We start from the raw sequence: 144,179 nt of genomic DNA, 5'->3' as shown, positions 1-144,179 counted from the left end.
GAGGACACCCACTCATATTAGGAAGACCTTGGCTGGCCACAACTGATGCTTTTATTAGTTGTAGATCTGGTGACATGTATATTTCTGATGGTAATTCAACAAAGAAATTTACTTTGTATCCTCCAGCAAAAGAAATAACAGAAATAGATGACAAGGAATGGATTAGTGATGAAGATGATATTCAGCCTCTCTTTACTATATCTGAAATTAGTGAAGATAGTCAAATTTTGAACACATTGGAAAATTTTGAAACATCTTCAGAATATGATCATGCACAATTTCAAGAAATATCTAATATTGAATACTTGTCATCTAGGCAGATGTCTCTCTATTCTATGGAAGAGTTTGGTAGCTCTACAATTGAAATTTTTCCAGGTAGGACATTGAACATAAACAAAAACTTGGAGAAACTACAACAAGAAGAGCTAACCAAAATATTACAAAAACATTCTGCTGCATTTGCATGGGAGTATACCGACATGAAAGGTATTGATCCTAAGACTTGTATCCATCATATCTATATTGAGGAAAACAATAGACCAATCAGACAACCTCAAAGAAGAATGAATTCAAATCTTAGGGAAATTGTGAAAGAAGAGCTCCAAAAATTACTCAATGTAAACTTCATTTACCCAATTTCAGATAGCCAATGGGTTTCTTTTTTGGTAATTGGGCCTAAAAAGAATGGTAAATGGAGGGTGTGCATTGATTACCGAGAATTGAATAAAGCAACCTTGAAATATCACTTTCCTTTGCCCTTTATAGATCAAGTGTTAGATACATTAGCAGGTAAAAATTATTTCTCATTGTTGGATGGTTTTAGTGGTTATAATCGAATTTAGGTAGCACCTGAGGATCAGGATAAAACCACATTTACTTGTCCATGGGGAACTTTTGCCTACCAAGTGCTTCCTTTTGGGTTATGTAATGCACCTGCAAAGAGCAGTACTAGGAATTTTTTATGATCTAATACATGATTGTGTAGAGGTATATATGGATGATTTTACAATTTATGGTAACACATTTGAAGAAGCTTTGGAGAATTTGGAAAAAGTCCTTAAAAGATGTAAAGAAACAAATCTTTCACTAAGCCATGAAAAATGCTTTATGATTTTTACAGAAGGTATTGTTTTAGGACATCACATTTTAGAAGAAGGGATTAAATTTGACAAGTCTAAAGTTGAAGTTATCTCTAAGTTGTCAATTCCAAATTGCCAAAAGGATGTTAGAAGTTTTCTAGGATTTACTGGATATTATAGAAGATTTATAGAAAACTTCACTAAAATAGCATCTCCACTCTTGAAATTTCTTAAAAAAGATTGTGAATTCAAGTGGAATCCTGATTGCCAACTAGCATTTGAAACCTTGAAAGCAAAAATATCTGAAGCACCTATCTTAAGAGGACCAAATTGGAAACTTCCTTTCCATATTTCTACAGATGCTTCAGATACAGCCCTGGGAGCTGTATTGGGACAAAAAGGTTTGATTCCTTATGCCATTTACTATACAAGTAAAAAGTTGACTCCCACTGAGTTGCATTATATTGTAACTGAAAAAGAATTCTTAGCTGTTGTTCACGCAATTAACAAGTTCAGACACTATATAACAGACTATGAAACCTTTATTCATATAGATCACTCTGCAATTAGATATTTGATGAATAAACCTATTACTAATGGCAGAGTTACAAGATGGCTTTTACTTTTGCAAGAATTCAACATTACTGTGCTAGATAGACCTGGAAAACAAAACACAGTTGCTGATTTCTTGTCCAGGATTCAGAATATCAAAGAAGACTCTCCAGTTGAAGATAAGTTTCCTGATGAATATCTCTTTGCAGTAACTACTCAAACTCCTTGGTTTGCAGATGTTGCTAATTACTTTCTTACAGGGAAGTTCCCTTCACATTTATTTCCTAGAGAGAAAAGAAAGATTATTCAAGATAGTGCAAGATATTCATGGATCACTAATGAATTGTATAAAACAGGACCAGATCTTATGATCAGAAGGTGTGTCAGGGAAGATGAGATGCCTAATATTCTCAAGGCATGTCATGATGAGCCGTGTGGTGGACACTTTGCTGATAAGAGGACAACTTATAAAATCATTTCCTTAGGATATTATTGGCCATCCATCTTCAAAGATGCTAAAGAATATGTCAGAAGGTGCGACAACTGCCAAAGGGTAGGGAAACTTGCTCCCTCAAATGAAATGCCATTACAACCTTAGGTACTTATGGAACCCTTTGAAAAATGGGCTTTGGACTTTATTGAACCTATTAATCCTCCATCCAAGCAGAAAAAGTATATATTGGTATGCACTGATTATGTCACCAAATGGGTAGAAGCCAAAGCATTACTTTTTGCTAACCAAATATCTGTAGTTAGTTTTCTTTTTGGGGATATTTTTACTCACTTTGGTGTTCCAAGAGAAATTTCGACAGATCAGGGACCTCAATTCACATCCAACATGATAGAGAAGTTTATGGGGGAGTACAAAATCAAGCATAGAAATCCACTCCCTATCATCCACAAGCAAATGGTCAAGTGGAGTCTACAAATAAAGTGATTGAAAGTGTTATCACTTAAGAATACTAATGCCAAAATTTCTCAATTTAGTTTGATGCATTACACAGGGATTCATACAATTGCAGACAGCAACATAGTGGCAATGGTTATTATCAATCCAAGCAACCCATGCGGCACTACTTTTACCCATGATCATTTGGCTAAGATTGCAGAGACGGCTAAAAGTAATTACTCTTGGGAGCATATCAAAGAAAAGGATGGTTCCTGATTGGCACAACAGATATTCTTGATTGGTGTTTTGTGGAGGCATATGGAAAGAATGGGAAAAATGTTCACACTGAAGCACCTTCAATAGAAAATACCGCCCTTGACCGCATTCTGCCTTATGTAGATGTGGCAACAGCTGAACAATCTTTAAATCAGAGCAAAATAGTGAACATTTAGTAGACCTTATGAGGAGGATGTTGTCTTCATTGCCAATGATTGGCATACATCTCTTCTTCCTTGTTATTTGAAGATTCTTTCACAAATGCCAAGGTTACATATTACATACATACCTTGAAGAATGGGGTCTATATATATATATATTCAGTTTGAAAAGCTTCAAGGCACATGAAAAGAGACATTTGAAGATAGCAAAAGGCTCAAAATGAAAATTTTTGGTTCAAAGTTGTGTTTTTGTAATTACACAGCAGTTTCGTAGCGTGCTACGAAACTGCTGTAAGTGATGCCTAATGATCAGCAGTTTCGTAGCACGCTACGAAACTGCTGTGGGAGCATATTATGAATTAGTGGACCAATTTTGAGAGACAAAGGGAAATATTTTCAAAGGGGAATCTCTGCAAAAGATCAATTACAAAGTGTCAACATTCAGCAAGGGCAAAACAAGTAGAAGGAGGACATTTTTGTTGAATTCTAAGCTACATGTTATAAAAGTGGAAATTGTTTCATAGCTAGATGATGCTTCAGGCAGCATTAAAGGAGCTATTTGTCTTAATTCAAGTGTGGGATCAGATTTCATGGTTGATTTAATGCATTTCATATGATTAAAGAGACAACATGGTCAGCAGAAGGATTCGAAGAGGAGCATAAGAATGAAACTCTAAAAAGGAGGAGTTTTGTTTCCCTGTTTTTACTAGTCAACTTCTAGAAGCGTTTCTGAGCATTTGAAAGCTTATCTATAAAATGTGAAAGAGGTTTTCATTCATAAGATACTGAAATACAAAAACCTTTTCCACTTTCTTCAAATCCATTATGATTTGAGAGAAATGAATGATCAAACTTGCGCTACGAAACTGCTGTAGGTGCAAGTTTTTCACAGGCATATTTCTCTGTTTGACACCTGTTTTTCAAAGAAATATTATGGACGGTAGCAAAGGTGTTTCAAAAAACTAAGAGAGGTTTTTGTTAAGCATGTATTGGTTCACAAAAGCCTCCTTCAGTTTTTCCAAATACATTGTTTATGAGAAGTTATGAGCTCTGTCCCAAGACCTATTTTTCAGCCAGAACAGAGCAAGGGACAGTTTCCTAGTTTCTAGGAACAACAAAAGGATGAGTCATCAAGGGCCAACTGGAAGGTTATGGGCTTCATCAAATTCGACTTCATGGAGTTTTGTGTGTAAAAAGGAGTGTTTAATGCTTAGATAAGGTTGTTGTAATCATGATAAGGAGTTACACTCCTAGTTGTATTAGGTCTCTACGAATGCTAGTTAGGTGTCATTTGCATTTAATAGTTAGTTTTGAGTGTCATTAGGTGTCAGGTCAGGTAGAATTCGAATTTTCCTCATCCTAGAAGAGGAATCTAAGTTGTGTAAAGAGCTCTATATATAGCAGAAGAGCTGATGTACAAGAGGTTGGAAAATTTTATGGAAAAGCTTGTATTTGGCCTATGTAAGACTCATTTTCAATAATACATGCTTGACTTTACTTCTCAGGATTCATGAAGGATTTTTTATGTTCAGAATATGTGATGTTGTCCTTTTCTTAATTCTTACAGTGGTATGGATGTATAATCACTCAGAATTCACTGAATGTGCTCTGACTTCCTGTATACATTTATAAACTGTGTGGTCCCATATGAGTTTATGTTCTGAATGTTTAAATGCTGAATGCCCTGACTTCCATGTAGGGTTGAGTTCATTGTTATATTGAGGTGTTGTTGACTCCATAAGCCCAATGGATAGTTTTGTTTAATGTGTTTCCACCATTCATATTTTTCACAGTTGTTCTATAAGAGTTAGCCATCTTATCTTTAATCAAAATCATTAATCCATCAAGAGAGAGCCCTCTCAGGTTGAGGAGGCTAAGCCTCAGCCTAAAGTAGGTTGAAATAGTTACTTAGAGTCAACCTGACCAGCAGCCTATCAGGATCTGATTTTGAGATAACATTTTGGTGCGTCTGCCGGGAGCCTGAAGTCTATTCATTCCCGAAATTAAGAGGTTGAACTTCTGAAGGTAGCAGGAGCTCAGACATCTATTTGAGGCTGCAAAACTACCTTGGCGACTCCACACATCGAATAAGAAATTGGAAGGTGACTCCACTGCTAGAAGATCAGTAGATTGATGAAGTTTCAAGATGAATTCCATTGCAAGAATGAATGCCAGGTATGCTCCTATGAATCGGTCTCATATCCCTGGTTTTCCAAATCCTATGCCAAAGGTTGATTGGTTAGAGGATCTTCCGATATTCAAAAATGAAAAGAAAGACAATGCTGCTCTTCATTTGGTTAGGTTTCATATGCATGTACGCAATCTTAAGGTTCACTTTCCTGAGGATTGTCTCATGAGGATGTTTATGACCACTTTAGAAGGAAAAGCATGGTCTTGGTATAAAAGTTTGGAAAATGGTTCATTATATTCTCTTGCTGATTTCCATGATGTGTTCTATGACATGTATAAAGAGTGTCATCCCTCCTTATTGTTGGTCAAAGATTGTTGTAAACATTCTACGAGTTTTATTCAATATTTGGAGGATTGTTATGATGATGATGAATTTATGGATGAAGAAATTTTAGAGGCTCTTCATAACAATGCATTTCAACACCAAGAAGAAAGTATAACATCTCATGAAACGCAGCATGAAGATCAGCAGGGGTTTACTTGTGAATCCATGTTTCATCCTTTGATATGAATGAAAAGATGCAGCAGATTTGTCATTCTTTTGATCATAAAGAATATGAAATTGATTGCAAACACCAAGAAGAAATACTGGAAGAAATTTTTTATAATCCTCAGGTAGAAGAAAAGGTTGTTCATTTTTGTGATTCCTTGCAACAGCTTACATCAAAGAATGATCACAATAGTGAGGAAAATTACATTGTCTATGGGAATCATGCAGAAAGGCAGTTGGATAGCACATCAAAGGAATTTTGTGTGGCTAAGGATCAGTTGTCTAAAGAGATAGAATGTTATGATGATTATCAAAATAACCATGTTTTCTTTGAGCCTATAAATGAATACATGGCAAAGTTTTGCACATCAGTATTTCAATTTCATTTGCATTATGAAGATCATATACATTATAGGTTGATTTGGTCATCTCACTACCATGGTTATTTTGAGGTTGAATGCAGTTAAGAGCCTCCAATATCAGAGAGGAAAATTGATTGGCTTTATTGGAAATATCATGTTGCTTGAGCTACAAGTGGAGCTTGCAGCTGATAGGGTAGGTAGGTAGGAAAATGCAAATAAGCTCAAGGTTGACTGAGCATTTTTTTCAGTAGTGGTAGATTTCTTTCTCTCACAATGATCATCAAGTTTAAGCCCGAGGTGAAGGCCCAAGAAGTTGGAAAGGAATGCTCGTCAAGCAAATCTATGTTTTTCATAAAATGGACAAAGCACTGGACCTACGAGTCCTTAGTGTACTACAAGAGCACACTATCCCAAGTGGAGCCACTGTTAGAATACTAATGCCAAAATTTCTCAATTTAGTTTGATGCATTACACAGGGATTCATACAATTGCAGACAGCAACACAGTGGCAATGGTTATTATCAATCCAAGCAACCCATGCGGCACTACTTTTACCCATGATCATTTGGCTAAGATTGCAGAGACAGCTAAAAGTAATTACTCTTGGGAGCATATCAAAGAAAAGGATGGTTCCTGATTGGCACAACAGATATTCCTGATTGGTGTTTTGTGGAGGCATATGGAAAGAATGGGAAAAATGTTCACACTGAAGCACCTTCAATAGAAAATACCGCCCTTGACCGCATTCTGCCTTATGTAGATGTGGCAACAACTGAACAATCTTTAAATCAGAGCAAAATAGTGAATATTTAGTAGACCTTATGAGGAGGATGTTGTCTTCATTGCCAATGATTGGCATACATCTCTTCTTCCTTGTTACTTGAAGATTCTTTCACAAATGCCAAGGTTACATATTACATACATACCTTGAAGAATGGGGTCTATATATATATATATTCAGTTTGAAAAGCTTCAAGGCACATGAAAAGAGACATTTGAAGATAGCAAAAGGCTCAAAATGAAAAATTTTGGTTCAAAGCTGTGTTTTTGTAATTACACAACAGTTTCGTAGCGTGCTACGAAACTGCTGTAAGTGATGCCTAATGATCAGCAGTTTCGTAGCGCGCTACGAAACTGCTGTAGGAGCATATTATGAATTAGTGGACCAATTTTGAGAGACAAAGGGAAATATTTTCAAAGGGGAATCTCTGCAAAAGATCAATTACAAAGTGTCAACATTCAGCAAGGGCAAAACAAGTAGAAGGAGGACATTTTTGTTGAATTCTAAGCTACATGTTATAAAAGTGGAAATTGTTTCATAGCTAGATGATGCTTCAGGCAGCATTAAAGGAGCTATTTGTCTTAATTCAAGTGTGGGATCAGATTTCATGGTTGATTTAATGCATTTCATATGATTAAAGAGACAGCATGGTCAGCAGAAGGATTCGAAGAGGAGTATAAGAATGAAACTCTAAAAAGGAGGAGTTTTGTTTCCCTGTTTTTACTAGTCAATTTCTAGAAGTGTTTCTGAGCATTTGAAAGCTTATCTCTAAAATGTGAAAGAGGTTTTCATTCATAAGATACTGAAATACAAAAACCTCTTCCACTTTCTTCAAATCCATTATGATTTGAGAGAAATGAATGATCAAACTTGCGCTACGAAACTGCTGTAGGTGCAAGTTTTTCACAGGCATAATTCTCTGTTTGACACCTGTTTTTCAAAGAAATATTTTGGACGGTAGCAAAGGTGTTTCAAAAAACTAAGAGAGGTTTTTGTTAAGCATGTATTGGTTCACAAAAGCCTCCTTCAGTTTTTCCAAATACATTGTTTATGAGAAGTTATGAGCTTTGTCCCAAGACCTATTTTTCAGCCAGAACAGAGCAAGGGACAGTTTGCTAGTTTCTAGGAACAACAAAAGGATGAGTCATCAAGGGCCAACTGGAAGGTTATGGGCTTCATCAAATTTGACTTCATGGAGTTTTGTGTGTCAAAAGGAGTGTTTAATGTTTAGATAAGGTTGTTGTAATCATGATAATGAGTTACACTCCTAGTTGTATTAGGTCTCTACGACTGCTAGTTAGGTGTCATTTGCATTTAATAGTTAGTTTTGAGTGTCATTAGGTGTCAGGTCAGGTAGAATTCGAATTTTCCTCATCCTATAAGAGGAATATAAGTTGTGTAAAGAGCTCTATATATAGCAGAAGAGCTGATGTACAAGAGGTTGGAAAATTTTATGGAAAAGCTTGTATTTGGCCTATGTAAGACTCATTTTCAGTAATACATGCTTGAATTTACTTCTCAGGATTCATGAAGGATTTTTTATGTTCAGAATATGTGATGTTGTCCTTTTCTTAATTCTTACAGTGGTATGGATGTATAATCACTCAGAATTCACTGAATGTGCTCTGACTTCCTGTATACATTTATAAATTGTGTGGTCCCATATGAGTTTATGTTCTGAATGTTTAAATGCTGAATGCCCTGACTTCCATGTAGGGTTGAGTTCATTGTTATATTGAGGTGTTGTTGACTCCATAAGCCCAATGGATAGTTTTGTTTAATGTGTTTCCACCATTCATATTTTTCACAGTTGTTCTATAAGAGTTAACCATCTTATCTTTAATCAAAATCATTAATCCATCAAGAGAGAGCCCTCTCAGGTTGAGGAGGCTAAGCCTCAGCCTAAAGTAGGTTGAAATAGTTACTTAGAGTCAACCTGACCAGCAGCCTATCAGGATCTGATTTTGAGATAACAGAAAGAATCCTCACCAAGAATGTGCTTCTACATAGAAGAGATTGGGTAGAAAGGCTTCCTGAAGCCTTATGGGCCTATAGAACTACATGGAGGAATACAACGGGACATACACCCTATGAACTTGTTTATGTGAAGCAAGTCCTGTTCCCTATAGAGTTTCAAGTCAAAACTTTCAAGATGGCAGTCCAGTTGGGGATGGATTTATTAGAAGCTCAAAAGCATAGACTAGAGCAATTGAATGAACTTGATGAAATCAGATAAGAGGCTGTTCAAAGGACTGGTTTAGTTCAGCAATAGAGAGCTAAATGGCATGACAAATATATTAAGGACAAGAAGTTTCAAGAGGGAGATTGAGCACTGTTATTTGATTCAAAGTTTAAATATTTTCAAGGGAAGTTTCAAACTCATTGGCTTGGGCCATATGAGATTGAAAAAGTTTTCAGTGATGGAGTGGTAAGGACCAGAACAATAGATGAAAGTCAAACTCCTCTCCTTATGAACGGTCATAGATTGAAAATTGATCAAAAACCAATCTCAAAGGAGGAGTTCATCAAGATCTTTCAGAACAATTCTGAAATGAAGTTGGTGAAGAAGAATCCTTCTTCTCCACCAACTTAGTCTTTGTTCTTTTTTCCTATCTAAAAAAAATAAAAATAAATAAATAATAAATAATTTGTATAAGGTTGAAAACCAATCACTGATTGGCATGCTTATACAGAAAATACAGGGTGAAAATCAGAAGCTTGTGACACCCTATATTTCCATTTCCTTTGTTGAAAAAAAATAAAATGTGGTGACTGACTTTGCATTCTGCAAAATTCATTGTTTTATCTCATTTTCACTCTATTTTACTTTTGCAAAGTTTCACTTCACTCCACTACCATATTCCACCAATAAATTTTTCCTCTCCAACATTTCTTCCATCTCCATTTTTCATTTATCATCTTGTCATATTTTCACTCACACAACCATCTCCATTTCATTCATTCATAAAGTCATATTTTATTCTCTGTTTTACATTCTGTCGCTGTTTCCGTTCCGTAGCTAATCCTGTTCTGCAACCAATCTGATTCTGCAGCAACAGTTTGATCATCAGTCCAAGCATAAAGAGGCTAGTTCATAATAAAATTTCATATGCAGGTAATTGAGGAGAGAACAACTTTTGAAGACCAATCACATCTAAGCACCTATGGAAGCAAACAACAAGAGATTAGCAAGCGGAAGGTATGGTTCTAAAAGGTAAAAAAACAAAAACTTATTTCAAAAAGCAATACAAAACATAAGTTTGTATAACTCGTATAATCACATGACTCCTTGATTTATCATTATGAGATTTGACTGCCATGATGATTCCACCACACCTTCTGTATTTAATACCTAACGGTCTAATGATGCAATCTCCGTTTTAAACTCAATGACTCATACTTAACCGGACTTCTCCAGCACACCTGTTAAATGGTTAGATTCATGACATAACCTATTTGAATACGACTCCTCAAAATCTTGATTGTTCATTTATTACACCAAGTTTTTCTCTTACACTTCCGCAGCCTTTTCATGCATACAAACACTCTGTTACCTTGTACACACAGTCACTCTGTTACCTTGTACACACAGTCACTCTGTTTTCGTATTCTCTGTGTATAACAGTCACTCTGTTTTTCACATAGTTTACGTGTACAGCCACTCCGTTTCATATACCTTGAGCACACTCTGTTTCCACACATTTTATGCATACAACTACTCTGTTTTCGTATACCCTGTATGTACAGTCGTTTTATCCCATACTCATAGTCGTTTTACTTCCATATATTCTGTCATTCCGTCCCCATATCCATAGTTATTTTTGTTTCTATATACCAGTTGTTCCACTGCCGTATACACAGTCCTCTCTACACAGTCACTCCATTTCTCAAACAGTGAAGGGAATTTTGAAGAATAGCAGAGAACAGAGGTGATGGGGCTCATTGATAGAACTGAACCCATAGGGGTTAAGTACATGGAAGGTTATCCTCAGCTGAAAGGAATGTTGCAGAAGGCTGGTTGGTTGAGTTTCATTGAAAAATTCAATGGTTACCATAAAGAAATTACCAAATCTTTTGCCAGAACGTTTGATGGAATGGACGTGGAAATAGGTGACATAAAATTTGCAGTGACCGAGTCTTTTATTGTTGAAGCAACCGAGCTACCAAGGCTAGGAGAGAGGTGGTTCAAGAACAAAGAATTTCATGATGAAACCTGGAAGGTCATTCTCAAAAATCCAGGTATGGACACTTCAGTTTTTAGGAAAGGGATTCCAATCTCTGCACTTAAGGGCAAATGGAGTAGCATGTTATTAATTTTGCAAAAGTTTATTACATGCGAGGGAAGATTTGGTTCCATGTATGTATATCACATAAGACTGTTAATGAATTTTCTTGAAGATGGAACCCTCAATCTCCCATTTTTCCTATTGAATAGTTTGAGAAGAATGGCCACTAATGTTCAGAAGAAAATTGAAGCAATAGAAACCACTCTTTATCATCATGGACTAGTAAAAATTTTAGTTGAACATCACTTAAAGAGTGTAGGGGACACATGGGAGGACTTTTTGGTCAGAAACTTCTTCCAAGATGCTCCAAAATTGCCTGAGGGAAGTCCTGTAAAAAGAAGTAGGAGAAGGAAGACCAGTCTCACCATTCAAAACACTCCTGAAACTTCAGCACAGAAAAACAATGAAGAAGAGCCCATCTCTGAAACATTAATAGAGATCAGAAAGCAGACAAAGCAGAGAAGAAAAATGAAAGAAAAGGTTGAGGAAATCCACAAGAATATTCTTGAACCTTCATCATCTAAGGAGGATGAACAACTGCTTTTAGAGAGATTATTCAAAATTAGAGATCAGCTCAAGAAAGAGAAGAAGAAGGGAAGAGGAAACAGGTTATAGAGGAAGAAATCATAGGCTCCTAAATTTTGAGGAGAAGTTCTAGACTTAGGTTCAAAGTGGAGAAAGCAAAATCAAAAGAGACCCAGTTCATAGATTTGGGGGAAGAAACTCCAACTCAGTCCCATGACAATATTCCATATGAGAAAAGCCCACAGAACTCTCCTCAACAAAACTTTGAAAGCAACCCAAGAAGAGCCTCTCCAAGCATTGATCCAATCCAATAACAGATTTATGAATACATAGAGTCATTGGAGAAAAAGAGTACATCAGTGGACCTAGGGACTTCATCTAATCCTGAGTACCCTGCCACATCACAAGAGACTTTAACTAGCTCACTTAAACATGAAATCTATGAGCTAAAAGTTCTAAATAGGCACATCCAAAGAGAAAATGAACCTTTAAAAGAGAAAAACAAGTTGGATAAGATTATCCATGATAACGCTATGCTTCTCTTTGGTTTATGGCACAAGAAGAATAGAAAACTAAAAATGAAGAATAAGAAGTTAAACAGGGCACTTATTAACCTCAAGTACAGATTTCTCATGAGGAAGCCTAAGATGGCAGTTGGTGCAAATAAAAGCAAGAAGAGGTTGGATGTTTTGGATGAAGTCTTAGAACAAATTCAATAGGAGGATGGAGTTCACGATTTTGATTGCATGGGGACATGCAATAGTCTAGCAGTGGGGTTATGTTGAGCTCCAAAACTGCCCTTTCCTTAGAACCTTTTCTCATCCATTCTTCTTTGCTTTTCCATGAAAAATGCATCCTTATCATCAAAAACCATTACACCTTGCCTCAAGGAGTATATTTCAATGATTTACAGGTTATACTTTTATGTTTGCTATTAGAATAAGTTTTTGTCTTTTAGCTACGGAACGTAGCCACATTCTACAGCTAATCGGCTGTTCTGCAGCTACTTCCACGCTTTTGCAGGTTCCAGGTGTCAAGAGGGGAAAAAGACTACATGGGCAGCTTGGAAAACATCAGAGCATGGATCGTATGCTATTCATCTGGCCTAGATCGACGAGGAAGACTCCGATCAAAGGGAAGTCAAACATGGAAACCTATGGCAAACAGGACTCTGTTTTGCACACATTTCTCAGTGATGGGATCCAAATCAGTGTCCTGAGGCCACAGACTTCACATGCGCAAACGGAATCCAACAACCATTACCATAAGATTTATGTTTCCAAGCAACCAAGGACAAGAATTCCGCATACTTGCCTGCCTACGTGTTTTGCTGTAGCTTATTTCTCTCTTTAAAACAGTTGTATAATTTCCTTATAAATACCTATGTGAAGAACGCAGAAGAAGTTCAGTTTTTTTGGCTTATGTGTTAAGTTCAGATTTCCGCTCTGTAGTTTGAAGAACTCATTCTCTATTTTTAATATAAAGACTGTGTTTCATGGATACCTGAAGCGTTGTTGGAGTGTTGATTAAGTGCTTATAATCCGAGACCTTTGCAGAGGGCCCCTGCGTTGGTCAAGGTTACATTTTATTTCTGTTTTGTCTTTCATAGTTAACTGTAAATTCACTGTGTTTTTTCCATGATGTTTATAACCATTTTCTAACTCTGTTCATAATGCAGCTTGTGTCATCTTCTTATTAGCACATAATAGCTCTTTTGTTTCACTACTTTCTAGTTTCTTATCAGTAGCTTGAAGTTGATGTCAGTAGCATAGAGTAATTTAGATTTGCTGATCATTAGTCTAGTTTCTTTCATTTACTGTTCATTAGTCTTTAGATTTTGAATTTAACTGATCAATGCCATTTTGTTGTTAGTTTAATAACTCATGTTGTAAGTGAATGTTTTCGAAAGCCCTTTCAGTTGATGGTTCATCTTAAAACTAAGTGGTGAAATATTTCATTTATGAATGAGTCTTTCTCTGCATTTTTATGTTTATTTTTTCTTAGAACAATGAAGTATGGAGTCCCTCAAAATGCTATCACAAGGAGGTAGTTCTCCCAAAATTGTGTAGCAGAGTGATAAAGCACTTCATTTAGCTGTTATAGTAGATTAGTTGCAATTTCACTTTCAGTCTTAGTTTTTCATTTTGTTGCAATTTCATTTTCAGTTTTAGAACAATGAAGTATTGAATCCCTCAAAATGCTATCACAAGGAGGTCGTTCTCCCAAAATTGTGTAGCAGAGTGACAAAACACTTCATTTAGTTTTTATTATAGATTAGTTGCAATTTCATTTTCAATTATAGTTTTTCATTTAGTTGCAATTCCATTTTTAGTTGTTCATTAAGTTTTGATTCGACAATTAGACAATAGTTGTAATCTTATTTTCAGTATTTCATTTTTCGTTCATCATAGATAGCCGCAATCTCATTTTTAGCTTTAATATCTCATTTAAGCTTTGGTTTTGTAATTGATTAGATAGTAGTTGCAATTTCACTCTTCAGTCCTTTTAGTTCATGTTTTGGGAACAATCATAATAACAAGAAGAGAAACTCTGTTTCCATTTTCTTGGTTAAAACTTTACTTGCAAATCTAGCTTAAATCACTTTTAGCTCTTATTTCATTTTCTCTATATTCTTAGTAGCAGTAGATTTAATATTTTGTTAGGAATTAAAAGATCAAAACCCCAAAACAACTTAAAACTCAAAAACATTGAAAAAGGAAGGGCCATCTAGCACATATAGTGCACTACACTTCATCAGTTTACGATACCCGGATTGATAATTTATGTAGGGCAGTTTAGGACACTAAATTGACCAAACATTTTGGTGTTGTTGCCGAGGAAGTGTAACTAGGTAGCATTAAAAAACAAAAAAAGCCAAAAACAAACAAACAAACAAACAAACAAACAAACAAACAAAAACAAACAAACAAACAAACAAACAACAACAACAACAACAACAACAAAATAATGACATGCATAGAGAACGAAACTCTAGGGGTAGATTTATAGCTAGGGGCAGAAGTTTGATTCCTACAACTCCACCTACTCCACTAAGGGTTAGAAAAGACACACCTCCATGCCAAACTCATACACCCAGCCATAGGATTCCTAGAATTCAAGGGGCAGAAATTCAACCAGAAGATTCTCTTACATCATCCACCAAAACAGACCTAGGAGAGAAGACCTTTTTCACCTCTACAGGGGAGCCTGTTGTAGTTGAAGAATTAGGAATACCTAGTGATGAAAAAAAAGTAGAAACTCTCTCTCATAGTCCATTAATAGAAGAACCAGAGGAAGAGGTAATAACCTTGCAGGTTGAGCCCTATACTAACTCTGAAGAAACTATAATGGCAGAAGAAGAACAAGATGGAGAATTCACACTGTTTGGAGGAGGGGGTTAGAGGGAGAGGTAGATGAAACAATGGAGGAGGTAGAGGTAATAATGGAAGAGGCAGAGGAAATAGGGAAGTAGATAACTCATTTGGATTCCCTATAGTGGATGAGGAAACACATACCACAATGAAAAATATTTCACCATCTGTACTCCCAAACTTTTATCGGTTGAGAAGTGAGGATCCTGAGACATTTTTGTTTGAGTTTGAAATCTTGTGCAGAACCTATGACTATCTAGAAGACTCTCAAAAACTCAAATTGTTCCCTTCAACACTAAAAGGGGCTGCTTTGAAATGGTTTATGGGTTTAGTCACTCAATCTATTAGAACTTGGAATGACATGAAATAGGCATTTTTGGATAGATACTTGGATTATTGTATGCCTACCAATCATAAAGATGAGGTGTTCAAAATGATGCAAAAAGAAGATGAAAACTTAGAGGATTTGCTTGAGAGATTCAACTATAATTTGAAAAGAGCAAAGATGAACAATTTAGATGAAGAAACTTTGAAAGCTCTTTTGTTAAAGGCCATTAGAGATGAATGGATAGATATCCTTAACATGATGGGGAAGGGAGATATCTCTCAACTTCCATTGAGTGACATAGCAGAACTATGTGTTCATCTCTCAAGAGGGAAATCTAAAACCGGGAAAGGGCCGAGAGATCCTTCTCTTGTTAGAGCAAACAAATATGCAACAGGATCTGTAAGTAGGGCAGAAATTGGCAATATGCTTGATGAGTTTAAAACTGACATTTTAGGGAGCCTTAGTGAGCAACTAGACACCCTTAAAATTCAAAACAAGCAGAAAACAGAGGCTGATGCTTTAGCCATCTTTTGTCCAAAATGCAGAAAGAAACATGCTCTAAGGGAATGCCCTTTAGATGCAAAAATTGTAGAAACTTGTATCATTTGTTCAAAAAGTCATGAGACCAAGGATTGTCCTTCAATCCCAGGTCTTAAGGCTGTCTTTCAAGAGGAAACAGTCCCAGATCCTGTAGAATCTCTTTGTTTTGTTGTAAGAAGACCTTGGCAGGGGCCACAAAATCAAGGATTAAACAATCCAATGTATCTTTAATCCCCACCAAATTGGAATTCTTGGCAGCAACCTTGGCCTCAAACTCAATCTCAGTATCAATCTCAACCGTGGACACAAGGGGTACAAAATCCTTATGGAAGATTTGCCCAATATTACCAATATCCTAGATCTTATCAGAATTATCCTCCCTCACAAAATCAGACACAAAATCAGTAGCAAATTCCAAATCAAAACCCTCAACTTTCATTGCCATTTCCACAACAACCTCCACAACAAGGTCAAAATCCTCAACTCTTACTTCCATTTCAACAAAAATGAAATCAGCTACCTGCCCAACCATTACCAAACCCCAATAATAAAAACCCTCAGATTGCTTACATGGTAGAAGGACAACAATTTCCAACTTACATGATTACTCTTCTAAATCTTAATGATGTTCAACTTAGATCTGGTAGGATATTATAAAAGGAAAAATGTTCTATAGTTATTCAAGAGCAAGACACTTCTGAGGAGGATTCTTTGAAAGTCAATAAAGGTTTTGAGGGAACATCCCTCCAAAACCAAAACATTGAAAAAGAAAAACAAAAAGAATCAATAAACACAACTCCTAAAATTGAGCAACCAACATCTACTTCTACACCTACTTTTCCTGAGAGATTACAAATTGATAGAGGGTAGAAAAATAGATCTTGTTGCCCAATTATGATTTTCTAGATGAATTGAAGAATGTTTGCATCAAAATTCCTTTGCTGCAAGCCATTAGAGAAATTCCTATTCTAGCCAAGACGATAAAGGAGTTGAGCATCAAAAGACCAGGAAGAAAACGAAGAGAAACAAAAAGAATTCACCTGGTAGGAAAGGTAGCAGACATCATGATGGGAAAGATTGCCATGCAGAAATATGTGGATCCAGGAAGTCCAATTGTCAAGACACATATAAATGGGATTGAAATTCCAAATACATTGATTTACTTAGGGGCAACAATAAACATTATGAGTAGACAAATTGTGGAGCAACTTAAACTTCCTAACCTTCCTTACAAGCCTACCTTACTGCAACTTGCAGATAGATCAGTAATTAAACCAAATGGTGTGCTAGAAGATATTTCAGTCTCTTTAGATTCTTGAGAATATCATGTTGATTTCATGATTTTAACTCCCAAGAATAATTTAGGAGGACACCCACTCATATTAGGAAGACATTGGCTGGCCACAACTGATGTTTTTATTAGTTGTAGATCTGGTGACATGTATATTTCTGATGGTAATTCGACAAAGAATTTTAATTTGCATCCTCCAGCAAAAGCAATAACAGAAATAGATGACAAGGAATGGATTAGTGATGAAGATGATATTCAGCCTCTCTTTACTATATCTGAAATTAGTGAAGATAGTCAAATTTTGAACACATTGGAAAATTTTGAAACATCTTTAGAATATGATCATGCACAATTTCAAGAAATATCTAATATTGAATACTTGTCATCTAGGCAGATGTCTCTCTATTCTATGGAAGAGTTTGGTAGCTCTACAATTGAAATTTTTCCAGGTAGGACATTGAACATAAACAAAAACTTGGAGAAACTACAACAAGAAGAGCTAACCAAAATATTACAAAAACATTCTGTTGCATTTGCATGGGAGTATACCGACATGAAAGGTATTGATCCTAAGACTTGTATCCATCATATCTATATTGAGGAAAACAGTAGACCAATCAGACAACCTCAAAGAAGAATGAATCCAAATCTTAGGGAAATTGTGAAAGAAGAGCTCCAAAAATTACTCAATGTAAACTTCATTTACCAAATTTCAGATAGCCAATGGGTTTCTCCTTTGGTAATTGTGCCTAAAAAGAATGGTAAATGGAGGGTGTGCATTGATTACTGAGAATTGAATAAAGCAACCTTGAAAGATCACTTTCCTTTTCCCTTTATAAATCAAGTGTTAGATACATTAGCAGGTAAAAAGTATTTCTCATTCTTGGATGGTTTTAATGGTTATAATCAAATTCAACTAGCACTTGAGGATCAGGATAAAACCACATTTACTTGTCCATGGGGAACTTTTTCCTACCGAGTGCTTCCTTTTGGGTTATGTAATGCACCTGCAACATTCCAAAGAGCAGTACTAGGAATTTTTTATGATCTAATACATGATTGTGTAGAGGTATATATGGATGATTCTACAGTTTATGGTAACACATTTGAAGAATCTTTGGAGAATTTGGAAAAAGTCCTTAAAAGAAGTAAAGAAACAAACCTTTCACTAAGCCATGAAAAATGCTTTATGATGTTTACAGAAGGTATTGTTTTAGGACATCACATTTTGGAAGAAGGGATTAAAGTTGACAAGTCTAAAGTTGAAGTTATCTCTAAGTTGTCAATTCCAAATTGCCAAAAGGATGTTAGAAGTTTTCTAGGATTTACTGGATATTATAGAAGATTTATACAAAACTTCACTAAAATAACATCTTCACTCTTGAAATTGCTTACAAAATATTGTGAATTCAAGTGGAATCCTGATTGCCAACTAGCATTTGAAACATTGAAAGCAAAAAATATCTGAAGCACCTATCTTAAGAGGACCAAATTGGAAACTTCCTTTCCATATTTCTACAGATGCTTCAGATACAACCCTGGGAGCTGTATTGTGACAAAAATATTTGATTCCTTATGCCATTTACTATACAAGTAAAATCTTGACTCCAACTGAGTTGAATTATACTGTAACTGAAAAAGAATTCTTAGCTGTTGTTCATGCAATTAACAAGTTCAGACACTATATAACAGGCTATGAAACCTTTGTTCATACAGATCACTCTGCAGTTAGATATTTGATTAATAAACCTATTACTAATGGCATAGTTACAAGATGGATTTTACTTTTGCAAGAATTCAACATTACTGTGCTAGATAGACCTGGAAAACAAAACACAGTTGTTGATTTCTTGTCCAGGATTCAGAATATCAAAGAAGACTCTCTGGTTGAAGATAAGTTTCCTGATGAATATCTCTTTGCAGTAACTACTCAAACTCCTTGGTTTGCAGATGTTGCTAATTACTTGGTTACAAGGAAGTTACCTTCACATTTATTTCCTAGAGAGAAAAGAAAGATTATTCAAGATAGTGCAAGATATTCATGGATCACTAACAAATTGTATAAAACAGGGCCAGATCTTATGATCAGAAGGTGTGTCAGGGAAGATGAGATGCCTGATATTCTCAAAGCATGTCATGATGAGCCGTGTGGTGGACACTTTGCTAACAAGAGGACAACTTATAAAATCCTTTCCTTAGGATATTATTGGCCATCCATCTTCAAAGATGCTAAAGAATATGTCAGAAGGTGCGACAACTGCCAAAGGGTAGGGAAACCTGCTTCTTCAAATGATATGCCATTACAACCTCAAGTACTTATCGAACCCTTTGAAAAATGGGCTTTAGACTTTATTGGACCTATTAATCCCCCATCTAAGCAGAAAAAGTATATATTGGTATGCACTGATTATGTCACCAAATGGGTAGAAGCCAAAGCATTAATTTTTGCTATTGAAAAATCTATACTTAGTTTTCTTTTTGAGGATATTTTTACTCACGGTGATGCAGGAAAGTGTTCCCTCTGGGGACAGAGGCAACCCCTCTAGCCCTAGAGTGGGTCTAATCACAAACAAGGACAAATCAACAATAGCTTTCATTAAATAGTTCAAGTTGGAGGCCTACCTCAACCGGTGGTCGATGGAGTTCCGTTGCGCTGCTCCAGCTTCCGCTTCCTTCTCCTAGTGAGTAATCAACCCGAAACAATGCAAAGGAAACACAACAAAGCACGTAACCGGAACAACAATGATCAAGAAATCATGAGCTATCTAGTACATTACATACAAGACATTAGAAAACATCATTGATTGCATTAATTACGAAATAAAGTAAGCTTACAACCAAGGTCTTGATGTCACAAGTCTTCTCAGAGGGATCCAGCCAGCATGTTCTTCAAGCATTCACTCTATGAAGATGGATCTCCCAACATCAAAGTCTCTCTCACTCACAAGTTTTACACAAGATCAAAGGCACTTCACAACCTTCCTCAAACTATCAACAAACCCACACTTGTCACACTCACACCAGCTATCTAGCAAACTCACAGTACTATCAGCAACACTCCAAAGACTAAGAATTCCAAACTAGCAGCACATAGCAATGGTGAGAGTTTAAATAGGAGAAGGAGTCTCCATGAAAGGTGGGAGGATGAGCTTATCTCCAAGGAAGGTAGCACAAATGATGGAACAACCACGCCAGAGAAAGGAGGGTGACATAAACAAGGCCAACAACCAGGTCTGGAGTCATCTGGAAGGCCGACTGTTGGAACAAATTCGCCCAAACTGGATCATCGCAGGAACATAACTGGTCTGCCGCGCTGACATCGCTACTGATTAACATAGCTAGTCATGTCATCGCGGGAAACTACAAACGACAGTTGCGCTGGCACATGAAATTCGACCATCGCAGGAATCACGTGTACTTCCGCGATGGCAGCACTTATGGACTGTTTTGGAGCGCCCTTCAGTGCATTTATTTGGTAAACAGACGCGATGAGGCAGAAACCTTTGGCAAAGTGGGTCATTTGGCAACATTAGGGAGCATGAGCATGAATGATTTTGACACATGACACAGTAGGAAGACTGGAGTGAAGACAATGACAAATTACTGTGTAACAGATGCCCCCTAAAGTATGAAGCCCGAGAGAGAGGGAGGGGTGAAATGCTTTACGAAACTGACTGGACTGGAACGCCATCTGGAAGAACCTGCACGCAAGTACAACTGATATCTCTGATGATGAAATACATGTAGTCTAGGCATGGGCGCAGCCATCCAAAAGACATACAAAATAGGTCTGTGGTATGGACGCAGCCATCCAGCTAATGAGACCACGATGATGATAAAGGTATGCTCGCAGCCATCCATGAGGACTCAGGCATGGTCGCAGCCATCCATAAATGAGTCATGTAATCATAAAATCAATCCACGCAGCCCGAACATGTGTAATCTGAGTTCGGGGTCGTGAACCCATCCGATCATAGTACAAATTCTAACATGCGAATAGATGTGCTGAGGTCGAGCATGATAGAACATCGCTTGATTACCGGTCAATGATGAAAACTGTTAACAAGCGCGAGAGAAACCACCGATAATGCTAATGGTTCTCAAGGTACTGTCCAGCACAATCCACGAAGCGTGAAAAAGGAGCTAAAGTCGAACACTCGTGGAATCACCCAATCGACGACCAATGATGAAAGTCGACCGTCAGGTGCGAAGAACTTGCCATTGAGGCATGCAAACTCTAAGGTACCAAAGGGGATCTCTAGATCAATCTCCTGGATAATGAGCTGAAGTTGACAGGAGACGACCCGTCGCAGGAGGGCCATAATGTTTCCCTCATCAGCGACACGAGATAAGGAACAAGAGACAGATGGCGAAACAAAGTATCAAAGGAGAAGACGAGGGTGTAAACCGCTGAAGGATTATACTCTTGAACATGTCGGCGACATGACTCCGGAGGGTGGTGTGGCAGCATTCAGGCATCAATGGATCAGAGGCTCGAAGGAGTCGGCATGAATCGAATGAAATGAGGCTAAATGACAACCCAAGCCTGCGGAAGGCCAAATGACGATGTATGGATGTCCCAACCCGACAAGAAGTAGAAGTGTCGATGTTCAAGTGTGACTAGCTGCCATAGACAATCAATGATAAACCTGTTATGGAGTCCAACCTAGTAATAGTTTAACGAGCCATGGGAAGGAGAAGCTCGAGTCTCGTCATGGTGATGAGTCTAATGTCGTCAAGGTTTAACGAGTCCGACATAGGCAAAACTCGGAGTCTTTTTCATGTTTAGAGAGTTTGAAAAAGACACGGAAAAGAAAACTCCAAGGGGGTCCTTTTTCGTAGAGTTGTGTCTCTCGAGCCCGAAAAAGTATAAAACAAAACTTGAAAGAACTGCCCGACCATTACGATCGAGGAGTACTTTTCGTAACTAGTGACTTCGACCCGAAAAAGTAGAAAAGCGGTCGGAAGCACGTCGTTTCGTAACCAGTAACGAGCCTGAAACGACAAAAACCCGGCAATCTTTTTGCGTTTAAACGGTCGAAAAAGAGTTCTTTTTAATGAGCCAAGAGGAAAACTTGGCTATCTTTTCATGTTTCAAGTCGGAAAAGAGCTTAAAGACGACTTTCCAGGATCAAGTGTATATGAAACGGCCGCAATTCCACTACCTGAAGCTCTGCACAAGAAAAACACGTCACACGTAAACCCGTTCGAGATAATATGAACAATACATATAAAAAACATAGTTAAAAAGCATATTTTGACTATCCATATGGTAAAACAATGAGAAAAACCCACATTGATAAAATGTAATTTTTTAATTTGCAAAAATCAATATAAAAAGGGATTAACCCATTCATTTTTACCATAGCACTGTTCAATTTACCGTGGAGCAACTTGGAGCACTGAAGTTGGCGAGCGAAATTCGGCCCCGTCTGTGCATCATTCGTCCCGAAACTGGTTCCAGGTAGACACACGTTACCCTGCACTTCATTTTGATACTTTTTTCATGCGTTTTGATCGTTCCAAGTGCTAGTTTAGGCGGGTTTTCAAACCGCGTTCCGCCGCTCGGTCATCGTGGGTTTACCCTATCGGGTCCGCGATGGCTGATAATTTTTTACACTAGGCACGCTCCGATCATCGTGAAAAAGTGGTGTACTTCCGCGATGACCGCGGAAAAAATGAACTAGAGACCTCGCGTCATCGCGTCTGTTTTTAAAACAGACGCGATGACGACGCAAACTCATGTTTTTTGCAAATTACGCGTTAAAATTTTCAAACGAAGTACTAATCCAATTTTCCTCATCTTGTAGGGTATAATGGCATTCGTCTGGCAAGAACGCGCGCATGATAACAACGATATAGAAGCTTTTTCCAATGCGGGGTGCCGAAATGCATTCGAGCATCCGGATTGCTCAAATTCTTCCTAACTCCACTCCTGCGGTCACAACCTGACTTGCTGGAGCTACTGATCAGGGCTTGGAATCCCACAGATGGGAAATTTATCATCCGAGGCCGGGATATTGAGTTTGACTCTATAGACATATATTTTTTGACTAGGCTGTCCCGTCGAGGTGAGAGGCCCATTCTGGAGGGGCAGCGACCCGGGGGTGATTCCTTAGATATGCTGATGGCTTAAGTGTGCCCGCGGGCACGCAAGACAAGGAGTGGGTAGGTGGGAATCCCAATAGTGGACGATGTAATCCTTCATGTTATGCTTTTCATGGTGACACTGGCAGCGGGCTCCCAAGCCCAACATGAGGCTTCGAAGACCTAGCTTCGGCTGGCTCTCGAGTGTCTCAATCCCACCATGTTTAACTAGGCAGAGACGGTGACGATGAACATAAAGAGGAAACTCACCAACTATTGTCGTGGAGAGACGAAGCAGTTTGGTTATGGATCCATCTTAGTCCCGCTCATGCTGGAGCGGGTGCCGACACTGCAGTTGCAAGACATGGATTTGGACTTACCCAGGCCACGTGAGACGAGGGCCACGCGATGTGCTCACATCATGCCACGAGGAGGTGGCGGACGACTAGTGGCGTGGGGGACATTTTTCTGAGAGTGGCTGGAGCGACAGATGATCTTCGTGGAGGATTGGCCATATGCCGGCATGTACTTCCATAGAGATCCTGACATGCAGCTGCCCACTGGAGAGCAGTGGGATGACGGTGGTAAGACACTTGATCACATTTTTTATTTTTATTTTTATGATGTTTTTTTATTTTTTCATGTACATGTCTTAATGGCGAACGCTATGGTATGCAGATGTAGGACCAGTGAGACCCCTTGGACTGGCTCCAGAGGCGCGGAGGGACGCGCAGGGCATTGGAGCACTAGCCCTGGCTCCTCCAGAAGATGATACGATGGAGACAGTGATCCAGAACCTTGAGGGCCTGCTAGCAGGGATTCCAGATTATATGGGGATCAAGGAGGTCCACAGAGCATCCCAGATCCACACAGTAGGAGTGGAACCCAGCATGCATCGCCTGTTAAGGCGGGTGACATGAGCGACGGTGTACTATAGGGAGCACAACCCACCGTAGTAGGCACCTAGGTTTTTTATTTCTCGCTAGTGATTTTTTGAGAGACATGTGTCTCAGATGTACGGAGAACACAGACTCTATTTGGACATGTACACTTATTTTTGAGCGCCTCGGTGCGCCACAGATATATATTTATACATATTCCTATGGTCTATTATTGTGCTTTATATGCTTTCTTGTATGATGTTTTGATTACATGTTATGAAAATGTCTGTCTAATACATGATTAGCCAATGCATCAGTTAACGTGTTCAACCGTCGTGGAATATGCTGATATGTAATGAAATCAAAATTCCTCTCTAACAATTTAACACGTAAATACAAGCTTAAAATGCGATGGTCTCTGACGGAATATCGCCCATTGAGCTGGTGGATGACAAGTTGAGAGTCCAGGTTCACAACCAATGCACGAATACCGAGATTAATCGCCTTGGCCAGTAACACAATCACAACACTATATTCAACGACATTGTTTGTGGTACAACCTAAACACACACCTTGAAGATCTATCAGCTCACCATGAGGATCGTAGATCATCCACGCCATAGAGGACAAGTTGCGGGTACTGCAATAGGCACCATCGGCGAAACCAACGTAAAGTGCACCAGACATATGCACAACAAGAAAAAGACAAAATAAGCAGTAATCACCCCTTCACACCAAGCCAAAAACATGAAAACACACAACACACAACACACCTGCTAAAACACATGTATATACAAACCAAAGTGCATGGAATTCACGCATAGTACTTTTTCAAGTACAACCCGTTTCGGGGCTTGTCGAGAGGATTCCCTTCATAATCAATTAGCTCGTAGGCCCCTTTCTACAAAACTATCTTTACAATATAAGGCCCCAGCCACATGGGCTCGAGTTTGCCTTCCCCCAGCTTATCATTCGCTTGATTGTAGAGCAGGACTAAATCTCCCTCAACAAAAGAACGAGGATGGACAGTATGATCGAAGTGAGTTTTCACTCTCTTCTTCTGTGCTTTGATAGCTAGAGAGGCTATCCGACGGGTCTCATCCAGCCGTTCTAGGTAAAGAAGGCGTTCTTCTATCGGAGTAGTGTTGGGAAGTAGTTCGATGGCCAACTTCAAAGAAGGGATCTCGCACTTGATGGGAAGGGTAGCCTCCAGTCCGTAAACTAATTGAAATGGAGTGAAACTGGTGGCATCCTTCACAGAGGTTCGGTAGGCCCACAAGGCGGAGAACAACATCAAGTGCCAGTTAGACTTGTGCATGCCAACGGTACGTTGAAGCATTGTAACTAGAACCTTGTTGACGGCTTCTACTTGGCCATTGGCTTAAGGATAGTATGGAGTTGAACTATCATGCCGTAAGCCTAGCTGGGTTGTTAGCTCGGTCATCATGTGATTACGAAAATGCTTCCCGTGATCAGTGACGATAGCCTGGGGGACTCCGAACCGCGAAATAACATGGTTAAACAAAAATTGCGCCGTTGTGTGACCGTCTTCAGATAATGTGGGCATTGCCTCGGCCCATTTTGTGAAGTAATCAATGGCAACAATAATATACCCATGCCCCCCGGCCGAGCGAGGGTTATAGGTCATATAATCAATGCCCCATTTTGTAAAAGGGTCGACGGTAACAACAGGGTGCAATGGAGCGGGAGGCGCACACAACCTCCGCTGGTAGATCTGGCACTCGTGACAGGAGGAAACGACAAGAATAAAATCCTTAAAGATGGTGGGCCAGAAATAACTGGCGCGGAGGATCTTTTGAGCAGTATCATATCCGGACATGTGACCACCACAGGCGCCAGAATGGCAGTCATTCAAAACTCGCTCAGCTTCCTCAAATGTTAGACATCGGCGGAGAATGGAATCGGCGCCGAGACGGTACAGGGTGTCCCCAATGATACGATAGGGCTGAGACTGATGACGAATCCATCGCCGAGCATCCTTAGACACATCGGGACGAAAAGAGGATGTTTTCAGATATACAATGATATCCTCGTACCAGGGATCGAGGGTGCTAATTAGGAACAGAGTTTCGTCCGGGATATGGTCCTCTGACCGAGAGGGCGCGGTAGGAGATGGCAAAGAGCAAAGTAACTCAGCAAAGACAAGGGATTTCTTAGACTTGGCGGTGGTAAATTCCAAGTCGAACTCTTGGAGGATGACGATCCACTTCGAGTACTTTCTCCCCAGCAACTGACGTGACAGAATGTACGTCAACGGGTTGCAATCAAAAACCACGGTCGTAGTACGCATCAAGATATAATGGTGGAAACGTTGGATGGCACAAACGGCAGCCAATGCCAACTTCTCGACATAAGCGTATCGAGTTTCCATATCTAGAAGATTGCGGCTAAGATAATATATGACATGCTCAGTGTCATCATCGTCATCTTGAACAAGAACCATGCCAATAGTGGTATCGGCAGCGGCCAAATACAGAGTATAGTCGCGATGATAATTCGGAGGACGCAACAATGGAGTAGAAACAAGGAGACCCTTGAGACGCTCGAAGGACTCTTGAGCAGCGACATCCCAATGAAACAGGGTATCTCGCTTCAGTAACCGCGTGAAACCTTTAGCCACTTCGGCATAGTTCATAATGAATCGTCTTAGAAAATTTACTTTGCACTGCAAGCTCTGCAGTTGCTGCAAAGAAGCAGGGGGAGGAAGATTCAGAATAGCCTCGTCTTTAAGGGGATCCAAGCGGATGCCCTCTCGGGAGACAATAAACCCGAGTAGTCTGCCTGACTCAACGTAGAAGACACACTTATGAGGATTAAGCCTGATGCGGTAGTGTCGACAGCGAAGAAAGATTTCGCGAAGATGAGCAGGATGGTCTTGGCGTTTTGCTGAATGAGATGGTAGATCATCCAGGTACGGTTGTACAATGTGAAGAATGTCATGGAATGCATAGGACATTGCTCGTTGGAGGGTAGCGCCGGCATTCTTCAAACCGAAAGGGAGCTTTTTGTAGGCGAAAGTGCCCCATGGACAAATAAAGGCAGTCTTGTGCTGATCTAGGGGCGCAATATTGATCTGATTATACCCAGAAAAACCGTCCATAAACGAATACATTTCGCTCCTAGCACACTCATCAATGAGCTAGTCAATGAAGGGTGTGGAGAAGTTATCTTTGGGATAGGCCCGGTTAATATCACGATAATCAACAAAGACTCGAATGGTACCCTATTTTTTAGTCACAGGGACGATATTGGAGACCCAATCTGTAAGTGGGATGGGGTAAATAAAACCAGCCTTAAGAAGCTTTTCAACTTCCGCTTTAATGGCTGCAACCTTTTGGGGGTGCACGGGGCGTAGACGTTGGAAAACAGGCTTAGCACCCGGATACGTAGGTATCTCATGCACCACTATGCTAGGATCAATGCCGGGCATTTCTTCGTAGGAACAAGCAAAGACATCACGAAATTCGTGAAAAAGATCAGCATAAAGCTGAATTTCCTCCGGAGTACAAGATACTCCGATATGGATATGCTCGACAATCCCTGGTTTCACAGAGATGTCGATGGGCTGGGTCTGCGTGATGTTTCCCATATTTCCTTCAGAAGACACTTGATAAACTTGAATGGGTGTCTAAAGGGGTTGAGATGGGAGACAAGGAGCAAACCGCTCGAGACAGGTAAGCATTTCCCGGTGGGCAGTGAGGAACGAGGAATGATGGCGATGATCGGACCAAGGGGGTTCCTCGAGAGACATGGTCTCGATAATGGCTGCATCAGAAGGAAATGTTTCCTTTAAAGGATCCAAAGAAGCGTCATCTCCAAGCCAAGGGGAATAAGCGTACGAGTCGGGAGCCCTGCTCGAAGGAGCAGGTTCAGAAGGTGGAGTCGATGCAAAAACAATTTCGACGTAGTTGAGCTCGGTAGGACTCAATGGCATCTCATCGCCCCAAGATTCTACCTGATCAGCGGGGGGAAGAACCCACGGATCAGAGCGAACAGAAATCATATTGATAGGAGTGATGTTAGGAGGTGGGAGTGAAAAAACACCCATCAGGGCAGGATCTTTAAAAAGTCCGGCTCTGACGCTCTCATATGGGATGGAGGTATGCTCCACAAAGGGCACATTGCCTTCGGAAGAGGAAGCAAAGAAGGACAACTGGTCTACCGTGACGATCTTCCCCTGATAAGGGAAACGAATGACACGGAATAGAGATGAAGCCACGGCTCGCATGGCGTATGTCCAGCTACATCCAAGAAGGAGGTTGTAGGTAAGATTAGCATCAACAACTTCAACTTCCACTTCGACCGTCTTCCCTTCCAAAGAAATGGGCAAACGTTGGAGTATACCATAAGGGCGAGATTCTCTCCCATCAAAGGCTTCCAAGGTCGTAGGAGACTGGCTCAGAGTCAGAGAACCAATAGCCTTCCAACAGGCAACAAACATGATGCAAGTTGAAGCGCCTTCATCAATGACTGTACGATGAATCGTTTTGGAATTAATAATGACCTGTATGAGGAAGGAAATTTGGTGAGGCAGTCTCGGTATATGGCTTTCAAGGTCAAAAGTAATCAGATCCGAGTCAGCCGGGTCTATGCCACCGATGGCCGATAGCAAGGACTTCCTCTGAGAGGGGCAGCTCTAGAGTACTTCTAAGGCGGACATAGCTGACGGAGCTTGGGCTAAGTCCTCAATGATGCTGTAGTGCTGGGCAGCACGAGCATTAGGGTTGTAAGAAGATTTCCGGAGTACACCTTTCGGAGGGGGTCGGACGAGCGTCTCTGTGCTCGGTCTCTCGATATGGAGCGGACCAGAACTAGACGGAGGAGCACTAGAGGGGACCTCAGGCTCTTTCCTGGCAGGCGACATATACTCTTTTGCCCGAGTATTAAGATGGACGGGAATCGTCCCAGCCATAAATACTTGAAAACCAAAGTGAGAAGAGGATTGAGATGGATCAGCCACCATTTGCGTTTGTTGTGAGGGAAATGGTTCTTTAAGCACAGCAGGAGTCCCAGGAGCGCCTTTCAACAAACGACTAACTTCGGACTGCCTTGGGCAGTCTTTGGTATAGTGATCCTTGTCACAGATAAGACAAGGGTACTCGGGCTTGCGTTTGGTGCCTTCCTCGGGTGGAGGTTTAGGGGAATCCTGCTTAGGTTGATCTACTTTATCCTTTCCTTTTCCCTTCTTCTTTCCTTTCGAGGCTTTGTCCGCCGTGGTGGATTGGACGGCGTTAACCTCGGAAGTACTACCAGAATTAGATACAGCTTGAGAAGTATTTTCATTCGGAGCATGTGACTTTTGCTTCCCAGGGTTCGCGTAAGTTTTCTTTGAGGGCGGATTAACGGAACCGATGATACCGTCAACAGATGGTGTTGGGAGGGCTTTGGAAGTTCCTGGTCTCGGGGCGTCAAACAAATAATCATATGACGTACCGGACTGGGAGTAAACCAAGTCAAGGTACTGAGCGCACAATAGCTTGCTCTTTAGTTACACATGCCCCCATAGCAATGTCCTATGCTATCGGACCGACGAATGAAGTCGTGAATCAGTTGGTAAGAAGTTGATCGGGAATCCAAAACTTAAGCAAAGGACGACGCCGTCTCCATTCATGGATATGATCAGAGATATGCGTAGCCGTTGTCTGTTTTAAGGATGTCAGGAGGTGTGTGCCTGTTTCATATCAAATGGGCAACTGAAAATGAGTTAAAAATGCCATAGCCAACGAGTTAAAATCCTGAAAAGATCCGCGAGATAACTCAATATACCATTTAGCAGCAGAGCCAGTAAGAGTCCTTTGAAAAAGTCGGAGCCGGATTGAATCATCAAGCCACGAATTCGATGAACACCATAGATGATAAGTCATGACGTGAGCTTGGGGATCTTCTCCAGCCTTACCATCGAATTTGGGACAATCACCAGGAATCTTAGTTGGAACCGGGGGCCAATACAGGTTATGAAGAATAAGATCATTGGTCAGTTTGGACACATTTGGTAATTCCAACGTTGCTAAAAAGGGTAATTGAGGGTTAAAGGACATCTGGGGTTGCGGATAGGAAGGGGTACCAAAGTTCCAGCCAGCTGGCGGTTGCCCCCACTGATTTTGTCCAGACGGATTTGGCCTAGGAGGGTTTTGTCGGTAGGGATTTTGTCCATAGGGGTTATAAGAGGGCTGACCCTGGATTTGCCCCCGAGCATTCCATTGATTACCAACTTGGCCTGCAGGAGCAACATAAGGTTGCTGGTAATTCTGATAAGGACTTACCTGCAGTTGTTGATAATTTTGATACGGGGCAAATTGAGTTTTCCCTTGGGATTGCTGGAAACCATAAGGCGGCTGGGCTCCAAACTGAGCTTGAGAGGGCGGTCGCATTTGATAGGCTGGTTGGGATTGAGGTCCAACCTGCATTTGAAAACCGGATTGAGTCTGGGGCCCAACCTGGGGCTGAAAACCGGGTTGAGCTTAAGAAGCAACAATCATTTGAGTGCCCGGTTGAGCAGGCCCAGAAGGATGTCCTTGAGAGAACTGAGGCTGAGCCATTTGGCTAGAAGGTTGACCTAGTTGAAATTGAGATTTACCCATCTGCCCAGAAGGTTGAGCTTGCTGGGTGTTGGGCTGTCCTTGCACAAATGAGGGTTGTCCTGATAGATCGGATGGCTGAGAGGACTGGGCAGTTGGTTGGCCTTGCTGAACGTAATGTTGACCGACTTGCCTAGAAGGATAGCCTTGCTGGACACTAAGTTGACCTTGTTGCATGTAAGGTTGTCCCGGATTACCAGAAGGTTGTGCAAAATAGGTAAAAGACGGACCACCAGAGGCCAAAGGTTGTCCCTGAAAGTGTTGTCCTTGTGGGCCTCCAGGTTGCCCTGGATAAGACTGCCCGTAATACTGCTGTCCATGAGAGGTTTGCATGTAAGACGGTTGGCCTTGATGAGGCGGTCCTTGGAGATGTGCAGGCGATACTTGGCCACTGTCGTAACCAGTGGGGGTCCAAGCAACGGATAACGGGACCGTGACCTCAAACGCAAATTGAGGTGGCAGAGGTCTACGGTAATAGATATCAGCTCCTCTAGAATCATAATAATGAAAAGGATTTTGAGGATCCGCATTCTGAAGAGCATGAAAATATTGATCGTATGCCCCCCTGCTGGGATAGAACCAGAAGAAGGTGGGGCACCTAGTGTAGGGTCAACAACTCTGGGTATGGATGCCGATGGGCCACTATAAGCTGACCCTGAAGAAGGTCCAACAGTAGCGGTCACAACTGAGGATGCAGTAACGGCACCGACAACGGGGGTTGAAGAAGCCACACAGACAGTTGGAATAGTCGGGACAGAAGTGACAGGCATATTGTGAATTTGAGATATAAAGGACTCCAAGGTCGGAGTGATGGTGTGTGACCACATAGAACTCGTAGGGGGAGTCCTAGAAGACATAACATCCCTCAACGTCTTATAGCGTAAAGGCAATGTAACACCAAGAGGGGTGATACGAAAAGGTGGAGTTTCCGCTGAGGTGGGAATTTCACCGCTTGTCTCAACGGACTCTTCACTTGTGATGGGGGATGTGTTCTCCATATCCGAAGAAGACATTGGGACTGAAACACTAGGAGGAGTACTGGGAATATCTTCTTCGGAAGGCTCCCAAACGGGGTTCCAGTGAATCTCGTAAGTCTCGCCCTTTGGAGTGGGAGAGTTAATCGGTTGGATACTTGGAATAACAGGGAGAGTATCACTCACAACCGGTACCTCGGGAGCAACAGAAGAAGGAGACCCTTGGTCACTTAGAACGGGGGACGGGATCAGTGATTCCGCTGGGATGATGACTTCAAAAGATCCTAGGCAAACTAACGAGAAAGGACCCTACTCAAGCTAACGCAAACAAAATCTAACCGGGTAAATGTGAATTGTGGCCAAATAAATTTTAAGACACAGGAACAAAACTTGACCTTTTCATTTTTAAAGAGTCGAGAAAAGGACAAAAGATGACTCTAGTCACCTTCAAATATTTAATGAGCCTGAAGTGACAAGTGCTCAGATGGACCTTTTCTTTTAGGGAGTCCGAAAAGGAACGAAAGTGACTACTCTGGAGAACTAGGCAAAAGGGTTTACCAGACAAATCCGTAAAACTGCATATACACCTTGGCAGTCATATCAAAACCAAGGACTTTCCGCACAGTAGTCAATCTTCTCGAATGCTGTGTTCAGTGCATTGCGGCTTGTAAGGCGGCAGACACGGCTTCCTATGGATAAAGGATGATAACCTATTGGGGTCTCCCCATATACTTGACGATACTTGGGAGCACAATTCCGTACTAGACCACTATTGAGTCACAGAAGGAGGAATCACCCAACCTTGAGTGGAAACAAAAGTGACTAGGTTTAACGACGTCGGATCACGTCTCTAGCCTAGACCTCTAAATGTGTGCGTTATGTTCCAATGTGTTGTTAGATTTATTCAGTTCATTTTAAAGTTGATCTTGGATTATGTTTCAGTTTTCAGGCCTTACCGTATGTATATAATAGAACCTAGGATGCAGCTAAAATGAATGAAATATCATTTTTCTTCGATGAACACCTACCTATGGGAGGGTAGAGAGATCATTCCCAAACCAAGAAAACCAAGGCAACAAAACAGTCACTCGATGCAAGTAGACATCAATTCCTAAAGTGCACAGATACTACTAATGAGAGATTTAATCATTCGCTTTTCAATATGCAACTTGAAATGCAAATTCACTTTCACTTTCGAATGCTACATGAAATGCAATCTTTTGATTTTGATGCCTTAAATTTAAAAGAAACCAATAAGCAACAAACAAATGTGGAAAAACGGTTGATCCAAACAATTGTAATCTATGTCCGGGTAGTGAAGAGAAATCGAATCAATGCCGAGATTGGTCCAATAACAATCACTAAACAATCAACCAAAAATAGGCAAAGGGAAAGGCTCAATCAAACCAACAGCAAGCAGCAAACGAATCTTTGCAAACAGGCAACCAAGCGAAATTGATCCAAAAGACTTGAAACAATGAAACTAGGTCACAAAGCAAGGAAAACAAGATTCATTCAACAAAGCTCACAAGAGAGTGCCTCAACCTCTAAACAGTGAAAAACAAGTCATCAACCATGTGAGAACAACAAGGGCTAGCAAGACTGACGGATTTAGGAGGCAGAATTGAAAAATTTCAATTCTACAGCAATCAGCGCAGGCAATATACTAGCAATAAAGCACTGATAAGGAACAATACGCAGCAACAAAGCGATGTCGGCGCGGAAGTACATGACTTTTCCACGATGGTCCGATTTACAGAACCGTCGCGACTGTTAAGTGTAATAACGCGATGGATAGGATATTACAAAAAGGGTGACGCAATGACAACGCGACTGTTAAATTAAAAACCGCAATGATGTTCAAAACAACAACAGGCGAACCAAAAACTCCCAAATCAAAAACAATCAATCTTTAAGCAAATAAGGACATTTCCCAGATCAGGCCAGGAAACTCAGAAAACAGGTAACTAATCCCCACAATTTCAAAAGAGACCAAAACAAAAACCAAGACAAGAGTAAACAAGAAAAGAACAAAGGCCAGCTCCCCAGCGGAGTCGCCAATTTGTGATGCAGGAAAGTGTTCCCTCTGCAGACAGAGGCAACCCCTCTAGCCCTAGAGTGGGTCTAGTCACAAACAAGGACAAATCAACAATAACTTTCCTTAAATAGTTCAAGTTGGAGGCCTACCTCAACCGGTGGTCGATGGAGTTCCGTTGCGCTGCTCCAACTTCCGCTTCCTTCTCCTAGTGAGTAATCAACCTGAAACAATGCAAAGGAAATACAACAAAGCACGTAACCAGAACAACAATGATCTATTTACTCATAAAGTCAAGAAATCATGAGCTATCTAGTACATTACATACAAGACATAGGAAAACATCATTGATTGCATTAATTATGAAATAGAGTAAGCTTACAACCAAGGTCTTGACGTCACAAGCCTTCTCAGAGGGATCCAACCAGCATGTTCTTCAAGCATTCACTCTATGAAGATGTATCTCCCAACATCAAAGTGTCTCTCACTCACAAGTTTTACACAAGATCAAAGGCACTTCACAACCTTCCTCAAACTATCAACAAACCCACACTTGTCACACTCACACCAGCTATCTAGCAAACTCACAGTACTATCAGCAACACTCCAAAGACTAAGAATTCCAAACTAGCAGCACATAGCAATGGTGAGAGTTTAAATAGGAGAAGGAGTCTCCATGAAAGGTGGGAGGATGAGATTATCTCCAAGGAAGGTAGCACAAATGACGGAACAACCACGCTAGAGAAAGGAGGGCGACATAAACAAGGCCAACAACCAGGTCTGGAGTCATCTGGAAGGCCGAATGTTGGAACAAATTCGCCCAAACTGGATCATCGCGGGAACATAACTGGTCTGCCGCGCTGACATCGCTACTGATTAACATAGCTAGTCATGTCATCGCGGGAAACTACAAACGACAGTTGCGCTGGCACATGAAATTCGACCATCGCGGGAATCACGTGTACTTCCGCGATGGCAGCGCTTATGGACTGTTTTGGAGCGCCCTTCAGCGCGTTTATTTGGCAAACAGACGCGATGAGGCAGAAACCTTTGGAAAAGTGGGTCATTTGGAAACATTAGAGAGCATGAGCATGAATGGTTTTGACACATGACACAGTAGGAAGACTGGAGTGAAGAAAGTGACAAATTACTGTGTAACACTCACTTTGCTGTTCCAAGAGAAATTGTGACAGATCAGGGACCTAAATTCACATCCAACATGATGGAGAAGCTTATGGATGTGTACAAAATCAAGCACAGGAAATCCACTCCCTATCATCCACAAGCAAATGGTCAAGTGGAGTCTACAAATAAAGTGATTGAAAGAATCCTCACCAAGACTGTGCATCTACAAAGAAGAGATTGGGCATAAAGGCTTCGTGAAGCCTTATGGGTCTATAGAACTACATGGAGGAATACAACAAGACATACACCCTATGAACTTGTTTATAGGAAGCAAGTCCTGTTCCCTATAGAGTTCCAAGTCAAAACTTTCAAGATGGCAGTCCAGTTGGGGATGGATTTATCAGAAGCTCAAAAGCATTGACTAGAGCAATTGAATGAACTCGATGAAATCAGACAAGAGGTTGTTCAAAGGACTGGTCTAGTTCAACAATATAGGGCTAAATGGCATGACAAATATATCAAGGACAGGAAGTTTCAAGAGGGAGATTGGGAAGTGTTATTTGATTCAAAGTTTAAATATTTTCAGGGGAAGTTTCAAACTCATTGGCTTGGACCATATGAGATTGAAAAAGTTTCAAAAGCTAGTTTCTCGACATAAGAGTACTTACTTTTTGTATCATTGAGATTTCGGCTCAAATAATAAATCGGATGTTCAATCCCATTTTCTTCCAGGAGTAAAACCATGCCAATGGTTGTATTTGCAACGACGAGATACAAGTAATAGTCGTTTTGATAATATGGAAAATACATTAAGGAAGCTCTTATCAAGGTATCTTTAAGAGCATCAAAGGAAGCTTGTGCAACCTGATCCCAATGGAAGGGTATCTCCTTTTTCAAAAGAGGCGTAAAACCTTTAGCCATCTCAACGTAATTAGGAATGAACCTCCTCAGAAAGTTAGCCTTCCCTTGGAGTCTTTGTAACTGTAAAAGATTTGAAGGTGGAGGCAAATCAAGGATTGCCTAAACCTTTAATGGATCGAGTCGAATCCCCTCTCTAGACACTACAAATCCAAGCAATCGACCAGAACCAACACAAAACACAAATTTGTGTGGATTGAGTCATATCTTATAATGTCAGCAGTGTAAAAATATCGCTCTCAAATGTTGCGGGTGATCAGTCCACTTTCGTGAATGAGCAGGTAAATCGTCAAGGTAAGGTTGAACAACGTGCTTGATGTCATGGAAGGCATAGTTAATTGCCCTCTGAAATGTGTCCCCTGCATTCTTCAAACCAAATGGGAGTTTCCTATATGCGAATGTGCCCCATGGACAAATAAAAGTTGTTTTAGATTGGTCCTGTGGGCGGATATTGATTTGATTATAGCCGGAAAAACCATCCATAAATGAGAATATTTCTGATCCAGCACCTTCGTCAATAATCTGATCGATAAAAGGAGTAGGATAATTGTCCTTTGGACATGCTTGATTTACATCCCTATAATCGACGCACACTCGAATTGTTCCTTATTTTTTCAATACAGGAACAATGTTGGAAACCTAGTCAGTAAGAGGTACAGGGTAAATGAAACCAACACGCAAAAGTTTTTCAACTTTTGCTTTAGTTGCAACGAATTTCTTTGGATGAACAGGTCGAAGACGCTGTCGAACTCGCTTGAGATCAGGGTACATTTTGATTTCGTTTTCAACAATACTAGAGTTAATGCCTGGCATCTCCTAGTAAGACCATGCAAATATATCTCTTAATTCACGAAAGAGAGTACGGTAATTATCGAGTTCTGATGGAGAACAAGATTTGCCGACATGAATGTTCTCTACAACATTAGGCTTGGTCGAAATATTAATAGAAATTGTTTCTTCAATATTTGACAAGTTTCGCTCAGATTCTACTGTGTCTATGAAAACTGAATTCGAAAGGAAATCAACAACTGAAGGGTGGTTTAGTTTGTTTGAATAATCTTTGATGTCATCTGGAAGATGGGAACGATGATGATAATCTTCCCAAGGTTCTTCTCCTATCATCATTGATTGGACGATTCCTTCATCTGTAGAATGTATACGTGAGAAAGGATCCGAAGAAGTACCATATTCTAACGAACAATCTACCCATACAATTGGTGAATGCGGATTTGGGTTTGTCGCACAAGCCTGAAAAATTGATTGCTATGCTAGTTCAATGGGGCTTAGCGGCATGACCTCAATATTACTATCAACTTCAAAATTGTTGGTAATCCTCCTTAAATCATATGAGGTAGAGGAAATCATGTTGCAAGTCTCTACTCTTGCCACTTCCACCAAATCAGATGGTGACGGTAGTGTAAAAGTACCCATTAGGGAAGGATCTTTAAAGAGACCTACTCCAACACTTTGAAGTGACAGCGGGGGTCCGTGTACCAACGAAATGCTTCCCGTAGCCTGTGAACTATTGGCAAAGAAGGCAAGCTGATCGATAACTGTGATTCCACCCTTATGAGGGAATGCAATAGTATGAAAGTACGTGGAAACCATAATAGCCATAACATATACCCATGGCCTTCCTAGTAAAATGTTGTAATCGAGGGGTTCGTCAACTACCTCAACTTCAACAGTAATTGTTTTTCCCCCTAGTTCGATTTGCACGTTACTCAAAATCCCATAAGGAGTATATGTTTGTCTGTCAAAAGCTTTTAACGTAGTTGGTGATCATGACAACGGCGGTGAACCAAGTGTTTTCCAACAGCTCATTGACATAATGCAAGTAGATGCCCCCTCATTAAAAATAGTTCGGTGAACATTCTTATTGAAAGCTTTTACTTGAATTAGGAAATCTAACTGCGCTGGTAACCGTGGTGTATATCCCGCATGGTTAAAAACACAAGATTGGAATCCGTAGGGTCTATTCCGCCAATTGCTGATAGTAAAGCCTTCTTCTGGGAGGGACAATTTTGTAACACCTCGAGTGTCAACATAGCAGAAGGTGATTGAGCAAGATCTTCCACTATGTTATAGTTCTGAGCTACTCGAGCCCGAGGGTTAAATGTCGATTTATGCATAACTCCCTTTGGTGGTTTTATTGTCAATTATGGTGAAATAGGTGGTGGAATATTTTCATGTGAAGTCAAAGTCGAAGGATTAGGTTGATCAGTGGCCTGGTTATTCGATGACGATGGTGGATTTCCATAATATTTGTTTCTTGTTGACACCAAAACTTCATTTTTTGGCTTTCTGATGGATAACATGAGTACTTGGGATGTGGAAGCATGTTCTGTCGCAACCAAATTTGTCTTCAGGTTTGGAAATGGATCGGTCAACACTGTAGATGTGTTAGAAGTCTTTAGAAGTTTAGAGACCTTTGAGCAGTGTGGACAATCTCTTGTAAAATGCTCGTCATTACAGATTAGACATGGATAATGAGGTTTGCCAAAGTAGAGGAATCATATGATTTATCTTAAGGGGAGTTATCTTGTTTCTTCTTGTTTTTCCCCTTTTCTTGCCTCCTGGTTGCTTTTGATTTTTGCCCTTGTCAGATGACACGGCATTAACTTCGGAAGCAAGAGTGTTTTCTGATGCATTGGTAGTTTGATTGGTAATGGCAAGAGTTTGACCAGATGGTATTCCTTCCGTTTGTGTGCTCGAAGAACCGATCACACCATCGCCGACATGAGAGTCCTTACTTGATTGTGGAGGAGGAGGAACAATGAAAGATGGTCGGGGTGCATTGGGAATTTTGTTGTAGAGTGTGCCAGATTGTGTGTAAATCAAATCCAAGTATTGGGCACAAGCAATTACTTTCTCTTCTGTGACAACTCCACCTTTTGCCACATCCTCGGTGATTGATGGAAACAAGGATTTTATGAACCACTTAGCCAAAAGCTGATTGGGAATATATATCTTAACCATTCGACGACGACACCGCCACTCATGAATATGATCTGATATATGGGTAGCAGTAGTCTATTTAAAGTTGGTTAGGAGTTTTGTTCCAATCTCGTATTTGATAGGTAACTAGAAGTGGGTCAGAAATGTGGTGGCTAAAGTCGTAAAATTGTCGAAAGAAGCTCTTGATAACTCAATGTACCATTTAGCAGCCGGACTAGTAAGTGTTCTTTGGAAAAGACAGAGTCTAACCGATTAATCATTTAAGGAGTTTGATGAACACCAAAAATGAAAGGTCATGACATGATTTGATGGGTCTTCTCTGGGATTTCCATTGAATTTCAGAATGTGAGAAGGTAACTTATGCAGAATCACTGGCCACCAAGGTGCATATAAAATTGGATCATTAGTGAGCCGATTTAAATCTGGTAATTCTAAAGTTGCTACAAATGGAAACTGTCGATTCAGGTCAGGTTGAGCATACCTAGGATATGATGGAATTGCCTAAGCAATAGGTCTTTGCATACCAACATAGGGCATCTGCATTTGGTAACCTTGATAAGGTTGTTGTTGAACAAATCCAGCATAAGGTGGTTGTTGATAACCAGGTTGAATTTGTGGTTGTCCATAACCTGCAAAGCCTTGTTGACCAAGACCTTGGTAAGCTTGATACTGTCCAAAACCAGGTTGAGCCTGTTGGGTAGGTCCATATTGGGGTTGGAATTGAGGATGTTGAAATTGGGGCTACCACGGTTGTTGAATCAAATGTTGTTGTTGTTGGTACAACTGTTGTTGATTTGACGGTTGTTGTTGCCAAGTAATCAAAGGTTGGCCAGGTTGTGAATAAACTATACCAGTGTAAGCTTGGGTCAGTCCAGATAAGGGTATACTAACCTGAGGTTGTTGTTGAACCTTGGAGACAAGTGGTTGTTGTCCAAAAACCTAAGAAACTTGAGCTTCTTGACCCGAAACTTGTGGTTGTGAGGTAGAAGGACTAGTTTGTACCGGTTGAGATACAACAGTTTGAACTTGTGACTATGATACAATAGTAACAACAGGTGTAGTAGGAATATTTGACACAGTTTGCATTGGTTGTGTTGGATACACAAACCTTGGTTGAACTGGCATTATTGGTTGCCATTCCAGGTTGACCTGAATACTGCGGGATACTTCCATATGACGGTCCTCCATAGGGAGGATAAGGTGAATAAGCATATTGCTCTCCATATGGTGGCAATCCAGTATTTAATGGATACATAGGTCTTTGTTGACCAGATTGCCCAACTTGATATTGATATGCAGGATCAAACTATTGAGTTCCTGTTAAAGAAGAACCAGGTAGAATTCCGGTTGAGGACATGGGTGATGACCATGGTGCAGAAGCAACCCCTGAGTGGGTTCCAGATAAATATTGGTAACCAACTGGGACAGACGATTCACCATATAGGTGCGACTTAGGTGTGGTAGAAAACATCAAAGAGGTTGCAACAGAAGATTCTGCTGTAGCTGCATCAGATGATACAGTCTGGGATGTTGACGGTTGTTCAGCCATAGTTAACTAACCCAAAAGTTGTCCTAAAGAATTGACGAGTCCTTGAAATAAGCAGGATCAAACGAAGCAGTAAAATGAGGAGTATGAGGGTAAAGATAAAGCCCAATTCCAAAGCGGAATGGGGTTCCATCTGTAGAATCTTCTTCCAATTCTTCCTCGACAGTAACTCAACCAAGTGGAAGAACTTCACGGTCTGGTCCGTAAAAAAATTCTGGTGTTGATAAAGTGGAAGTTTCAGTAGTTATTGATGTCTGAGGGGTAGTCAGTTGATCCTCTTCGGGTAAAGTAACAACTTTTGAATGTTCAAATTTGAAGTTCGGATGTTCGGGTAAAAGAACAACAGTTTCAGCAAGAGGTTCCTGAACAACTTCAGGTTCAGACGTAACTTTTGTTTGAACTGTGATAGGTTATGGATTAACTTATGATCGAACTGATTCAAGTTCAGAAGTAATTTCTTGTTGAGAAACTTCCAGTTGAAGATCAACTTGTTGTTGAACAACTTCGGTTACTGTTTCACTAGGATCAGTGCTAATGTCCTCAAGTAATTGTGAAACTTCTTGTTTAGAAACGGATGTACCAGAAATGGTTGGAGTAACTGGAGTCATAGTACTTACCGAAATAGATGTTTCATGTAATTCAGATGAAGAACTCGGAGTCCTTGATGTACTCGACTCAGTTAAGCGAGACTGATTTGACCGAATGGGTGTAGCTTCAGGCAGCAAAGGCGGTTTACTCGTTGTTCTCCATGAATGACGGGGTAAGGGTTAATGCTCCTCCACAATTGCGGATTAATTTTATTATCAAAAAAGAAATAAACAAAAAGGGGTAAGCTAGGCAAAAGGTTTACCAAGCAATTGTGAACTGCATAATACCTCCTGGCGAACCAAGAAGTACAGTCAGGCAATCTCCCCGAATGTTATGTTCGGTGTATCACAGTGTAAAAGGCGGCCGACTCGGTTACCTAAGGATGGATAGCAATCTAGTGTTGTCCTCCCATATATACCCGAAGGAACGTGGAGGCCCAGTCCGTATAAGCGTTGTCTAATGCAAAACTGCATAGTGAGAGCATTCCCATATACTTTACGTACTGTAACACCACCCTATATACCTGAAGGTACGTGGACGAGCTACGATATACTCATGTACGTGGAATGAGGTATCACACTCGGGATGTATTGCAGACAAGTTAGCGACAACTGCTTTGTTTTACAACGTCGGAACACGTCTCTAGCCTAGAACCACTAAATGTTCTTATTAATGACAATGCTCCATTAGGTAAATTGATGTTAATTTTAAGTTTATCTTGCTTAGGAATTTGCCTTTCAAGTTCACCACGTGATGTATTCTAAAATTCCTAGGAATGCAACTATCATGATAAGCATTCTTTCCATTCAATTTAACGATGAAAATCCTAGCTACTTAGGGATAGAGCAATTAGATTTCTTTCGATCAAAGAGCAAAGAGCTCAATCTAATGCAATTTCCCTATACTATTCCTATGAGCACACACAAAATTTTTCAATGCAACATGCATGTATTTATTTTCAATTTCCTTAATGTGAATATGAACAAAAGGAAATATGCACATACAATCAATCAATCTTTCATAAGAACGAAGACTTTTACGACAATTCTATTTCGAAGGAAAAGAAGACTTTATGACAGTTTCTTTCGAACGAAGATTAATCAACTATATTCTAACTTTAATAATAGATCAATAATGACAAAGAAAACATTAAAGAAACATTAATCAATCAAATCAAAGTAGGGCTAGACAAGGAGATAGAAACTTGTTTTCTGAGACATAACATTCATTGATCAATCAACAAACAAACAAATAGAGAAAAGTTGGCAAAAACACTTTCCAAAGGTGGGAAACTGATCCTAGGAGGATCAGCGCAACCCTGAATGGGAGACAGTGCACTTCAGAGCACTGTCCCTAAGCCAGGGGTGCTCTGCAGTGCACTGTGTCCCTCACAAGCCTGCGCTGGTGACAATGAGCCATTTCAAGAGGCAATTTGACACAGTTTTGACCAATTTTTCAATGCAAAGAGCTGAATTACAATCTATGAACACAAATAAGGTCTGCAAGGATGTCCTAGGAGGTGGATAAGCTACTAGGAAAGAGGATCTTCCCCAACGGAGTCGCCAATTTGTTTTGGAGAATTTGGTATCTACGGATAAATACTAATTCCCTAGATAAGTAGCCATATCTAGAACAACAGTTTAAAGTGTTTTAGTCTTTTCCTATAAGCAATAGATAAGATGAGAAGATGAGAAGACCTACTTGTAGTTCCGCTTTCCTCTCATCTCCCTTGTATCGATCCTATCGCTCCTTCCCATACTTAATACGCTTGAGAAGTACCTGTAAACACAACAGAAAACAAAGAATCGATCAAAGAAAAAGATCTATTGAATATAAGTGAAAGGAATCAGATACAATTCACACATATAAGCATTATAAAACAATACAAACATATGGGAGAAAGATTCAAACACTTTATTGAATAGAAGAAAGAAATACAACCATTGGTGTCTGATTTAAAGCCATTCCTCTAGCTTGGATCCCATCCACATCATATCAAAAGCATGAGAAACTTGTAGCATTACAATACTTGCTTCAAAGCCAAATCTCATAGCAACATTATCTCCTTACAATTCAACATAATCCAGCCCCTAATCACTTAGATGAGTGGTCAATTTATAGGAAAAAGAAGGAGGTTTTGTCATAAATGGTGGCATTAAATGGCCTTCCATACTTAGAATTAGTTCCATGGAGGAAGGGATGAGAGGATAGGATGCACCTTAACTCATTCCTCATCCACTTTCGAGCTCATAGGAGTTATTAAGTGAGGGAACCTTCTAGATGACTCCAAAAGATAACAATATTCCCCAAACCCTATGTGAATTTCGCTCAATCTCGCCCAGTGCAGGTGAAAGGAAGCCTAAGTGCTTTGCAAAGCACCCTGGCATGGACTTAACTGCTCTGTAGTGCACCCTTACATGGGCCTACCTGCGCTGGTCCCTCTAGAGGCTATTTCTGGATGTCTTCAAGTCATGAAATTGTCTGGGAAAGAGGCATTTGAAGGGGTGACTTATTTAGGGCATGTAGCAACTGAAATTAGGGTTTGATGAGCCCTAAAAACATTAATCTAGATGATGGGATTGATGTGCCCAAATGAATCTGTAAGAAAATCCCTTTCTTGCTAAGAGCGAGTGTTAGAAGGTGTAGCAAGAAAGGCTCAATTTGACTTTAGTCTTAGTCAAATTGAGTAAATCAAATTTCCACATTAGTAGGACAACTTGGAGGCAGTTAACTAGTGTGACATGGGTCTTATCACTTAGTTAGCTAAGTAAATTCAAGATAGTGGGCTTGGAGTTCAGTCATGCATGTGTTGATTGTTAAATTTTAGCAATCTAGTTCATTATTTTCATTTGTACTTAGTTAACTGACCTCTAACTATTGATAGAGTTAGTTGAAGGTCAATTGTGTAGTGAGACATCAGTCTAACTCATAGATTTGTCAGTTAATTGATTGATTAGCCCAAAGTAGCTCATCGATGCATGGAATTTGAATTCCTCAGCCAGAGTGGGAGAGTTAAGGCCAGTGTAAAATTATTTGTATGCTAGTGGAGCGTAAAGAATTTTGCATGCAAGCAGTTGATCAATCCTTGGGAATTGTGAAAGGAAATAAGGACTTCCCTATTGTTTAAGAGATTAAATTAGCTCAGATCTATGCAAGGAAATAGGAGGTTGGAGGAGGGAGAAATTGGCTAAGTGTTGGCTAACGATTGTCATTTAGCAGAGGTAGCAGGTTTGCTTTTGCAAGTTGTGCTCAGAGCTGGAGCAAGCAATCGTAATAGTTTCTTTATTCAACTGATTAATGCAAAGAGGCTTGAGGGTTTTTCCCTAGTTGGGTTCCCCTATAAATAACTATGTACTTGTGGTTTTTCTTGTTGCATGGCTATGCATGTTGCTTTAAATTGTGATTTCCATTTCGTGGATTAATATAGCAGAATATGAGTCTCTTGTTTTCAGTTCGAAATCTTGAGGAGTTGCAATTTCTATCTATTACACCGGAAAATCCGTCTTGCGGACAAGAGCGATCTCCCTAGATCCTAAATGGAAACTAGGAACAATCATGAGAAATGAACTAAATTTTTCCCTAAGTTGACCTTGTTCGAATTATAATCAGTATAGCTAATGGATAGACCTCTTACTGGTTTCACGAAATGCCTGATGAAGATCCCTTATTATGACTCGATGCAACTCTTCAATGCTTGATAGGACCTGCAAACATAAACCATAAAAGGATGAAAAACACATGTGATATAATAATTCAAACAACTTAGCCTAATTATCAAGCAAATTAGGGATTAAATTTTCCTTAATAAATATAATAAACAATTGTAAACTATTCACCATTCACAAAAGACAAAATCAATGGGAAAAAGTGCTCATTTGTATTAATCAGAAGATAAGAGGAGCCTTACAACCTTCGCCTTGATGCCATGAGGCCCCTCCCAAATGCCTTCAATCTCCTCCTCAGATGACAAGCTTTCCAATCTAAAACCAACGACAAAAGTTTGTATTCTTTGAATTTTGACTTCCTTCATCCCTCAACGCTCTAGTCCTTTTATAGATCAAAGAGGGGGAAGTTTTAGATCCCTAAGAAGAGGATGAACCTCCTTTAATGAAGGATTAGATTACCATCATAAAAGGGATGGAGATGCATCTTATGAGGGTTAAAGTTCGAATAGTCATCACCTGGAATCATTCAGTTGGGAAATATTCGACCAACTAGATTTCTAGAATGTACTTTTTATTTTTACTTTCTAGAATTCAGGTGCGCGGGTTTATAGTTGCATACAGAGCGCAACTCAATGCTGTTCTCAGAGTCAATTTCAGCACATGCATGGGAAACTCTAGAGAAATCGGTGCAGGTGGAACTTAACAAGGTGTAAGGGCTATTTGACCTAAATTTCTCATGTACTTTAACATATTTTGAGTTGCCTGACTTCTAGGGGATTTGTTTTCAACATGTTCACAGATGGTAAAAATATCCATAAATTCATCAAGTGTCATGGCGACAAATTGATGTGTGATAGATTGCCCCCTAAAGTGCGAAGTCTGAAAAATAAGTTTAAAGATTGAAGTGCTTTATCATTCCAAGGATCGGATCAGAGGCAATGGTCGAAAACCTGCAAGGAACATTCAAAGGGAACACAATGCAAAATATATATCAAAAATCATCTTTGAGGTAGGCATTCCCATACTCAGAGTAAAGTGAACTTAATGAACAAGCATGGAAAAACTAAGATTACATAGATGATAGACACAGCATGGACATAGCCATCTGTCTACATAATCATGAATATAAAATCTCCTCACAACCTCGATTGATGAAACTAGATCCAGGGTCTTGATCTCCATCTCTCGATCCACAGTACGATTCTAACCATGCGAGTGAATGTATCGAAGTCGAACATGGAAAAAACTACTTTATTACCGGTCAATGATGTGAATCATTAACAAGTGCGAGAGAAACCACCAATAATGACAATGGTTCTCAAGGTACTCCCAGTATAATCTATGAAGTGCGAATATGTGATATGAATTCGAACACTCATAGAATCGTTTGATCGAAGACCAATGATGAGAACCTGTCGTCAAAAGCGAAAAAATTGCCATTAAGGCATGCAAGCTTCAAGGTACTGAAGGTATCTAAATCAACTTCCTAGATAATGAGCTGAAGTCGATAGGAAGAGATCCATTATAGGAAAGCCTACGACACGAAACATGATATCAAGTTTTGAAAATAGTTTGCAAGGACTAACTCAAGGATGGGCGATGCAAATGAAGGTAAATATTTTGCAAAGGGATTTGAACCAAGGTTGAACTTCTCTTGAACACATAATGACACTATAATGATTCGACAACATTTGACTCAACGATAATACCCAAAACCATGAAGATTTTCAATGAGGTTTGATTAACTGTAAGGCAAATGGATTTCCCAACTTGGAAATGAATGCGATAGAGTGCTGTGTTCAAGAGCGACATGCTACCTTTTAATTGATGATGTAAAATGGACACCTTCCCAATTCCCCCCCACCATTGTTGGCAAGTACCTCTTTATTTTTTACAAGCTTGAGGAGGATAACATATGCTTGTACTGTAAGCTCATCCTTCAGATGAGTCCATCAAAGTATTTTTAACGAACCCTAAGAAGGAATGGTTCGGTCTCGTCATGCTTAACGAGTCCTATACTGTTTAATTTTTTACGAGTCCAATAAACGGGTAACTCGATGTCGTTTTATTTTAAGAGTTTGAAAAAGACACAAAAAGAAAACTCATCGAGCTCTTTAACTGTAAAATTTTAACGAGCTCGGAGAAAGTAAAGCTCGACGTTTTTCATTTTTAGAGAGTCAGAAGAAAAACATAAGTAGACTCCAAGTTATTTTTCATTTATTTAGTCTCTCACGTCCGAAAAAAAGGATAAAATAATATAGGAGAGAACTCTATTGAGCATGTTTGATCAACATATACCTTTTTCGTAAATTGTCTTGGCTTAGTTCGTAAAAGGGGTAAACTTATATTAAGGGGACAGTTGTTCATTTACTTTTACGAGTTCGAAAAAGCAAGTACTCAGTAATCTTTTTGTTTTTTAAAGAGTCTGAAAAGGGATTAAAAGATGACTCTATGATTTTCACTTTTCATAAATTTTTAAGAGCATAAAAAGTGATAAAAGTTTGTTAAAATGTCAAAAATGATTTATCTTTACCCCCTAAACGATCCTGCATATTTAAACTCAATAACCCATCATAACTACTCAAAAGGGTGTTCCCCCCTTCAAAAAGATTCAAAACATAAAAAATAATAATTTTTAAGCTCAAAAAACTTATAAAAGTGGGAAAATGTAATTTTATTTTTAGCATTTGCATTTTCACGAGTTCAGAGCAAAGAGAGGAGTTTTAACTATCAAACTTCCACGACTGATTTCGAGCCAACCGGTGGACGAAATCACGTACTATTTCTTCTACGTAGAATACCTCTCCATAACTTAGCTTTCTATCCATTTAGTTTTTCATTTTAAGCTTCCATTTGGTTTTCTGGGACAAAGATTTGTTCAAAAATGCGCCCTCGACTCTGCGCGGGTTTCGTTCAATCAGGGCCGCGTAGGCCGATAAAATTTTCCATACGGAAAATCTCTGTCTGTGCGGAATTCTACTGGAAAATTCTGCGCAGCTGTGCCCTCTCCATAAAAGGGCGATCGCGTAAGCGCTGAGGTTATTTTTAAAACAAGTTTTTAACCCCAAAAAACATGAAATGTGTTTCAAAATTTCTTCTAATTGCTTTTAAAAGGTCATTTTAGGTCATTTGATTGCTCGAAAATGGAGTGGAGGGAAAGAGAGAATGAGGCCAATGATTTGGCTGCTTTAGCGGATCCAACCACTTTGCAGGCTCTTCAGACTTGTGGCCTCCTGAAACACTGGCTTATCCCTGGGATGAAAGCCCAGGTAGATCTGATGATGTGGTTGGTGAGGACTTGGAATGTCCGAGAATAGTGCTTTGTGATCACTGATCATCGCCTCACCATTGATGCCTATGACATCTATTTTATAACTGGGTTGTCTCATATGGGAGCTGATATTTTTCTATTTGGATCGAGAGCAGGGGGAGATACTATTGATGGATACCTACGACACTTTTGGAGGGGTGCACTGCCTAAAGATGGATGGATTGACATTCAGTCCATCAAACTTTTACCCTTGAGGACCATTGCTTTCACTGTTTGCAAACTATGTGGCAGTTTTTCCCTTCATCTAACAACACATTCACAAATGCAGACAACCGTGGAATGCTGGGAATCCATGGTATAAAACTAGTGCGAGGCAGTAGTGGTAAACATGAAGGGCCATTTGACTAGGTGCAAGAATCGTAAACTAAAAAATTTCGGTTATGGTGCCATTCTTGTTGATTTTTCCCTAGAGAGGGTTCCTATTCTTTGGCCACAACAGATTCTCACAGATTAGGGGGGTTCGAGGGATCCACGCTTGATGAGGTGGGTTGCACTGATGGCACACCATCGAGGTGATGGGCGTGTAGTGAGATATATGACAAAGTTTTTTCACTGGATGAGACAAAAAATTGTTCCGATCGAGGACTTTCTATATGTCGGGAAGGATTACAAAGGTGATCTTAATATCCCACTTCGAGACAGAGCTCAGTGGCGTGATCTAGGCAAGAATTTTCTCATTTTGACATGTTTTCAAAATTTTCAATTTTTAAGTGTTTTTTGTCTTCAGAGGTTAATTATCCGAAATGCATGTGCAGATGTGGGTCCAACCCGACTAGCCGGGATGAGATGGTACGATAGACGAGGTGAGCAACCTATAGTAGCTGCGAGAACGAACCCAGAGGCAGATGACATCGTGATAGATTTGGAGCACAACCTTGAGAGGTTGACTGCCAACATCCTAGAGACTGGAGTTGATGACATTCCACGTGCCTATCAAAGGCACGTAGTTGGGGTTCCAGGGCCTCTCAGACGTTTGTTGCGTTGAGTTTCTCGTGCTATCATGTGTTATCATGAGCATCATCATGCCTAGATGTTCTATTTTCTAGGACCATTTTTGACTTTTTGGTGTCAGCATATTCGAAAATAAAAGGCCACGGGGCCTTATGTCCTCAGATGACATATTTTGTAGACACACCCAAACTCTATTTTAATGAAAATTCTACTACTTTTTATCTATGTTTATCTCGATCAATGTATGAATGAATATTGTTTTTAATTTATAAATGTTGCAAATGTCTATTTAACACATGATTTGCCAATGCATTTGTCAATGTGTTTAAATATCTCAGAATGTGTTGATATTCGATATAATCAAATTGCCTTTCCAAGAGACAGACTCGTAAAACACCCTTAACATGGTTGGACTCCTTACTGAATAGACACCGTTTAAATGTAATATTACGAGCTGCGAATCCAACCTAATAATCAAATATTGGATACCAAATGTAATGGCATCAGCTAATAGCTCAATGATTGCGCTATATTCCGCTATATTGTTTGTTGCTTGACCGAGACATATTCTGTGAATAGAGACTAGCTCGTCACTAGGTGAATAGATAACCCAGGTTGCGGAAGATAAATTCTGAGTACTATAACTAGCGCCATCAACAAAACCAATGTAAGTCGGAGAAAACGTCGACATCTGCAAATCAAGTGTAAAAACGAGATAAGCAGGAGAAGTAGTAAAAAATGTAAAAAAACACTAATTATCACACATACCTAAAAACAGTAAATAATGTACAGATCTTCACCAAAATTTTATGCAAAATATTTCTTTAGGTAAATACCATTTTTGGGCTTTCCCAAAGGAACACCATTGTAATCAACCAGCTCATAGGCACCTTTAGCTAATATGCATTTTATGATGTAAGGGCCATGGCACATGGGCTCGAATTTCCTTGCATCTAGCTTGTCATGAGCTTGATCATAGACCAAGACTAGGTCACCTTCTAAATATGTACGAGGATTAAAGTTTTGATCATATTGGGCTTTGACATGTTTCTGGTGAGCTTCGCTAGCCAATATGGCATTACGGCAATTTTCATCTAGATGACCTAAATGTACAAAGCATTCTTCATCTACAGAGGTAGCATGTAACAATTCGATAGCTAATTTAAGAGATGGAATTTCACATTCAATAGGTAATACAGCTTCCAAACCATAAATGAGTTGAAAAGGGGTAAAACCAGTCGATGCTTTTACAGTAGTGCAGTAAGCCCACAGTGCTGAAAATAGAATTGAGTGCTAGTTTCCTTTATGCATACCAACTATCCATTTAATCATATTGGTTAAAACTTCATTGAAAACTTTGACCTGACCATTAGCTTATGGATAATACAAAGTAGAGCTATCATGGCGCAGATCGAGTTGTGCGGATAGTTCAACCATCATAAAGTTATGAAAATGACTACCGTTGTCTGTAACAATAGCTTGTGGGACGCTGACCCGAGCAATCACATGATTGAAAATGAAAATAGTTGCAATTTCATCGTCGTCTCTATATGTAGGCATCGCCTCAACCCATTTTGTAAAGTAATCGACTGCAAGGATGATATATCCATGCCCCCCGGTCGAGTGAGGGTTACAAGTGACGAAGTCGATGCCCCATTTGGAAAAAGGACCGACAACTACGATTGGGTGAAGAGGAGTGGGAGGTGCTCGCATTTTGCGATCATAAATTTGGCAATTATGGCATTTGTAGACTGTAGTGATGCAGTCTTTAAACATTGACGACCAAAAATAGCCAACACATAATATCTTTTGGGTAGTAGCATACCCATACATGTGGCCTCCGCATGCTCTAGAGTGGTAGTCATTTAAAGTTTTTTCAGCTTCTTGAAAAGTTAAACAATGTTGGAATACAAAATCGGCACCATGACGATAAAGAGTGTCACCAATAATATTGTATTGTTGGATTGGTATCAGATTCACCGACGATCAATTTTGGATAACTTGGGCCTAAAAGTTTGTGTTTGGAGATATACAATGATGTCTCCATACCACGGATCTAACGTACTAATAAGAAAGAGAGATTCGTCTACAAAAGAATCTTCTGCTATAGTTTCTATACCAGTATGGGGAAAGTCACACAATAGTTCAGCGAAAATCAAGGATTTATTTGATTTGTATCTTTCAAATTCCAAATCAAACTCTTGTAGAATGACTATCCACTTCGAGTATTTTTCCACTATTAGTTGTTTCGTGAGAATGCACATCATAGGGTCGCAATATGAAATGACAGTCGTTTTTCGGAAAAGTGTATAGTGATGGAATCGTTGAATAACTTGCACAGCTGCCAAGGCTGGCTTCTCCACATGTGCGTATTTAATCTTAGTATTAGTGAGACTCCTACTCAAATAGTAAACCACATGTTCACTGCCAGAATCATCCTCTTGGACTAGCACCATGCCAATGGTGGCATCAGATGCAACGAATTACAAAAAGTGGTCTCTATGATAATTGGGTGGATGTAGTGAGGGTGCATTAGTCAGTGCATGATTTATTGCATCAAAAGCTTTATCAACAAGCTCATCCCAGAAAAATAGAATACCCTTTTTCAACAGTCGAGTAAAAACCTGTGTTAGTTCAACATAATTGTGGATGAATCTATGCAAAAAGTTTGCCTTCCCTTGCAAATTTTGGAGTTGAGTAAGGTTAGAAGGAGCAGGCAAAGTCAAAATTGCCTCTACCTTGAGGGGATCGACACGAATGCCTTCCCTTGAAACAATGAAACCTATAAGCCGACCGAACTACACATAAAAAACACATTTGTGAGGATTCAAGCGAATATTATAATGCCTACACCTAATGAAAATTTATTTTAAGTGCAATGGGTGATCCTGTCGTTTTATGGAATGAGCTAGTAGGTCATCTAATAAGGTTGAACAATACGCTTGATATCGTGGAATGCATAAGACATTGATCATTGAAAAGTTGCGCCAACATTTTTTAGGCCAAATGGGAGTTTGCGATAAGCAAAAGTTCCCCATGGGCATATAAATGCAGTTTTATACTGATCAACAACGAGTATGTTTATCTGATTTTAGCTAGAATATCCGTCCATGAAGGAAAAAAATTCATTCCCAACACAGTCATCGACAATTTTGTCGATATATGGAGTTGGATAATTGTCCTTGGGACAATCTTGTTGATATCTCGGTAATTGAAACACACTCTAATAGTTCCTTGCTTTTTATTAACAGCAGAACATTGGATACCCAATCGGTTAAAGGAACATGGTAAATGAATCCTGCTTTCAGCAGTTTTTTAACCTCAGTTTTGATAGCAGCGGCTTTTCCGGATGTATCGGACGTAATAATTCTCTAATTGGCTTAACATCCGGATAAGATTTTATTTCATGTACAACAATGATAGGGTCGATTCTTGGCATCTCTTCGTAGGACTAGGCAAAAATGTCATGAAATTCCTAAAATAGGGCTTTGTATGTTGAAATATATTCTAACAAACAAGAGGCTCCTATATGAATATTTTCAATTATTCTGGGTTTCACTGAGATATGTATAGGTATCGTTGCCGATATGTTCCCTAAATTCTGTTCAGAACTAGAAGAAAGGGTAGATATTGGATTTTAAGGATCGCTAAGGGTATAAGATGAAAATAGTGATGAGAAATTATTCTCGATTTTGTCAAAGGATGGTAAGAAAGTTGAATGATGATGAGTATCATTCCATATAATTTCATCCAAGGTCATTACTTCCATAATCACTTCATCATTTAAAAAATTCTGTGTTAAAAGGATTACACATAGAGATTGGTTCCAAGTGTGACAAATGAGAATATTCATCCATGGTTGTATTCATTCAATCATCATCAGATGTTGATGGGTTGGAAAAGGACTTAATGGACTCATAGGCTGACTCAAAAGGCGTATGAGGCATTTCATCGCCATATAAGATCATTTCTAATTCTGACGGTACTTTCCATGGATCTCCCATTTCGAAAGTACTTGATGTATTCATGTTAATCTGTGCTTCATTATGAAGAAGAATGGGTGGAGGGAAGGCGAAATTTCCCATCAAAGATGAGTATTTGAGTAGGCCAACACCAACTTCTTCACATGGAGTGGTGGATTTTCCAATAAATGGGATACTTCCAGTGGAATTAGGGTCAGAGGTATATTAGGACAATTGATCCACTTTCACAATTATTCCTTTGTGAAGAAATATAATCACCCTAAAATACGATAAGACTACTACTACCATGGAATAAGTCTAGCTCCTACCAAGCAAAAGGTTATAGTAAAGTTGAGAATCAACAACCTCAACGTCTATTGCAACTATTTTTCCCTCTAACTCTATTAGCAAATCATTTAAAATTCCATACAGACGAAAACCTCTTCCATCGAAGGATTTCAAAGTTGTGGGAGATTGATTGATTGTTGGAGAACCCAAGGCTCTCCAATAGGCAATGGACATAATACATGTTGATGCTCCTTCGTCAATCATTGTTCAAAAAAATCATCGAGTTTTTGACGTGAATTGGTATCTGAAAAGCCAGTTGATGTGGGAGACGTGGGACATGATTCTCAAGATCGAAAGAAATCAAATGGGAGTCTTGAGGATCTACAACTCCTATGGCTGATAATAATAATTTCCTTTGTGTTGGACAAGTTTGCAACACTTCAAGGGCAGACATGGTTGAAGGTGACATAGCCAGATCTTCGACGATGTTATAATTTTGGGCAGCCCTCGCATGAGGATTAAAGGCTCACATACGAAGCATAAATTTAGGAGGCGGACGAATTATCATATCAGGATTTGGTTTTTCAATATGTCATGGTTCAGAAGAAGGAGGAGTAGATGCGGAAGTTTGACCAAGTGAATTGGAGTCATCTCCATTTTCAACAGGACTCTTTAACGCGTAATCTTTGGATCTCATTGCTACCATAACTATGGAAGACATCATCATGATATATGTCGATGGGGATGAGGAGGATTGGTCACGAGAGACAATTTTATTGTATTAAGGAGGAAAAGGATCCTTCAAAACAATGGGTGTGGGCAAACTTTTGACAAATTTGGAAACTTCGGCCTGATGAGGGCACTCCTTAATGTAATGATCTTCCTCACAAATTAAGCAAGGATAACGAGGTTTCCTATTTTCATCAGATGGTTCGTTCTTGGTTGATTTCTCCTTAGAGCGGTTGTCTTGTTTAGTTTTTCCTTTTCCATTTTTCTTATTTCCGGATGACTTACCTTTTCCAATAGATGAATCTACGACGTTAATTTCAGAAGTAATTTTGGGAGAAGGATCTTCATCAGGTGAATTAGATAGAGCCAAAACCTAAACATTCTTAGAATTTTTCTTTTTGTTCTTAGATTTCTGGATCACGTAACCAATCATGCCATCTGTGACATGTGATCTTGGAAGAGGTTTAGAGTAGATCAGGGTAAATCTGGGATCTTTTCATACAAAGTATCACACTGAGTATAAACAAGATCGAGATATTGAGCGTAGGCAATCACCTGCACTTCAGTTACAACACCCTCTTTGGCCACATCTTCAGTTATTACTGGTAAAAATGACTTTATGAACCATTTAGCCAAAATATGTTATGGAATGTAAACTTTAACTAGGCAACATCTTTGTCTCCATTCGTGAATGTGATCTGAGATATGGGTTGACGTTGATTGCTTCAAAGAAGTCAAAGTTCAGTTCCATTGTCATACCGAACGGGTAACAAAAAATGGGTCAAAAAGGTTGTAGCAAAGGCATTAAAGGAAGTGCGCGGCAATTCTACATACCATTTGGCTATTGAACCTGTTAAGGTTCATTAAAAAAAGTCGTAATCTAATAGAATCGTCATTTAGTGGGTTGGACGCACACCAAAGATGGTAGGTCATGACATGGTTGGACGAATCTTCACTCGACTTACCTTCGAACTTAGGAATATCACTGGGAAACTTAGTAGGAATAGTCAGCCAATAGGGTAAATAAAGAAGTGGATCATTAGTTAACTGAGAGAGGTTAGGCAAATCCAAAGTTGCAATGAAGGGAAACTAGCGATTAGCGTCCTGTGATGGATATTGATAACCCCGAGGGGCGAGTCCCATACCGGGAGGAGGATTTCCAGGGATAGCCTGAGTAGTTGGAATCTGCATACCTCCTGGGTATCCAGGATGAGCCATACCGTATTGCGGTTGAATAGGTTGTTGAAACGTATGACCTGGGTACGGTTGATTCTGGAAGGGGAGACTCTGGCCCATTTGACCTTAAACAAACTGTCCTTGAAAGAGTTGACTTTGTAAGGGTTGACCTTGGATAAATTGAGTTTGAAAAGTTGTACCTTGAACACACTGACTCTGGTGTAAACCTTGGAAAGGTAGCCCTTCAAAAGGTACTTGCATATATGGGATGCTAGGCTAAACAACAGGGATGGGAGTTTGAGGCGAACCAGAACATGGGTTCTGAACATTCGTTGGCATACCAGACTACTCGACGGTTTGATGAGTACTTGTTGTTGGGAAAAGTATCCAATACGGAATGACCCTATCCCACTCTAAGGGTGATAGTACCTCAGCAACAACCGAATGCAAAGCTATTCAAGATTACTTCTTTATGAGATGTAAGAGAGGGGAGAAAGAGATCCACTAACCGTTGTCTTCCGCTAATGTTTGATCCAATCTTCTCTCCTTGCTGCTTGCTCCCAGCTCCTTGCTCTTTCACTGGCCCAACTACACAAAGATCCTGCAAAAGCACAAGAAAGGGAAACTACAAGAAGCATACATCCATAATTGATTCAAGGATTAGAATAAATCAAATATACAAGCATCAATACGCCACAAAGACACATGCATATAGAAGAACCTCAAATGCTTTATTAATGGAAGAAGTAAAGTTCCGAGAGTGTTACAACCATAAGAGGCCCGATCCAGCAACACCTCCCAGCAGAAAGAAATCTCCTCTTCACCTCCTTCAAAGCAATCACCCAATAGTTCTATGCACAAACCAACAACACTTCCTTACATTCACAAAATTCCAGCCTCCCTAGACCTCATAAGAGAGATCTATATATAGGATATTTGGAGAGAGGATGAGTCAGCTTGAGCTTGGCATGGAGCTGACTAGTGTCCTCTCCCACTTCAGTTATTCTTCAGTTCTTGAGTCCACTTGGAGGTTCTTGCTTCCACTTGGAGATCTAGACCCTCTTACTCATCACTAGGCGAATTCCCTGATCCAAGTGTCATTTTGGAAGCTTCCTGGGCATTGACACCTTGAGGAATGACTGTGCCACTTGGCCAAACTCGCCCAGCGCAGGTAGCCTTCATTGCAGTTGACATTCAGCGCAGGTACAGAGTGGAGCAGTTGACATTCAGCGCAGATGCTCAGTGGAGCAGTTGACATGATCCAGAATTAGCTTGTTTTTGAGTGTTTTCAGGTGGAGAACTGATATTTAGTGCTGTGGTTTGCTGACCTTGTTCCTCTAGGGGTAGGAACAACATGTTTAGGGACTTTGGATCCCTTAGATTATTGACATTTCATGCTTCATGCTGTAAGGCACAAAAATGTCTATAACAGTACTTGGGGTGGGCTGCCGAAGCGATTGATGGGCAAGTGTCGATGGGTTAGACTGGACGGTTGGTTGGACTTGAAAAGGAATACCTTGAAAAGGCAGTTGCTGCATAGGTTGTCCAAGAGGCTGGCCAGGTTGATATAAAGGCACTTGAGAAGCAACAACAATTCACCGTTGAGAATGGTTCCATATTGTATTCAATCTAGGGTAAGGCATTCCAACGATAGGTTGAGGCATAACAGGCTAACCAAAACCAGTTTGAGGCATATGAACATAATTAAAGTGGTTTCTAGTGGGGGGTTGCCCCCAATTGCAGGGTAAGGTCCACCAAAAGGTTGTACTCCAGGCGGAGGATATGACGATTGTCCCCCAGGCGATAATAACCACCTGTTGGGTTAGCTTGTGGATTACCAACATTACTATAAATCATATTAATGACTTGTTCAGATGCTAAACCTTTATTGGTAGGGTTAATTACACTATTTGACATGTTTGAAGATGAGTTCGGGGAAGAAGCTCCTGAATAAGCTCCTGCGAGAGAGTGATATCCAGGTGGTAATAACCCACCATATAATGTGGACTTCGAAGAAGTGGAAAACATGGATGTATCTGACACGACACTTCTAGGAATCGTTGTGGACTAGTCAAAACTTGGTACGGTAGAATAAGGAGTCATGTAACGCAGAATCCATTGTCCTAAAAAGTTCAAGGGTGTAAAATACCAAGGGTCAGGGTGAAGAGATCGAAACAAAAGTTCAATAACAATAAGACCAGGAGGGAGACTATCAGTAATGATAAGTTTCACACACGGCGAAAGTGGAGGATCCAAAATATGTGCTGTAGCAGACGTATGAATTTCAGGCTCAGAAATATCAGACTCAGGTTCATCAATATCTAGTTCGGAAATGGGGTTTCTATCAGGACATTCTCCAGTATCTTATTCAGTTTGAACGAGTTCAGTAATTTGTAAATGAGTTGCTGCTGAGTGTGATGTTAAATTCTGAGTTTGATCATATCCAGTTTTTGTCACTTCAACACCTAAAATAATAGACGTTATAGGTTGATTAACTTCAGTTCCTCTTACATTAGAATCTAAAATAGTAGAAGTTTCAGTTTCTGTTGTAGTTCGAGTTTCATATGATTTAGACTTTTCTGCTTTAATCTTTTCTAACTGACTCAGTGTACACTTAGGGGGATCCCCGATTATCCTACGTGATTGTCTTGGTAGTTCCGCCATAATGAAAAGTTTTCAATTTATTAATCACACAATATCTAAAGTACACCTAAAGTCTCTAAAAAAGTAAAAAACAACACATAAAGTAACACACGCTAAAAATCTAGGGGTTCAAACCATACAAAATTACTCTTCATAGAGATCAATATTTACTAGTTGTTGATGAAATCCAACATCAAAGAGATCAAGGTGAAAAGTTTTATAGAAAATGAGCGTTTGGAATCAGTTACCCTGACAACCTGCTTAATGAAACAGTTTGGTGCAAGTAACTCTACCATAAGCCATCTCGAGCAAAGATTACCTTCCAGAGAGTCCAAGTGAGTCTAGCCAACATCTGTTCCAAGTACAACAAGACCTCGCCTCTACCGCCAAATTAGGTAGAGCCCTAAGATTATAGTCACTAAGTTCACCAAATACAATAATTTTACCTATGGGGACAGCTGTAGATCGGACGTACACGCATGGGCAGAGTAACAAGCTCAATCCCCTTAAAGACTTCTCCACATGATCAATTGGAGGTTTACTTTCAAGTGATCCCAAGTACCTTTCGATAACGTTTTAATACATGCAAATCACTGTATCTAGGCTAATGAAGTGGGTCATATCACTTCACCAGAGTCGACACAACCTCGTGCTTAACTCATGTATATGAAGAGCTTCCCAGAGCAAAATGAAGATAATTGGATTTTCTCTCCCTAACTCAAGATTCTATTATTCATTTATAGCTTTGGAAAGTTTACTTCCTTCCCTATTCCAAAGCCCTACACTTAAGCTACTGTAGGTGAAAAGAGCCCTAAAAAAATATAAAATTCTAGGTGAATTTTAATTAACGTTGTATTATTAAGTTGTTCTTTTACTCAATGGGTGATGAAGGTGAAACTTATGATGTTGTGACACGACTCGAAATCTTAATGCACTCTAAAATGCAAAAGCAACTTTCAATTTCGATGAAATTCTATTTAGAGAAAAGAAAGAGTTTCTTTGATTTTTTGAGAAATGAAATACAAAAATTCACAACTTTTCAAATTTCCTGTAGCAATCAATTTCACCATTTTGTAATGAAAACGCAGTCAACAATCTAATTTCCAGATTTCCCTAATCATCAAAATAAACTTAAACACTCTTTTCTTCTAATCACTCAAAACTTCCATGTACACAAAAATCAATCAGGAAGGTTGGAGAAAAGACATATTCTCTTATGAATGGTTTGATTTAAAGACAATAACAGTGCAAATGCAAAAAAATTCCCAAGATGAAAGCAACAACTTCTTTTATCAAGCAAAAATAACTACAATTCTTTCACAAAAGCACAAGGTCTTCAGAAACCCTAATTTGCAATTCAAAGCGATTTTGACCAATAAATAATATTTAAGTCTTAACCAATGTATTTGATGGAACAAAATAAGAATATCACTTACAAAAAGACATTCAAACTTGTTTTGATCAATCAACAAATCAACCAGGCAAAACCCTAAGGTATTCTTTCAAAAACACCTCATCTTAAAAAATCATCAACAAATCAATCAACTGAGTTCAGAAGAGAGAATACACAGTCTAAACAAATAGCAATCAACTGAGTTCAGAAGAGACAACACATAGTCTAAACAAATAGAATGACACTTTTAGAGTGACAAATTAAGGTTTGGGTTGAAGCTAGTATGAAATTTTAAAAAATAATCAAGGCTTGCGCAGGTTTTTAGTAGGAAACAGAGCACATGTGCTTAGTTTCTACGGCAAAAAAGGAGCAAATATGTGCTCTGTTTACAAATGGACACAACGCAGGGAGGAAAACTTAAAGAAAAAATAAAAAAATTCAAGAATCAACCACTCAGATCTAAAAGGCCATTAATTTAAGAAGACTCGAGTCTAGATAAATCAGAAAATTAGAAAGCAATGCTAAGGAAAAAGATGAGAACAAAGACGCTCCCCAGTATGGTCGCCAATTTGGCGATCTCCCTAGATCCTAAATGGAAACTAGAAACAATCATGACAAATGAACTGACTCTTTCCCTAAGTTGAACTTGTTCGAATTATAAGCAATATAGCTAATGGATAGACCTCTTACGAGTTTCACGAAATGCCTGATGAATATCCTTTTTTTTTGACTTGATGCAGCTCTTCAATTCTTGACAGGACCTGCAAACATAAACCATAAAAAAAATAAAAAACACATGTGATACAATAATTTAAACAACTTAGCCTAATGATCAAGGAAATTAGGGATTGAATTTGCCTTAATAAATATAATAAACAATTGTAAACTATTCACAATTCACAAAAGACAAATTCAATGGGAGAAAGTGCTCATTTGTATTAATTAGAAGATAAAAGGAGCCTTACAACCTTCAACTTGATGTCGTGAGGTCCCTCCCAAACGCCTTCAATCTCCTCCTCAAATGACAAGCTTTCCCATCTCAAACCAACATCATAAGTTTGTAATCGCTGAATTCTGACTTCCTTCATCCCTCAATCCTCTAGTCCTTTTATAGATCAAAGAGGGGGAAGTTTCAGATCTCGAAGAAGAGGATGAACCTCTTTTAATGAAGGATTAGGTTACCATGAGAAAAGGGATGGAGATGCATCTTATGAGGGTTATAGTTCGAATAGTCATCACCTGGAAGCATTCAACTGGGAAATGTTAGACCAACTATGTTTATAGAATGTACTTTTTTTTTTTTTTACTTGCTAGAATTCACATGCGTGGGTTTATAGTTGCAGACAGAGCACAACTCTGTGTTGTTCTAAGAGTCAATTTCAGCGCATGCGCGGGAAACTCTAGAGAAATCGGCGCAGGTGGAACTTAACAAGGTGTAAGGGTTGTTTGACCCAAATTTCTCATATACTTTAACATATTTTGAGTTGCTTGACTTCTAAGGGAGTTGGTTTCAACATATTCATTGATGGTAAAAATATCCATAAACTGATCAAGTGTCATGGCGACAAATTGACATGTAACACTATCAAATATCTACAAATTGGTCGCTTATATTGGGGCATCAATAGTCAATGGCGCATCCGTAAATTACCTTGTGAAGGAACCACATATATCTCCGAATCCATGCACTTTTTTGATGAAATTCTAATAAGTAATTGAATTAGGAATGTTCTGAACAAAAGCCATGTTTTAGTTTTTTTCCAAATTCTACCCCATTAGCCCAAAAATGGCTTCCTAAATTGATGATTAAATTATGCCCATTGTGATTTTTCTATTATGTTGATCATTACCTAGAGCCTTCTAAAATTGAATTGGGTGTAATGTGAATAACATAAAACCATTTTGTTTATACTATAATCAAAACCCATGTCTTAGTTTGTACTGACTTGGCCGGGAGATATCTCAACCAACAATTGTGCCATTGGTAATCACTTACAAGAACTGTGTAACTAAAAACAAATACAAACACTTGTGTAACTAGTAGAATACTGACTTCCAATAACTCGACAATTATGCACTTCTGGTGGTTAGATTGTTTTGTGCTTCTAGTAGTTAGACTATCTTATGCTTCTAGTAACTAGAGTGACACGTGATAAACTTGAACGCTGCATAGAAGCGACATGAACCAAGCTAGTAAAACCATCATTAGTATTAAATCAAGCATTATCCTCTTTTATTTGTTAAAAATAAAGTAAAATGACAATAATTAACTACTTAAAAATCTTAGGTTCTTTATGACACATTTATGTGAAAACCTAGTAAAAAGGACAACAAATGGATGATAGTAGGCGATGAAATGTGCAAGAAACATTGTTTCAAATGGTTGGAAAAATGACAAATTGATGACCCAACAACCTGCATGATGGAGGTGAATCTATTGGAAGGAAAAAAGAGGAACTTATTACTATAAAAATAGAAAGAGGGAATGATTAAGATCAGAGACAATTGGCTTCAAGTATGCAATGAAAATACAAGCTATTTCATAGATATGTAAATAGAAGGAAACATATTAACTCTTTACGGAAGATTGACAAATGATAAACATTTAGACAAAAAATATGGAGGATATTACAAAAGGAGGAGTTAACTACTTCTCAAATATTTTCGAGGACTCTCAAGGTATTATTATTGAAGTTATCAAGTTATCCAACTTATTCCCCCATTTTATCAATCATGGGAGCAACCGGGAATTGATGAAAGAGGAAATGTTACAAACTTTACAAAAATTCCAAAGAGATAAAATTCTATGACTAAATAGCCTTCACATGGAATTCTTTTTGGGATGTTATGAATCCATAGAAGATGATCCAAGAAGAATGGTGGAAGCCACTAGAACTACTTGAAAAATTATAGGATCCTTCAACAACACCTTTATAGCTCTAATTCCTAAAGAGGATAACCCAACCTCTTTAGAAAAATTTAGGACAATATCCTTGTGTGATTATATCTACAAAATTATCTCCAAAGTTATTGTTAGGGGACTTAAAAGAGTACTATCAAAACAAATCTTTAGACAATAGTTTGGATTCTTAGAGGAATACAAATTCATGAGGCAATTGAGATAGCATGGGAAAGCCTACATTTCATCAAGGTCAAAAGTCAAGGAACATTGATCATCAAAGTGGATCTCCCTAAATCTTATGATCAAATAAATTGGATTTACCTTATGATAATCATTCATTTGGTCTTCTAACATGAATTTGTGGTATGGGCTATGAATTACATTTTTTTGTAATTTAAAAGCCATTATGAATTAGAATAAGCTACATATTATCTAGCTCATTGTGTGCCTTTCGTCTGCCATTGTGGAAGCTATATTCTTAGTAGAACAAGAGGGTATTTGTCCAAAACATATATAGATGTCGTAACCACCATAAGTATTCAAAAAGATTGCGAAACCATGTCTTATTAGCCACAAAACAAACAACCATAACAAGCTTAAACAAACTAAAGAAACAAACATAAAAAAGAGACACCATCATGAAAAAATTAAGAGAAAGTGGAAACATTCACCTTAACAAGCACTAGATCACCTGGATCGTATTGAAGAGCTGGTCCCTTGACATGGATGATGACCGCCTCAATCCTAGTCAAACATTTTTCCATAGCTTTAAACTCCACTAAAGCCCATCCATCATCAAGAGTATTTCATCCTTTGTGTCATTTCTATCAAGAATAACTCCACCCAAGAGTGTATTTAGCTAGCAGTAGAGATCCATTATATGCATGTATTGATTGTAACAACCCCCTGAATGGCCGATATTTGGCACCCAATCAGCCATCGTTATAATAACATTAGAGTCATAGTGACAATCAAACTATGTAATAATTTATTACTTAGCTCCATGTAATTCCTACTGAATTTAGGGTGGAGTTTGCATGCAAAAGGTCCAAGCAGAGGACAAAACTCAGGCTCTTACACATGAGATCCCATGAGATCTAGACCAACACCCTTTAACAACTTACCTTGTTGATAAGGCATGGGAATTGACCAATATCTAGAGACCAGGACCAACGTGGACTCAAATTGTGAACATAAGCACAAACCCAAACCAAAAGACCTAGAATAGCTCCACACACTATATCCAATCACCATTTGAAATTGTTCCAAGACATTACAACATACAATGTCAACTACTATATGCTCTAAATCTATTCTAGAAGAACCATGATACCTCCACACAATGTGGCCACTTATCATTAGAAAGTGTGCCAAGACACTATAATTTATACTATTGTTCGATGTGTGCTTTGAATTTGTTCCAAACACCCACGATGACCCCACACACAACAACCAGCCCTCAATGGAAATTGTTCCAAGGAAATAATATTTACATTATTGGCTAGTGCTCACTCTGAAGTATACCTTGTAACTAGGGGAAGAAATAACAAGAACTTGATTTGAAATCAATGTTGGGCACGTGGACATAGGTCATGAGAGATTGGTCCATCATACAAGATACCCCCAAGTATATCATGGTGCAATCAGAAGACCCACTCATAGATGAAGAGCCTTATAGTTAAAATAGTAGTAAAGAAAAGTGAAAAATGCATGAGACCCAACATGAGTGGATAAAAAATACCAAACTAAAGTGCAACAAACATCGTGAAACAGAGTAGGAGTGCTTCAAGAATCTTCGTGCATCTAGACACAGGCCCTACAAATATTACATGTACATGAGACAAGGTAGATCTAGTATAAATGTCATTAACATGTTACTCCCTAGAGCTCCGACATAAACAAGGACAATATGACCCTAAGCATTGCTAAAGACCCCTCCAAAACTAGTAAAATCGAGGTTCCCTTTAGATGCTTTATTGGAATTAAGTTGGATGAATCTATCGAGGGGAGGGGACCAAGTTTCCAAGAGATTTCAACTCGAGCTTGAAGAGGAAGTTCAACATGCTGAGGTGAAGGAGCAATTTGAAGATGATTGAGAATACTATTCCAATATTCCTCTGAGAAGAGAGCATTCTCCCATTTATTCTAGATGGTGGATCGTTTGGTCTCTAACTAGGATATTATTGTAATGCCTCCTCCCACATTTACCCAAATGCACAAGCTCGCCAGGGTAAACATGATACGAGTGTCACTATGACATGACCCGACCTCCAAGTTCTATTTAAGGATGTGGGCCCTACACATTGAACACTTACTGACATCCTACAGGGACTACATATCACTCAAAAGTTGAAAAACCACCCCAGGTGATTAATCCCTAAGTTGGAACCTTTTTTTCTCTGACCTAATTTCCCAAGCGCAAGCACAACAATGAAAGAGTGTGGTTATGAAGCCACAACTGCATGCACAAGCCTGCTTCCATGTGGTTATGACCTAAATCCTCCAGTTCAATGCCAACGGTTTTGAGATCTGAGCCACTTTTTTAGGCTAGCCTCTAGACCATTGCCTAGAAATACCTGTAACTTTCCAAAATGCAATCAAAGGCAATGGCAGTGTTGATCAATCAAAACTCAAGCAAGAACTTGACCTAGACATGCATAGTCCATGAGATACATTTCGTCAAACATACAGGAAAAAAAGTAAGCTACAGGTCATGAATGCATATTTGATCATAAATTGATATATAAGAATCACCAAGAAGGTTCTAAGCCCTCTTTAGATAGCTACAATATCACTTGTTATTCCATGCATTCATCAAACAATCAATAACTTATCAAAAAATGTCAAAAGACATAGATAGATTACATCATATGATTAGCATATAACAACATATAAACCATGGCAAATCAACCATAATATCACCAACATAATCACTACAACTGCTCATAGATCACAATAGGAAAATATATTATATTAACATATGAAAATGCGAACCAATTCAGGGACTTCCAGTACCACTCGACCGTAGATTAGGTTGAATTAAATCTATCTTTCAGCAAATCCCCCTCGGGCCATATTCCAAGTGTTATCACTCCGTAAATCCCTTTAGGCTGAGGAAAGGGCCACAAAGGTAACCACAAACCGCTTTGGGCTAGAAAACTGGATTTTCTAGCTGGAGGGGGTTCCCTCAACTAACGAAAAACTAAAGGTTTAACACTATATAATACAGAGACCAGTTCTAAGAGTATTTGGATTTTATAAAGAAGTAGTAGAGAGTTTCTATGAAAATTTATTGAGAGTATAAGTGATATTTCTATTGTAACATGTTGATGTATCTCCAACCAACTTCATATATGGAGGCTTAATTAGCACAGTGTTTGGAATGAATAACAAAATTGTAGTATAGAAATTGTAGAATATCAAGACAATTATCAAAGAGAATAAATAACAACTTTATCACTGCAACTTAGATTGATGACCATCAAGAAGAAAAGACAAAACTTTTAAAGGCATGCATACTTCATTTGCAACTAAAATATACTTAGTTCAGTCATATAAGAGCATATAAGATGAATTCAGATATAACTGTCCCCTATACCTTTAAACACAATATGAACAAAGCAGATAAGAGAAAAGGCACATAAACTGAGATAAAAACTTATTCCAAAACCATTCATACCATAAGAATCTCCATAAATCGACTGGAATCCCTTCAACATTCAGGCATGTTCATTAAAACCAAACCACAAACATGACAATAATAATTCCTCTAGCAATTGGGAAAACCAACAACAACCTTATTTGTCTTCATTTACGAAAATATAGTGGAAACATGGATGAAAATCAACTCAAGTTCATTGCATCTTCGATCCCACGGAGGATCGATTCAAAATTGGGAAAAGATAGTAAACTATTGTTTTTTTCATGCTTTTCACGCAAACATAAAGCATAAAGCATCTTTTTGTCCCTTTGAAAGAAAAAACAACCTATTTTAACACAATTAACTTAAAAGAGCCTCCAGACTGATCAAACTGACTGAAATAGAAGAAAGCATAAAAGTTGCTTTTTTACTGTTGAAAAGCATACGCAGTGCCAAAAACTTCATCCTTCTATAACTGACATGTGGCAAGCAGCTGAGGCAGTGAGATGGACATCACATGTACTCCACGCCAGCATCATCAAAACCTGACAGGTGGCCATCGTACTGTGTACGTGAGATAGTTATAGCATGGGTTGCATAGTGAGTGCGCGACGCTTAATTCTGTCAGCAGAAACTACGAAAATAGGCCACCATTTGACGCGTGTAAATCCAAAAATATAGCACCTATATAAAATATGAGACATATTTTTGTAGATGAGATTTTTTTTAAAGAAAAACCTCTCTCATTTTCTTCAAATTCTTCCCCTGACCCTCATAAACGTCTCTGCAAAACCATGGCTAAATCAGAGTATTTGTGTAGTCCGAAAAATAGGCTTTGAAGATGCAATCGAATCTTCGGATTTGTGACACGTATGTAAAATATGGAAGAGGTTATTGTGATATGGTATGTGCTTAAGAAAATACTCTTTCCATTTTCTAAAATTCGCCTCCATGTGGTCATAAACTATTATGAAAAATGGTGACTAAAACAATCAGTTTGAGAGGAAATTGTATTACAGAGTGTAGAAGTCCTCCATGCTTGGCATGAGTGTAGGGAGTATGATGTCTCTTAGGTGATGGGGGGGGGGGGGTGTTTGCATTTTATACATGACGATTGTAAATGTGATGAGTATAGGGCAGTGGTAGTGGTGTTATAGGGATATGTTTAGAATGAAGGGAGGGAAAGGAAATGAAATGAGAATAATATGTAATTGATATGTGAAAATTGTATAAGATGCAGATTATATATGAACATAAGTATTAAGGGAAACATGGAATTAGGGTAGGAAATAAAAGGAAGCACGACTTGACCGTACAAACATACACGACCATAACTCCCATTGACTGAGACCCTTTCAGAATTTGAATGAACCCTTCGTGCAAGAAACTCAAAGATGTCAGGTAGCAATCTGGAGGCTATGATAGCAGCAGTAGTCAAAGGCTCAACTAATCCAAAATGAAAATTGAAGGATAGGAAAAAAAATTGACGTTAAAACTTATGACCCTAAGATTAGCTCCAATGGGGACGGCAACCTCCCTGTGAGGTGTCAAGAACAAAATCGTAGACTAGTGGCCTAAACCATTGGGCAATGGAGTCAAACATGAGTATTGAAAAATTAACTGACTGACTACAAACTGACTGAAAGACTTAAAATTAACTGACTGAATGTATTACATAGTTGAAAACTTTAAAGGAAATAAGAATTTTCACAGTACATCACCAAAGTCTCAGGGCCTTCTCCTCGGGCTTCAAACTCTTATGATAGTTGTCTACACCTGCTAAAGATAGCCATACAATCATGCAAATTGATCCTTCCAATATAGCTAATGAAGCAAATGACCATCTGATTGAAGCTTGTATTCAGTTGATGAAAGTTTAATATGATAACTAAAATGAATCCTTGTGTTCACAGATAACCCCAAATTCACCTTTACAATTGCTTCCAACATGTTTGCAAAAAGGTTCTCAAAAGCATGAATGAATAACACTTGTTGATTAGCAAGAAGGAAAAGACATTCTTCACTTACAACTATGGCTTGATCCAAGTTTTATTTTTCACCATAAAATTCATAATGAGTTCTAAGTGAAATAGTATGTTTCTCACTCTTCTCATCCTCAAGAAAAAAACTTTGAGCTTTCTTGAAAGACTGCAAATGGATCAACTACATTATGAATAATGGGAGTGCCAATAGTCAACCTTTCACGTGCTTCAACAAAAATATGATCTTGATCTCCAAAATATTTTGTGTTTGTTACTTTAAGATGCATATTTTCCTCAATAAAATCTTCATTTTCAAGAGGCTCTAGATCAACCTTTTCTTTTTCACTGCTTTGAAGCCTTGTATCCTCAAAATCTGAAGCTACATGCACATATCCTTGAGAAAATGGGTTCATGGGTAGTCCTTCATGTGAGTCTGAATTGAGAGCTTCTAAAGTAGCAGATTCATTAGATATTTGAAAAATATTAACTTTAATGCACTCCTCAATAATTGGCATAGTAAGATGCAATTCTATGTCACATACCTTTTCAATCTTATTGTCTTGGGATGCATCTCATGCTGTTGAGAATATTTTTTTTAAAAGGATTTATAATCTAACTTTCTTCAATTACTGACCCAGAAAATGAATGAAACAATAGAGTGTCTATTTCCTTTTCTTGACCATTTGAAATCTGCTGAATATATCCACTAAAACCATGAGGACAAACTGGCTGAGAATCCACTTGAATATCATGGACACTATCCTCATCAATTTCCTGGTCCCCTGAACACTGCTGAATATCTTCATATGATTCATGGGAATGAACCTGATCTTCATTAACTGATTGTTGATTAATATTAAATTCAGTCAAGGAAGACATTGTTTGTTGGAAATTTTCCTGAATTGGATGGCAACCATGTTCTAATTTTTCTTCATGTTGTTGGAAAGGAATTTCAAGCAAAACCTCTTGAATTTCCTCATCCATTAACTCCTCACTACCATACAAACCTTCCAGATTTTGAATGAAACTCCCAAAATGTTCACAACAATCTTTAACCATCATTAACTATGGATAGGATTCTTTAAACTTTTCAAAAAACACCATATGAAAATCATCAAGGGAATACAAACTCCGAGGTGGCAAACTTTCATACCAGGATCTTGCTTTTCCCTCCAACCTTGCCATAAACATCTTCATCAGGTAGTCTTCAGGAAAATGAATTTTTAGTCAATGTACATGAATGTGAAACTTGACCAGGTGAAGGGAAACATCATTTACTTCATGATCTCTAAATATGGGTAAATATGTTTGCCAATCTACACAAGGCATGCAATTTGGAAAACCTGGAATCTGAGAATGATTCATAGGAGCATACCTTACCGCTTTGGAATTCATCTTGAAAACGTGGAGTCACCAGTGGAACTTGAAAATATGAGTTCTTCTTGATTGGAGTCACCAAATGAAAGGTTCAACCTTCTGATGTCCAACTATTGTTCACCATCAGCAATTAGATCTAAACTATAATGATCTTTCCCGGGGAATATGAAATCGTTCGCTCCCCGACAACGGCGCCACTATGTTATCACTCCATAAGTCCCTTTAGGTTGAGGAAAGGGCCACAGAGGTAACCACAAACCACTCTAGGCTAGAAAACTGGCCTTTCTATCCGAAGGGGGCTCCCTCTACTAATGAAAATTAAAGATTTGACTCTATAGCATACAGAGACCAGTTCTGAGAGTATATGGATTTGATAATGAAGTGGTCGAGGGTTTCTACGAAAAGCTATTGACATTATAAGTGATATTTCTATTGTAACATGCTAATGTATCTCCAACCAACTTCATATATGGAGGCTTAATTAGCACAATGTTTGGAATGAATAACCAAATTGTAGTATAGAAATTTTAGAATATAAAGACATTTATCAAAGAGAAAAAAATAACAACTTTATCACTGCAGCTTGGATCGATGACCATCAAGAAGAAAAGACAGAACTTTTAAAGGCATGCATACTTCATTTGCAACTGAAATATACTTGGTTCAGTCATACAGGAGCATATAAGATGAATTCAGATATAATTGTACCCTATACCTTTAAACACAATATGAAGAAAGAAAATAAGAGAAAAGGCGCATAAACTGAGAGGAAAAACTTATTCCAAAAACATTCATACCATAAGAATCTCCATAAATAGATTGGAATCCCTTCAACATTCAGGCATGTTCATTAAAACCAAACCACAAACATGACAACAGTAATTCCTTTAGCAATTGGGAAAACCAACAACAACCTTCTTTGCCTTCATTTATGAAAATATATAGTGGAAACATGGATGAAAATCATCTCAAGTTCACTGCATATTCGATCCCACAGAGGATCGATTCAAAACTGGGAAAAGATAGTAAACTGCAGTTTTTTTCCATGCTTTTCACCCAAACATAAAGCATAAAGCATATTTTTGTCCTTTTGAAAGCAAAAACAACCTATTTTAATACAAATTAACTTAAAAGAGTCTTCAGACTGATCAAACTGATTGAAATAGAAGAAAGCATAAGAGTTGCCTATCTGACCGTTGAAAAGCCTATACAACACCCAAAACTTCATCCTTCTAGAACTGACACGTGGCAAGAAGCTGAGGCAATGAGTTGGACATCTCATGTACTCCACGCTAGCATCATCAAAACCTGACCGGTGGCCATCGTACTGTGTACGTGAGATAGTCAGAGTATGGGTTGTGTAGTGAGTACGTAGTGCCTAATTCTGTCAGCAGAAATTGCGAAAATAGGCCACCATTTGACCCATATAACTCAAAAAATATAACACTTGTATAAAATATGAGATAGGTTTTTGTAGATGAGATTGTGTTTAGGAAAAATCTCTCTCATTTTCTTCAAATTCTTCTGCAGAGCCTCAGAAACTTCTTTGCAAAACCATGGCAAAAAAAAAGTATTTGTATAGTCCGAAAAATAGGCTTTTAAGATGCAATGGAATCTTCGGATTTGTGACACCTGTGTAAAATATGGAAGAGGTTATTGTGATCTTGTCTATTCTTAAGAAAAAATTCTTTCCGTTTTCCAAAATTTGCCTCCATGTGGTCAGAAACTGTTCTGCAAAGTGGTGACTAAAACAGTCAATTTAAGAGGAAATTGTATTGCAGACTGTAGAAGTCCTCGATACTTGGCATGAGTGTAAGGAGTATGATATCTCTTAGGTGATGGGTGGGGGCGGTGTTTGCATGTTATAAGTGAATGTTGTACATGTGATGACTATAGGGGAGTGGTAGTGGTGTCATGGGAATAGGTTTAGAACGAAGGGAGGGAAAGGAAATGAAATGTGAAAAAGATGAAATTGATATGTGAAAAGTGTATAAGATGTAGAAGATATATGAAGGTATGTATAAAGGGAAATAGGGAAATAGGGTAGGAAATAAAAGGAAGCACGACTTGACTATACAAACGTAGACAACCATGACTCCCATTGACTGAGACCCTTTAAGAATTTGAATGAACCCTTCCTGTAAGAAACTCAAAGATGTCGGGCAGCGATCTCGAGGCTATGATAGCAGTAGTAGTCATAGGCTCAAATAATCCAAAATGAAAATTGAAGGATAGGAAAAAAAAATCGATGCTAAAACTTATGACCCTAACATTGGCTCCAATGGGGATGGAAACCTCCTTGTGAGGTTTCAAGAACAAAATCGTAGACTAGTTGCCTAAACCATTGGGCGATGGAGTCAAACATGAAAATTGAAAAATTAACCGAGTGACTACAAACTGACTGACCGACTTAAAATTAACTGACTGAATGACTTACATGGATGAAAACTTTAAAGGAAATAAGAATTTTGATAGTACATCACCAAAATCTTAGGGCCTTCTCCTCGGGCTTCAAACTCTGATGATAATTGTCTACACCTGCTGAAGATAGCCATACAATCATGCGAAATGATCCTGCTAATATAGCCAATCAAGAAAATGATCATCTGATTGAAGCTTGTATTCAGTTGATGAAAGTTCAATATGATAACTAAAATGAATCCCTGTCTTCACGGATAACCACAAATTCACCTTTACAACTTCTTCCAACATGTTTGCAAAATGGCCCTCGAAAGCATGAATTAATAGCTCGTGTTGATTAGCAAGAAGGAAAAGACATTCTCCACTTACAACTATGGCTTGATCCAAGTTTTCTTTTTCACCATAAAACTCATAATCAGTTCTAAGTGAAGTAGTATGTTTCTCACTCTTTTCATCCTCAAGAAAAAACTTTGAGCTTTCTTGAAAGACTGCAAATGGAACAACTACATTATGAATAATGGGAGTGTCAAGAGTCAACCTTTCATATGCTTTAGCAAAAATATGATCTTGATCTCCAAAATATTTTGTGTTTGTTACTTCAAGATGCATATTTTTCTTAATAAATTATTCATTTTCAACAGGCACTAGATCAACCTTTTATTTTTCACTGATTTGAAGCCTATTATCCTCAAAATCTGAAGTTACATGCATATTTCCTTGAGAAAATGGATTCATGGGTAATCCTTCATGCAAGTCTAAATTGAGAGTTTCTAAAGTAGAAGATTCATTAGATATTTGAAAAATATTAAATGTAATGCACTCCTCAATAACTGGCATAGTAACATGAAATTCTATGTCACATACCTTTTTGATTTGATTGTCTTGGGATGCATCTCATGCTGTTGAGAATAAGAATTTTTAAAAGGATTTATAATTTAACTTTCTTCAATCACCAGCTCAGAAAATGAATGAACTAATGGACTGTCTATTTCCTTTTCTTAACCATCTGAAATCTGTTGAATATATCCACCAAAACCATGAGGACAAACTGGCCGAGAATCCACTTGAATATCATGGACACTATCCTCATCAATGTCATGGTCTCCTGAACACTGTTGAATATCTTCATATGATTCATGGGAATGAACCTGATCTTCATCAATCGATTGCTGATTAATATTATATTCAATCAAGACATTGTTTGCTGGAAATTTTCCTAAATCGGATGAAAACCATGTTCTGATTTTCTTCATGCTATTGGAAAGGAATTTCAAGCAAAAACTCTTGAATTTCCTCATCCATTAACTCCTCACTAACATATAAACCTTCCAGATTTTGAATGATACTCTGTAGTATATCTAGGGGGGATAATATGGGGTACAAAGGGAGGTACCCAAGGGATTTATGTAATAATGGGATGGTCCAAGTAATAAATAAGGTGGTTAAACCGTATCATGTAAGGGACCATAAGTAGTTAGCAATAATGTAATAAGCCCATGGTATTAGATAGATGGTATTGAGGGAACCATGGTAGTGACCCATGGTATTGTATGTATGAGGCCTATATAGAGGCTAGAGACTCCCCATTGAGAGATGTCAAGGATTATTGTATGAACATGCATATGGCTTGTGGAGTGGTCTCCTTCCTTAAGGAGTGAATGTATGGTGTTGCCCAACCTTAAGGCTTTGATCAATAAAGAAGCATTTCTATCTATTTCTATATTCTTATTTCTGGGTATATTTGTATTCTCATATATTCTTGGGTCAGATCTATAACAAGTGGTATCAGAGCACTTTCTTGGGCAAAGTGGAGAATATTTTTATTTTTGCAAGAATTTTTTCGGCGGCGAGTTTATAGATCAGATCAGTATGATTTGGGGAAAAATCTACAAAATCTAATTGCAGATCTGGATTGCTTGTGAGAAAATATCCAAGTTCAAAAAAAAATCGGCTGAATCGGAGTCCGGATGAAGGAGATATCGTTGATATAAAAATCAGTGGCGTTGTAGAATTTTTTCGGGGCAGCGAGTTTGCAGATCAGATCTATACGTTTTGGTGCAAAATATGCAAATCTAATTGCATATATAGATGGTTTGTGAAAAAATACCCAATCTAGAAAAAAAAATCGGCCAAGTCGGAGTCCGGATGAAGGAGATATTGCTGATTTAAAAATTAGTTGGGTTGTAGACATTTTTCGGGGCGGCAAGTTTACAGACTAGATCTGTACGTTCTGGTGCAAAATCTATAGAATCTAATTGCATATCTGTATTTTTTGTGAAAAAATACTCGAGTTCAAAAAAAATCAGTGGAATCGGAATCCCGATGAGGGAGATATCGCTGATTTAAAATCAACGTTTTTTCAGAAATTTTTTGTGACGGCGGGACAGTTGCAGTGCGAATTGGAAATTTCAGTGCCTAGATCGAGATTTCTACCACATGGGAAGATGTTGAATGGTTGTTCCATTTATAAAAACAAGTTATAATAGAGATTCTAAGCAATATTGACGGAATTGTGGCCATTTCAAATTTTCGCCAAGTAAGTGAATTTTTCCCAAACCCTCTTCATGGAGATGCCATATTTTACAGGAAAAGATGATAGCCCTACTATTGAAGAATTCATACAGAGACAAAAGTTCAAATATGGGAATTTTGGAGGGCTATAGTACCGTTTAATTTCCAAGATGAGGCGTCCAAATGGTTGCGCTCATTTGACAACAAGTAGTTGCTCAAACTTTCAGATGCCGAATATGAAAGAATCCTTTTAGACAAATGGTCTCGTACTAGAAAAAAGGAGAATGAGACATGTAAGGGGTTATTTTCTACTGGTGTCTCCTTATTGCAGGTTCATGGATTCATTTAGAAGGAGAAGATTATTTTCTACTGGTGTCTCCTTATTGCAGGTTCATGGATTCATTCAGAAGGAGAAGATAGTTGTGTCTATAAATCTTAGTTGTAATCATAATTTTATCAATGTTAATTTGGCAAAAAAATTGCAAGTCCCGCAAAACACATGGCCCACACACAGGTTAATAATGAGCAGGTGCAAGTTTATAAAGATTTGAAGATTTCTATGGACAAGTATGTATTGCATTCTGATTTTTATGCTTCAGATATGGATGACATGGATGTTGTTTTGGGCTATCATTGGATGGAATCTGTGGGTACTGTCAATATTAATGTGTAGAAGAAATTCCTGAAGCTTTGGTATAAAAAGATGAAAATTACATTGCAGGATATTTCCATTGAGACCCAAGCAGAGACTATGGAGGCAAAAGCACAAGGCGCTAATGACACTTACACATCAAATGATGAGCCTTTGATGATCGACAATCAAACACAAACAAAGGTTGAAGCAGAAAAGGTTATAGGTACTGATACATCAGATGAGGACTCAGTGGTTGAAGTAATATTGGAAGATAAGAAACAACATCAAGCACCACAACGTGTACCAGATACCACTCAGGCTCCATTAGGTGGTGAATTAAAGAAAGATACATTATTGGTTAAAACTTCAGCATATCACCTCCCACATCACCCCGCAAGAAAACAACCAACAAGATGGCAATGAATTAGCCACAAGGATAACAACCCCCACATGATGGATAGAGAGGATCGATGATCCACCTACTACACATCAACACATAAGAGCTGCCAGGGTCAACTTCCATCTCAAGCGAGCGAGGCATGAGCTGGATCGAGGGTTCACCTTTCTCTTGGATGGCTAGATGCACGTGCATGGTACCAGTGGACTACTCTTTTGAGTAGATCTTATTATTTGTGTTCTTCCCATGTTTAGGGGACGAAACATGTTAAGGGGGGTGGAATGTAGTATATCTAGGGGGGATAATATGGGGTACAAAGGAAGGTACCCAAGGGATTTATGTAATAATGGGATGGGCCATAGTAATAAATAAGGTGGTTAACCCGTATCATGTAAGAGACCACAAGTAGTTAGCAATAATGTAATAAGCCCATGGTATTAGATAGATGGTATTGAGGGAACCATGGTAATGACCCATGGTATTGTATGTATGAGGCCTATATAGAGGATAGAGACTCTCCATTGAGAGATGTCAAGGATTATTGTATGAACATGCATATGGCTTGTGGAGTGTGTTAGCGCTCAAATTTGCCTCAGGCTGAGGAAGGCAAAACTCGAGGCAACATCAAACCAACCTCAGCCTCGTAGCTAGCCCTACGAGGACAGGAGAGGGCTCTCTTCGGGTCTATCTCGGCAAAAGATAATCAAAGAAGCTCGAGATGAATGAATTGATGACTAATTTTAGGCTAGGTATGAAGTACAAGGACTATGGAATTGATTTTTTGAAGTTTTGTTGAATTCAAGGGAAAGGCAATTTTGGGTGCGGGGATGAGGCATAGCTTTTGCAGAGGTCTACTTGGGGCAAGATAGGCGATTGTTTTGATGCCTTTAAAGTGATTGAATGAATATACCTGACAGGTGAGGAGCTAAGGAGAGCAAGGAAGTCTCAAGGATTCTCCTTAAACTGAAGAAAACATGGAAAATTAAACAAACTTAAAGGCAGAGCATAGCAAATTTATGGATTCTACCTTAACACTTCATCTGTTTAATTGCAGAAGATTAAATAAGGAAAGTGGTACACATACACAACTTACAAGTACTGAGAGAAACACACCATCAACACATAAGGCCACATGAATCCCAAATAGTGCTGCAAAACCCTGGTCTATCCTTTGCCAAAATTGCAGAGAAAATATGTACAATAGTGTATCAAGCTATTCCCAAGAGTCCAACCATGAAAATGACTAAGAAAATACATAATATATGCAAGCTAACACATTCCCTTGCCTCTAGGGGTCGAGCTCATCATCCTAGGAGCTGTTTCAACCAATTCTAAACAAAGCACTATAATCTAGGCAGTCAAAACAACTTGCCTCTATAAGCTAGGAAACCAATTCATTCATTAAATGTTTGCTATTTTATGAATGAATCATCTAGAATAGGTAAATAAGTGTCAAGTCAACATAAAATTACATCAATTACATCAAGGAGGGTGAAAAATCCCATCACAAGTCAAAACTGGTCAAAGCTGGGCGAATTCCTGAGCTGGAAGGTGCAAAATGTGCAAAAAAATTCTGATGCGTAGCGCGCCTGAGCCCTACGCGTAGCGCGCCTTTCCACCTGATTTTGGGGCACTTCTCGACATCCAAATTGAGCTCAGGTTGGCTTGTTGGAAAGCCCTGGATGTCTACTTTCCAACTCAAGTGGAATTTTCTAATTTGGTGTCCATTTGCCCCTCCAAAAGTGCATTCTCCCAAGGCTGCTACCTGTGTGTCCAAAAAGGGGCAGTGAGGTCATTTTCTGCATGTTTTTTGACCTTTTGGGGACCCAAACCTTGATGAAATGCCTTGGCAGTGGCTGAGCAGATGTATTTCATCATGAAAAATCCAAAAATGCAAACCTTTCGTGATTTGGACCTCCCCATCTTCAGGGTAGCGCGCGGCGCGCTACGCGTTGAGCCCAAAAACTTGTTTTTACATAAAAATTTCAAAATTGACAATGGGGGTCCCCAATCAAGTATTATGCTCAATCAAAGAGGCTTCGGCCAAAATTTGGAGTGGATCGGGCCTTTTCCGCCGTTTTAGTGCCTTGCTCAATCGCCTCTTAAGGATCTTAATTTTTGCTTTGCAAACATGCATGCGGGCCCAGTAATGATTCTTCATATGACGAAGCAAGTCTTTGTCTCTATTGGCTTTTGCCAACAACCCCTCCAAGTGTTGGTTGACCTTCTCAAGCACAAATTTCCGCGCCACAGGTGTCAAGTCACCCGGTCTTTTACGGGCCAACCTACGGTCTTCACGGATTCGTTGCAGCTCTATAAGTGTGTGCTCGTCCTCTAACTGTTTATTGCGCTGCTCTAGATACCTGATATATGAAGCTGTCTCATCATGACTAGTAACAAAACTTGATGGCTCACCTGAAGGCCTTTCCTCATGCTTGGGCTTCTTGCCCTTATCCTGTACCTGTGGTGAAGAAGAAAGCGAGACCCTTTCCACATGATGTGGAGATAATATTCGCTTTGCTGCTGCGAACAAAGGTCTAGTGCCTCTCTGATATGTAACGAAAATAGGCCTGGTCTCGTGATGCTCAAAACACTGCATAGCAAGAGGACAAGCATGCAATTCTCTAAGGTTGATTGGTTCTTCCCTGGCATGTTTGCCACTTTTCCGAGGCCTCCAGGATTCCTGTTCTCTCAAGGGAGAATCACTTTTGGTCTCTGCCTCATATTCAGATGAGTGACCAGATGACATGAATGCTGATATACAAACTGCCTTGAATGAAACTGTGGTGTGCAATTGAATGTGAACTACTTTTTTGCTCTAACAATGCTGTGACCAAGGGGACACAAATATATAAGGGAAATGTTAGGAAAGGGGAAACATTAGGGAAATAGGGGCAAATGAGAATAAAACAAGGAATTTAGGGAAGGGAAAGGGCATAGAAATTCTGATATTTTAGGGTTTGGGGTGAAGTAGGGAATATTATAGTTGTAATAGAAGGGAGGGGTTAAAAATTTGTAGGGGGATAGTGTAGGGTTTTATGAAGAATTTTTGAGGAAAACGTTGGTGAATATGGGAGGGGTAGGAAACACAAAAGTGGGAAAACCTTGGCAGCATGTAATTTTGAAACCCTAGAAAACTAGGCCTTTGAATCCACACAACAACTTTAAGGTTTTTACATTTAATTTTCATGGCACATCTATCATAATTTTTTCTCATTAATCTTGCAAAACCAAGAACCAGCCATGGAAATGAAGCCTACCTGTGGTTTTCTTGAGTTAGGAGAGGAGTTGAATACTTGCTGGCGAATTTCTGGGCAGAATTCCCAACGCGTAGCGCACCTCACCCAATGCGTAGCGCGCCCCTGGTGTGTAGCGCATGAGTAAATTTACACTGAGAAAAGTATGCTGATGCGTAGCGCGCCACTGGTGCGTAGTGCGCCCAACCTGATGTGTAGCGCGCACCCAGCTACATAATGCATTTTGCAGGAGGCTTTTGGAGGCCTTCCTGGTGTCGCAATCGGGCGCAGGATAGCTCGTTGGAAATGTATTTGAGTCTAATTTCCAACAAAACTATAATTTTTCAATTTGGAGTTCATTTGCCCTGTCAAAAATCAAATCTCCCAAGACTGGTCAAAATGTGCCAAATGAGGCTGCCTCAAGGCAGAGTGCTGTTGCAGTCAACTTTTGAATGCCTTCCTCAACTCCAAATTGAGCTCATGATAGCTCATTGGAAATATATTTGTGTCTAGTTATCATTTGAATCATCAAGAAAGTCATTTGGCCAACCAAGCTAGGAGAAAACGTGATTTTCCCAAGGTCACTTCAGAGGTGCATTCGATTCTCCTGAGGCAACGGTATTTTTGACATTTCTCTAAAACCATGACACCTGTGTAAAACGTGAAGGAGGTTTTTCTTCCTTGGCATTTTTTGGACAAAAACCTCTCTCATGTTTCCCAAATTCATTTTCGATTGCTCAGAAACATTATGTGAGTAAAACCTATCCCGATGTGTGAAACAAGGGATTTTGTCGAAATGAAGCGAAATGAAGGGGATGAGGGGCTTCTAAATTCTTGGGAAAATTTTTGGAAGTAGGGAGGGATGTTAGGAAGTAGGGGAAAGTGGAATCTCAGAGATCGAGTGAGGGGAAGGGGTCCAAAAGGGCAAAACACAGGCCTAGCCTAGAAAATTGCCAAGTTGTGGCAAGAAACTAGGGTTTGTGCAAAAATGAGGAATTTGGGGGATCTCAGTGATGGGAAGTGTTTGATAAGGTACATGAAAGATAGGGGAAGGTGTATGAACATCTGGATACAAGTTTTGCTAATGATTTGACCATCCAAGAGAAATTAGCTTTCAAAACCCTAGGAGAGGGAAATGACCTTGCCTAGGTGCAACTGAAGCATGAACAAGGTGTAAAATGACTCATTAGACACTGATATGATAATGACAACCCTATGAATGATGATAGACTCAGAAGAATGATGACATGGACCGACATTTGGACAATTTTAGAAGGAGTGAAAGCAAACCCTAGACCTAATGTCTAGTGACCAAAGTTTGCTTGAAGACTCACTGAAATGACAAAATTTGACCTTGACACTCTAAGACCACTTTGTAAGAGCATATTTGATCACTGGAGGAAGGCTGGAAAGACTGACACTAACATTGGCTCCAATGGGGATGGTAGCTCCTTGGAGGTTCCTGTTAAACACACATGGACAACAAGAGAGATATGAAAGATAAAACATGCGATACATTTTTTATTAACATGAGATATACATTTATAGTACAATACGTGACTCTTGGGTTTCAGATCCCAAGGTCTGTTGGACTGCTTTGGACTATTCGGTTTCCACACTAACCCATTTAGGATTAGGTGTCCAACATTCCCCCCCTAATCCGAAGGGTTATGTATGAGTCCAAGAAGAGAGCTGTAATACAAAATATGCAAATATGCATGGCAGCACTAGGCTGAATGTGCTCTATGAAATGTTGGTATAAAGGGCGGTGGTTTAAGGATGACCACCAACACTGGAACGCTTAGTGCAGTTCCCGGAACTCTTCCAAAACCGGCAAGAAACTGAAGTTTTCTGCTAGAGGAAGTGATCCTATTGTTTTAAAGAGGGAAACCTTCAACCATAAAAGGGAGGTCTCACCCCGCATAAAAGGTAAAACTTCAACCTGAAAAGGGAAGTCTCAACCTGTGATGGTTTAAGGATGACCAATAACTCTGGAATGCTTAATGCAATTCCTGGAACTCTTCCAAAGCTGGCAAGAAGCTGGTGTCTTCTACTAGAGGAAGTGTTCTCAATTGTGTTCCTGGAATTTTTCTAAAGATGGCAAGAAGTTGAAGTCTTCTGCTAGAGGAAGTGTTCCAGATTGCCAACTGAAGGCATGTTCACGGGCATCTTTGTCTCTGGCTACAACTTTGAAACTGGTGTGGCAGGTTGTGGCTCAGGCTCGCTTGATGTGACTTTGAAGCTTGTAGATGACCATCATTTCCCCCCTGTCAGATACAAGGTGAGATGATGGAGAAAACTCAACTGCAAGACTGTTCAATATTCTGGAACAAGTTCTGACATGTGTTTGGAATATCTTCTTGGCTGTTGATGCCCATTGCCAAGAAGCGATCCATCCAAGATGAATCTTTGTTCTTGCAGGACGTTTGTTTCTGAAGCATCTGTGTGAAGAATGGCTGGTTTTATGACATTTCTTACATGGATGAAGATCAAAACAGTGATCTTTCAGATGGCCAACTTGGTCACAGTGTTGGCATTTCACGATCTGTTGTTGTTGTTGCTGTGGAAGAGGGGCAGAATCTTGAACATCTGAAGCTGAACTGTCATGAAGAGTAGGTGAACTGTCATGAATGAATCCAACACTCTGAAACTGAATGGGCTTGGTGTAGTATGGAATATGAAAGGACAAGTCCTTTTCATATCCAAGACCAGTTCTGTGCTTGTTGTGGACAAGCTGTTCCCAAGGTCTGATGATGGGCTTGGGAAGTGCAGACTGAGTTTCTGCATCTGTATGTACAACTGCTGCTTTATTGGGTACTGAATCTGAATGAACTTGAACAATATTGACTTGCTGTTTATGGGAGTCTATTTCAATCTTCTGAACAGAAACAGGTTCAGAATGATGACTCCACTTGTGTAATTCTTCCTGCTGTAGCTTTGTCTCAAGCTGCAAAAACTCTATCTTTTCTTGTGCATTTTGTATACATTTTTGAATGTCAGCAATAATGTCTTTATTGATTATGATTGCGCTGTCAGCAGTGGATACGATTAGAGTTCTCAATAACTCTAATATTCTTTCAAGCTTAGCCATTTTTCTACACCTTAAAAATCCTCCAAAATCCCACAAAAAAATGTCAGCTGCTAAATATCTTCAAGTTACACAAGAAAGCCCTGTAGCTTAAAGGGAAAAAAACCAACCAACAAATTACTTCAAGAAATTTAGCAGCTGATAGTTCAAGGTATCTTCAATAAGTTGCTCAAGTTCTGCACCAATCAATTCTTCAAGTGCTTCACAATGTGCTCTAGGATGATACTCCAAGGTCTGCTCAAAATGGCTTTGAGAGGCTTTCTCAAGACTGTTGTAAATTCTTCTTCAAGGCTTCATCAAGTGCCTTAAAGGATGTATCTATATTACCTCAAAATAGCTTCAACAAATGCTTCAATGATGCTCACCTACAGGACACAATTCAAGTTTCAAGGTACCTGATCCGAGCCTTAATACTTCATTGTTCTTGCAGGTCTTGTCCAAGATCCGAGCTCCTCAAATACCTCTCCACACACTGATCCAAGTGACTGTAATATAGTCCAAGCTCCTTGTTACGCAGTAATTTGTCACTGTCTCCCTGTCAGTCTCCCTACTGTCTCATGAAATCAAATGCACCATGCTCATGCTCTCTAAACTGGCCAAATGACCCACTTTTCCAAAGTTTATTGCATCAACGCGACTGTTATTAAAATAACCACGCTGACTGGCGGCTGATAGTGTAACTGATGCGCTGCCAGCGCGGAAGCACACGGGTTTTCCGCGCTGGTCGAATTTCATGAGCCAGCGCATCCTATAAAAGTATTGAGCCGCGCTGACACAGCCTGCTCTGTTATTATGATGCGCTGTCAGCGCTCCAGTTCAGTGTTACACCCGCGCTGATCCAGTTTGGGCGAATTTGTTCCAACAGCCAGCCTTCCAGATGGTTCCAGACTTGGTTGTTGGCCTTGTGAGTATCGCCCTCCCTTCTATGGCATGTCTGTTCGTCATTTGAAACCACCTTCCTTGAAGATAAGCTTGTCCTCCCACCATTCATGGAGACTCCTTCTCCTATTTAAACCTCCACCATTACCATGAGCAGCTAGTTTGGATAGTGTGGAATTCATAGTGCTTAGACTGCTGCTGCTAGTAGGTAGTTGGTGTGACAAGTGTGGTTTTGCTAGAGGAAGCTTAAGGAAGGTTGTGAGTTTGCTTGTGTGAGAGAGAGCTTTGTTTTGGGAGAATCCACTTCCAAGGGTGAATGCTTAAGAGACTTGCTGGCTGGACCCTCAAGAGAAGGACTCAGCGTCAGAACTTTGGTTGTACCTTTCTCTGTTATTGATTTAATAATAGATGACTACTGTTATGGTTCCATTCTCATTTGTCTTTATAATGGTTAATGTGAATTACATCCTTTCTGACTGATGTATAATTGCTTTTATTAGATTTCACGCTTGTGTTTGTCTTTCTCTTCGTGTGTGCAGGTATCTATTCACGGAGATCGTGGAAGATCGTGACCGGCCAGAGTGAAGGAGCGAGAGCGGCATCTCTTCATCAAACAATAGTGTTGGAATCCAAGTAGGTGTTCCTTGCCTCTTTTTTATTTGCAATTAGGAACTTGCACAGTAGCATTGATTGGTTGTTGCTAGACCCGTTCTGGGCCAGTAGGGATCGCCTCTATCCGTAGAGGGGATTTACCTCCCCAACAATTTGGCGACTCCGCTGGGGAAGTCATCTTACAACCCTAATGCTCGTGCTGCCCAGCACTATAGCATTGTTGAGGACTTAGCTCAGGCTCCGTCTGCTATGTCCGCTCTAGAAGTCCTCCAGAGCTGCCCCTCCCAGAGGAAGTCTTTGCTATCAGCTATTGGTGGCATCGACCCGGCAGATTCAGATTTGATTTCTTTCGATCTCGAGGGTTTTACACAGAGATTGCCTCACCAAGTTGCTTTCCTTATACAGGTCATCATCAATGGCAGAACGATTCATCGTATGGTTATTGATGAAGGTGCCTCAACCTGCATCATGTCCGTTGCTTGCTGGAAGGCGATTGGTTCCCCTACTTTGAGTCAGTCTCCTACGACGTTAGAAGCTTTCGATGGAAGAGAATCTCGTCCTTACGGTATCCTCCAACGCTTACCCATCTCTTTGGAAGGAAAGACCGTAGAAGTGGAGGTCGAAGTTGTTGACGCCAATCTGACCTACAACCTCCTCCTCGGACGGAGCTGGACATACGCCATGCAAGCCGTGGCTTCCTCCCTGTTCCGTGTCATTCGTTTCCCTCACCAGGGGAAGATTGTCACGGTGGACCAGCTCTCCTTCTTCGCCTCTTCTTCTGAAGGTAATGTACCATTCGTGGAGCATACCTCAAAGTCACTCGAGAGCGTGGGTGCTGGACTTTTCAAAGATCCCACTTTAATGGGAGTCTTTCCCCTCCCACCTCCGAATCTCGCCCCTATCAACATGATCTCTGTACGCTCAGATCCGTGGGTTCTTCCTCCTGCTAATCAGGAAGACTCTTGGGGTGATATGATGCCGTTGAGTCCTGCCGAACTCAACTACATCGAGATTGTTGCTGCATCGGCTCCCCCTGATGAACCTGCTCTTCCGAGCAGTGTTCCCAATTCATATGATCATTTCCCTTGGCTAGGAGATGAGGCTACTTCGGATCCATTGAAGGAAATATTTCCTTCCGACGGAGCCATCATAGAGACCATGTCTCTCGAAGAGCTCCCTTGGTCCGATCACCACCATCGCTCTTCGTTTCTCCCTCCCCATCCGGAAATGACCGCATGTCTCGAGCGGTTTGCTTCATGTGTCGCATCCCCGCCCCTCCAAACACCCATTCAGCTTTATCAAGTGTCTTCAGAGGGAAATATGGGAAATATCACGCAAACCCAACCAATCGACATCTCTGTCAAACCAGGAATTGTCGAACACATTCATATCGGAGTCACTTGCACTCCTGAGGAAGTTCAACTCTATACTGCTTTATTTCGCGAATTTCGTGATGTCTTCGCATGGTCCTATGAGGAAATACCCGGCATCGATCCTAGTATAGTGGTGCACGAAATACCTACATATCCAGGTGCTAAGCCTGTCCGTCAGCGCTTACGCCCTGTGCACCCTCGAAAGGCTGCAGCCATCAAGGCCGAAGTCGAAAAGCTTCTTAAAGCTGGTTTCATTTACGCCATTCCCCTTACGGATTGGGTGTCTAATATAGTCCCTGTGAATAAAAAACAGGGTACTATCCGGGTCTGTGTTGACTATCGTGATATCAACCGTGCCTATCCGAAGGATAACTTCCCTACGCCCTTCATCGATCAGCTTATTGATGAGTGCGCAGGAAGTGAGATTTACTCGTTTATGGACGGCTTCTCTGGCTATAACCAGATCAACATTGCACCCACATACCAGCATAAGCCAGCTTTTATTTGTCCTTGGGGCACCTTCGCCTATAAGAAGCTTCCTTTCGGTCTAAAGAATGCCGGCGCTACATTTCAACGTGCAATGTCTTATGCCTTTCATGATATTCGTCACATTGTACAACCTTACCTGGATGACCTTCCGGCTCATTCAGCTAAGCATCAGGACCATCCCTCTCATCTTCGCGAGATTTTTCTCCGCTGTCGACACTACCACATAAGGCTTAATCCTCATAAGTGTGTCTTCTGCGTAGAATCTGGCCGACTGCTCGGGTTCATCGTCTCCCGAGAAGGCATCCGTCTGGATCCCCTCAAAGTTGAGGCCATCTTGAATCTTCCTCCCCCTGCCTCTTTGTAGCAATTGCAGAGCCTGCAGGGCAAAGCGAATTTCCTTAGACGATTCATTCCGAATTATGCCGAGGTGGCTAAGGGTTTCACACGGTTATTAAAGTGAGACACACCCTTTCGTTGGGATGCCATCGCCCAGGAGTCTTTCGAGCGACTCAAAGACCTCCTTGTCTCGGATCCACTCTTAAGACCTCCGAACTATCACCGTGATTATTCTCTCTATCTAGCTGCCACTGACACCACCATCGGCATGGTTCTGGTGCAGGATGATGATGATGGCAATGAGCACGTTATCTATTACCTTAGTCACAATCTCTTGGATACAGAAACTCGCTACGCGTATGTCGAGAAGTTGGCATTGGCAGTTGTCTGTGCCGTCCAACGATTCCGGCACTATATCCTATTGCGCACTACGACCGTGATTTCCGACTGCAACCCAATGACCTACATCTTGTCGCGTCAGCTGCTGGGGGGCAAGTACTCGAAATGGATTGTTATCCTACAAGAGTTTGGCTTGGAATTTACTGCTGCCAAGTCTAAGAAATCTCTGGTCTTTTCAGAATTGCTCTGTTCTTTGCCATCCCCCTCTGTACCATCCCGTTCGGAAGAGCATATCCCGGATGAAACATTGTTTCTAATCAGCACCCTCGACCCTTGGTATGGGGACATCATAGTATATTTGCAGACGTCTTCCTTTCGTCCTAATGTATCAAAAGACGCTCGACGAAGGATTCGTCACCAATCTCAACCCTATCGCATTATTGGCGATACCCTGTACCGCCTCGGCGTTGATTCTGTCCTCCGCCGATGTTTGACTCTCGAGGAGGCTGAGCGGGTATTAAATGACTGCCACTTCGGTGCTTGTGGCAGCCACATGTCCGGATATGCCACCGCCCAGAAAATCCTTCGTGCTGGCTATTTCTGGCCTTCTATCTTCAAGGATTGCATCCTTGTCGTCCGTGCATGTCATGAATGTCAGGTCTACCAACGGAAAATGCGTGCACCTCCTGCACCACTGCACCCTGTTGTTACCATAGGTCCATTTGCCAAATGGGGCATCGATTATACGTCTTGTAACCCACGTTCGGCCGGGGGGCATGGATATATCATCGTTGCCGTGGATTACTTCACCAAATGGGCCGAAGCGATGCCTACATTGAACGAAGACGGTTACACAGCGGCGCAATTCTTGTTTAATCATGTCATTACTCGGTTCGGAGTCCCCCAGGCTATTGTCACAGATCACGGAAACATTTCCGTAATCACATGATGACGGAACTAACGACCCAGCTAGGCTTGCGTCAAGATAGCTCGACGCCGTATTACCCTCAATCTAACGGCCAAGTTGAAGCCGTGAACAAAGTTTTGATCACAATGCTCCAACGTACCGTGAATACGCACAAGTCTAACTGGCATCTGATGTTGTTCCCCGCCTTGTGGGCTTACCGGACCTCTGTGAAGGACGCCACCGGTTTCACTCCTTTTCAGCTTGTTTATGGACTGGAGGCCACCCTTCCTGTTGAGTGTGAGATTCCTTCATTAAAGTTAGCTGTCGAGTTGCTTCCCAACACCACTCCGGTGGAGGAACGGCTTCTTTATTTAGAACGGCTAGACGAGACCCGTCGCTTAGCCTCTCTAGCTATTGAAGCGCAGAAGAAGAGGGTTAAGGCTCACTTCGACAATACCATTCAACCTCGTTCCTTTGTTGAGGGAGATCTAGTACTGCTCTATGATCAAGCTAAGGATAAGCTGGGGGCAGGTAAACTCGAATCCATGTGGCTAGGCCCCTATATCGTGAAGAGAGTTTTGCAAAAGGGGGCATATGAGCTGATCGATTACGAAGGAAATCCTCTCGACAAGCCCCGCAACAGGCTCTATTTGAAAAAATATTATGCATGATTTCGTGCACCTAGTTTGTACATACGTGTGTTCTTAGAAAGTGTGTTATGTGTGCATGATTTCCTGTTTTGCTTTGGTGTGAAGGCGTGTTTGCCTCTTATTTTGTTTTCTGCTTCTTGTGAAGATGTCTAGTACATCTTATGTTGGCTTCGCCGATGGTGCCTACCGTAGTACTTGCAATTTGTCTTCTGCGGCGTGGGCGATCTACGATCCTCACGACGAGTTGCTAGATCTCCAAGGCGTGTGCTTGGGCCGTACCACCAACAATGTTGCCGAATACAGTGCTGTAATTGAATTACTAGCCGAAGCAGTTGATCTTGGCATTCATGCATTGGTGGTAAACCTGGACTCTCAACTTGTCGTCCATCAACTCAACGGGCGATATTCCGTCAGAGACCAACGCATTCTAAGGTTGTATTTACGTGTGAGATTGTTAGAAAGGAATTTTGATTACATCACATATCAACACATTCCGAGACGATTAAATACGTTAACTGATGTATTGGCAAACCATGTGTTGGATAGACATTTGCGTAATAGATAAACATCATACAAGAAGGCATAGAAAACATAATAAGACCATAGAATAAGCATATGTAAATAAATTATTTTCCAAGCATAGTTTGCATGTGTGCTTGCATAAGTGCTTTTAAGCTTGCATAAAAATGAAAATGTGTGTGGATCGCATGTTGTGCAACTGGTACAATTAGATCACATTTGTATTAGACATTTGCATAGCATATAAAAACATCATCACATGTGAAAAGATCCATCCAAAATCAGCATATATATATATATATATATATATATATATATATATCGTGTGGCGCGCTAAGGCGCTAAAAAATAAGTGTATATGTCCAAAAGTAAAGCCGGTGTCCTCAGTACATCTGAGTCATATGTCTCTCAAAACATCAGTGGAAATAAAACCTAGATGACTACTGAGCTGGGTTATGCTCTCTATAGCATACAGCTGCCCGTGCCACCCGCCTCAAAAGGCGGTGCATCCTGGGTTCCACCCCCACTGTGTGGATCTGATGAGCTATGGGGACCTCCTCGACCCCCTGGTAATCTGGCACCCCCTCCAGTAAACCCTCGAGGTTGCGAGCTATAGTCTCCGACGTGTCAACTCCTGGAGGAACTAGGGCCAGGGCTCCAGCTCCTTGCCCCTCTCTCCGTGCCTCTGGGGCTAGGCCAATGGGTCTCACGGGTCCCACATCTGCACACCGTGACATTTATCAAGACATGTACATGAAAAATCAAAAACATTAAAAATATTGAAAAGAGATCAAGTGTCATACCTCCATCGTCCCAATGCTCTCCCGCGGGCAGTGGCATGTCGGGATCGTTGCGGAAGTCCATACCGACATATGGCCAGTCCTCTATGAGAATGGCCTGCCGATCCAGCCACTCTCGAAAATACACTCCCCAAGCCACTGGGCGGCCGCCACCTCCGTGCGGCATAACACGGCCCCATCGACTGGCCCTCGTCTCCCGGGGACCTCTGGGTGGATCCACGGCCATGGTCTGTAGCTGTAGGGCCGGCACCCGCTCCAGCATGAGCGGAAGTAAGAGCGACCCGTAAGCAAACTGCTTCGACTCTCCGCGTCGGCAGTTGCTCAACTGCCTCTTCATGCTGGTCGTCACAGCTGCTGCCCAGTTGAAAATGGTGGGCTGTAAGCACTCAAGAGCCAGTAGTAGATGGGTCTTTGAGGCCTCATGATTGGCCAAAGAGCCCGCTGCCCGTGTCACCATAAAGAGTATGGTGTGAAGAACCATGTAGTTCACTATCGGAATACCAACCTTCCCTCTCCGTGTTTTCACAGCCCCTGGACACACTCGAGCCATCAGCTGGTCAAGAGTCTCAACGCTGGGTCGTTGCCCCTCCAGGATGGGCATCTGGCCCCGGCGTGATAATCCAGTCAAAAAATAGATATCCGTGGAATCAAACTCAATGTCCTGACCACGGATCGTGAATTTTCCATCAACTAGATTCCAAGCTCTGATTAAGAGCTCGAGCAGATCAGGTTGCGCCCTCAGGCGCGGAGTGAGGAAGAATTTCAAGAACCCGCATGCCCGCATTGCATTTCGGCATTCGAAAATGGCATAAGCGGCTATATCCTCATCATCGTGAGCTCTCTCTTGCCAAACAAAAGACATTTTGCCCTGCAAGACCATGAAAAAACATTAGAGCGCTAATCGTTGGAATTTGTACGTCCATTTTCTTAAAAACAAATCTTTACGGCGTCAGCGCGACTGTTTTTAAAACAGTCGCGCTGATCATGGCGCCCCGTTGTTTTTTCCTTGGGTCAGCGCGGAAGCACACGGGTTTTCCGCGCTGACCCAAGAGGTGGTGTGTGTAAAGTTAAATCGATCAGCGCGGACCCGAGCGGGAAACCCGCGCTGACCGAGAGCGCACCAACGCTCAAAGAATTTGCCCAAACGGCCAAATCCCACCATGGAATTGCTCTCAAAAAGACTCAAAATGAAACGCAGGGAGAGGAGAACCTACCTGGAACAAGCTGCCGGATGAATGGTGTCCGTACGGGCTGGAAATCGCTCCGTCAACCTTGCAGCTCCTCAACGTTCTTCACAACTCAAAATGGTAACAATGGTAAAAAATGACTTTTACCCCCCTATTTATGGTAAAAAATTCATAATTAGCTATAATTTCTTATCAATGTGGGTTTTTGTCATATTTTCACCATGGATTTAGCACTAATGTCACTGTATTATGCTTTTATGCATGTTTTACTATGTTTTTACACATATCGAACAGGTTTATGCGGGTGGTGTTCTTGTGCAGGTTCTAGTAACCGGCGTGGTCATAACGATTCTTCGTACACTTGGTCCCAAAAAATGTCGTCTTTAAGCTCTTTTCCGACATAAACCAAGAAAAGATGGCCGAGCTTCCTTTCGGCTCGTTAAAAGGAACGAGAGGCGGTTGTTTTTAAGCTCTTTTTCCGACCGTTTAACTTAAAAAGATTGCCGGGTGTTTGTCGTTTCGCACTCGTTATTGGCTTTAAAACGACGTGCTTCTGACTGCTTTTTTACTTTTTCGGGTCGAAGCTACTATTCACGAAAAGTACTCCTCGATCATACTGGTCGGGCGGTTCTTTCGAGCATTGTTTTATACTTTTTCGGGCTCGAGAGACACAACTTTACGAAAAAGGACCCCCCTGGAGTTTTCTTTTCTGCTGTCTTTTCAGACTCTCTAAACAAGAAAAGACGCCGAGCTCCTCCTTTGTCAGGCTCGTTAAAACTCAATGACATCGGACATTGTCAAAATGACGCCTTTCCAAGCATATGCTATCCCCGTCAAGCTTGTCATCCAAAAATAACCGGGGTACCTGCCAGAAATGGTGGGGAAAATGAAACTGTAATAATGGTCGTGTCGGCAGTATGTCGCTCTTGAACATGGCACTCGTCTGCATTCGTGTCTGGGTGGGGATTTCTCATCTTGTTTTACACTAGCCTCCGTGGGTTTGGGTTATCCTATTTGACCTCTCATCTGCTCATTGCCATTGTCACCATGACCTCTGCTCCTTTGATGTCAGATACTGCCAAATCCGCTGTTGTGCCGCCGTTATGTTCAAGAGAAGTTGGCCTCTGCAAGATTACCACCTCCCTCTGATGTCTCGCACAAAATCTTTTGTCCTTCTCTGTCTCGTGTCGATGATGTGGGAAACATCATGGCCCACCTTCGATCAAGGTTACTTCCTGTCGACTTCAGCTCATTATCCAGGAAAGTGACCTAGAGACTCCCTTCAGGTGCCTTAGAGCCTGCATGCCTCAATGGTAGGTTCTTCGTGTTCGACGTGAGGTTTTCATCATTGGCCTCCGATCGGATGATTCTGCGGGTGTTCGACACCAGCTCATTGATTCACACGCCGCGGATTGTACCTATAAGTACCTTGAGGACCATTGTCATTATTGGTGGTACCTCTCGCGTCTGTTAACAGTTTTCATCATTGACTGGTAATCAGACGATGTTCATGCATGTTCGACTTCAGCTCATGTATTCACATGCTTGAACTTGTACTTTGTTCGGATTGGGATGGAGCGCAAGACCCTGGTTTTTGTCTATTACGAACCAGGCTGCGATTTTGTGGATTGTTATTACATGACTCATTGATGGATGGCTGCGCCCATACCTGAGTCTTTGGGATGGCTGCGACCATGCCCACTTATCATTATGGTGTCTTCAGCTGGGTGGCTGCGTCCATACCACAGACCTTCTTCATATGTGTTTTGGATGGCTGCGCCCATGCCTAGACTACATGTAATCGAGATATCAGTTGTACATACGTGCAGGTCCTTCCTGGTGGTGTTCCAGTTCAGCAGTTTTGTAAAGCATTTCACCCCTCCCACTCTCTCGGGCTTCATGCTTTAGGGGGCATCTGTTACGTAGTAATTTGTCACTGTCTCCCTGTCAGTCTCCCTACTGTCTCATGAAATCAAATGCACCATGCTCATGCTCTCTAAACTGGCCAAATGACCCACTTTGACAAAGTTTATTGCATCAGCGCGACTGTTATTAAAATAACCGCACTGACTGGCGGCCGATAGTGTAACTGATGCGCTGCCAGCGCGGAAGCACACGGGTTTTCCACGCTGGTCGAATTTCATGAGCCAGCGCATCCTATAAAAGTATTGAACCGCGCTGACACAACCTGCTCTATTATTATGATGCGCTGTCAGCACTCCAGTTCAGTGTTACACCCGCGCTGATCCAGTTTGGGCGAATTTGTTCCAACAGCCAGCCTTCCAGATGATTCCAGACTTGGTTGTTGGCCTTGTGAGTATCGCCCTCCCTTCTATGGCATGTCTGTTCGTCATTTGAAACCACCTTCCTTGAAGATAAGCTTGTCCTCCTACCATTCATGGAGACTCCTTCTCTTATTTAAACCTCCACCATTACCATGAGCAGCTAGTTTGGATAGTGTGGAATTCATAGTGCTTAGACTGCTGCTACTAGTAGGTAGTTGGTGTCACAAGTGTGGTTTTGCTAGAGGAAGCTTAAGGAAGGTTGTGAGTTTGCTTGTGTGAGAGAGAGCTTTGTTTTGGGAGAATCCACTTCCAAGGGTGAATGCTTAAGAGACTTGCTGGCTGGACCCTTAAGAGAAGGACTCAGCGTCAGAACTTTGGTTGTACCTTTCTCTGTTATTGATTTAATAATAGATGTCTACTGTTATGGTTCCATTCTCATTTTTCTTTATAATGGTTAATGTGAATTACATCCTTTCTGACTGATGTATAATTGCTTTTATTAGATTTCACGCTTGTGTTTGTCTTTCTCTTCGTGTGTGCAGGTATCTATTCACAGAGATCGTGGAAGATCGTGACCGGCCGGAGCGAAGGAGCGAGAGCGGCATCTCTTCATCAAACAAATCCAAGTAGGTGTTCCTTGCCTCTCTTTTATTTGCAATTAGGAACTTGCACAGTAGCATTGATTGGTTGTTGCTAGACCCGTTCTGGGCTAGTAGGGATCGCCTCTATCCGTAGAGGGGATTTACCTCCCCAACACTCCTCACAACACAGGTCCAAGGTATATAGGATTGTTCTAAGGTTCTAAGCTTCACAACTGAGCTCCCACAGGCAGACTACCTGAGCCACCACAGATTTATAGCTTCAGTTCTCCACAGGTTAGGTCTGAGACACAACTGCAATAAGTCCGAGATGTAATCTTCTTCACGGGCTAACAGTCCGAGGTCTTCAATTGGTGGCTGATCTCAAAGTTCAAGGTGAGGTCTATGTAAGTTGTTATTCCTCCAAAACTATCACTGATCTGAGGTAGAATACAAGACTATAATTCCATAAGCCTTCTTTTTTTTCACTGATTCGATTTTAGCTTCAAACATAGGGAGTCTGCAATTCTCATACAATACTGAGGCAGTTGTCCACACTTCCTTGTGCTATATGACTGTCCACTGCATGAACTGTAATGCGGGTTCCACACCAACACAGATCTGAGCCTTAAATGAGCTCCCACAGATCCGTCCTCCTTCAGGTGACTTTTCACAAGGTCTGTTCTTCTGTCCTTAAGTCTGAGCTGTTTGTGATCCTTGACAATCTTCCTTCCTCAACCTCCTTTGAACTCTTCACACTTCTGTCTGCGCCTATGCCTCCTCCACAGGTCTGTTCGTTAATTCCACAGGTGGTTAGAAATATATCAAGATAACAAGTCTGCAACTCTGAGTTCAGAAAGAGTTGCCCAAATAGTAATCTTTTTCTCCTCAGCCTCTTATCTTCTTCAAAGCTCCTTCACTGAATTCTTCACCGAAAATTGATGGTTGAAATGAGGTGATGGGACGTCAATATATACTTTTCGCTGGAGTCATTGATGGTAGAAACATCTGGGCTAATGATTTGGCAGCCTCGATACGCCTGAGCCAAAGGGAAATAAATTTCTGTTGCTTCTCTCTCGATATCACCGACGATCACCACAAGTAAAGTTACAATAAGAGAAACCCGCAGTTGCCTCTTCTTATAGACGAGGGCATTCTTTCTGTTATCACCAAAATAGGACCCTGATAGGCTGCTGATCAGACTATCTCAGTGTAACTATTTCAAACCAATCTTTTAGCTAAGGCTTAGCCTCCTTAGCCTGAGAGGGCTCTCTCAAAGGGTTAATGATATTGATTAAAGATATGGATAGATGGCTAACTCTATGGTTTGTGATTTTATATATTTGTAGATTGGAAGATGGAGACTTGCTACCATTGGGCTATGGAGTCAGTGACAGAGATTAGGATAACAAATAGCTCTTCTTATAAAACTGAGGCTTGTATATACTCCAATGAAAGAGTGACACATTCAAGAAAGTCTCAATAACTTGAAGTTCATAGGAGTCAGAGCATGTGGGCATGAATTCTGAGTAATGATACATCAAGGTATTCAAAAGGAAAGAATTTAAAGTGATAGATCAGAGTTTAATACCTACATGGAAGTGGCATTCAACATTTAAACATTCAGAACATAAACTCATATGGGACCACAAAGTTTATGAATGTATACAGGAAATCAGAGCACATTCAGTGAATTCTGAGTGATTATACATCCATACCACTGTAAGAATTAAGGAAAGGACAACATCACATATTCTGAACATAAAAAATCCTTCATGAATCCTGAGAAGTAAGCATTAAGACTATGGAAGTAAAGCATTTCAAAGATAAAAGATGAAGCTCACTGAAGTACACTAAGAATCTCAGCTTCAGAAAAGTCCAACTGCTTCTGTATATATCAATCCCTGCATATCATTTATAAAAGTAGTCTTTTTCTCTAACATTTTCCAACCCCTAATACATTAGTTCTTCTCCCATATATAGAGTTCATGTAGATTCCTTCCTCCAGCATGAGGGGAATTCGAATTCCTCCTAATTTGACACCTATTGACACTTAAAAACTAACTATTTAATACAAAGGACAACTAACTAGGAGTCCTAGAGACCTAATACAACTAGGAGTGTAACTCCTTATTATGATTACAACAACCTTATCTAAACATTTAAAACATTCTTTGACACCTAAAACTCCATGAAGTCGAATTTGATGGTGCTCATAACCTTCCAGCTGGCCCTTGATGACTCATCCTTTTGGTGTTCCTAGAAACTAGGAGACTGTCCCTTGCTCTGTTCTGGCTGAAAAATAGGTCTTGGGACAGAGCTCATAACTTCTCTTACAAAATGTATTTATAAAAACTGAAGGAGGATTTTGTGAACCAATCCATGCTTAACAAAAACCTCTCTTGGTTTTTTGAAACACCTTCCCTACCGCCCAGACTGTGTCTTTGAAAAACAGGTGTAAAACAGGAGATGAAAAACTGCACCTACAGCAGTTTCGTAGCGCAACTTTGGTCATTCATTTCTCTCAAATCACAATGGATTTGAAGAAAGTGGAAGAGGTTTTTGTACTTTAGAATCTTAGGAATGAAAACCTCTTTCACTTTTCAGAGATGAGTTTTTAACTACTTGGTAATACCCTTGGAAGTGGACTACTCTTTTCATAACATAAAACTTTGGAGTTCATAAAAGTCTTTCCTTTCCTTGTTTTGCCTTTGCTTGATGTTTATACCTTGTAAGTAATCACTTTCAGCTTACATGCTTTGCTTGAGCCTTCAAAGAACTCTGATTTATGCTGACCCTGAGTTTTCCAAGTGCTTCTTATGCATGAAAGGAGCATGAGAATAACCAAGACCAATTCTCCCTTACCTTACCCTTTTCCTTTGAAATCTTTTCAGTGATAACAGTGGCTCCACTTGGGATAGTGTGCCCTTGTGGTACACTAAGAACTCGCAGGTCCAGTGCCTTATCCTCTTATGATAAACGGAAATTTGTTTGACAAGCATCCCCTTTAAGCTTCTTGGGCCTTCACCTTAGATGATCACTGTAGGAGAAAGAAATCTATATCTACTAAAAAAATGCTCAGTCAACCTTGAGCTTATTTGCATTTACCTACCTACCTACCCTATCAGCTGCAAGCTCCACTTGTAGCTCAAGCAACATGATATTTCCAATAAAGCCAATCAATTGTCCTCTCTGATATTGGAGGCTCTTGACTGCATTCAACCTCAAAATAACCATGGTAGTGAGATGACCAAATCAACCTATAATGTATATGATCTTCATAATGCAAATGAAATTGAAATACTGATGTGCAAAACTTTGCCATGTACTCATTTATAGGGTCAAAGAAAACATGGTTATTTTGATAATCATCATAACATTCTATCTCTTTAGACAACTGATCCTTAGCCACACAAAATTCCTTTGATGTGCTATCCAACTGCCTTTCTGCATGATTCCCATAGACAATGTAATTTTCCTCACTATTGTGATCATTCTTTGATGTAAGCTGCTGCAAGGAATCACAAAAATGAACAACCTTTTCTTCTGCCTGAGGATTATAAAAAATTTCTTCCAGTATTTCTTCTTGGTGTTTGCAATCAATTTCATATTCTTTATGATCAAAAGACTGACAAATCTGCTGCATCTTTTCATTCATATCAAAGGATGAAACATGGTTTTCACAAATAAACCCCTGCTGATCTTCATGCTGCGTTTCATGAGATGTTATACTTTCTTCTTGTTGTTGAAATGCATTGTTATGAAGAGCCTCTAAAATTTCTTCATCCATAAATTCATCATCATCATAACAATCCTCCAAATATTGAATAAAACTCGTAAAATGTTTACAACAATCTTTGACCAGCAATAAGGAGGGATGAGACTCTTTATACATGTCATAGAACACATCATGGAAATCAGCAAGAGAATATAATGAACCATTTTCCAAACTTTTATACCAAGACCATGCTTTTCCTTCTAAAGTGGTCTTAAACATCCTCATGAGACAATCCTCAGGAAAGTGAACCTTAAGATTGCGTACATGCATATGAAACCTAACCAAATGAAGAGCAGCATTGTCTTTCTTTTCATCTTTGAATATCGAAAGATCCTCTAACCAATCAACCTTTGGCATAGGATTTGGAAAACCAGGGATATGAGACCGATTCATAGGAGCATACCTGGCATTCATTCTTGCAGTGGAATTCATCTTGAAACCTCATCAAGCTACTGATCTTCTAGCAGTGGAGTCACCTTCCAATTTCTTATTCGATGTGTGGAGTTGCCAAGATAGTTTTGCAACCTCAAAAAGATGTCTGAGCTCCTGCTACCTTCAGAAGTTCAACCATTGATTTCGGGAATGAATAATCTTCAGGCTCCCGGCAGACGCACCAAAATGTTATCACCAAAATAGGACCCTGATAGGCTGCTGATCAGACTATCTCAGTGTAACTATTTCAAACCAATCTTTTAGCTAAGGCTTAGCCTCCTTAGCCTGAGAGGGCTCTCTCAAAGGGTTAATGATATTGATTAAAGATATGGATAGATGGCTAACTCTATGGTTTGTGATTTTATATATTTGTAGATTGGAAGATGGAGACTTGCTACCATTGGGCTATGGAGTTAGTGACAGAGATTAGGATAAAAAATAGCTCTTCTTATAAAACTGAGGCTTGTATATACTCCAATGAAAGAGTGACACATTCAAGAAAGTCTCAATAACTTGAAGTTCATAGGAGTCAGAGCATGTGGGCAGGAATTCTGAGTAATGATACATCAAGGTATTCAAAAGGAAAGAATTTAAAGTGATAGATCAGAGTTTAATACCTACATGGAAGTCAGGGCATTCAACATTTAAACATTCAGAACATAAACTCATATGGGACCACATAGTTTATGAATGTATACAGGAAGTCAGAGCACATTCAGTGAATTCTGAGTGATTATACATCCATACCACTGTAAGAATTAAGGAAAGGACAACATCACATATTCTGAACATAAAAAATCCTTCATGAATCCTGAGAAGTAAGCATTAAGACTATGGAAGTAAAGCATTTCAAAGATAAAAGATGAAGCTCACTGAAGTACACTAAGAATCTCAGCTTCAGAAAAGTCCAACTGCTTCTGTATATATCAATCCCTGCATATCATTTACAAAAGTAGTCTTTTTCTCTAACATTTTCCAACCCCTAATACATTAGTTCTTCTCCCATATATAGAGTTCATGTAGATTCCTTCCTCCAGCATGAGGGGAATTCGAATTCCTCCTAATTTGACACCTATTGACACTTAAAACTAACTATTTAATACAAAGGACAACTAACTAGGAGTCCTAGAGACCTAATACAACTAGGAGTGTAACTCCTTATTATGATTACAACAACCTTATATAAACATTTAAAACATTCTTTGACACCTAAAACTCCATGAAGTCGAATTTGATGGTGCTCATAACCTTCCAGCTGGCCCTTGATGACTCATCCTTTTGGTGTTCCTAGAAACTAGGAGACTGTCCCTTGCTCTGTTCTGGCTGAAAAATAGGTCTTGGGACAGAGCTCATAACTTCTCGTACAAAATGTATTTGGAAAAACTGAAGGAGGCTTTTGTGAACCAATCCATGCTTAACAAAAACCTCTCTTGGTTTTTTGAAACACCTTCCCTACCGCCCAGAATGTGTCTTTGAAAAACAAGTGTAAAACAGGAGATGAAAAACTGCACCTACAGCAGTTTCGTAGCGCAACTTTGGTCATTCATTTCTCTCAAATCACAATGGATTTGAAGAAAGTGGAAGAGGTTTTTGTACTTAAGAATATTAGGAATGAAAACCTCTTTCACTTTTCAGAGATGAGTTTTTAACTACTTGGTAATACCCTTGGAAGTGGACTGCTCTTTTCATAACATAAAACTTTGGAGTTCATAAAAGTCTTTCCTTTCCTTGTTTTGCCTTTGCTTGATGTTTATCAAAGAACTCTGATGTATGCTGACCCTGAGTTTTCCAAGTGCTTCTTATGCATGAAAGGAGCATGAGAATAACCAAGACCAATTCTCCCTTACCTTACCCTTTTCCTTTGAAATCTTTTCAGTGATAACACTTTCCCTGATCGAAGAATCTAGATCTAGGTATGAATACGATGAAAATTATGGAACACCGTGGAGATGCCTCTGATGATTGTGAATGTTTAACTAAGGCTTCAATTCTCTTCACCGAATGTTCATCTTCATCAAGCTGGTAGTAGGCGGGTTCAGGCCCCACGGTGGTATGCGAGGGCACGAGGATTGCGAGAGGGTGGTATGAGAAAACTGGAGAGTGATTCTGTCACACAGGGTGATGCCCGACAGGAGGGTGATGCTTGACCTTTAACTCAGTCGTAGAGAATCGCACGAGCTTCAACGCACAGAGAATATGCCACAACCATTTCGCCTAAATCCTTCTGATAAGCCAATTTAGTGCAGGTACGCATGGAGACCGCGCACAAGGAATTCAACCAAGGCTTCAATTCTTTTCACCGAACGTTCATCTTCATCAAGTTTATGGATAAGTAGAATTTCACCAGAACCTAATGAACCAGCCTCATGCAAAACCTTTCGAGGTGAATAAGGAATCTCCTGAATGAATGACAGGCCACAACTCCATCTTGAATAGGCCGGATCCCAAAAAGATGTAAACAAAATTCATCGGAATTTGAGGATACCGCGAAAATATTTACAAACACATGAGCAGTCAATCACAAGGATCCACTTCGTATTGATTTATAAACCAGTGCCCAATCCATCTCTCAGGCGACGCCAAGTGTGTGCATAAATTCTTTCGCAAAGCTTGCACCAACTTTGCACGATTCAGCTCATTTCTGTAAGTAAGATTGTGGTTTCCTAAATCTGGACGCCACCATGGCTGGCCAGCCAATTCTTTACGACCTTGCGGGTGAAGTTTTCCTGTCGTGGGGTATAAATAAGCGATGCTTTAAAAACTTTACTCAACGGAATTCCTTCTTAACAGCGAAAACGCTTCCAATGCCATTCTTGCGTCAAATTTAAGGAACAACAATGCAAGTTTTAGACAGATTTACCAAAGATAGGCGGGGGCGTAAGGAATGAACAGCGTTCAATCATAGTGTTAAGGACAATCAAGGCGTAAGGAATGAACATCGTTCAATCACAGCGTTAAGGACACTCAATTACAACAACGTTCAAACGTATGAAACGTATGAATGTCAGATGAATGTCAGAGAATAATGGTAAATCACAGATGGTGCAACGCTTTTAAATGGAGCGTTTATGGACAGAGAGTGCAGGTAAGATTTCAAGAGTCAGGACTGTAAAAGACAGAGGGCACAGGTAAAGCATGGCACAAATAGCGCTGAGTGAATGAGCGTTTCTCTGCGCATCAATGAAATAGGAGCAGACATGGACCATAGGTGTTATAATTTCAGTTTAAAAATAACCAGGAACAGCAAGGTGGCTCTCCAGCTTCTCGTTGATGAAGCCGAGTGAGAGGATGGCAGATGCGTTGCGTTTGTAGACAGAAATGGCAGTATGGAGATAGTGTTATTATGAGGTCTGCTTATGCAACATTTTGAATATGGAGTGGCTGGCAGTGCAACGTGTGCCTCAGATTTGGGCGCATTGATTTCCCAAGATTTCTGTACGCATAATTGAAGGGAACGTTTTATGCAAATCAATCAACACAGATATGAAAAACATATTTGAACCAATGAACCAACACTCATGCCATACTACAGACTTCAATCTCAATGAGCAATATGAATTTATCCTAACAAATAATCACAAACCCACAAGCTTCATTAAGACATAGAAGCGTTGGTTTACACATGCCACAAAAACAAGTGGCTTACATAATATTGAGAAAGTTATGAACGTACCCGCTCTGATACCATGTTAAACACACATGGACAACAAGAGAGATATGAAAGATAAAACATGCAATACATTTTTTATTAACATGAGATATACATTTATAGGACAATACGTGACTCTTGGGTTTCAGATCCCAAGGTCTCTTGGACTGCTTTGGTCTATTCGGTTTCCACACTAACCCATTTAGGATTAGGTGTCCAACAGTTCCAAGAACGACAGATCTTTGGGAGAGCAGACCATCGCCTCATCCATTGGGCAATGGAGTCAAAAACGCAAACTAAAATGCATGACTGAAAACTGATGACTCGGATGAGACAAATTGACTCTCACTCAACTAAAAACTGACTCAATACTTAAACACAACCGACAAACTAGAAATGATGCTCAAAGGGGAGCTTATTCATCACAACCTACTCTAACAGTTTCATTCATCACCTGATCAAGTGAAATGAAACAACCAGTGAAACCATGTAAGTATTCCATCTGCTGTTCGAATTTTCCGCAAGTGCTCACTTATGGACAACAAGAGAGAACTACTGAAAGGCAACTCCCATGACAACTTGGAAACAGATCCGTTGAATGATATGAATTCTCTATCTGCCTCCAAACACTGCATAAGGATGTTGAAGTTCATGCACACTGGGACTTAACTCATCCAATGGATTACTTCTCTTCTCCTCATACCATGAATGCAAACTTTGATCTGAGCCTTGTGATGAGACCTCTGCTAAAAATGACAAAGAAACCGGCTGCCGGATCAAGTTCATGTCAGCACATGTTTCAAGCTCACATGTAGTCAATGGAGAAAGACTTTGACTACAAACCTCATCCAAAACATGAGCTATTGGATCATGAAAAACTTGAAAAGACTGTTGTAATGTATCCATTGAAAATGTATGACATCCTTCTAGCTGTTCATCTTTTTCTTGAGAGATTTTACGAAGATTCTGCCTTATAAACTGAAATGCTTCAAAACAAAAGGGTATAGAATCTTCCTGCATCATCAAATCATGTATTTCATCTTCCACAGCTTCATCTGTAATCTGCCCTTCAATTTCATTTGGTGGCTGCAAATCTGATGCTACAGGCTGCTCAAGAATTTTGTTATCTGTCTCATCCTCAACATTAACACTGAGAAATTGCTGATTTGTTATAGGCTGTTCATTTGAAGATTTACTATGCAATCTACCCTTCAAAAACTGAAATGATTCAAAACAGAATGGTACGGAGTCACCTTGAATCATTAAATCATGTGTGTGCACTTCCAAGTCTTCAGCTGCAACTTGACAATCAATGGATTTCAGGGGTTGCAAATATGAATATGAGAAGTCTTGAACAAAATTTTCATTACTCTCAAGATGATTCAAATCAAGACTTGTTGACATTTGATTTCTGATTGCATGGTAGTTATCTCTGATGAACTGAAACGAATCAAAACAAAAAGGCAAAGATCCTTCACTTACTTCAAACTTTGATGCACTTTCCTCATCATTGTCACAACTGATATGCATCATTTGATCATTGTACTCGAGCTACTGTAAGTGAACCTCTTCCTCCCATAAACTAGCTGTTGATTTGTCTGCAAGATTAGCTTCTGTTTGGAGAACATAATCATCATCATACTGATCAAACTGAGGCAAATCATCAGTATAAAACATATCATCAAGCATACATGTCATATCAACAGATCTCTCTTCTCCAAGGTGATCTACAAAACAATCATTATCAGATCTATGACAACTAGGATAAGAAACAAAATGTTTTGGATCAGCAACTTGTTCTTCTTCAATCAGCGAGCCATGAGCTTGAACATCATAAGCATTTCTTGTGGTGACCTTCTCCATCATCTTTTCCACTGCACTTACCAAAATGTCAAGCTTTACCTCTAGAGATTTCGATTCCTCCGGAGCTATGTTTTTCATCTCTTCTTCTTTCAACCTTGCCCTTCGGATCAACAAATGAGCCTCTACATTTATGGCACTGTTTTGCATCTCGTGAAGTGTTGCAATATTCCTTTCTCTCAGCTGAAACTCCATCTCCGGATCAAAGGCACCCAGATAGTGCAAGAGAGCTGATCTAGGAGTAGGCCTGATATCAACTGGCATCGAATAATAAACTTGGTTAAATCTGGCTGAAAACTGTTGTACTGTCTCCCCTGGTAGTCTTTTCAGCTGGTTATACTCTTCTACAATAAGGAAAAGGTTCTGTCCAATCATCCACCTGTCGAGAAAAACTTTGACGAACTGCTGGAAATCTGAGATGCTCGCATCAGGTAGGGTTTTGAACCAACTCTTGACTTTGGCTTGCAAAGAAAGAGCAAAAAGCCTTATACTAACATCTTTGCTATCAACTTCAAAAAGGTCTAGAAAAGACTCAAAATTCTGCACATGTTGCTCAGCGTTGACATTCTTACATTCACAATCAAACCTCGGCAAGTATAGATCATAGTTTTTGGGGAAAGCATGAAGAACAGAAGGTAAAACAAGAGTTTATACCGATTTGGAATTTTACAAGGTGTAGGGGTATGTACAGCAGGTATAGAATTAGTCTTGGTTGCTTGGGGCTCATCAATTTGAAGATGGTCATCACAAAATTCGGAAAAAGGATCTTGATCAACCTCAAAGGCATGCAAATCTTTGGTATTCACAATCTTCAAAGGGAAAGAATCAACTGCAGGCCGAGGATCTCTTCTCAAATACAATATACTTTGCAAAGCCTTCTTGACATTCTAGGGAAAAGAGAAGAAATAATTTATGACAAAGAACAAAATGTCTTGGATGAAATTCCAACTTGAATACCTGATCTGTCCATGTTGTCCTTTCATGCTTTTGCTGGTCGGGATCATCCTCCAGTGGAGTCTTTGGATCTGATCTCGAAACTGATTTAGAGTCGCCAGGTGAATGATTTTAGCCTTGCCAGTGTCTGATCGTTGTCCACCATCAACCATCAGATCGGAACTTGATACATGTACTGGGGTAATTAACAAGTTAGATGTCACGTTTACAAGCTAGACCGGAGATTGACTGAAGCAGCGTTTGTCTACTTCCGCTAATGTAAAGCAAAAGCGTTTCGAAGGCTACCTGGCATAACTTCAGGCTCCGTCTGTAGCTTATAAAACAAATGACATCAACAAGTAAACCATTTGTTCGTCCCCAGTATGGTCGCCACTATGTTAGCGCTCAAATCTGCCTTAGGCTGAGGAAGGCAAAACTCGAGGCAACATCAAACCAAGCTCAGCCTCGTAGCTAGCCCTACGAGGACAGGAGAGGGCTCTCTCCGGGTCTATCTCGGCAAAAGGTAATCAAAGAAGCTCGAGATGACTGAATTGATGACTAATTTTAGGCTAGGTATGAAGTACAAGGACTATGGAATTGATTTTTTGAAGTTTTGTTGAATTCAAGGGAAAGGCAATTTTGAGTGCGGGGATGAGGCACAGCTTTTGCAGAGGTCTACTTGGGGCAAGATAGGCGATTGTTTTGATGCCTTTAAAGTTATTGAATGAATAGACCTGATAGGTGAGGAGCTAAGGAGAGCAAGGAAGTCTCAAGGATTCTCCTTAAACTGAAGAAAACATGGAAAATTAAACAAACTTAAAGGCAGAGCATAACAAATTTATGGATTCTACCTTAACACTTCATCTGTTTAATTGCAGAAGATTAAATAAGGAAAGTGGTACACATACACAACTTACAAGTACTGAGAGAAACACACCATCAACACATAAGGCCACATGAATCCCAAATAGTGCTGCAAAACCCTGGTCTATCCTTTGCCAAAATTGCAGAGAAAATATGTACAATAGTGTATCAAGCTATTCCCAAGAGTCCAACCATGAAAATGACTAAGAAAATACATAATATAGGCAAGCTAACACATTCCCTTGCCTCTAGGGGTCGAGCTCATCATCCTAGGAGCTGTTTCAACCAATTCTAAACAAAGCACTATAATCTAGGCAGTCAAAACAACTTGCCTCTATAAGCTAGGAAACCAATTCATTCATTAAATGTTTTGCTATTTTATGAATGAATCATCTAGAATAGGTAAATAAGTGTCAAGTCAACATAAAATTACATCAATTACATCAAGGAGGGTGAAAAATCCCATCACAAGTCAAAACTGGTCAAAGCTGGGCGAATTCCTGAGTTGGAAGGTGCAAAATGTGCAAAAAATCTTGATGTGTAGCGCACCTGAGCCCTACGCGTAGCGCGCCTTTCCACCTGATTTTGGGGCACTTCCCGGCATCCAAATTGAGCTCAGGTTGGCTTGTTGGAAAGCCCTAGATGTCTACTTTCCAAGCCAAGTGGAATTTTCTAATTTGGTGTCCATTTGCCCCTCCAAAAGTGCATTCTACCAAGGCTGCTACCTGTGTGTCCAAAAAGGGGCAGTGAGGTCATTTTTTGCATGTTTTTTGACCTTTTGGGGACCCAAACCTTGATGAAATGCCTTGGCAGTGGCTGAGCAGATGTATTTCATCATGAAAAATCCAAAAATGCAAACCTTTCGTGATTTGGACCTCCCCATCTTCAGGGTAGCGCGCGGCGCGCTACGCGTTGAGCCCAAAAACCTGTTTTTACATAAAAATTTCAAAATTGACAAAATTTTTCCCAAATTTCTTGAAATTTGGGCTGGGGGTCCCCAATCAAGTATTATGCTCAGTCAAAGAGGCTTCGGCCAAAATTTGGAGTGGATCGGGCCTTTTCCGCCGTTTTAGTGCCTTGCTCAATCGCCTCTTAAGGATCTTAATTTTTGCTTTGCAAACATGCATGCGGGCCCAGTAATGATTCTTCATGTGATGAAGCAAGTCTTTGTCTCTATTGGCTTTCGCCAACAACCCCTCCAAGGGTTGGTTGACCTTCTCAAGCACAAATTTCCGCGCCACAGGTGTCAAGTCACCCGGTCTTTTACGGGCCAACCTACGGTCTTCACGGATTCGTTGCAGCTCTATAAGTGTGTGCTCGTCCTCTAACTGTTTATTGCGCTGCGCTAGATACCTGACATATGAAGCTGTCTCATCATGACTAGTAACAAAACTTGATGGCTCACCTGAAGGCCTTTCCTCATGCTTGGGCTTCTTGCCCTTATCCTGTACTTGTGGTGAAGAAGAAAGCGAGACCCTTTCCACATGATGTGGAGATAATATTCGCTTTGCTGCTGCAAACAAAGGTCTAGTGCCTCTCTGATATGTAACGAAAATAGGCCTGGTCTCGTGATGCTCAAAACACTGCATAGCAAGAGGACAAGCATGCAATTCTCTAAGGTTGATTGGTTCTTCCTTGACATGTTTGCCACTTTTCCGAGGCCTCCGGGATTCCTGTTCTCTCAAGGGAGAATCACTTTTGGTCTCTGCCTCATATTCAGATGAGTGACCAGATGACATGACTGCTGATATACAAACTGCCTTGAATGAAACTGTGGTGTGCAATTGAATGTGAACTGATTTTTTGCTCTAACAATGCTGTGACCAATGGGACACAAATATATAAGGGAAATGTTAGGAAAAGGGAAACATTAGGGAAATAGGGGCAAATGAGAATAAAACAAGGAATTTAGGGAAGGGAAAGGGCATAAAAATTCTGATATTTTAGGGTTTGGGGTGAAGTAGGGAATATTATGGTTGTAATAGAAGGGAGGCGTTAGAAATTTGTAGGGGGATAGTGTAGGGATTTATGAAGAATTTTTGAGGAAAATGTTGGTGAATATGGGAGGGGTAGGAAACACAAAAGTGGGAAAACCTTGGCAGCATGTAATTTTGAAACCCTAGCAAACTAGGCCTTTGAATCCACACAGCAACTTTAGGGTTTTTACATTTAATTTTCATGGCACATCTATCATAATTTTTTCTCATTAATCTTGCAAAACCAAGAACCAACCATGGAAATGAAGCCTACCTGTGGTTTGCTTGAGTTAGGAGAGGAGTTGAATACTTGCTGGTGAATTTCTGGGCAGAATTCCCAACGCGTAGCGCGCCTCACCCAACGCGTAGCGCGCCCCTGGTGCATAGCGCACGAGTAAATTTACACTGAGAAAAGTATGCTGATGCGTAGCGCGCACCCAGCTACATAGTGAATTTTGCAGGAGGCTTTTGGAGGCCTTCCCAGTGTCAAAATCGGGTGCAGGATAGCTCGTTGGAAAGGTCTTTGAGTCTACGTTCCAACACGACTAAAATTTTTCAATTTGGAGTTCACTTTCTCTATAACAAATCAAATCTCCCAAGACTGGTCAAAATGTGCCAAATGAGGCTGCCTCAAGGCAGAGTGCTGTTGCAGTCAACTTTTGAATGCCTTCCTCAACTCCAAATTGAGCTCATGATAGCTCATTGGAAATATATTTGTGTCTAGTTATCATTTGACTCATCAAGAAAGTCATTTGGCCAACCAAGCTAGGAGAAAACTTGATTTTCCCAAGGTCACTTCAGAGGTGCATTCGATTCTCCTGAGGCAACGGTATTTTTGACATTTCTCTAAAACCATGACACCTGTGTAAAAAGTGAAGGAGGTTTTTCTTCCTTGGCATGTTTTGGACAAAAAAATCTCTCAGTTTTCCCAAATTCATTTTTGATTGCTCAGAAACATCATGTGAGTAAAACCTATCCCGATGTGTGAAACAAGGGATTTTGTCGAAATGAAGCGAAATGAAGGGGATGAGGGGCTTCTAAATTCTTGGGGAAATTTTTGGAAGTAGGGAGGGATGTTAGGAAGCAGGGGAAAGTGGAATCTCAGAGATTGAGCAAGGGAAAGGGGTCCAAAAGGGCAAAACACAGGCCTAGCCTAGAAAATTGCCAAGTTGTGGCAAGAAACTAGGGTTTGTGCAAAAATGAGGAATTTGGGGGATCTCAGTGATGGGAAGTGTTTGATAAGGTACATGAAAGATAGGGGAAGGTGTATGAACATCTGGATACAAGTTTTGCTAATGATTTGACCATCCAAGAGAAATTAGCTTTCAAAACCCTAGGAGAGGTAAATGACCTTGCCTAGGTGCAACTGAAGCATGAACAAGGTGTAAAATGACTCATTAGACACTGATATGATAATGAAAACCCTATGAATGATGATAGACTCAGCAGAATGATGACATGGACTGACATTTGGACAACTTTAGAAGGAGTGAAAGCAAACCCTAGACCTAATGTCTAGTGACCAAATTTTGCTTGAAGACTCACTGAAATGACAAAATTTGACCTTGACACTCTGAGACCACTTTGAAAGAGCATATTTGATCACTGGAGGAAGGTTGGAAAGACTGACACTAACAGAGTGTTCTCCTTCCTTAAGGAGTGAATGTATGGTGTTGGCCTACCTTAAGGCTTTGATCAATAAAGAAGCATTTCTATCTATTTTTATCTTCTTATTTCTGGGTATATTTGTATTCTCATATATTCTTGGGTCAGATCTATAACATACTCCCAAAATGTTCACAACAACCTTTAACCAATAGTAAAGATGGATAGGATTATTTAAAATTAAAAAAAAAAAACACCATATGAAAATCATTAAGGGAATACAAACTCCTAGGTGGAAAACTTTCATACCAGGATCTTGCTTTTCCCTCCAAAGTTGCCATAACATCTTCATCAGGCAGTCTTCAGGAAAATTAATTTTCAGTCTATGTACATGAATGTAAAACTTGACCAGGTGAAGGGTAGCATCATTTCCTTCTTGATATTTGAATATGGGTAAATATGTTTCCCAATCTACAGAAGGCATGTGACTTGGAAAACCTAGAATGTGAGCACGATTCATAGGAGCATACCTTGTTGCTTTGGATTTCATCTTGAAAACGTGGAGTCACCAGTGGAACTTGAAAATATGAGTTCTACTTGATTGGAGTCGCCAAGTGAAAGGTTCGGTCTTCTGATGTCCAAATGTTGTTCACCATCAGCAATTAGATTTAAACTATACTAATCTTTCCCTGGGAATATGAAACCATTCGCTCCCCTGCAACGATGCCACTATGTTATCACTCCGTAAATCCCATTAAGTTGAGGAAAGGGCCACATAGGTAACCACAAACCGCTCTGGGCTAGAAAACTGGCCTTTCTAGTAGGAGGGGGCTCCCTCAACTAATGAAAACTAAAGGTTTGACTATATAGCATACAAAGACCAGTTCTGAGAGTATTTGTATTTGATAAAGAAGTGGTAGAGGATTTCTACGAAAAGCTAGTGACAATATAAGTGATATTTCTATTGTAACATGATGATGTATCTCCAACCAGGTTCATATATGGAGGCTTAATTAGCACAATGTTTGGAATGAATGACGAAATTGTAGGATATAAATTGTAGAATATCAAGACATTTATCAAAGAGCAAAAATAACAACTTTATCACTGCAACTCGGATTGATGACCATCAAGAAGAAAAGAAAGAACTTTTAAAGGCATGCATACTTCAATTGCAACTGAAATATACTTGGTTTAGTCATACAGGAGCATATAAGATGAATTCAGATATAATTGTCCCCTATACCTTTAAACATAGTACGAATAAAGCAGATAAGAGAAAAGACACATAAATTGAGAGAAAAACTTATTCCAAAAACATTCGTACCATAAGAATCTCCATAAATCGACTGGAATCCCTTCAACATTCACACATGTTCATTGAAACCAAACCACAAAGATGACAACAATAATTCCTCTAGCAACTGGGAAAACCAAAAACAAACTTATTTGTCTTCATTTATGAAAATATATCGTGGAAACATGCATGAAAATGAACTCAAGTTCATTGCATATTCAACCCCACGGAGGATCAATTCAAAATTGGGAAAATATAGTAAATTGTTGTTTTTTTTCATGCTTTTCACCCAAACATAAAGCATAAAGCATATTTTTGTCCTTTTGAAAGCAAAAAACCCTTTTTAATACAAATTAACTTAAAAGAGTCTTCAGACTAATCAAACTGATTGAAATAGAAGAAAGCATAAAAGTTTCCTTTTTGACTGCTAAAAAGCCTACATAGCACCCAAAACTTCATCCTTCTAGAACTGACACGTGGCAAGTAGCTGAGGTAGTGAGTTGGACATCAGATGTACTCCACGCGAGCATAATCAAAACTTGACAGGTGGCCATTGTACTGTGTACGTGATATAGTCAGAGCATGGGTTGCGTAGCAAGTGCGGAGCGCCTAATTTTGTCAGCTGAAACTGCGAAAATAGGCCACCATTTGATGCGTGTAAATCCAAAAATATAGCACTTGTAAAAAATATGAGATAGGTTTTTGTATATGAGATTGTTTTTAAGAAAAACCTCTCTAATTTTCTTCAAATTCTTCCCCAGAGATCAAAAACGTCTTTGCAAAACCATGGCTAAAATAGAGTATTTGTAGTTCGAAAAATAGGCTTTGAAGATGCTATCGAATGTCCAGATTTGTGACACCTGTGTAAAATATGGAAGAGGTTACTTTGATCTGGTTTGCACTTAATAAAAACAACTTTCTGTTTTCCAAAATTCACCACCATATGGTCAAAAATTGTTATGCAAAATGGTGACTATAACGGTCAATTTCAGAGGAAATTGTATTGCAGAGCGTAGAAGTCGTCCATGCTTGGCATGAGTGTAGGGAGTATGATGTATCTTAGGTGATGGGGGGGTGTTTGCATGTTATACATGATGGTTTTACATGTGATGATTTGTTGATGGTGTTGGAACCGCCAACATTTAGGGGATTTCCCCAGTATGAAGTCCCAACTAGACCTCACACTGTTTGGTGTGGGAATCCCATTCGGTATGATGGCTCGGTTGCCATTGTCTTAAGGATTTGCCTTAACTCTTGCTTGTCAGCACAAGAGAGTGGTCTGCTTGTCTTCGGGAATTGAGGTTTGCATGCCTGGTGAGTGTAAGTGTACTTGTGTCAATGGTTCTTTCACTGTGAGGGGAAGAGAGTGAAGGTGAGTTCAAGGTTGAAAGGGACCAGTCCCAACTCAGCTAGGAACACACAATAGAAAAGGACATACACAACTTCTGGCAGAGCAGTCAACTTGGATGCGGTAGTCACAACATAAAAGGTAAGATAACACATACAACACTCACAGATTAGTCCGAACGAGTGCAACAGTTGTTACAACAAGGTTCATGTGAAAGGTCTGTTTGATGTCCGGTAGAGCAGTCAACACGAACGGGACAAAATTAACAACATATACAACACATTTCCATTAATATATTATGCATTACAACAAATGAATCAGTTCATATGTAGAACACAGGTTAAAGCAACATGCATTACAAGTGTTAAAGATCAGTCTTACAAAAATACAATACATGTGTGAAATCGTGTTGGCCTGTTAATAGGCTTCTGAATTAAGCGAAATTTCCAAGACACATCGTTACACCATACATCACTAACCCCATCAGCGGGGCGTTGGAGCCACTACTTACTCCTCAAAGAAAATATTACAGACTCTCTTTGCTATGTGGGAAGAGTTGAGGTGAAAAGTCCTTTCATGTGCAAATGAGGGGGGTATTTATAGCCAAGGGTGAAACTGACCCTTGTGGCTGTTCGACTGCCCTCATGACCATTCGACTTCCATGACTTTCCTACTTACATGACTCTATGTTGAACAAGTGGGTCTCTTGGACTTCCACGTTACATCACATTGATTGAAAACAAGCCCATAATGGAGATGTGGGCAACATGACTCATGACTTGACTCGACATGACTTGACAAGACAATGCTGGTACATTCGTGCTGCTGCTGAAGTGCATGTCGAGCTACAGTGATGTCGAGTGATGGATATCTTCATGGTGTATCATAGCTTCACCTCCGCATGTTGAAGTGCGCGGAGTCTTCGATGGTACTTGGTTCACTTGATGAAGCTTTAGCATGTTGTTCCTTGCTTTCATGCTAGAAGGCTTGACATGCCCACTTGTTCATGAAGGTGCATGTTCATCGCGTTCGTCCATTTCACATGCTTCAATCCTTCATGCGTTGGTGAACCTATCCATCTGCATGTGCTCCCTTCGTTAATCTCGTTCATCGTCTTGACATGTTTGTTGGTGTACTTGTACCTGCAGTTACTCATGACGAGATGACATCAAATCCAAAACCTCCTAGTCTACCATGAAATATGATCATTAAAATGCAAGTGACTGGGAGAGGCAGTAGGGTTATGATGCGGGATGATGGCTCCGAGAAATTGTTGATTAAAACTGTGCAAGAGTCATTGAGAGATGGAGACAGACAATTTGAGTCAACAGTGACTGTTAGCAAGGTATGGCTCGTCTAGGAGGCAAAATTTTGCAAATTTTGGGAGGGATAGTCTGGGTTGCAGAAGGGCAAGGCAAGCATGCTATGTGCATTTTACGGAATGAATAGTCAGCAGGGGCTGGACAGCCATATTTGCACAATTTTCTAGAGGAACAGGTCAGGCTGCATAAAGGGTCAGCAGGTAGGGATTGTGCAGTTTTTCTTGGGAACTGCCCGGGAGACTGGCAGCTAGAACTGCACAATTCCTAGAGAGAACTTCCAGTTGGCTGCTAGGTCATTGGCAACAGAAACTGCACAATTCCCAGAGGGAACTATCAGTTGGTTGCTGGGGTCACTGGCAGCCAAAATTATGCAATTCCTAGAGGGAACTGGCAGTTGGCTGCTTAGTCACTGGCAGCAAAAACTGTGCAATTCCTGGAGGGAATAGGCAGTCTGCTGTTAGGAGCTGCTGGCTGGGAAAACTGCACTGAGGCCGGGAGGCCGGCCTACTGATCATCTCTGTGCAATTTCTAAGCTGAGTTGACTGATGGGCAACGAAATTCCTACTCATGAGCACTGCGCAATTTCTAAGATGAACAGTTGGTCGACTGTCCGAATGATAGACTGGGAAAACTGCGCAATTTTCTGAAGGAGATGGGGATGGGCACTTGGTGTCTATTCGGCCTGTCTGTGCAATCTCCTTAGTCAGTTGAACAGGTGAGGTCAATGGCCTCTACGCAATTTTTTAGGGGAGTCAGTCCTGGGGTGACTGTCGGGTCCGACTATCCGGGTGGCTAGCATGAGAGTTGATTGAGTTGCTTTCGGGCAGCGCAACTTGAAGGACTAGTTTGGTGCTTCTGTGCTGTTCTGGTTGACAGTTGATCGAGTCGAAAGCAGGGTGATAGTCCAACTAACAGTGAGGAGTTTGGTTGTCAGAACTTCAACAAAAATGACTAAGTGTGTGAACAATTAAAAGATGCATAGGTGATCGTAGGAACACACACTCGCATGACTTGATGACGAAATGACCAAACCATCTAGACAAACATGTTCAACACGACTGTGCGACAGTGCAAGTGACAAGCACGACACTCGTGATTGATCGTTCATTGATCGAGACAACGCTTGTGTGACAACGATTGTGACTCTGTGTGTGAGTGCGACAGATGCTTTCATGGCGAACACAACAAAATCATACGAAGCGAAGACTTTGAGCATAACCAGAACATGGTTGCAAACATGACTTAGACATCACCATGCAAAGACTTGAATGCAATGAACAAGCAAGTCGGATGTAAAGACTCACACGAGCTCATGGAGTGAACTTGAGTGTGTGCAATCATCAAGTGAAATTCTTCAAAGGAGGCTTCGAAATTGGTGCAGGCCAAAATTTTGGAAGGTGGTTGTAGCCGCTACAACATGAGTATAGGGGAGTGGTAGTGGTGTCATGGGGATAGGTTTAGAACTAAGGGAGGGAAAGGAAATGAAATGTGAATAAGATGCAATTGGTATGTGAAAAATGTATAAGATGTAGATGATATATGAAGGTATGTATAAAGGGAAACAGGGAAATAAGGTAGGAAATAAAAGGAAGCATGACTTGACTGTACGACCATACAAGACCATGACTCCCATTGACTGAGACCCTTTCAGAATTTGAATGAACCCTTCATGCAAGAAACTTAAAAATGTCAGGTAGCGATATGGAGACTATGATAGCAGCAGTAGTCATAGGCTCAACTACTCCAAAATTAAAATTTAAGGATAAGAAAAAACATTTGACGCCAAAACCTATGACACTAACATTGGCTCCAATGGGGATGGCAGCCGACCTGTGAGTTGTCAAGAACAAAATCATAGACTAGTGGCCTAAACCATTGGGTGATGGAGTCAAACATGAAAATTGAAAAATTAACCAACTGACTACAAACTGACTGCCGACTTAAAATTAACTGAGTGAATGACTTAGATGGCTGACAACTTTAAAGGAAATAAGAATTTTGACAGTACATCACCAAAGTCTTAGGGACTTCTCCTCGAGCTTCAAACTTTGATGATATCTGTCTACACCTGCTGAAGATAGCCATACAATCATGTGAAATGATCCTTCCAATACAGCCAATCAAGCAAATGACCATCTGATTGAAGCTTGTATTCAGTTGATGAAAGTTCAATATGATAACTAAAATGAATCCCTGTGTTCACGGATAACCCCAAATTCACCTTTACAACTGCTTCCAACATGTTTGCAAAAAGGTCCTCGAAAGCATGAATGAATAGATCTCGTTGATTAGCAAGAAGGAAGAGACATTCTTCACTTACAACTATGGCTTGATCCAAGTTTACTTTTTCACCATAAAACTCATAATCAATTCTAAGTGAAATAGTATGTTTCTCACTCTTCTCATCCTCAAGAAAAAACTTTGAGCTTTCTTGAAAGATGTAAATGGAAAAACTACATTATGAATAATGGGAGTGTGAAGAGTTAACCTTTCATGTGCTCCAACAAAAACATGATCTTGATCTCCAACATATTTTGTGTTTTTTACTTCAAGATGCATATTTTCCTCAATAAAATCTTCATTTTCAACAGACTCTAGATACCCCTTTTCTTTTTCATTGCTTTGAAGCATAGTATCCTTAAAATATGAAGCCACATGCATATCTCCTTAAGAAAATGGATTTATGGGTAGTCCTTCATGTGAGTCTGAATTGAGAGTTTCTAAAGTAGCAGATTCATTAGATATTTGAAAAAGTTTAACTTTAATGCACTCCTAAATAACTGACATAGTAAGATGCAATTCTATGTCACATACCTTTTCAATTTGATTGTCTTGGAATGCATCTCATGATGTTGATAATAAGAATTTTTAAAAGGATCTATAATCTAACTTTCTTCAATCAATAACCCAGAAAATGAATGAACCAATGGACTGTACATTTCCTTTTCTTGACCATTTGAAATCTGCTGAATATATCCACCAAAACCATGAGGACAAACTGGCTAAGAATCCACTTGAATATCATGGACACTATCCTCATCAATGTCCTGGTCCCTTGAACACTGCTGAATATCTTCATATGATTCATGGGAATGAACCTGATCTTCATCAATTGATTGCTGGTTAATATTATCTTCAGTCAAGGAAGACATATTTTATTGGAAATTTTCCTAAATTGGATGGAAACCATGTTCTGATTTTTCTTCATGCTGTTGGAAAGGAATTTCAAGCAAAACCTCTTGAATTTCCTAATGCATTAACTCCTCACTACCATATAAAACTTCTAGATCTTGAATGAAACTCCCAAAATGCTCACAACAACCTTTAACCAACAGTAAAGATGGATAAGATTCTTTAAACGTTTCAAAAATCACCATATGAAAATCACCAAGGGAATACAAACTCCCGGGCGACAAACTTTTATATCAGGATCTTGCTTTTCCCTCCAAAGTTGCCATAAACATCTTCATCAGGCAGTCTTTAGGAAAATGAATTTTCAGTCTATGTACATGAATGTGAAACTTCACTAGGTGAAGGGCAACATCATTTCCTTCCTAATCTCTGAATATGGGTAAATATGTTTTCTAGTCTACACAAGGCATTTGATTTGGAAAACCTAGAATGTGAGCACGATTCATAGGAGCATACCTTGCCACTCTAGACTTCATCCTGAAAACGTGGAGTCACCAGTGGAACTTGGAAATCTGAGTTCTTCTTGATTGGAGTTGCCAAGTGAAAGGTTTAGCCTTCTGATTTCCAACTGTTGTTCACCGTTAGCAATTAAATTTAAACTATACTGATATTTCTTGGGGAATATGAAACTATTCGCTCCCCAACAATGACGCCACTATGTTATCACTCTGTAAATCCCTTTAGGCTGAGGAAACGACCACAGAGGTAACCACAAACTGCTCTGGGCTAGAAAAATGGTCTTTTTAGCTAGTGGGGGCTCCCTCAACTAATGAAAACAAAATATTTGACTCTATAGCATACAAGCACCAGTTCTGAGAGTATTTGCATATGATATAGAAGTGGTAGAGGGTTTCTACGAAAAACTATTGGTAGTATAAGTGATGTTTCTATTGTAACATGCTGATGTATCTCCAACCAGCTTCATATATGGAGGCTTAATTAGCACAACGTTTGGAATGAATAACGAAATTGTAGTATAGGAATTGTAGAATATCAAGACATTTATCAAAGAGCAGAAATAACAACTTTATCAATGCAACTCAGATTCATGTCAATCAAGAAGAAAAGATAGAATTTTTAAAGGCATGCATACTTCATTTGCAACTGAAATATACTTGGTTAAGTCATATAGGAGCATATAAGATGGATTTAGATATAACTGTCCCATACACCATTAAAGACAATATGAAGAAAGCAGATAAGAGAAAAGGAACATAAACTGAGAGAAAAACTTATTCCAAAAACATTCATACCATAAGAATCTCCATAAATCGAATGGAGTCCCTTCAACATTCAGGCATGTTTATTAAAACCAAACCACAAACATGACAACAGTAATTCCTCTAGAAATTGGGAAAAACAACAAAAACCTTCTTTGTCTTCATTTATGAAAATATATATTAGAAACATGGATTAAAATTAGCTTAAGTTCACTGCATCTTAGATCCCATAGACGGTCGATTCAAAACAGGGAAAAGATAGTAAAGTGTTGTCTTTTTTCATGCTTTTCACCCAAACATAAAGTATAAAGCATATTTTTTTTTTTCCTTTTGAAAGCAAAAACAACCTATTTAATACAAATTAACATAAAAGAGTCTTCAGACCCATCAAACTGACTGAAATAGAAGAAAGCATAAAAGTTGTCTTTCTAACTGTCGAAAAGCTTGCTCAGTGCCCAAAACTTCATCCTTCTAGAACTGACATGTGGCAAGTAGCTGAGGAAATGAGATGTAAATCACATGTACTCCATGCCAACATCATAAAAACTTGACAGGTGGCCATCATACTACTGTACGTGAGATAGTCAGAGCATGGGTTGCGTAGCGAGTGCGGAGCACCTAATTATGTCAGTAGAAACTGCAAAAATAGGCCACCATTTGACGTGTGTAACTCCAAAAATATAACACTTGTATAAAATATGAGATAGGTTTTTGTAGATGAGATTTTGTTTAAGAAAAACCTCTCTCATTGTCTTCAAATTATTCGCTAGAGCCTCAGAAACGTCTCTGCAAAACCATGGCTAAAACATAGTATTTGTGCGGTTCGAAAAATAGAATTTCAAGATGCAATCGAATCTCTTGAATTGTGACACCTGTTAGCACTTGAAATTTCACCTCAGGCTGAGAAAGGTAAACCTCAAGGCAACATCAAACCATTTAGCCTCGTAGCTAGCCCTACGGGGCAGGAGAAGGCTCTCTCCAGTCTATCTCGGTAAAATCTTCAATAGATGAGATGACCAATAAGGTAACACTGATATTAGGCTAGTAAACTGATCAAAGAGTTTGATTTGGGGTTTTTTAGGGTTTTTGGTGGCAAATTGAGGGGATGGCAATTTTGGGTGCGGGGATTGGACACAGTTTCTGCAGGGGGTTCTTTGGGGCGAGGTAGGAGACAATATTGATGCCTTTGATTGAAGTGGATGGTCAAGAATGACAGGTGAGGAGCTAAGGAGAGCAAACAATAACTTTGAATTCTCCTTAAACAGTAGAAAACATTGAAATTAAACAAACTTAAAAGCAGAGCATGACAGTCATGAATTCTTACTTTAACACTTCGTTTGTTTAATGTGCAGAAGGAAAAGAAAGGAAATGATTCACATAACACACTTACAGGTACATAGAGAAACACACCATCAATACATGTAACCACAAGAATCCCAAAAAGGACTACAAAACCCTGGTCTTCCTTAGCCAAAAATTGCAGAGATACAGTGAATAATACAATGATAGCTTATCCCTCAAGAGTCCAACCATGAAAATGAGCAAGAAAGTACATAATATAGATGATCTAACCTATTTCCCTGCCTCCATGGGTCGAGCTCACTATCCTAGGAGTTTTTTCAACCACTTCTAAACTAAGCACTACAAACTAGGCAGTCAAAACAACTTGCCTCTATAAGCTAGGAAACCAATTCATTCATTTAATATTTACCCTTTTCATGAATGAATCTTCTAGAAGTGTTACATAAGAGTAAAAGTGTTTTAAAAGTACAATAATTACATCAAAGAGAATCATAATTCACCCCAAAAAGTCAAACTGGGTCAAACTGCGTTTTTCTGAGTTGTACAGTGCATTTTGGAAAAAACTGCCTGACGGGTGGCGCGCCCCTGCCTGACGGGTCGCGCGCCTTTGGGACCACATTTGGGGCACTTGCAGGTGTCCAAATTGGGCAAGAGTAGGCTTGTTGGAAAGGTCTGTGAGTCTACTTTCCACCACAACTGGAATTTTTGAATTTGGAGTGCATTTGCCCTGTCAAAAATCAAATCTCCCAAGACTGCTTTCTGCAGTTCAAAAAAGTGGCAGAAAGTCATTTTTTGCTAGTTTTTTGACTTTCTGGAGGCCCAAAACTTCACCAAATCTCAAGTCCATCCATGAGCATGTGTAACTTTGCATGAAAAATCTGGAAATGCTGAGTTTTTGTCAAATGGAGTTGCCATGATGAAGGGTCGCGCGGGGGGTGAGACCCGTTAATGGGAAAAACCTGCAAATTGCCTAAAAATGCCAAAATTCACCCAAAATTCTCAATTTTTTTTGGGATTTGTGCTGTGGCTAGGCTATTTAGTGCCTTGATCCTTGAGTGAAGCCTCAGCCAAGATACGGAGGGGATTAGGCCTCTTTCTCCGTTTTAGTGCCTCGGTCAACCGCCTTTGAAACATTTTCATCTTTGCCTTGCACACATGCATCCTTGCCCAGTAATGGTTCTTCATGTTCCTCAACAATTTCTTCTCTTGGTTGGCCTTAGCCAACAGCCTCTCCAAGTGTGCATTTACCCGGATGAGCGTGGACTCTCGGTCAGCGGGCAAAGGATCACCGGGTCTTCTTCGGTTCAAGATTCGGTCACTACGAATCCTCCACAACTCATCAAGAGTTTTCTCATCCTCCAACTGTTTGTTGCGCTGCTCCAGGTATGAGATTGTCCATTGTTCACCTTCTAGTCTCTTTTACAATACCTCATTTTCAGCTCTAAGGTGCTGAATGATCTCCTTTGCCTCTTGGCTCGGAGAACTGGCCTCAAGATCAACAAGCTCAATATCTGGAACTCCTGATGGCCCCTCATCAATCATGGGCTGCTTGCCCCTCTGTGCTGCCTGTGCTGCTGAAGAGAGCGAGGCCCCTTCCACCTGATGTGGAGATAACACTCGCTGAGCTGATGATGAAGGCGAGACCCCTTCCATCTGCTGTGGAGATAGTACTCGCCGAGCTGCTGCAAATAAGGCCCTCGGGCCTTTCTGATAGGTAACCAAAGGTGAGGAGCTGACATGTCTAGTGACAGGGATGTCATGCTGCTGTGATGGTCCTCCCTCCTCGTGAACAACCTCAGGATGTGGCGAGGGTGGTGCTGTGAAAAACTCACGAGAGATGAACTCCTCCCATGAGATGCCCTGCTGAGCCAACTGATGCAATACTACAAGCTGAATCAAACCATAATGGTATAGGCTCCTATACTGCTGTGCCGGGCTCTTCCTCTGCAACATGGACACCATCCTCTGAATGTTCTGATAGAAGAAAACAGGGATGTTCATCATCCTCACTCGGGTGAAGTGCATCAAGAGGCGAATATGATATGAATATACCTGTGAAAATCTGCCCTCACAGGTAAAATAGTGCATGATGAGCCTCATCATGGGAGCATACTCGCTCCTGAGAAACCTGAATGGAAACACACCTGCCAAATGTCTCATGAATGGTGGCCGGACAAAAGGCTCAAAGTGAACACTATCCAGCACCTTGCGCTTATTCCACACCTCCCCAACATTAGGTATCCCTGTGGCATGTGAGATCACCTCGGGTGTCAAAGTGAAGTCCACCCCGGCAAGGTTGACATGTCCATCATGCAAGTGTAAAACAAAAAGGCGAGCCAACTCTCGGTGGTGCTGAATCCGAGAGATCCTCTCACAAAATTCATAGCAAGACATATACTGGAAACATGTGACTGCCATAGGACAAGCCTGTAAATCTGCTAAAGAGGTGGGCTCCTCTCGCCTATGATGACCACCTTTTCCACCCTTATGGGGCCTCCTCTGTACCTCAATCTCTGAAGCTGATGACTGGTCATCACTTTGCTCATAGGTTTCGGTTTCTGACATTGTTTAAGGAGCAAAGTGGACAAACTGTGCTGCTGTTTCTGCCTGTAAAAAGCTGATTTATATGTTGTTTCAAGGGGACAAGGAACATGAGGGAAATGTTAGGGGAGGGACATTTTTTACAAGGAAAATGGGAATACATGTATACAACAGGGAATTTAGGGAAAAACACTGCAAATATCACTGCATATGCATCATTAAATACATGTGTTTACATGGGTATTATGAGGGGTAGGGTTAGGGTTTGATTTTTTAGTTTTTAGGGAAAAGGGGTAGGGTTTATTTTCTTTACAAATTTAAAAGGGAAATTTACATGGAAATACAAGGAAAATGAAATGGGAATGAGGAAAAATGATTACAAGGGAAAAACCATTGAAACAGCATAAAACCCTCAAGCAATTTGATGATTTGGAGGGTGCTTGAACGAATTTGCAATGAGTTTGGAAGGGAGGTCGCTGACGGGTCGCGCGCGCCTGACGGGTCGCGCCCGTTATGAAATTGCACTGCGGGTTGAGCTCTGACGGGTCGCGCGCCTGGCTTGACGGGTCGCGCGCCTATCCTGCTCCCAATTTCGACTAGTTTCACTCAAAATTGCTTGGATGCTTGCCCAATCTCTCTTGCAAGTGTCTTGGATGCACAATGAGAGTAAAAGGAGGGAGATTGGGTCTTTATAAACTTTATTTGAATAAATTTCATGCTCAAACCCACTTTCTAATGTTTCTCTTTGACATTTTATAAAACTGACTTTTTGGTTTCCTTTGTCCTGAAATTGACTCATTTAGTGCTTTGGCTTGATTCTTTTTGCAGGGAGATCATCTGAGGGATCTTGGCAAGGGGACCAGGGTTACATGCTGTCCGCTGAAGTCTTTTGAAATTTCATCACTTTTTACAAAAATTTGAAAAATGACCTTGGCTTTAAAAACAAAGTTTTTAAATCCAAGGTGAAAATTAACTGTACAAGATAAAAATTTCGAAGAAACATCTTTACAATATTCCCTCTGGCTTGCTGAGCACTTATTGACCTTCCGAAACATGACCTTGTAAACATACTTGACCAAAACCCTAGACCTAGGAATTTGACCTCAAGACAAGACAAGACAAGCTTGAAAGAGTTTAATGACTGAAATGACCTGATCCAGCAATGCCAAGAGGGGTACAAATACACCAGCTCCTCCATCAGGGTTATGGCATGCCTAATGGGATGCAAGAATTGACACTGATGAGACACCTACCTATGCAAATGCAAAGAGTTTTGATCGTTGATGGAGGGCTCAAGACCGACTCTAACAACACCTATGTAAAATATAGAACATTTTATTGTGCTCTGGTTTGTTCTTAAGAAAAACCTCTTTCCATTTTCCAGAATTCGCTTCCATGTGGTCAAAAACCGTTCTGCAAAATGGTGACTAAAAAGACAATTTCAGAGGAAATTGTTTATAGAGTGTACAAGCCCTCCATGCTTGGCATAAGTGTAGGGAGTATGATGTCTCTTAGGTTATGTGGGCTGGGGGGGTATTTTCATGTTATACATGACAATTTTACATGTGATGAGTATAGGGGAGTGGCAGTGGTGTCATTGGGATAGGTTTAGAACGAAGGGAAGGAAATGAAATGAAATGCAAATAAGATGCAATTGATATGTAAAAAGTGTATAAGATGTAGATGATATATGAGGGTATGTATAAAGGGAAACATGGAAATAGGGCAGAAAATAAAAGGAAGCACGACTTAACTGTACAAACATACACGACCATGACTCCCATTGACCGAGACCCTTTCAGAATTTGAATGAACCCTTCATGCAAGAAACTCAAAGATGTCGGGCAACGACTGGAGGCTATGATAACAACAGTAGTCATAGGCTCAACTACTCCAAACTAAAAATTGAAGGATAGGAAAATAAATTTGATGCTAAAACTTATGACCCTAACATTGGCTACAATGGGGATGGCAGCCTCCCTGTGAGGTTTCAAGAACAAAATCGTAGACTAGTCGCCTAAACCATTGGGCGATGGAGTCAAACATGAAAACTAAAAAATTAACTGACTGACTACAAATCGATTGATCGGCGTAAAATTAACTAATTGAATCACTTACATGGCTGAAAATATTTAAAGGAAATAAGAATTTTGAGAGTACATCGCCAAATTCATAGGGACTTCTCCTCGGGCTTAAAACTCTCATGATGGCTGTCTACACCTGTTGAAGATAGCCTTACAATCACGTGAAATGATCCTTCCAATATATCCAATCAAGCAAATGACCATCTGATTGAAGGTTGTATTCAGTTGATGAAAGTTCAATATGATAACTAAAATGAATCCTTGTGTTCATGGATAACCCCAAATTCACCTTTACAACTGCTTCCAACATGTTTGCAAAAATTTCCTCGCAAGCATGAATGAATAGCTCTTGTTGATTAGCAAGAAGGAAAATATATTATTCACTTACAACTATGGCTTGATCCAAGTTTTCTTTTTCACCACGAAACTCATAATTAGTTCTAAGTGAAATAATACGTTTCTCACTCTTCTCATCCTCAAGAAAAAACTTTGAGCTTTCTTGAAAGATTGCAAATGGAACAGCTACATTATGAATAATGGGAGTCTTAAGAGTCAACCTTTCATGTGCTTCAACAAAAATATGATCTTGATCTCCAAAATATTTTGTGTTTGTTACTTCAAGATGCATATTTTCCTCAATAAAATCTTCATTTTCAATAGGCTCTATATCAACCTTTTGTTTTTCATTGCTTTGAATCCTAGTATCCTCAAAATCTGAAGCTACATGTATATCTCCTTGAGAAAATGGATTCATGGGTAGTCCTGCATGTGAGTCTGAATTGAGAGTTTCTAAAGTAGCAGATTCATTAGATATTTAAAAAAGATTAAGTTTAATGCACTCCTTAATAACTGGCATAGTAAGATGCAATTCTATGTCACATACCATTTCAATTTGATTGTCTTGGGATGCATCTCATGCTATTGAGAATAAGAATTTTTAAAAGGATTTATAATCTAACTTTATTCAATCACTGATGCAAAAAATGAATGAACCAATGGACTGTCTATTTCCTTTCCTTGAACATTTGAAATCTGCTGAATATATCCATCAAAACCATGAGGAGAAACTGGCTGAGAATCCACCTGAATATCATGGACACTATCCTCATCAATGTCCTAGTCCACTTAACACTGTTGAATATCTTCATATGATTCATGGGAATGAACTTAATCTTTGTTGAGCTCCAAAACTGCCCTTTCCTTAGCAACTTTTCTCATCCATTCTTCTTTGCTTTTCCATGAAAAATGCATCCTTATCATCAAAAACCATTACACATTGCCTCAAGGAGTATATTTCAGTGATTTACAGGTTATACTTTTATGTTTGCTATTTGAATAAGTTTTTGTCTTTTAGCTACAAAATGCAGCCACATTCTACAGCTAATCGACTGTTTTGCAGCTACTTCCACGCTTTTGCAAGTTCCAGATGTCAAGAGGGGAAAAGGACTACATGGGTAGCTTGGAAAACATCAGGGCATGGATCGTATCCTATTCATCTAGCCTAGATTGACGAGGAAGACTCTGTTCAAAGGGAAGTCAAACATAGAAACCTATGGCAAACAGGACTCTGGTTTGCACACGTTTCTCAGTGATGGGATCTGCAACAGTTTCCTGGGGCCACAGACTTAATCTACCACCTACGCAAACGGAATCCAACAACCATTACCATAAGATTTATGTTTCCAAGCAATTAAGGACAAGAATTCCGCATACTTGCCTTCCTACATGTTTTGCTGTAGCTTATTTCTCTCTTTAAAACAATTGTATAATTTCCCTATAATTACCTGTGTGAAGAACGCAGAAGAAGTTCAATTTTTTTTGGCTTATGTGTTAAGTTCAGATTTCCACTCTATAGTTTGAAGAACTCATTCTCTATTTTTAATATAAACACTGTGTTTCATGGATACCTGAAGCGTTGTTGGAGTGTTGATTAAGCGCTTATAATCCGATATCTTTGCAGAGGGCCCCTGCGTTGGTCAAGGTTACATTTTATTTCTGTTTTGCCTTTCATGGTTAGCTGTAAATTGACTATGTTTTTTCCATGATGTTTATAACCATTTTCTAACTCTATTCATAATGTGGCTTGTGTCATCTTCTTATTAGCACAAAATAGCTCTTTTGTTTCACTACTTTCTAGTTTCTTATCAGTAGCTTGAAGTTGATGTCAGTAGCATAAAGTAATTTAGATTTGTTGATCATTAGTCTAGTTTCTTTCATTTATTGTTCATTAGTCTTTAGATTTTGAATTTAACTGATCAATGCCATTTTGTTGTTAGTTTAATAACTCATGTTGTAAGTGAATGTTTCCGAAAGCCCTTTCAATTGATGGTTCATCTTAAAACTAAGTGGTGAAATATTTCATTTATGAATGAGTCTTTCTCTGCATTTTTATGTTTACTTTTTCTTAGAACAATGAAGTATGGAGTCCCTCAAAATGCTATCACAAGGAGGTAGTTCTCCCAAAATTGTGTAACAAAGTGATAAAGCACTTCATTTAGCTGTTATAGTAGGTTAGTTGCAATTTCACTTTCAGTCTTAGTCTTTCATTTTGTTGCAATTTCATTTTCAGTTTTAGAACAATGAAGTATTGAATCCCTCAAAATGCTATCACAAGGAGGTCGTTCTCCCAAAATTGTGTAGCAGAGTGACAAAACACTTCATTTAGTTTTTATGATAGATTAGTTGCAATTTCATTTTCAATCATAGTTTTTCATTTAGTTGCAATTCCATTTTCAGTTGTTCATTAAGTTTTGATTCAACAATTAGACAATAGTTGTAATCTTATTTTTAGTATTTCATTTTTGGTTCATCATAGATAGCTGCAATCTCATTTTCAGTTTTAATATCTCATTTAAGCTTTGGTTTTGTAATTGATTAGATAGTAGTTGCAATTTCACTCTTAAGTCCTTTTAGTTCATGTTTTGGAAACAATCATAATAGCAAGAAGAGAAACTCTGTTTTCATTTTCTTGGTTAAAACTTTACTTCCAAATCTGGCTTAAAGCACTTTTAACTCTCATTTCATTTTCTCTAGATTCTTAGCAGCAATAGTTTTAAGATTTTGTTAGGAATTAAAAGATCAAAACCCAAAAACAACTTAAAACTCAAAAAAACTGAAGTAGGAAGGGCCATCTAGCACATATAGTGCACTACACTTCATCAGTTTACGATACCCGGATTGATAATTTATGTAGAGAAATTTAGGACACTAAATTGACCAAACAATCTTCACCAATTCATTGCTGATTAATATTATCTTCAGTCAAGGAAGATTTTGTTTGCTGGAAATTTTCCTGAATTTGATGACAACCATTTTCTGATTTTTCTTCATGCTGTCGGAAAGGAATTTGACGAAAACCCTCTTGAATTTCCTCATCCATTAACTCCTCACTACCATACAAACCTTCTAGATTTTGAATGAAACTCCCAAAATGTTCACAACAATGTTTAACCAGCAGTAAAGATGGATAAGATTCTTTAAAATTTTCAAAAAGCACCATATGAAAATCATCAAGGGAATACAAACTCCCAGGTGGCAAATTTTCATACCAGGATCTTGCTTTTCCCTCCAAAGTTGTCATAAACATCTTCATAAGGCAGTCTTCAGGAAAATGAATTTTCAGTCTATGTACATGAATGTGAAACTTGACCAGGTGAAGCGCAACATCATTTCCTTCCTGATCTTTGAATATGGGTAAATATGTTTGCCAATCTACACAAGGCATGTGATTTGGAAAACCTGGAATGTGAGCACGACTCGTAGGAGCATACCTTGCGGCTCTAGAATTCATCTTGAAAATGTGGAGTCACCAATGGAACTTTAAAATATGAGTTCTGCTTGATTGGAGTCGCCAAGTGAAAGATTCAACCTTCTGATGTCCAACTATTGTTCACCATCATCAATTAGATTTAAACTGTAATGATCTTTCTAGGGGAATATGAAACCGTTCGCTCCCCAACAACAATGACACTATGTTATCACTCTGAAATCCCTTTAGGTTGAGGAAAGGACCACAGAGGTAACCAAAAACCGCTATGGGCTAGAAAACTAGCCTTTCTAGCCGGAGGGGGCTGCCTCAACTAATGAAAACTAAAGGTTTGACTCTATAGCATACAAATACCAGTGCTGAGAGTATTTGGATTTGATAAAGAATTGGTAGAGGGTTTATACAAAAAGCTATTGACAGTATAAGTGATCTTTCTATTGTAACATGTTGATGTATCTCCAACCAGTTTCATATATGGAGGCTAAATTAGCACAATGTTTGGAATGAATAACAAAATTATAGTATAGAAATTGTAGAATATCAAGATATTTATCAGAGTAGAAATAACAACTTTATCACTGTAGCTCAGATTGATGACCATCAAGAAGAAAAGATAGAAATTTTAAAGGCATGCATACTTCATTTGCAACTGAAATATACTTGGTTTCGTCATACATGAGCATAATATGAATTAAAAAATAACTGTCCCCTATAAATTTAAACACAGTATGAAGAAAGCAGATAAGAGAAAAGGCACATAAACTGAGAGAAAAACTTATTCCAAAACATTCATACGATAAGAATATCCATAAATCGACTAGAATACCTTCAACATTAAGGCATGTTCATTAAAACCAAACCACAAACATGACAACAGTAATTCCTCTAGCAATTGAGAAAACAAACAACAACCTTCTTTGTCTTCATTTATGAAAATATAAAGTAGAAACATGGATGAAAATCAGCTCAAGTTCACTGCATCTTCGATCCCAATGAGGATCGATTCAAAACTGAGAAAAGATAGTAAAGTGTTGTCTTTTTTCATGCTTTTCACCCAAACATATAGTATAAAGCATCTATTTGTCCTTTTGAAAGAAAAAACAACATACTTTTATACAAATTAACTTAAAAGAGTCTTTGGACTAATCAAACTGACTGAAATAGCAAAAAGCATAAAAGTTGCCTTTCTGAGTGCTAAAAAGCCTGCGCAACGCCCAAAACTTCATCCTTCTAGAACTAACATGTGGAAAGCAGCTGAGGCAAGTGATATGGAAATCACATGAACTCCATGCCAGCATCATAAAAACCTGATAGGTGGCCATCGCATTGTGTATGTGAGATAGGCAGAGCATGGGTTGCGTAGCGCCTAATCCTGTCATCAGAAACTGCGAAAATAGGCCACCATTTGACACATGTATCTCCAAAAATATAGCACCTATATAAAATATGAGATATGTTTTTTTATATGAGATTGTGTTTAAGAAAAATCTCTCTCATTGGCTTTAAATTCTTCGCTATAGCCTCAGAAACTTCTTTGCAAAACCATGGCTAAAATAGATTGTTTTTCCAGTTCGAAAAATAGGCTTTGAAGATGCAATCAAATCTACTGAATTGTGACACTTGTGTAAAATATGGAAGATGTTATTATGCTCTGGTTTGTGATTAAGAAAAGCCTCTTTTCATTTTCCAAAATTCGCCTCCATGTGGTCAGAAACCATTATGCAAAATGGTGACTAAAAAGCCAATTTCAGAGGAAATTGTATTGGAGAGTGTAGAAGCCTTCCATTCTTGGCATGAGTGTAGGGAGTATGATGTCTCTTAGGTGATGGGGGGGGGGGGGGGTGGGGTGTTTTCATGTTATACATGATGGTTGTACATGTGATGAGTATAGGGGAGTGGTGGTGGCGTCATGGGGATAGGCTTAGAACGAATGGAGGGAAAGGAAATGAAATGTGAATAAGATGCAATTGATATGTGAAAAGTGTATAAGATGTGAATGATATATAAAGGTATGTATAAAGAGAAATAGGGAAATAGGGTAGGAAATAAAAGGAAGCACAACTTGATTGTACAATGATACATGACCATGACTCCCATTGACTGAGACCCTTTAATTTGAATGAACCCTTGATGCAAGAAACTCAAAGATGTCGGGCAATGATTTGGAGGCTATGATAGGAGCATTAGTCATAGGCTTAACTGCTCCAAACTTAAAATTGAAGGATAGGAAAAAACATTTGACGCTAAAACTTATCACCCTAACATTGGCTCCAATGGGGATGGCAGCGTCCCTCTAAGGTGTCAAGAACAAAATTGTAGACTAGTCGCCTAAACCTTTGGGTGATGGAGTCAAACATGGAAACTGAAAAATTAATCGAGTGACTACAAACTGACTGACCAACTTAAAATTAATTGACTAAATGAATTACATGGTTGAAAACTTTAAAGGAAATAAGAATTTTGACAGTACGTCACCAAAGTCTTAGGGAGTTCTCCTCGGGCTTAAAACTCTAATGATCGCTATATACACTTGCGAAGATAGCCATACATTCATGTGAAATGATTTTTCCAAATATAGCCAATCAAGAAAATGACCATATGATTGAAGCTTATTGAGTTCAATATGATAACTAAAATGAATCCCGGTCTTCATGGATAACCCCAAATACACCTTTAGAACTGCTTCCAACATGTTTGCAAAAAGTTTCTCGAAAGCATGAATGAATAACTCTTGTTGATTAGCAAGAAGGAAAATACATTCTTCACTTACAACTATGGCTTGATCCAAGTTTTCTTTTTCACCATAAAACTCATAATTAGTTCTAAGTGAAATAGTATGTTTCTCACTCTTCTCATCCTCAAGAAAAAACTTTGAGCTTTCTTGAAAGATTGCAAATTGAACAGCTACATTATGAATAATGGGAGTGTCAAAAGTCAACCTTTCATGTGCTTCAACAAAAATATGATCTTGATCTCTAAAATATTTTGTGTTTGTTACTTCAAGATGCATATTTTCCTCAATAAAATCTTCATTTTCAACAGACTCTAGATACCCCTTTTATTTTTCACTGCTTTGAAGCCTACTATCCTTAAAATCTGAAGCTACATGCATATCTCCTTGAGAAAATGGATTCATGGGTAGTCCTTCATGTGAGTCTGGATTGAGAGTTTCTAAAGTAGCAGATTCATTAGATATTTGAAAAGATTAACTTTAATGCACTCCTCAATAACTGGCATAGTAAGATGCAATTCTATGTCACATACCTTTTCGATTTGATTGTCTTGGGATGCATCTCATGCTGTTGAATTTGTAAAAGGATTTATAATCTAACTTTCTTCAATCACTGACCCACAAAATGAATGAACCAATGGATAGTCTATTTCCTTTTCTTGACCATTTGAAATCTAGTGAATATATCCACCAAAACCATGAGTACAAACTGGCTGAGAATCCACTTGAATATCATGGACACTATCCTCATCAATGTCCTGGTCCCCTGAACACTGCTAAATATCTTCATATGATTCATGGGAATGAACCTGATCTTCATGAATTGGTTGCTGATTAATATTATCTTCAGTGAAGGAAGACATTGTTTTTTGAAAATTTTCCTTAATTGGATGGTAGCCATGCTCTGGAATTCATCTTGAAAATGTGGAGTCACCAGTGGAACTTGAAAATATGAGTTTTGCTTAATTGGAGTTGGCAAGTGAAAGGTTCAACCTTCTGATGTCCAACTGTTGTTCACCATCAACAACTAGTTTAAACTATAATGATCTTTCACGGGGAATATGAAACCGTTCGCTCCCCACCAACGGCGCCACTATGTTATCACTTCGTAAATCCCTTTAGGCTAAGGAAATGCCGCAGGGGTAACCAAAAACTGCTCTGGGCTAGAAAATGGGCCTTTCTAGCTGGAGGGGGATCCCTCAACTAATGAAAACTAAAGGTGTGACTCTATAGCATACATATACCATTTATGAGAGTATTTGGTTTTGATAAAGAAGTGGTAGAGGGTTTCTACAAAAAGTTATTGATAGTATAAGTGATCTTTCTATTGTAACATGTTGATGTATCTCCAACCAGCTTCATATATGGAGGCTTAATTAGCACAATGTTTGGAATGGATAACGAAATTGTAGTATAGAAATTGTAGAATATCAAGACATTTATCAAAGAGCAAAAATAACAACTTTATCACTGCAGCTCGGATTGATGACCATCAAGAAGAAAAGATAGAACTTTTAAAGACATGCATAATTCATTTGCAACTTGGTTCAGTCATACATGAGCATATAAGATGAATTCAGATATAACTGTCCCCTACACCTTTAAACACAGTATGAAGAAAGCAAATAAGAGAAAAGGCACATAAATTGAGAGAAAAACTTATTCCAAAAGCATTCATACCTTAAGAATCTCCATAAATCGACTGGAATCCCTTCAACATTCAGGCATGTTCATTAAAACCAAACTAGAAACATGACAGTAGTAATTCCTCTAGCAATGGGGAAAACAAACAATGACCTTCTTTGTCTTCATTTATGAAAATATAGAGTAGAAACATGGATGAAAATCAGCTCAAGTTCACTGCATCTTCGATCCCAATGAGGATCAATTCAAAACTAGGAAAAGATAGTAAAGTGTTGTCTTTTTTCATGCTTTTCACCCAAACATAAAGTATAAAGCATCTTTTTGTCCTTTTGAAAGCACAAACAACCTATTTTTATACAAGTTAACTTAAAAGAGTATTTGGACTGATCAAATCGACTGAAATAGCAAAAAGCATAAAAGTTGCCTTTCTGATTACTAAAAAGCCTGCGCAGCGCCCAAAACTTCATCCTTCTAGAACTGACACGTGGCATGTAGTTGAGGAAGTGATATGGACATCACATGTACTCCACGCCAGCATCATAAAAACCTGATAGGTGGCCATCGTACTATGTACGTGAGATAGTAAGAGCATGGGTTGCGTAGCGAGTGCGCAACGCCTAATTCTGTCAGCAGAAATTGCGAAAATAGGCCACCATTTGACGTGTGTAACTCCAAAAATATAACACCTATATAAAATATGAGATAGGTTTTTCTAGATGAGATTGTGTTTAAGAAAAACCTGTCTCATTGATTTCAAATTCTTCACCAGAGCCTCAGAAACTTCTTTGCAAATCCATGACTAAAATAGAGTATTTGTGCAGTCTGAAAAATAGGCTTTGAAGATGCAATCGAATCTCCCGACTTGTGAAACCTATGTAAAATATGGAAGAGGTTATTGTGCTCTGGTGTGTGATTAAGAAAAATCTCTTTCCATTTTCCAAAATTCGCCTCCATGTGGTCAAAACCCGTTCTGCAAAATGGTGGCTAAAAAGTCAATTTCAGAGGAAATTGTATCGCAAAGTGTAGAAGCCCTCCATGCTTGGCATGAGTTTAGGGAGTATGATGTCTCTTAGGTGATGTGGGGGGGGGGCAGGGGGGGGGTTGGTGTTTGCATGTTATACATGAAAGTTGTACATGTGATGATTATATGGGAGTGGTAGTGGTGTCATGGGGATAAGTTTAGAATGAAGGGAGGGAAATGAAATGAAATGTGAATAAGATGCAATTGAAATGTGAAAAGTATATAAGATGTAAATTATATATGAAGGTATGTATAAGGGAAACATGGAAATAGGGTAGGAAATAAAAGGAAGAACGGCCTGACTGTACAAACATACATGACCATGACTCCCCTTGACTGAGACCCTTTAAGAATTTGAATGAACCCTTCATGCAAGAAACTCAAAGATATCGGGCAACGATATGGAGGCTATGATAGCAGCAGTAATCGTAGGCTCAACTACTCCAAACTAAAAATTGAAGGATAGGAAAAAACATTTGACGCTAAAACTTATGACCCTAACATTGGCTGCAATGGGGATGACAGCCTCGCTGTGAAGTGTCAAGAACAAAATCGTAGACTAGTGGCCTAAACCATTGGGCGATGGAGTCAAACATGAAAATTGAAAAATTAACTGACTGACTACAAACTGAATGGTCAACTTAAAGTTAACTGACTGAAAGACTTACATGGTTGAATACTTTAAAGGAAATAAGAATTTTGACAGTACATCACCAAACTCTTAGGGCCTTCTCCTTGTGCTTCTAACTCTGATGATAGTTGTCGACACCTGCTAAAGATAGCCATACAATCATGCGAAATGATCCTTTCAATATAGCTAATCAAGAAAATGACCATCTGATTGAAGCTTGTATTCAACGGATGAAAGTTCAATATGATAACTAAAATTAATCCATATGTTCACAGATAACCCCAAATCCACCTTTACGACTGCTTCCAACATGTTTGCAAAAAGGTCCTCGAAAGCATGAAGGAATAACTCTTGTTGATTAGCAAGAAGGAAAAGACATTTTCACTTAAAACTATGGCTTTATCCAAGTTTTCTTTTTCACCACAAAACTCATAATTAGTTCTAAGTGAAATAGTATGTTTCTCCCTCTTCTCACCCTCAAGAAAAAACTTTGAACTTTCTTGAAAGACTGCAAATGTAACAGCCACATTATGAATAATGGGAGTGTTAATCGTCAACCTTTCATGTGCTTCAGCAAAAATATGATCTTGATCTCCAAAATATTTTGTGTTTGTTACTTCAAGATGCATATTTTCCTCAATAAAATCTCCATTTTCAACAGGCTCTAGATCAACCTTTTCTTTTTCACTGCTTTGAAGCCTATTATCCTCAAAATCTGAAGCTACATGCATATCTCCTTGAGAAAATGGATTCATGGGTAATCCTTCACGTGAGTCTAAATTGAGAGTTTATAAAGTAGCAGATTCATTAGATATTTGAAAAATATTAACTTTAATGCACTCTTCAATAACTGGCATAGTAAGAAGCCTTTCTTTGTCAAATACCTTTTCAATTTGATTGTCTTGGAATGGATCTAATGTTATTGATAATAAGAATTTTTAAAAGGATTTATAATCTAATTTCTTTCTTCAATCACTGACCCAGAAAATGAATGAACCAATGGATTGTCTATTTCCTTTTCTTGACCATTTGAAATCTGCTGAATATATCCACCAAAACCATGAGGACAAACTGGCTGAGAATCCACTTGAATAAAATGGATGTAATGATCCTTAATAGGAATACAAGTGATAACAAGCAAATAATACATGCAGCAAATTACAAAAACGAAATATTCAACAAACACCCATATAAAAGTTGCAAATGGAGAACTTCTGACCCATTTTATTATATTTATGCAAGTCAAATACAATAGATGATGGAATGGTGCACCTGAGCTTATCTAAAAGGACAAGCAGGACCAAACCCAGGTAGGAAAATGGCTGAGCTGAAGGTTGCCAAGCTGCTGCACCAATCTGCACTGCGCTGTCCAGAAACTACTGCTTTGCTGAAGTTCAAATGGATGGAAGGTGCACTGAAACTACCTATAAATTTATATGCTTTTAACCCTAGACTCCCTGGCCAAAACCCACAAAACCTAGTAATGGTTTGGCTCGATTTGGACTTCCCAAAATTGACCCCCAAAGGCACTATTCAATCCCTAGCAATTCTACACTTCATGCTGCAAAGATATGGCTTAAAACCCCACCTCCAGTGCTCAAAAAACTATGAAAATTTAGATTTGGTATCCTTGTCAAAAACCCAGAAAAACTCAGAAAAACCCAAAAGGGAATTTCTCTGGTTTTGACTTTGGATTTTCGACCTTCTTGGAGCCTCTTCCTAGTTGCTACAGCAAATTTGACTTGCAGGAAATAGCTTGCCAGGCCCTATGAAAATACCCCTAGAACACTGGGTCCACCTGTACTGACTAAATCCTTGCTTCCCGGATGATTGCTCTCACAGCACCACGAGTTTGCCACTATAGTGCCCTTTGCGCTGATTGTTACGCTGGTCAAGATGACTGCTACTCCAACATAGTTTCCCTTTCTACGTTGCCTCCTCAACTACCGGATCTCCCAGCAAGCTGTGAATCCCCATTGCTAATTTCTAACCCTTCCTGCGTTTTCTCTGGCTGCACAGGAATACACAGTTCCTCCCTGCACTGATGCCTAAAGTGTGTGACTATACCAGACTCCCTGGAAACTCCTGTGTAACAACTTCCATAAGGTGGGCACGGATGGTCCCCCGAAGAAGAGGTTGAATCTTCCTTGCGGAAGACTCGTGTCTAAACAGCCGGTAGACTCGCTGAACAATAGATCGTATAAAATGAGTTTGTTTGTCAAAATAATTAGAATGCTCGAAAATGAGAGCTCCATCCCCTTTTATCACCTTGGGCTCCCTTAGTCTCTTGTGGGCCCCTCCTTCCACTAACTCGAATTCCCTCCAACGTCATCCTTGTACAAATTCAAATTATGCATGGGTGGCCTCCACATTCCACTAGTTGCCAAAAATAATTCGAATTGCCTATAGTTCCTAAGTTTCTGCGTGTGGGGTTTTCCCCTTAAACCAAAATTGCTACTAAAATTGTGTAGCAGCACCCTCTTACAAATGGGTTTCAAAAGGGACATGACAATCCTCCCCTCCCAAATGTTGCTTGCCCTCAAGCAACATCAAAGCTGGGTGCTCCAATATGGGCTCACCCTCCGAGGGGGCATCCTCATTCGGCAAGTTCTTCCAACACCCCAAAAATCGCTTGTCCTCAAGCAATGCTTGAACGAGCATCCTCTCTAATTGTTGTTCCCCACTGTCACTCTAACATGTGCCAGGGTCCTAGATGTGCCACTGAATCGTCCCTGGCCTCAACAGTGTCTTGATATGAAAGAATCCTTCAATACTAGGATCCCAGGCCATCCTGTCCAACACGAAGCTCCCCTTGCTCCAATCACTATCCTGCCCGATGCAAGTACCAGAAGTCCCTTGCTCCATTAGTGACTCGATAAATCCAAATGGAATATCTTTATGATCTCCCATTGTAGTATCTGACGCATCCCTAAAGGTTATTGAGTTGTGAAGAGTTGTGACGCCCCAGTTCCCTACTAGTCCCAGAGTGGTGCCACCATGCTGATGCTGCGCTACTTTGACTATGTCATACTCCCCATCATGCGCAGACACTATCCTACTCTCCTGGAACTCGATGGTGGAATACTGAAAGATGCATGACACATCCTTCCTGGGCATCTCCATGGCACCAAGGCCTACCCATCCAAATCTAACTCTGAACCTGTGCAACAATAGAGAATTCCTGCCTCCCCATATGATGAAACCCTCTATGAACCGCCATGTGTCATCCCAAGAGTGAACTATATCACTCTCTGCCATGAATCCACTCATCATGAGTGATCTATTAATCAACTGAATCCCTGCATACCATAAGCAGACCTGCTGCGGCATAGCCTTGACAACCGATGGAATCCCTTTGGCCCTCATCTCTAGTCCATGCATGCCACCCATATATAGGCTCCATACATCATGAATTAATCTGAGGCATGCTAAACTATCCGGTGCATGTCACTGTGTAGTACTGATGACCACTAGAAACCACGTGTGCTAAATAGATACCCCATGAATGCAACCAATAGATGGGTATCTGATACGCACAATCGACTTAGTGTATGTGGATCCATCCTGCTCCTCCCAACCATTGCCACTAGTTTGGCTACCCGCCTCCTGGAGAATATGTCGATACAATGTTGGGATCCTGGATACATGATGGACAACTATCTCAGCCACACACTGTATCCTCTACTCATGCATGGTCCAGACATGCCTTGTGGAAAGAGTGAAACATGTCTCCCCCGTGACCAGCTCCCCAGGCATAGGATCAATGATGAATGATATGCCATCCCTGTCAATGATCACCTCATCCCTCGACCTATGGCTGTCAACTCGCGTAACGACTCGATGCCCCCGCTGAGAAGTCTCCCCTCTATCGCACCAAGTGTCATCCAAATATCTTGGGTGAGCTCCCCATCCCCTGCTGCTCGTGCCCAAAGTGTCAAAGGACAACAACCAGATTGCCCATTCCTGTAAGTGATGTAGAAGAGGGTCAGGAGTGTGAGTCCCCGCGGATACCATCAAGTATCGCTCATCTGTGTCCCCATCGATCCTGGGTGAACTACACCCAAAGGTATGCTTGGTATCTTTGTTCATGGGTGTCCCTGAAGGCAACGCTCCAAGACCTCATTGTGCCACACCATACGCCTCTGCATACCACCGATCATCCCCGTACTCCTGGACATGCCACTATACACCGCGTCCTACCCCTATACACTGTGGGATACCCTCGGCTGCAGTTATGCCATCTTGTACCATCCTACTTCCTACCTGTGTCACTGCACCTATCACTCCCTGCATATACTCACTGCGATGTGAGGCACTCCCACTCTGCAACGTAGTGCAACACACTGCAACACACCACCATGCATCTTCATTCCCACCTGTAGACCACTGCTCAACACTATATGCTCCCACACATCCCTGGATATGATGGCATAGAGCTATGTCTGTACGTGTCAGGCCACACCCAATCAGTATCATCACCTCCACCATCACATCATTATCCCCGCCGATGAATGGATCTTCCCTCCAAATCCCCCCTAAGGGATTCGAGAAGTGACTCTCCCTATGTGTTAGCAGTGATGCCACCACTGCTCCGCTCCTCTACGTCCTTTGTGCCCTGTGCAAAAGTGAAGAGCCCCCAGCTCCATGTAAGGCATCATCTGGTCGCCTTCCAATGCCACATCCTCTGAAAAACTCTTGCCAGATAATGCTGATCACCCAGTGATCCTGTGTACAAATGTCATACCAAGAAAACCAAATGAGTCTGTCCATAAACTGGTCGGCGACTGGTGCTGACCAAGATTTCCCTAGCGAAAGTGCATGCTCAACTGCTAGGTCAACTGCACTATCCCGGTTGTAGTCAACCGACATACATGGGAAATGATAGGTAGTCCCTCCTAGATGATGGATCCCAATGCCAGTTAGGGCTTCCAGCATCCCCAGTGCCTGGAAACTCCTGCTGAGATCCACCTTGGTCCACTACATCTCCATAGTCCACTCCACCAGGTACCAAATCAGAATCTCTTGCCACCCAACCCTAAGAGAGGGATCGAATGCACAAATTCCCGCACATAAAACAACCCCACCTTGAGGGTGTTTCACCCTGTGCAACTCAGGTCATCTCATCTCGCTATCTTGGTTAATACATATAATCTGACTAGGTAGATCTGACTCCCTCTGTCCAATGGGCCATGGTAACCTAATAGTGCTGCCAGCCTCGTCAATGTATGTTCGAAGAGGGCTGCTCTCACGCTCCAACATGCACTCTAGATGCACCACTAGGGAATCCAATTTCTCCCCAACGTGAGTCAATTTGGTCATGGACTTGGCTCAAACTGCTCTTATGCCCTCCAACTCCTCGTTCTGCTGTAGAATTGCCTCTCGCACTAACGTGACCTTCCTTTTTAATGCTAGAAGGTCGGCCTGAAACTGATGGAACTGTCATGGGCATCTATCACCTGTAAACTCGGTCACGACTCCAGATACCTTAGAAACTGTTGGTATCTTGTCTAGGGATGGCACCCCCTCAACAAATGGTTCTATGTGAGTAGGCTCTATCCTCTCCACCAGGGTGTCAACTGGGGCTATCAAAGAGGTCTCTAATAAAGGTGACTCTTGCGCCACACCAGGTATATCGATGTGCTCCTCACCATCCTGTGGGCTCTCAACATCATGCTCAACCTCCTCCTTAGGCTCCTGATATCTAAAGCCAGGTCTCTGCCAACAAAAGCACCCCCTGGTCTCACCCTCTAATCGTCTTTGTCATGTCTGCTCCTTTTTAGGAGATCTGGTGCCTTGATCTGGTCGAATTTCCCCACATGATGTAGATGGCTGCACCCCCACGACCTGCTCACCTCTAACGTCTTTGTTGTAAGGGTGAGGATGGGTTTGGTTTGTCACCCTCCTCAACTGGGCCAACCTCTCATCATCCCAATGAATTCTACCCCAAAATTTCTGCATACTGGATTTCCCTTGAGCCATGGGTTTGTCTCCAGTTTCACCCGTCACTGTGCATTCATACCCAAAGCTTCCATGATCTTTTGGCTATTTTCCTATAGCTAGGCCAAGATCATGCTCTGATACCACTATAATGATCCTTAATAGGAATATAAGTGATAACAAGCAAATAATACATGCAACAAATTACAAAAACGAAATATTCAGAAAACACCCATATAAAAGCTATAAATGGACAACTTATGAGCCATTTTATTATATTTATGCTAGTCAAATACAATAGATGATGGAATGGTGCACCTAGGCTTGTCTAAAAGGACAAGCAGGACCAAACCCAGGTAGGAAAATGGTTGAGCTGAAGGCTGCCCAATTGCTGCACCAATCTGCACTCTATTGCCCAAAAACTACTGCTTTGCTAAAGTTCGAATGGATGGAAGGTGCACTGAAACTGCCCAGAATTTTATATGCTTTTAACCCCAGACGCCTTGGCCAAAACCCACAAAAACCCAGAAATGGTTTGGCCCAATTTAGACTTCCCAAAATCGTCCCCCAAAGGCACTATTTAATCCCCAACAATTCTACACTGCATGTTGCAAAGATACGACTTAAAACCCCACCTCTGGTGCTCAGAAAATTATGAAACTTTAGATTTGGGATTCTTGTAAAAAACCTAGAAAAACCTAGAAGGGAATTTTTCTGGTTTTGACTTTGGATTTTCGGCCTCCTTGGAGCCTCTCCCCAGTTGCTACAACCAAATTTGACTTGCAAGAAATAGCTTGCTAAGCCCTCTTAAAATACCCCTAGAACATTGGGTCCACCTGTACTGACTAACTCCTTGCTTCCCAGATGACTGCTCTCTCAGCACCATGAGTCTACTACTACAGTGGCCTCTGCACTGGTCTAGTTGGCTGCTACTCCAGCAGAGTTGCCCTTTCTATGTTGCCTGCTCAACTCCTGGCTCTCCCAGCAAGTTCTGAATCCCTTTGTTGGTCTATTCCCGATTCTCCCAGTAAGTTGTGAATCCCCTTGCTGATTTCTAACCCTTCTTGCATGTTCTCTGGCTGCCTAGGAATACACAGTTCCTCCTTGCGCTAATGACTGAAGTGTGTGACTGTACCAGACTCCCTGGAAACTCCTATGTAACAGCCTCCCTAGGACGAGCATGGATGGTCCCCCGAAGAAGAGGTTGAATCTTCCCTATGGAAGACTCGTGACTAAACAACTGGTAGACTCGCTAAACAACAGAGTGTACAAAATGAGTTTGTTTGTCAAAATAATCAGAATGCTCGAAAATGAGAGGTCCATCCCCTTTTATCACCTTGGGTTCCCTTATCCTCTTGTGGGCCCCTCCTTCCACTGACTCGAATTCCCTCTAACGTCCTCCTTGGCCAAATTCGAATTATGCATGGGTGGCCTCCACATTCCACTAGCTGCCAAAAATAATTCGAACTACCTATAGTTCCTAAGTTTCTACGTGTGGGGTTCTCCTCTTAAACCAAAATTGTTGCCAAAATTGTGTAGCAACACCCTGTTACAAATGGGTTTGATAAGGGACATGACAATGGACACTATCCTCATCAATGTCCTGGTCCCCTGAACACTGTTGAATATCTTCATATGATTCATGGGAATGAACCTAATCTTCATCAATTGATTATTGATTAGTATTATCTTCAGTCAAGGAAGACATTGTTTGCTGGAAATTTTCCTTAATGGGATGGCAATCGTGTTCCGATTTTTCTTCATGTTGTTGGAAAGGAATTTCAAGCGAAACCTCTTGAATTTCCTCATCCATTAACTCCTCACTACCATACAAACCTTCAAGATTTTGAATGAAACTCCAAAAATGTTCGCAACAATCTTTAACCAATAGTAAAGATGGATAGGATTCTTTAAACTTTTCAAAAAACACCATATGAAAATCATCAAGGGAATACAAACTCCCAGGTGGAAAACTTTCATACCAGGATCTTGCTTTTCCCTCCAAAGTTGCCATAAACATCTTCATCAGTTAGTCTTTAGGAAAATGAATTTTCAGTCTATGTACATGAATGTGAAACTTGACCAGGTGAAGGGAAGCATCATTTCCTTCCTGGTTTTTGAATATGGGTAAATATGTTTGCCAATCTACACAAGGCATGCGATTTGGAAAACCTAGAATGTGAGCACAATTCATAGGAGCATACCTTGCCGCTATGGAATTCATCTTGAAAACGTGGAGTCACCAGTGGAACTTGAAAATCTGAGTTCTGCTTGATCAAGTGAAAGGTTCAGCCTTCTGATATCTAACTGTTGTTCACCGTCAACATTTAGATTTAAACTATAATGATCTTTCCCGGGGAATATGAAACCGTTCATTCCTCGACAACAACGCCACTGTGTTATCACTCAATAAATCCATTTAGGCTAAGGAAAGGGCCACAAAGGTAACCACAAACCTCTCTGGGCTATAAAACTGTCCTCTTTAGCCAGAGGGGACTCCCTCAACTAGTGAAAACTAAAGGTTTGACTCTATAGCATTCAGAGACCAGTTCTAAGAGTATTTGGATTTGATAAAGAAGTGGTAGAGGGTTTCTACGAAAAGCTATTGACAGTGTAATTGATATTTCTATTGTAACATGTTGATGTATCTCCAACCAACTTCATATATTGAGGCTTAATTAGCACAATGTTTGGAATGAATAACAAAATTGTAGTATAGAAATTGTAGAATATCAAGACAAATATCAAAGAGCATAAATAACAACTTTATCACTATAGCTCGGATTGAAGACCATGAAGAAGAAAAGATAGAACTTTTAAAGGCATGCATATTTCATTTGCAACTGAAATATACTTGGTTCAGTCATACATGAGCATATAAGATGAATTCAAATATAATTGTCCCCTACACCTTTAAACACAGTATGAAGAAAACAGATAAGAGAAAAGGCACATAAACTGAGAGAAAAACTTATTCCAAAAACATTCATACCATAAGAATCTCCATAAATAGACTAGAATCCCTTCAACATTCAGGCATGTTATTTAAATCCAAACCACAAACATGACAGTAGTAATTCCTCTAGCAATTGGGAAAACCAACAACAACCTTCTTTGTCTTCATTTATGAAAATATATAGTAGAAACATGGACGAAAATAAGCTCAAGTTCATTGCATTTTCGATCCAATAGAGGATCGATTCAAAAGTGGGAAAAGACAGTAAACTGCTATTTGTTTTCATGCTTTTCACCCAAACATAAAGCATAAATCATGTTTTTGTCCTTTTGAAATAAAAACTACCTATTTTAATATAAATTAACTTAAAATAGTCTTCGGATTGATCAAACTGACTGAAATAGAAAAAAGCATAAATGTTGCCTTTTTGACTGCTGAAAAGCTTGCGCAATGCCCAAAACTTCATCCTTCTAGAACTGACATGTGGCAAGCAGCTGAGGCAGTGATCTAGGCATCAAATGTACTCCATGCCAACATCATAAAACCTGATAGGTCACCATCGTACTGTGTATGTGAGATAGTTATAGCATGGGTTGCGTAGTGAGTGCGCGACACTTAATTCTGTCAGCATAAACTATGAAAATAAGCCACCATTTGTCGTGTGTAACTCTGAAAATATAGCACCTGAGTCAAATCTGAGATATTATTTTCTACATGATCTTTTCTTTAAGAAAAACCTTTCTCATTTTCTTCAAATTATTGCGAGAGCCTCATAAACCTTTCTGAAAAAACATGACTAAAACAAAGTTTTTGTGGAGTCCGAAAAATAAGCTTAAGAAAACGTCTTTCCATTTTCCAAAATTCACCTCCATGTAGTAAGAAACCGTTCTGCAAAATGGTGACTAAAATAGTCGATTTCAGAGGAAATTGTATTGCAGAGTGTAGAACCCCTCCATGCTTGGCATAAGTGTAAGGTGTATGATGTCTCTTAGGTGATGCGGGGGCGGGGCGGTGGGCGGGGGGGGGGGGGGGGGGTCATGTTGTACATGATGGTTATACATATGATGAATATAGGGGAGTGGTAGTGGTGTCATGGGGATAGGTTTAGAATGAAGGGAGGGAAAGGAAATGAAATGTGAATAAGATGCAATTGATATGTGAAAAGTGTATAGTATGTCGATGATATATGAAGGCATGTATAAAGGGAAACAGGGAAATAGGGTAGGAAATAAAAGGAAGCACGACTTGACTGTACAAACATACACGACCATGACTCCCATTGACTGAGACCCTTTCATAATTTGAATGAACCCTTCATGCAAGAAACTCAAAGATGTCAGACAACGATCTAGAGGCTATGACAACAACAGTAGTCATAGGCTCAACTACTCCAAACTGAAAATTGAAGGATAGGAAAAAAAATTGACAATAAAACTTATGACCCTAACATTGGCTCCAATGGGGATGACAACCTCCTTGTGAGGTGTCAAGAACAAAATCGTAGACTAGTGGCCTAAACCATTGGGCGATGGAGTCAAACTTGAAAATTGAAAAATTAACTAACCGACCGACTTAAAATTAACTGACTGAATGACTTACATGGATGAAAAACTTTAAAGGAAATAAAATTTTTGAAATTACATCACCAAAGTCTTAGGGACTTTTCCTCGGGCTTCAAATTTTGATGATAGTTGTTTACACCTGCTGAAGATAGCCATATAATCATGAGAAATTATCCTTCCAATATAGCCAATCAAGCAAATGACCATCTGATTGAAACTTGTATTTAGCTGATGAAAGTTCAATATGATAACTAAAATGAATCCCTATGTTCACGGATAACCCCAAATCCACCTTTACAACTACTTCCAACATGTTTGCAAAAAGGTCCTCGAAAGCATGAATGAATAGCTCTTGTTGATTAGCAAGAAGGAAAATACATTCTTCACTTACAACTATGGTTTGATCCAAGTTTTCTTTTTCACCATAAAACTCATAATTAGTTCTAAGTGAAATAATGGTATGTTTCTCACTCTTCTCATCCTCAAGAAAAAACTTTGAACTTTCTTGAAAGACTACAAATGGAATAACTACATTATGAATAATGGGAGTGTCAAGAGTCAACCTTTCATGTGCTTCAGCAAAAATATGATCTTGATCTCCAAAATATTTTGTGTTTGTTACTTCAAGATGCATATTTTCCTCAATAAAATCTTCATTTTCAACAGGCTCTAGATCAACCTTTTCTTTTTCACTACTTTGAAGCCTAGTATCCTCAAAATCTGAAGCTACATGCATATCTCCTTGAGAAAATGGATTCATGAGTAATCCTTCATGTGAGTCTGAATTGAGAGTTTCTAAAGTAGCAGATTCATTAGATATTTGAAAAATATTAACTTTAATGCACTCTTCAATAACTGGCATAGTAAGATGCAATTCTATGTCACATACCTTTTCAATCTGATTGTCTTGGGATGCATTCTCATGCTGTTGAGAATAAGAATTTTTAAAAGGATTTATAATCTACCTTTCTTCAATCACTGACCTAGAAAATGAATGAACCAATGGATTGTCTATTTCCTTTTCTTGACCATTTGAAATCTAGTGAATATATCCACCAAAACCATGAGGAAAAAATGGTTGAGAATCCACTTGAATATCATGGACACTATCCTCATCAATGTCATGATTCCCTGAACACTGTTGAATACCTTCATATGATTCATGGGAATGAACCTGATCTTCATCAATTGATTGCTGATTAATATTATCTTCAGCCAAAGAAGATATTATTTGCTGGAAATTTTCCTTAATTGGATGGAAACCATGTTCTAATTTTTCTTCATGCTGTTGGAAAGGAATTTCAAGCAAAACCTTTTGAATTTCCTCATCCCTTAACTCCTCACTACCATACAAACCTTCTAGATTTTGAATGAAACTCCAAAAATGTTCACAACAATCTTTAACCAGCAGTAAGGATGGATAGGATTCTTTAAACTTTTCAAAAAACACCATATGAAAATCATCAAGGGAATACAAACTCCCAAGTGGCAAACTTTCATACCAGGATCTTGATTTTCCCTCCAAAGTTTCCATAAACATCTTCATCAGACAGTCTTCAGGAAAATGAATTTTCAGTCTATGTACATGAATGTGAAACTTGACCAGGTGAAGGGCATCATCACTTCCTTCTTGATCTTTGAATATGGGTAAATATGTTTTCCAATCTACACAAGGCATGCGATTTGGAAAACTTGGAATGTGAGCATGATTCATAGGAGCATACCTCGCTGCTCTTGAATTCAACTTGAAAACTTAGAGTCACTAGTGGAACTTGAAAATCCGATTTCTGCTTGATTGGAGTCGCCAAGTGAAATGTTCAGCCTTCTGATGTCGAATTGTTGTTCACTGTTGTCACTCACTGCTTTATTAGTCGTCAATTGATTCAAATGCCAAATAGTAGTGACTTTTGATGCTATTTTTTGAGCCATATAAGCTGTCAAAGCTTAATGAGACCCTCTCCATTTCCTAGTGCTAGGAAAGAGCTTTACAATGGTATATGGAAGTCCAAAAATGGACACCTGGAGTAGAAGTTACCCTTGGGAAAGTTAGAAAACAAAGAGAAAACACCAAAGGAGCAAGGTCCCGACAACAACTTTGACAATAAATCATGGTGGATAGCGCATTCAAACAAGGTGTGGGCACATTTATGAGAAAACTATTTTGTAACACACCTCCAGAGTCGGTGCCAAAAGTAGTTAAAGGAGAATAGACAATAAACAGGCCAAGCAGCATGGTAAGCACACTGTGATAGAGATAGGGCTTGATCTGATGTTTTCACAAGGACAACAAAGGACTCATTCCTCCATTCTTCCTCCTGTTTCCTTTTGACTTTCTGTAGTTTTCTATTTCCAAGAAGGGATTCGATACTGATTATAATATTTAGGTAGCAGAGCCTTACAAGGGCCGAGACAACTA

This window comes from Pinus tabuliformis, chromosome 4_1, assembly GCF_031772625.1.
Source record: "Pinus tabuliformis cultivar Carrire ecotype Pingquan chromosome 4_1, CPIR1, whole genome shotgun sequence".
Lineage (NCBI taxonomy): Eukaryota > Viridiplantae > Streptophyta > Pinopsida > Pinales > Pinaceae > Pinus > Pinus tabuliformis.
The sequence above is the reverse complement of the archived record's forward strand: the minus strand, read 5'-3'. Positions refer to the sequence as shown.